Consider the following 126,682-nt stretch of genomic DNA (forward strand, 5'->3'; position numbering starts at 1 on the left):
ATAAGCTACACAGAGCAGGGATGGCCTTATTCGTTATAACCTCTCCTGCCTGGGTTTCCTTGGCCATGTCCCCATCCGGACACTGACCACGCCCCTGGCTGTTAGCCCATGGGAACCGACAAACACAGCTTGAGGTCAGTTGAGCTTCCTAGGTACAACGTCGACGTTCAAAAGTCACCTGCGGTCCCCCAGAGCAGCAGTGAGAGCCGTGACAAGTCTGCACCTGTCTGTCCCCTGGGGTAGGAGGGGGCCCACTTTGCAAAGCACTTTGTGGATGGGCAGCTGTGGTTACAGCCCTACACCTGCAGCTGGCTAGTGGCACAGGGCAGTTTGAGTTCTTTGCCCTGGCACACAGCCACGCTGCAGGAAAATCCCGTGTCGCTAGGCTGACAAGTCAGCAGGGGATGTGCACTCAAGGGCAGGCAACACCGATTCTAAGACAATGAGAAATGGGTAGTGATGGTGCGGAGAAGAAACACCGCCTCCTTGCGGGCACCCGATAGTTAACATTCCACCATGTTGAAATGTGACCCTTTATTCCTACTCAGCTTGGCTGGTTTCTGATCCAGGACAAAACTTTACCCCTCACCCCCTGGCTACTTATGGTTTCCTTAGTAGCCTCTCACAAGGGACTTGGGCAAGGCTTTTTGAAAGACCAAATGAATTAGATCCCCCAGTTCTTTCTCCACTATTTCATTAAATTCTAACCGCTTAGAGATGCTACTTTGTCCCAATCATGGTCACACAGAAGTTGTATACTTCTGTTACTCCCAGTTTGCCGAAGTCAGGCTCCCCACTTTAATTCACAGTAGCACCCTCTGGGCCGTTATGAAAAGAAAAACTCCATTGAGTAGCCTCCAACCTTTGGGTCCAGGAGCTGTTTTTTAATGAGATTTCTTAAGTGTTAGCAGCTCAGCCACTTTACCCTGAAGTGCCTTTAGACGCGGGGGCTCCATCCCACCCAGTCCTAGGTTGATAGAATTGGTTTGAGTAGGTCCCTCGTTCGCAGAGAAGACCTCACCGTCTGACAGAGCCTCATCTTTACGCTCGGAAAAAAGAGCAGGTCGCCCCCCAGAGGATGTTGCGAGGTGAGTAAGGAAAAGAACGGTCACTTATTGCTGTTATGATTGGTGCCTCATTGGCCTGGAAGCAAGGCCAGCCTGCATGGTGGGAAATGCAGGCAGGGTTGTCTCGTTTCAGCTCGCTCCCTGGAGCCAATCACCAAAGCTTACCCAGGGAATCTGTTACTTCTATCAAAGAAATGAGGAAAACCAGCACCGCAGGGGAGGAGTTTTACGCACCTACAGTATCACAAACCAGCGAGCCCACGAGAGGTGCCTCGCAGAGGAGCTTGGCTCGGCTGATCACAGCACGAAGCTTAGCAGGCTTCTCCTCCTTGACGTCAGGGATACCCCAAAAGTACAGACCAGTGTAGCCTGAATGCAGAGGTGCAGCTCACAGAGACAGGTCCCAGCATGCAGTGCTCCAGCTACTTAAAGACAGAGCAATGCATGCTGGGATCTGTAGTCTTTGTAAGATACAGCGGTAGTCCCAGTTAGGGCATCTGCGATCTGCTCCATCTGATGCCACTTAGGCTGCCCAGGAGGCCCTACCTTTGGAGAACTCGGATTTGCTGCTGTCGTACCCGCAAGGCCAGGGGGGCTGAACAGCTTCAAGGCAAGGCAGGGAACGGGGTAAGTCTCTCCTGTACCCCATCCAGCTCCAGGCAGGGACCTGCTTTGCAGGTGAATGGCAAAGAGGTCCCAGCCTGGCGGTTCTGCACGCCCTGTGCAAGAGAGCAGAGCTGGCGATTCCAATGGCATTGCTTGCCCCACTCCGGGGTGCAGGATCAGGCTGATCGATGTAGAGGTTAGGGGCAGATTACGGGCTTGACAAAACATCTCCCTGCGAAGGCCCAAGGGCAGGATTCCCTGAGCCCCTTTCCTGCCCTGAGATCAGCGGGTTCGTGGCAGAGGAGGAGGCTGTGGGTTCCAGACCTGCAGCCCGCTGGACATTTGCCATCTACACACAAGAAGTGAAACTCAGACAGGTGCCCAGGCTCCAGACACTTGGGACGTTTTGCACGTGAGCCTCTCGCGGTGCACGGCTCAGGCAGCGGCATTGGGAACAGCGGCCCCCAGTGTCTGTTACCAATTCGGGAGCCTTACGCAGGTTCACAGAATTGAGTCTCTTCCGTTTCCCTTTGACATTTTATTTAGCAAACTGAGACTGCCCCAACCCAACCGACCACGTGCTCCAGTCCCCGATAGCCGGCCGGCAGAGCCGAGCTTTGGTAGGATTCAGCCAGAGCCTGCCGAGGTTTCAGCTCCCGGATCCATTCCCGTTCGCGGTTTAGGAGGTTGTAACAAAAAGCAGTCAGGACAGCCGGGGCAGGTGCAAAGATGGCTGCGCCTGGCTGTTCAGGGCTCTGCCCCTGCCTCCCAAGCGAAATGCACTGCGCACACAGTCCTAGATTGGCTCTGCACTGCTCAATGCCCGGGAGCAGCGCTGCCCAGCTGACGGGAACGTCTGCGCGGCTCTCCCAGCTGACCCGCTACCGTCGCGCACACAAAAACCAAACCAACCTGAACTGTACAAAATAAAAAGGAGTAAAGGACAATTTGCCTTTATTTAAACTAAAAGGCAGGTGAGTCGGAGACAATCTGGCTCTTCCAGCGCTCAAGGGAGATGCTTTCTGGCCGCTAAGGAATCCCTTGAGAAGTCTCCATGGCCGTTTGCCTCTCTCCCGCCCTGCAATCCCTGAGCGGAGCATCAGACCTGCCAACCTGGGAGCGGCCAGAGGCAGCTGTGGTGCGGGAAGGACCTTGGCCCGGGCATCAGGGGGCGGTGAAGTCCAGGGCGTGCAGGGCAGACGCCAGGGCAGCATAAAGGTGGGTGGTGCTGAAGCGGAGGCAGTACACGGGGCTGCTGGTGGGGGAGGACAGCGAGAAGCTCTGCAAAGAATGAGACAAGAATCACTTCTCCGACCAGCAACCGGAGCAGCCTCTTCCGAGTCAGGTACCTGAGTCACGGGCTGCCATCGTGCCTAGCAAAGGGAATTGGCACGCTGGAGACAGGACTCTGCAGAGGGGAGTGTTCCCATGGGGGGTCCCGCTCAGAGAAACTCAAATTTAGGGCTATCAAACTGACACCTCTCAGCAGCCCCGACATCCTCTGCTGGGAGAGGAGGCACAGCCGGGCCATGGTAGCACAGCTTTCCGCCTGTGCCCCTCCGCCTTGTTCTGCAGACACTAGGGCGAAAGGGGGCCTGGTCTCGGGGCCGACTGGGGGGGCAGTTTCTGCAATTTGGGGAACTGCACTGAGAACCACAGCTCATCGCACGCAGGCAGTGCATGGCCATCGGACGGGAACGACTTCCAGTCCCCACCCACCTGTGGTCTCCGGGGGGGAAGACACCGAGTCCAACCTCCGTACTCTGGGCTGTCCGGTCATCGCGCCGCTCTCGAGGCAGACAAAAGCCAGCAGCCTGGCCCCGCGCAGGCAGAGTTAGATACCGAATGGGCACAGAAGGGAGGCTCCTGGGCCCGACGTCACCTTCCATCACGCCTCACCTGCAAACACCTGCTCTGCCGTTTGTCCCAGAGCCGCACCACGCCGTAATATGCGGAGCCGCTTGCAATCATGTGATTCCCATCACTCCTCACGCAGTACAGGGCACTGTCGTGGGGCTCCTCCCACTCCATGACACACTTCCTGTGGGTGGGAAAGAAAAGCCGAGGTAGCTACCTGGCAGCAGGAAACCGGGCTGAGCGCCGGCTCCCCAGCCTCTGCCAGAGGAAGTCGGGAACCCGGACTGGGGCTGGATTCCAATTCCCGCGGAGGATTTGTCCCAGCGGGACGCACCGCCCGGCTGTCCAACCACGGGGCGTGTTTACCTCGTGCTCACGCGCAGGTCCCAGGACCGGATGTAGGTATCGTAGCCGCAGGACAGGAGGGTGAACGGCGTTTCGTAGACGATGTCCAGGACTCCGGCTCCTCGGTGGAAATCGGTCCCTAAGCAGGTCACCAGCTGCCCACTGGAAAGAGAACCAGGAGGGGGACTGCTCACTGCACAGCACCAGGACTCTGCGTGGTATAACGCGGCCTTCGGGCGCCTCTCCCCAGTGCACAGCTGCTACTGCCATGGGACTAGCAAGACCCCCTGAAGTCCCAGGGGCTCCAGGTCTCCTGGACTCGATGCCAGGCCCCTCTGTGGAGGGAGAGTGGCACGGGCTCCGCCCTGCCTTCCCTGGAGCTAGTCACCCTCGCCCTCCTCAGCACTGGTGGGGCAGAGGGGCGATGGGTCCCAGCAGGGCTGTCCCAGCACCGAGGTCTAGCTTTTAACAACGTGCACAAGCCCTCAAAGCCCCTGCATCGCCTCCCCAGACACCAGCCAGGAGGGGAGCCACTGGGGGCTACATTGGGGGCTGAGGTGTCGCCATCGGTCCCTGGTGGAGAAGACTCAGGCCTCGCAGCGGGGGACTGTGCAGCCCGGCTCCCAGCCAGGCCGGATCGGTCCCTACAGCAGGGCTAGGAACGGGGCCAGTTTAGTTCCAACCCCCTCTGCTGGGAAACTTGCCCTGCCTTGGGCTCTCTGCCTCAGGAAGCTGCTCCTAGGACACTGACCCGCATTGTCTGTCTTCCTTCCATCCTGCCAGCCCTAGCACCCCCTGGCCAGGCGTGATCCTCTCACTTCCCCCGCAGCCCCCGCCTCACACAGCCCCCGGACAAGCCCCCAGATCGTCCTTGTTGCTCTTCTCTGCACTCCCTCCGCATCCGCCTTGCGCCCCGCGCTCAGCACTGGGGGTCACCCCAACTCCATCCAGCGGGGAACAGTCGCACCACACCCCTCTGCAACCCAAAACTGCACCGGCCCGACTGGAGCAAACCAGGAACCCCACGATGCCTTTCCCACCCTCAAATCCAGCTGGCTTGTGCTTCTCTCAGACATGACCCCCGATCCATACTGGCTCTGCACAGCCACCGAGAGCGGCTGTGAACAGGGAGCCTCCCAGGGCTGCTGAGAAGGTGGCTTGGGCAGCGACCACCTGCGGCTCCTGGCACATCCCAGACGAGGGCTAGCTCCTCTCAAGCTCGACCCTCCAGCCTTCCTCCGCCGCCCCACAGGCCAAAGACACCAGCCAACCGCAGCTTCTCGGCCGCGCTAGGGAGACCCTGACCAGCTGCTCGGAGGGGCCAAACCCTCCTTTTCTTCTTTCTAGTGGCCTAATCCAAACTGGACACAATGAACCTTCGAGCACCTGCTTTTGAAAGCCCGCCGCACGGCCACCGTCTGAACCAGCCTCTTGGTTCCCAGGACAATGGAGGGCTCTTGAAAGCTGAGAGAATGGGCCCGCCGGTGGGGTCACCGGCAGCCCCCCCAGTTATTTTGTTACTTTCTGCTCCTTGATCCAGTGTCACACAGTTCTGAGGCATCCTAGCCAAATGCCTTAATTCCGTCTGTAATCTGGGCTAAAGCCTGGTTGGGGATAAAGACCACACAAAAGGAGAAAGAGAGTCCCGGGAGATGTTAAAACAAGCAAACACCTTTGTGTCCCGGGAGAGAACTAGCTGCTAAAGCAGATTAGCGGCTGGAGCAGTGGTGTCCCCCAGATCAGAAGGCGAGCCCTGCCCCGATCTTTGCAGCCAGCACGCTTCTATGATCACAGCGCTGGCTGCATGCTGGGGCCGGCCTGTTTCCCCCAGTCGCTCCCCAAAGAGCAGATTATGGAGAATAACCATTTCTTTGTGGCTGCGTAATTCCCTCCGTGACCGTGACTGTGGGCAACTACACCGGCCCTTGATGCCAGGCCCCTAGCAACCATTTAAAGAGGCCAGCCAGCCCTAGTGATGGCCCCCCCATGCAAACCTCTCGGACAAGCTTTAACATCAAGTGCATGAATTAATCCCCCCGACATGAATCCAGGGGTGCTGGGTTATTGGACTTTGTGTTTCTCCAGGCGAGGGATCTGGGGAATCCAGCCTTCAGTCCTCACAGCCTCTCGCAATAAATTAACCCTTTCCAAGAGGGGTTTCTATCTGCCCCTCGGCAGCCCTGCACCTGTGGGCAGGTCGGGAGGTTGAAGTGTTTGCAGACTCCGGGCGGGGGAGACGCAGGGGCTGTGCTCTGGCCTGGCTGTGTGGCTCCGACACCACAGAGCTTTGGCCTTCTGCTCCCTTCCCAAGGGCAGCAGCGTCTGGATCCACCTCCCGGCCGCAGCGCTGGCCCCCACATGATCCCAGACCGCGGTGCGTTAGCTCAACGGGCACAGGAGAGAGAGCGAGGCTGCTTGGCCTTTCCTTAAGGCACTCGGGGGAGATCTGGGCTCCAATCCTGGCTTTGCCACAGACTCCTGAAAGGCCTTGGACAAATTATGTAATCTATGCCTTGGTTTTCCCATCTGTAAAATGGGGGTGATACTTCCCTGCCTCCCAAGAGCGTCTGCGAAGCACCTGGCAGGTGCTCAGACACTGCGGTGCAGGGGCCGCAGAGAGGAAAGACAGACGGAGATCCCTTTCCTGCCTGTCCAGTGACACCAGCTCAGAGAGGGCGGGGCTGAGGGAGGTTAGAGGAAAGACGCAATCCTGGGCCTTGGTCTCCAGCTGACGCACTGGAGGTGACAGACATGGGTTACAAAAGCAACTGTGTACACATGGGACTGCGATGTGGGCGTATCGGCTCCTATTAGCTCCAGCCCAGCCACTCGCGTGCGGGGAAGAGGGCCGACAGCTCCCGAGGAGATGCTCTGCCCTGACATCGCAGGCCTTCCCTGCTTCCAAACAGTCCTCCTCCTCGGCACACCAGGGAGGTGTCCAAGGCCACCCAGCAAGAGCCCCATCTCCGAATAACATGCCTTGTCCACTAGACCTCGCAGCCCCCATGGACCCGGAGAACTGGCAGGAACACATCTCCCCTGTGCAATATACCGAGGGGAGGGAGGGAAGGAAGTCAACATTTCAGAGCTTCCCAAGAGTCTGGAACTGGGAGCCAAGAGGGTCTGATTAGCTCAGAACTTGCCAGCCTGTTCCTACACTGTCTAGGGACACCGTTCGGTCTGCTGGCCAAGGCTAGCTTTTCATCCCCTCGGCCCGGCTCAGAGGACACAGCCGAGCGAAACGTGCAGCGACCTCGTCTGCACTGCGCATCTTCAACCACGCAGCCAGCCCGGCCTGCAGCGAGAGTCCCTGGGACGCGGCAGGCCTAGCAGAGCAGACAGCATCTCTAGTTCTGATACTTGGCCCGGATATTACACTTCACACCTTCAGCAGGGCAGCAATTAACTTAGTTACCGCGGGAGAAAAGCATTGAGCACTACGTGTCCCCCTTTGATGGGTTCCTGGGGTATTTTGGGATCACAGCCCGATAGGGTAGAGCTCTGCTCTGTTCTTTCCCGCTCCTGGTGCTTGGTGTGTTACGAAGGAGACATGGCCAGTGGCACCGTCCACATGCTGCTCTCTCCCTCCCAGGCGAAGGAATGCTCTGGCAGGTGCAAGAGGTCGGGGCGAAGGCGAGCAGCCCGGCCCCACTCTGGAGGAGCCTGAAGGAAGGTCGGGGGAAGCCCGAGCAGGAGCTGGCACCTGGCTGGGCAGGGCACCGGTTTGCAATGCAGGGGGATGATCTCCTCGCACATACACGCTGGGGGCAGATGGAGACATCGATCCCAAGGCCAGGAGGCAGCCATGCATCTTCCTGTCTGACCTGCACAGCCTGGGGGCGAGGGGGTGGGCATTTCCTGGGATGGAGGAGCCAACGAGGCAGCGGAGTCCCTGCCCCAGAGCGTTTACAGCCACAGGAAGCCCGAATAAGCAGCCGCGAGTGCCCCTTGGTGCCAGCCCTCGGGAGCCCACAGCCATGCCACCCTGGCAGGTGGGAACCCGCGCAGCTCTGAGCAGTGGTGGGGTGCAGTGAGGGAGGGCCATCCTCGGCCTACTCCTGCCACCAGCTCTTCAGCACCCGCTGCTCTGGAGCTGTCTGTCCCCTCCGTCAGCACCTCGCCGCTCCGCCAGCCCGGGGAGGGGAAGGGAAGGGGGGGAAGGTGTTGGCAGACGGAGCCCACTCAGGCTTCTCCGCTCAGACTTGAACCTGAGCCCTCCCCACTCCGAGGTGCGAAGGCGACTATCACTTGAGGTCTCAGCGACACCTCCGGGGACAGGCGGGGAGCCCCGCGCTCCAGCGCCAGACGCCCAGGCTTCTTCCTGGGCGGTGAGGAAGCAGGCAGCCGGCTGGGAAAAGGGGAGCACACAGACCGCTCGTCGGGGCTGCTATCTCTGGGCAGCAGCCCCGAGCCCTGAGCACCCCCAGCTGGCTCTTGGACTGCTCGGCAGGGTTGCTTGCGTGTCCGCTGTCCCCCAACCAGCTGTTGGGGAGACCTTCCCCCCGGACAGACTGACCCTGCACAAACAGGAAGGGACAATTGCAAGCTTTGTCTGCTGGACCAAGGAGAGCGCGCACACACACACACACACACACACACACACACACACACACACACACACACACACACACACACACACACACACACACACACACACACACACACACACACACACACACACACCTGGAGTGCTCCCTGCCTGCCTCCAGCTACCATAGCTCAAACCACTCTCCCCACAGCACAGTCCTCTGCTCTGCGGAGCGTATGGGGGAACTGGGGGGCAGCACCCACCAATGCCACCCCCGAAGGCCAATCCCTGGAACCCTTTCAGGACGGGGAGCGTTTTATCTGACCGTCACATCTCAGGGACGGGATCCGCCCGTCTCTCCTCTCCCCCCAGCTATCCCTCTAGCTCCCCTTCCTCCACCCAGTCCTTTACTGGCGCTCACCAGATTGGGGGACTCTGGCGAAACAGGCTGAGTGCTGAGCATAACCCCGCCGTCTCGCTCTGAGGAGGCTGGATCTGGGGGGGAGGAGGGAGGGGGAATCAATGTTCTGATCAGCCTCGCTGCTCAGTCCTCTCCCCCCGAGCTGCCATCCCCAGAGCAACGCTTGGAGACGTTTACCCCCGTCAGCATCTTTCCCACACCGCGCGCCCCCGATCCGATCGCTCCTCGGCCCTCACAGCTCCCTTGTCCACGCGACAAATGGTCGTTTGCGGACGGGCTTGTGCAAAGCGGGGCCCTGGTGCCTCTGCTAGCACTCAGCCCACTTTCGAGTCATTCCCCCGGCCCGGCCCAGCCCGGCCTGCACACATTTGTTATTGTACAGCCACATTCATTAGGTGAACATCTGCTGCCGCCGTGCTCCCCGGCCCGCGCATGTTTGGGGCCGCTTGTTTGCTTTTTATTTCCCCCGCTGTTTGTTGTTTTCCCCCCGCTAATGAGCCTTTAATGTGCGGGCGGCCGGGCGTGCTCTCGGGGGCACTTGTCTGGGCTCCTCTGTATAGGTTTCATTTATGTTTGTTTGTTTGTTTGTTAAAAATCGGAGATGAAAGGCTGGGGGGGGGGGGGGGAAGGAGCCAATGGAGCTGCACTGATAGGAGAAGCAGCAGCAGAGCGGGAGGGGGCCGGAGACCCACTCCACTTGGGATTTACTCCGGGGGGGAAGGTCACCAGCCGGTCTGTTGCAGGGCCAGGGACAGACCCCGGACCCGACTCGAGATCCTGCTGCTTCCACTAGCCAGCGCTCGCTCCTTCGGGTGCGTATTGGGAGCCCACTGGCCATCACAAGAACATGGTCCCTGCGGCCATGTCACTGCACAAGCTGGACCTCAGCTCCTGGTGCTGGGGAACTGCATCCCGCCCCCAGTGAACCCCGGCCTGGTCTAGCCAGACTGCTCCGTCGGGCAAAGGGATCAGCGAGCGGCCTTCCTCTCCCTGGCCCCCAGCCCCGAGTCAGCCCCTAGCTCGGGGCACTGGGCTGAAGTGGTGATGCCACTGTCATCCCGAGCCTTGCTCTAACCCTCAACTCCCGGGCATCAGAGACCAGCCAGGCTGCTCGCCTGCTTTTGGACGGTCTCTGTAGCAGCTTCGCGAGGGAGGCTGCCTCCGAGGTGGGTATTTCTACATCGCCCCATCACTGCAGTACCCAAAAGCAGAGCTAGGAAGTTCCCCTTTCTCTTCCTTCCCCGCCCAGTGGGAAATCCCTCCGTTAATTACAGCTTTGGGGGGCAGGTGGGAAAGGAACGCAAGTGTGTAGAAGTCTCTAAGAACGTCCGGACTGGTTCAGACCAATGGTCCGTCTAGCCCAGGATCCGGTCTCTGACAGCTGTCAGTTCCAGGTGTTTCACAGCAAATGAACAGAACAGGCGATTATCGAGTGACCCATCCCGTCGCCCATTCCCAGCTTCCAGAAGTTGGAGGTTTAGGGACACCCAGCACAGGGCCATCTTGGCTAAGAGCCATTGATAGATCTGTCCTCCAGGAACTGATCTAATTATTTTTTGAGCCCCGTTATACATTTGTCTTCACAAAATCCCCTGGCAAGAACAGGTTGGCTTTGCATTGTGTGAAGAAATACTTCTTTACGTTAGTTTTAAACCTGCTGCCTATTAATTTCATTGGGTGACCCCTGGTCCGTGTGTTGAGGAAACGCAAAGTCACAGCGATGAGTTTTGAGGTGTTTAGTTCTGCAGGTTAATGAGCAAGAGGTCCAGGGCCCATGTGCCCAGGAAGGAGGAATCGACAATATAGTTTCCTACATTCTAAGAAGTGCGATTTAAATTCAGAAACCAAACTTCCCTATCCAGAACTGGCACCTAGCCCGTTCAGGCAATAGTAAATGTACCAGTTCCATGGTGCACCAGATCTCAAAGGAAACAGTTCCCTCCCTGAAGCCAGGCTACAGCAAAGCCTGTACCTAATCCAGTGTAACATTTCACCCGCCCTGTTCAGCAGAGTGAAGATGTTTCAGGAAGCGCTTGGCCTGGGGCAATTCAGTAAGACAGACAAGGTCTCTGCGGATGAGAGCACGCACGAATGCACACCTGATTGTGCTGTGCGAATGCGAGAAAGGAAAGGTAATGCGCACTCTGAGCCCAGCCTACAAAATCACAAGCCTCTCATTCATCTAGCAGACGTGCCCGTCTCCTGGCCTGACTCAAGTTGTAAAAGGTTAAAATGCCCCCTAATTTGTAATCCCCCTGTTTTGGCTCTTGCACAAACTGCTCCTGCCTCTCCCCGGGCTGCTCTACACGGGCAGTTCACATCGGCACAGCTACCACACCCGAGAGAGATGGCTAGGCCGACCTAACCCCTGATGGAGACAGCGATAGGTCAACCCAGTGCCTGTGGGGGAGCTGGATTACCGACAGTGACGGGAGAAGCCCTCCCATCGCTTTGGGGAATGTCTACACTGAAGGGGCCGGTGACTTTCACAAGCCATTCTCCTCTTCCCTTACACTCAATCAGGGAGCAGAAGTCATACCCGTTGGCCAAGGTGGCCGATCACGCGGCAGTAGAAATGAATAGCAGCAAGTTCATATGGTGGCCGCGGTTTGCCAACAGCTCATCTGCCGACATGTTTGAGCAGCAGGAACGAATTCAAGAAAATCCAACGCAGTTAACGAAAAATTCACAAACAAGACGCATGTGCCACATTCATCAGATAAACAGATTGCTGCAACCGTTCAACCAGTCTACCAGAGCCATTCTGCAATACACCTGCTCTGTAAAGCTTGCGGACAAACTGTTCTACAGAGAGTCAATTCAATTAAAAAAAAAAAAAACTAAATGAAAGAGAAAGTTAAGGTTGTGAAGCCAAGCACTCAAAAGTGAGGAAATGGCAGAGTTAAAGCTGGCCGTGGTGCCTTAACTCTGCCCCCTGGTGCATGTGCAGTATGATACAGTCAGTAATGACAACACCACCCACTGTTTCCCCTTAAGGGCTCTTGCTTTGTTCAGGGCACTGGATGGGCATTGCTCAGCAAACGAGGCCACAGCCAGTGTGATGTTCAGGGAGTGATCTCATCCTGCACATCACCCAAACCCAGCACTACACAAGGACCCTTTTCCTTTTGTTATAGGCCACCGTAGCATCTGAGCACATCCCAGACAATAAGGCAACACTCCTGGGAGGTCAGGAAGCCCTATCCTTATTTTGTAGGTGGAGAACTGAGGCAGACGCACACTATGTGACTTAAGGGCCAACAGGCAGCCTAGAGCAGAGAGACAGGACCTGAACCCATCTCTCCTAGGTCCCAGGCCATCCCTTCCTGTGCACCCGTCTCATTCACTACACAACTGCCGCAGTTTATCTAGCTTGCAGCTCTCTATAGTGCCCATCACTGTACTTTCTCGAGGACAGATTTTCAAAGGTATTCAGAGCCCAAAGATGCAGGTAAAGACTTGTGAACAATCCCCATAGGCAGCTATTTGCATCTTTGGGCCCTGACCACCTTTACAAATCTGGCCCAAGTGCTTAAGGCGGCAGGGGTGCTGTGAACCTCAGCCCAGTTGACTACACCACCCTGCAGAACGGTCTCCCAAGGGAAGTGCTGGAAACCCTAGCACTGGGGCAATTTAAAGTCTTTGGCCTGGACAAGATACTTTCAGGAACAACCCTGAGCTGGCCCTAGGGGAAACGGACTAGGTGAGGTCCAATCAGCTCACTCTTTTCCTGGTTTAGTGGATGTTGTCGCATAAGAGTATTCTGACTCCTCTGCTCCCGTATGGGTCTTTGAGACATCGAATGGGAACACAGCGCTAGTGCTCTGGGGAATGCATCTAAGAATTATTAAGTCCAGACAGGACCAACAGCCACAGGCATTTTGTTCAGACATTGAAGTTAGAAAACCCTTGATGCATTTCCATTAGTTTAGAATCCTTTGGACAAACAAACGTTTTCATGACGTTATTTTTAAAATAGTCCATTGGGATTTTGTTTGGTTTTGAACTCTTCCCTTGTGTTGGAACACTGAACACAAAAGCATTCCTAGGTCATAAGAACCAGCAACTGAAAGTGGCCAGGTGAGTTTCCCCCGCCCAGTTGGGTGAAATACAGAAAAGCAAACAGGAGCAAGGACGAAAAGTAAGTTAGAGAATTGAAAATGGAAGATTGGACATATCTAAGGATACAATCCAGCCTTGTGCAAATCAAGGGGAGTTAGATTGGGCCCAAAGGCAGAGTTAATCCATCATGAAGAGAAAGCTGCCTTCGCTCTTCCAAGGAGCGATAATTATTTTTGGTAACTGTAATGTTGGGATTTTCAGAAGATCTTCTAACCCACTATAGCCGAAAACAAGCAAACACTTACCTCTCTGCACTCTGTTCAGCTGCTTTAGGTCTTTGCCAGGTGTTTCTTTGGGACAAATTTAGCCCAGCTCTTGGTCTTAATGCTACAAGCAATATTCCACTCACTAGTTTGATTTGTCGGCATCTACAGCCCCCATATGTTCACTTTCTACAAATATTCAGCATACCAAATTTGTTGGTAGGCGTGTTCAGGGAATCAGTTAATTGTATGCAAAACAGAGAGTGTGTCCCAAAACCAAATATTTGAATGTATAGAACAAATATTCACTCTGGAAATCAGTTTCTATGAATTATGCTCATCCACCAACCAAGGATGAAAAGTGATTCCATGTAACCTGTGTCCAATCAACTAACCAAGGCAGCTGGAATGTGGATTTCAAATAGCAAAACACTTGCAACCAACCAATTGTGAATGATCTACAGAATAAACAAATTATTTCAGTGCAAGTGATCTGGACGTTTGAACACATCAATTCAAGAAAGTCATAAGCCTGCCCTCCAGTAACGGCCAACAGGGGAAGGAAGCAAAATTCACCTAATAAAATTACGCACAATGTAGCGTTTGCCCAATTCTAGTTAGCACACTTGGAGAGAGCACCAAAACTCCCAAGTGACCTGCAGAGGAGCGCAATAGGGGCTGCAGACAACTAGGGGAAATACAAGCTGAATCAATACCAAGGAGAGGCAAGGCCTAGCCATACAATGAAGAGATATACACCAAGGAGCCACAACCATCCTGCACCCAGATTATTTTCACTGCATCTTTGCAGCGTTATCCCAATGTTACTTTTTTCATGTACCTGAGGCCTGCAGGCCAGCAGGGAATCGCACAGGATTAGGAGTCTATGGAAGCGTCTCAATCTTAAATGGGCCACAGTAAGGAGAAGTGTTCCAAGGTGCGGAGACTAACAAAGGGAAGGATCACACTGAGTTTGCAGAGACTGTTTTGATCCCCACGGTGCCCTGTTAGCAAAGTTCCCAGAGCCAGCTGGAGGGAGGCAAGCTTTTGGATACAGGGGGCAGTAGGGGGTGGTGACACCAGAGGTGGAGGGGATGGGGAAAGAGTTTTGCCCTCTTTTCTTCTGCTTTCTCTGAATTGGCCCACACACACTTTAAATGGTCCAATAAAAAGATACAATTTCTTTACCTTGCCTGCTCTGGGACCCTGTGAGTTTTTGTTGTCCGGGTTCCCGTAAGGTTAAGTTCAGAGGATAAACTGACACGCTGGGCTATGGGAAAAAGCCAGTTTCTTCAAATAAAGCCACGACGGTGCAAAAGGGACCCCGCTGGGGCTTTTATTTGGGAAAACAAACAGAAGTGGCACCAAGCCCTTCTGCTTTACGGACCAATTTAACTATCAAACCAATGTTCTCCCTCTCGGGGGTGAGGAGGGGAGAGAGACGGGGACATGACAATAGCCTGAAACCTTGGGGGGAAAAGGACAAAAAAAGCTGTCTGTCCCCTTGTCTTTCTTGTCCCTGGCTCCTTTTCTTAGCACACGTGTGTTCTTGTAAAAACGATTAGATTGCAATTTGTATAACACGGTGACCCCCAAATTCAGACATTTAACCCCTTTTCTCTGCAAAGAATGTCAAGAATGTCTCTCTGTCTTTCTTTCCAACGGGAGGAGTGGGGGGGAATTCTCTCAAACTGTGATTTCTGGGCAAAGAAAAAAAAAAAGCCAGGGGAGGAAAAGAGAGAGGGAATTCTCAGAGCCTCTTGCACCACTTGTGTGGGAATAAGCAACTGTATGGCTCCTTTCTGGGCAGAGCTCTGGAGGTCTTCTTTAGTGGGCAGACAAAAAAAATGGAGAATCCCAATCAAAACAAAGCCATCTGTTTAAATGAGCGAGTGCTAACCAGCGGCAGAGGGGTTCCTCATTCACTCGTTTCCATTCTTCTCCCCGGCTTCTGTTGATTCTCTCTCAACCCAGGGAAAAATAAAGATTGCTCGGGCTCCTGGGGATGAAACTGATCAATGCACGAGGCACTTTCACCCCCACACACACACTTTTTGCTTGTTTCAGGTGTTGTCAAGTTGTCATAAATACGTCTGAGTGGGAGTGAAAGGGACGGTTTGTGCTCTAGGACACGCAAATCCAAGGGCAGAAGTTGGCCCCCTGTTTGTTTGGAATAAGAAGTGCCTGAAGCTGCAGTGAGAACCTCGGACTAAAAAAACTTTAAATTGTGCTAGTGGGGAAGATGCACGGAGAGCCACAGGTCAACACTGGTAAGGGAGGAGCCTACAAGACTGCAGCCAGGGCCCAGAGAGGTGATGTTAAAATCACCAATAGAGGACAAAAGAGCCCAGACCTGGTTTTGGAGATTTTCTATAGACCCCAGGAAAACAGATCACGTGTTCAGACAAGCCTCAGGCCTTTGGATACAGCTAACGGAGAGATCGCAAGACGGGCTGCACAAGAAGCTGCCGTCCAAAGACCTGGGATCGGATAGCTGGCCCATCAAACCCGGCATCCTGCCTCTGACAATGACCAATGGATTCCTCAGAGCAAGGCAAGAAAAACTCAGGTAATGCCTTTGGGTTACCTGGGGAACTGGAGGGGTTCCTTCCTTCCTTCCTGACATTCCTTCCTCATCTCTCAGGCAATCCGTTTGTGCCTGAAGGCAGAGGATCCATCTTCATTCCTAAAAGCATCCGTCTATTTTTCTTTTAACTAGAACTAAAACCTGGCTCCGATCTCTCCATTCAGCTGCGTAATGCGTCCTTTTTATTAGGGCTCATTGTATTGCAGTAACGTTGGAAGGTCCGAACCAAGACGAGGGCCCTGCCACACTGAGCGTTGTACAAAGCACCCAGACAGAGGCCCTGCCGCCGAGGGCTTACAGTCTGAACAGACAAGACACAGGGAAGGGAAGGGAACAGAGGTGACATGACATACACAAGGTCACAGAGCAGGTCTGGGGGTCAGCTGGGAGAGGAACCCCCACTCCACTAGACCATATTACCTCTCACCCCACTACCCCCTTTCATTTAGAGTTCTGGGGACAATACGGGACTTCAGTTCCCCAAATAATCCAAAGGACACACAACGCGGCATTAGAATCTGGGACTTTATCAAAGTAAGCAGCTATATAGAAAAACAAACTCGCTCCACGCCAGCGTGGCATAAGCCCAGGCAATAACTAATCAGCAAAACTAAGGTACTGTAGGAGGTTGGGTGAATTCTGGGTCTACAGCCATTTCTCAGTCCCTGTCTCTGGAGCCCTAAAAGGTGGCATCCATGCCAGATATTTGCCATCATACAATATCATTCCCGCCTCTTGGCAACCTCTATCCATTTTTGACTATCAAGAGGAAGCCGATAAGTGGCTTACTCTGGTGGGAGTTTCTACCAGCGACCTCTCTCCCCCCATTTGGGATGTACTACATCAAAATTACTTAACTGGTTTGCTCCCCTTCCTCCTCCCCCCCATCCTAAAATCCTGGAGGATCCCCTAGGGTTTGTTTAAACTCTCCAAGCTGTAAGGTTTCACTTTCTGCAGGACTTTGGTGGAATTTAACAGAAGACACAGATCTAAAACTTCCATGGTGTACCAAAACCTATCCCTCGACAAAACTCTTCATAGAGAGAGTTAGAAATACAGCTTATAACTCGGATCTGATCCTGCAAACCCTTATTCTCCCGAGTACCCCTACACACCCAGCTGGTCCCAGGGAATTAGTGGGGCTACGCAGAGTACAGTCTTGCAGGATTGGGCACGAGGCTTAGAAAGACTGGATTTCAAATTGGGAACCATCAGTAATGGTCAATTTCTCTCACTATTCCTAAAATAACTAAAGCGTCTGTCCTCAATCAGAATATCCAGAAAGGTGAAGACACAAACGTAAAGACGCACCAGCCCTGCTGACAGCTGCTGTGGTGGCTTTGGTCTTTATGTTAAAAGCTACAAATGTAGATAGGATTAATATGGTTTGAGACGGAAGAGACCTGTTAGTGCATCCACTCCACTCCCTTGCAAGAGCTGAGGGGGACCCGGCTCACGTTACCCGAACAGACACTGAAGTGGATCAGTCACCGTGCCAAGCAGCAGCAAATTCAGCAAGCTGCGGGTGCAGCGCCTTCGGGTGGCATGTCCTGCGTGGCCGCTCCTGCTTTGTTTTCATAGCACTGCGGCCTGATCCCGGACACACCCAGAGGTGTATTACAGCCGCTGCCTGACCTGCAGGAACCTTCCCCCGCCCTCTCGGCACCGTGCCCGGTGCACACACCTGGAACGCCCCTCTCCCTATTCCCAGCAGCCTTTGTGAAGCCCCGCACCTTTCACCTGGCTTTGTGCCGGCGCTAGCTTCCCGCTGACATCAAAGGGGCCCTGCCTGGAACACCTGAAGAGGAGGCAGGAGGCCTGACTGAGTCAAGAAATGCAACTCTGCGTCTTCCCCTCGGTGCGCCCTCTCCCTCGCTCTTTTTCATCCCTTTGAAAAGGTGGCAGAGATAAATGGAGAACAAAAAAGCTGCAGCCTTCGTCCACACCACCCCTACCACTTAAGGGGGAAGGGACCTTTCCGAAAAAAAAACCCCACATGTGCTCCTACACAATGGCTCAAAAGGCCGGGCAGCACCAGCCCACTTTGTACTGCTAACAAGGGAAACCTAATTACAGGAAGAGGGCGAAGAGGGACAGATAAAAGGGATACAAAATTTCAACATCTGTTGCCATAAAGGGATAAGAAGTGGGGAAACGCAAAGTGTCAGTTTGGTGTCAGAGACGGCGTAAAGCCGATTTCAAAGGGCTCGGGGGACGGAGGGACCCAAAAGAGAAATTAGAGGGTTCTTTAAAAGAGAAAAGAAAAGAAAACAAGCTGCCACAAACGCTTTCAAAGGAAAGAGTTGGGATATTGAAAAGGAAGAGAGAAGCAGGGACTGTTTAACCTTAGCACAGTTAACATGCCTTCTCCTGCGTCTCAGGGCCCATGTGCCTCTGGGGGAGTAGCACGCTGCAGGTTTACAAAAGAACAGCGTGGTGCTTTGCATATTCCAAGTGTTCGGGACACAGGGACAGCCATACTGGATCAGAACAATGGTCCCTCCGGAACCAGCTGCTCCCCAGGCCGGTGCAGAGAACCCCAGAATGGACAGACCTGGGATAACCTGCCCCAGGGGTTAGCTGATGGCTATGCCTGGAGGCAGGCAGGGTTTCTGTTCTAAAAAGCGGCAGAACAGATCATGCCTCACAATCCCAGAGGGAGTAGGTGTAATTGGGCCAGTCATGACCTGAGGACTCCTTACTTGCTGAGCAGTGATACTGAACTCAATGCGGTTCCAGACAGACAAGCAGTCCCTGGCCACGTCCCAAGGAGTTTAGAATCTACACCAAGTGCGCTGGGAGACGCCAAGGAAGGTTCCATCCCACACCACCTTGCCCTTCAAATGGGCTGGGGACAGTATTTTTACTGAGCCCTGTTAGCGCCTGTCGAAAAAACAATTTTCGGGAAGGGTTTAACACGAAGCGGGCATGGGCAGCTGGCATGCTGGGATAGAGAGGGAGCGCCAGGCACATGGCACAACATGGAAACAGGAGAGAAGGGTCAGACCCCATAATGGGCAGAGAAAGGTAAAGTGCCTTGCCAAAGGGAAGTCAGAGGGAATCAGCGGGGCAGCGGGGGTTAGAAGTCAGGATGACCTGGATGCCAGCCCTAGCCCGCCTCCCGAGGCAGAACTTCAGAATTACCCATGCTAAGGATGGGAAGGCCTGGAGCATGTAGTCCCGGTGGAGGCAGGCGTGTTCCCTACCGCAGATTCTTTGCCCTCACTTTTGGCCACACCACGAGATGCACCGTAACAGCATTTCTCGTATGGACGGCACTGTAGCATCCCCGTGCGCTCAGACCTGGCAGAGTGGAACGACCCGCCAGGATTTCCATCCAAGAACGTCACAGGGTAATTCCGATCGCCCCCATCTGTGAAGGTGAGCTTGCAGGGCACTCAGAGCCTCCCAAACACCTTTGGGACCCAAGTGGCAATAGTGTCAAGCTTCCAATCACTACAGCACAAGGCGTTAAGACGCCACGATATGTCCCGGAGGACAGAGTCTAAGGGATCGCCTCAAAATACTCATTTGGAAGCAACAGGTCTTATTCACACCAGGCGAGAGGACCAGCTGTGTGCCTGCAGCTGGAATGTCAGCCAGCAGTCAATGACTGGGCATTACAGGGTCGTTCCACTGCCTTCGACTCCGTTTTGCAAATTGCCTGTGCTGGTCTGGTCCGATGCCATCAGCTGAACATGTTCAGAACTAAAGATGGTTAGTGGGGAAGGAGGGGCCTCTCCTCTCCCAACAAATATCTTCACCCCAAACTCCAGCCAACCCTGTGCCAGGCTCAGAAGGAGTTTCCAGGTGAAGACACTGTCCTCGTCCCCATCCCTCAGTGCGACACAACAGGACACCCCAGAGAACAGAAAAGGGCCTAACATCTTCATACCAAGAACAGCAACTACAAATATCAGCCAAGGATTTATCCAGTCTGGAACCAAGAAGATCTCCGGTTATTTGGCTTTAAATCTTTTGTAGCAAGTTCCAACTCTCAGCTGTGGAGAATTCAAGAGACCACCCATCCCAAGGGAACAGGAATTCTCAGGAGACCACCACAGCTTAGTGTCGGGTGTTGGACAACAGAGGCACGGACATGACAACTGGGGGCTGAGCCACGCTCCGAGTTCCTGGGGGGTTTCACTGTGAGCGGCAGAGGCAGGTGAAGACCTGCTCTCAGATACACACATGCAGCTCCCACCAACCTGTCAGGAGCAGCAGCATGGCCGTCCCAGGTCACAGAACAGCCCGGGGCGCTCGCAGAGAGGCGGTCAGTGATGACGGTCTTCCCACCCCGCCTGACTGATGGTAGCAGAAACACTCTGCACGGGTGCTGCCTTTCAACCCTCACCGATAGCTCTGAGCAAAGGCCATGCCAGCTCGAAAGGCTCTGCTATTTCTAGAGCTCCAGGGACTGGTCTCTGGCTTCCTGAGCCAGTCAGGGCTGGCAGTGCTGCGGAAACCGCGGGCACAGACCTGGTAGGAGCAGCCCATAGTGCTTTCCCATGGACACTGCTGCTGGCCAGCATAGGAGCAACACCAACGAGCTCGGAAAAGGTGTCCCAAACAGTGGTCCTTGGCTGGGGAGAGGGACATTATACGGAGAGGTTGAGAACTGCTGGGATTGAGGTCTTCCATCCCGTCCCGCCCCGCCACCCACGGAGCTGCTTTGCTTTCCACCCGAGCCACACATTTCACCAGCAGCCCCTTGCTCTTCCACTGAAGTGAGCTCTCCATCCAGAAGTGCATCCTCACAGGACCCCGGGCCACCATGGGGATCTCCCGCAGCTCTGCGGACAGGGCCCACGGTTGCACTCCAGCTGGGACAGGTGAAGAGCGAAGAATCGGCCCGATGAGCGAGGCCCATTGGCTTGGCTGTCCCAGCTTTTTGATCTGCCTGTCAATCAGGCTTTGGCCTTATTGAAAGATCAAACTCCTTCATGCCTGTTTGTTACCTTAATCCTATTTTCTGCACAGCTTTATTATCTGTTCGGGCTTCTCTGGGACAGGCTGTTGGATTGACTAGACCCTTAACCCTGGAGCCTGTCCCTCCGCTCCCGGCAGAGGCTTCCATTCGAGAGGAGCCAGGAAAAGTTCAAGAGCACCAGAGGCCCCAGCACCAGCCAGGGTCTCGGAGCCTGTCTATGCACCTTCGGTATCGCAAAGGGCCCCCGTCACCTCAACATCTAAGCACCAGTCTGGAACCGAACAGCTCACCACCCCGTTCACCAAAGAGCACGTGCCAGGCTTAATTCTGGACAGCATCAGTTATGACAGGACTTTGGTTTTTCTTTAAAGATATAATAAAACTGAAAACTTAAATCATCAACTACAACTATAGAATAGCAGGGTAGACAGCCAGCTGTGACAGACAGAACTGCTTCTCTCTTGGCCCTCAAACCTGACCCCCTAGCTCTGCCAGTGCACCTCAGTCCTGACACACACCCCACCCATTCCTCCAGCCCCTCAATCCTAATCCACAGCCCCACTGACATTTCAGTCCTGGACTACTGTCCCCACCCCCAGCACCCCTCAATCCTGATGTGCAAGGCCTCCCTCCCTGCTATTCCAGGCCTAAGAGGAGCACACCCATCACGTACGGCTGTGCTGTGCTATTGTGACCTTGTCCTCAGTACACCGAGACGCCCAGGCTGTCAACCTCACACTTCCCTCAGTTGCAGGACTGGGACCCAGCCTGTGCGGAGTCCTAAGGCCAGTGCTTTCCCAGACTGCACTACACCCCAGCAGCCTCCATGCAGGGACCCAGGCCATTAGCCTCCGCCACGTATTAAGACTGAAGGAAAAGACACATTAAGGTGATCACATGAAATTACCAAGTCACTATTCAACCCTTCACCACGGTGAACTACAAGCAAAAACTGCTAAACAGAACTAGACCTCCAGATTTCCCTGTGCTCAGCCCCTGGCATCTCAACAGCAGAGAAATGTTGGCAAATTGGAAGGAATTCAGATAAATGTAACTAAAATAACTCAACTGCTTGAAAGGGCGATGTAGCTGGAGAGAGACAGTAGAGAACACGTATCTTGACCAAAAGAGGAGGGCTGATGTGAGATGTACAAGTACTTTCAAGAGACAGTATAGACATCACTGAGGAGGAACTAGTTCCTGTGGCACAAGCTGGTGCAACAAGGACTGCTGGGATGAAACTGAGCAAAGGAAGATGTTGGCTGGATATCAAGGAACAGTTCCCACCAGTGAGATCTATTTGGCGGGGAGACAATCTCCCAGAGACGCCCCATTTCTTGGGGGGTGTTTACATGGGACTAGGCAAAGTGCTGGAGAACAGGCAGCAGGAAACTCTGAGCATGGCAGGGGTGCTGACCAGGGTGACCATTTCCATCTCTGTCAACTATGGGCTATTCCAAATGTGGGAATCGAAAAACTGGATCAGACTCCAGGTCCGCCCAGGCCAGTATCCTGTCTCTGACAGTGGCCACCACCAGATGTTCCTGGGGAAGGTGCAAGAAACCCACAGTAGCAGATGTGGAATAATCTGCCCCCCAAGTCTCATCCTCCTCTCTAACAGTTAGAGATTGACTTAAGCCCTTAAAATAGGCTTTAATACTCCTTCCTAAATGTGTTATAATTAATTATAACTGGATAGTCTTGATATTCACATGAATGTCCAGTCCTTTCTTGAATCTTGTTACATTCTTGGCCTCAATTATTTCCTGTAGCAATGAGTTCCACAGGCTAATTGCATGCCTACAAAGTGTTTCCTTTTATGGGTTTTGAATTCCCCACCTTTTAATTTCACTGAATATCCCCTCTTGTTCTTGAACGAGCTAAATAAACTACGTCAACTGGTTCTCCTTTATCTGCTCAAAAAGAGAATTGCAGCCAGTCTGTTCTTTGTACTAAAGCAAGACAGGATAGGCAATCCCTTTCACTGGCATGTTGGAGCACATACGTGCTGAATCCCTGGCACCGGGGAAGAAGGGGACTTCCAGGGCCAAAGAAGTTGCATATTAACACCTGAACTCAAGTACAGAAAAAGAGTTTCACACCATCTCTGCTGAACTGTGTTCTGTGGAACAAAATCTGAGGGTATTTCTTACTCTCTGTACAATAGCCATGTCTTTCTCTTTATCTTCAGAAGCTGGAAGAATATACAGGAGTTGTATGAGAGCAAGGGGCTTCTGAAATGTTCAATTCACTAAACACACTGCCCTCTAGGATATGGCTAGGGAAAAGGTTATTGGACATGGTTAAGTAGGCATAAGGTTTGAAGCTCACAGGGGACAAAGGTGGAAGAAGCCCTTTTAGATCACCCAACCCACCTTTGCTGATACAGAATTATCCACAATTACCAGTTTTCTAGTGCTTTGTCCAGTCATTTTAAGAGTCCCATGTCGCAGTTCCCGACTGAGATCTCAGGGTGTGGAATACTTTCCATGGGGAAGTTTTTTAGATGTCCATCTTAAGTTTGTGTCATTCCTCAACTCCCTGTCTCTGACATCAATCCCCTCCCTCACCCCAATTATTACCACACTCCCCATCTTGAACTCTTCTCCGCACGCTCCCTCTCGGCTCGGGGTCCTTCTTTCAACCTGAGTTGCCTCATGTCTACCCTGAAACTCTCACCCTCACCCCTTATTCTGAGGAACTGAAAGTCACTTTTCTTGAGATCTCACCTCTACCCCTTCCTTTGCCCCATGGCTGACAAATGACTAAACTGGCAAACTGCAGACGACAGTCAGGTTACAGGCAGCCTCAGCTGTGCATTTCTCCCCCCCCGTCCCCCAAATGAAACATGCACAGTAAGGTCTGGCCGCATGCTTACCTCTCTAAGTCCCAGGTTCTCAGAGGAGACGTGTGTCCGCAGCAAGCTGTCCCAGTCACGAAGGAACTGTCAAAAAACAAAAGAGCATCAGCCGTCTCCCCTTGGAGCGTGAAGAAGAGCTGTGCTACGTGGAAAACTTTCCTAATTCAGGGCAAAGAACAGCAGAGACACCAAGAACATTTCAGAGTAGCAGCCGTGTTAGTCTGTATCCGCAAAAAGAAGAACAGGAGGACTTGTGGCACCTTAGAGACTAACAAATTTATTAGAGCATAAGCTTTCGTGGACTATAGCCCACGATATGCATCCGAAGAAGTGGGCTATAGTCCACGAAAGCTTATGCTCTAATAAATTTGTTAGTCTCTAAGGTGCCACAAGTCCTCCTGTTCTTCTTTTTACCAAGAACATTGTTATTCTGTTTGTATTGCCACAGTGCCTAGGAGCGCCAGCCGTGTGCTAGGTGCAGGTACAAACACAGGAGCTCACAATCTAAGCGTCAGACAAGAGAGAACAGATGGACACAGAGAGACCGACAGGGGACTACAAGGAACCAATGAGAAAACGTTGGTCAGCGTGACAGGCAGTGGTCTCAGCCTAACCACGGTCACGTTTTTTAGAAACATCGTGGCCAAGGAGGGTTGGGAGGAAGGATCTGAAGGAGGCGAATGGGTGGTGCTGAGGAGGTCTACCCCGGATCCCCACGAGTTGGCCAAGCCACACAACACTGCGGAGGAACCCAGGACTGGAACAGCAGAGAATGCTGCAGGTCAGGACTTAGGAACGTTGGCAGAGCCGCGTGGGGACCCCGGACCGGAAGCGCTGGAGCGCTGTAAGTTATAACATACGTGGGAAAGTGCCTCCTCAACAATGACACTAGCACAATACTCCACGTAACTGGGTATAAACCCTGCATAAATCCCACTGGTCATGCCTGGAATCAGCCAGCACTTTCACAGCAGCGACAGGCCAGACGCCTGTTAGAAACACCCACCACTATCACGGATTGGGCTCTCTTGCCGTATAACTTGGCTTCATTTCCACATTCCTACAAGGTCAGTTCAAAAATCCCATGTGATGAATACAGACCCGCTGATGTACGTCTGGGCTCCAGAAGTCACTCTACAAGCCCTGGTCTTGAACCAAATCGATAAGGCAGGACCCAACCCCAGACCTCGAATGGCAGAAATCCAGTCATGTGTGGCAATTCTCCACATTGCTCATTTTGTGCCAGCCTCCATCCCGAACCAGAAAATCATCAACTTACGACAAGTTTTGCTATCAGTTATCTTTCAGAAGGTCTCATTATTACAAACTACCAAGAAGATCCCCCCAAAATCAGTGATGGGCATAGCTCAAATGCAGGAAATGGAGTCACAGCTTTAAATCCAGACTGGTATCAAGCTGAGCTGTAACGTACTCTGGAGTGGCACAGGATGCTTGGCAGCTGAAAGGACAAACCGGAATAAGGACCCAGGTGTCTGTGAACAGCCAAGCTGTTAAAATAGCCAGAATAATTTTTTTAAGAAATCCCTTGGATTTATCACAGTTTCCACCAGGGGGAGGGTCTCGGACTGCTTTAACGAACAAATTAATTCATCTTCAGCCTTCTGTGAAGTAGGCAAGCGTTATTATCCCCATGTTAGAGAAAGGGAAATGGAGGCACCAAGTAAGTATGGGGTAGAACTGGATTGTAACCCAGGATTCTCGGTCTTTTCGCTCTCTGTTTCAGCTGAAAGATCAGCCCTCCCCTGGCCATAAACTCTAGCACCCACCAAATATATTACCGGGAAGGGGTGGGACCTGGCACCACCCACTCTCCAGCCGTTACAGGAGGTGGGGGAAAGCCTCCTTAAAGTAACGGATGGTGGCCACCATGTCACTTTAACATAGAAAAATCAGCACAGCATTTGTTTTTCAGACGTGACCCAACATCACATGCTCTTGGACCGATACACTGAAGACCCAGGTTCTCTGCCCCATTCCAACCCTCACCACCAGCTACTTACAGCATAGGCAGGAGGGGTGTTCGAATGGAAATGCTGACAGGCTGTTAAGTACAGAGCGGCACAAAACAGAGTCACTTCCACAACTCTGCAATTGACCGCCAATTTCGTAGGCAGCAGTTTGGCCAACGAAGCCCAGAACTACAAAGCTAGGTGTTGGGTTTTGTCTCTTTTTTCCCCTTTAACGTAATCCATTAATAACTAGTAAAGCCAATTACTGTGGTTAGAAACATAATAGCAGCTCGGGAACCAGTCAAGCGGGCAATTGGGTTCTTAAGATTTTTTCCTTTAAAAAAAAAAAAACACAAGAGAAGCTCCTTGCTTCGCAGACACAGAAGGTATGCAACAAGCCCCTTTGACCGCGGCCACAGGTCTAAATTAACATGGAGGTAAATCAATAGGAAGGGAGAGGTGGGAGGAACCGCAAGCTCTAATCCCTGCCATTCTGACCGCCAACCAGCCTGTGGTAGGGATTAGGGTCCTCTTCTCCTTACTCCCAGTCGTCCCAACTCTCTAAAGCATCATCTAAAGAGAGCTGCCCACTGCTGCTCCCCTGCCTGAAACCTGCAGCTTTCCCACTCCCCTGGGCCGTTCCACTCTAGTGCTCTCACACGGGATTGCAGCCAGAGGCTCCCCTACTCTTGCAGGGGCTTCCAGTGTTCAGACACTTCAATACCCGCCAGCCTAGAAGAACACAACCCAGATTAACAACAGTGGCAGAAAAGTCTCAACTGCAAATAGCAGCGGGATGTGATTTCCCCCACGGGAGACACTGTGGTTGGGGCACTTTCATTGCAGAGATTAAAGAGAAGGATCGATATGGTGTCAATGGGACCAGTGGAGGAAGCAGACCCTTTTCATGACTGCTAGAGGCCAAAGAGTGAATGGAGCTCATGCAGCTCTTCGGTGATGTAGGGCAAACCATTCCCCTTGCCCCGCTGAACCTGGTCTATAGATAGAGGCCTTCAGGCTTGTTAGTCCGGCTCCCTTCACCAAAACTAACTGCGCTCCAGGTGAAATGGCAACACTGCAGCCAATGAAAGTCAATGTTGATAAATACAAAGCAATGGATATTGGGAGGAAAAGTTTAAGCTACTCAGATATCTTACAGGGTTCTAAATTAACTATCAGCTCAGGAAAGGAACCTTAGGGTCACTGAAGAGAGATGAGAATGACCAAGGGCTGGAAAAAGTCTCCTCTGAAGAGAGTGAAAAGATCGGGATTGTTACCTTTAGAGAGGAGACAGTAAGAGGAGACATGATAGCCTCTCTAGAAATGCAGGGTTTAGAGAAGACACATGGGGAACTTGTGTTGTGTGACAGGGAGAACACAAGGACAAGGCCAAGGGGGCATTCAATGAAATTAAACAGAGGGGAAATTCTAAACTAATCAAAGGAAATATCTTTTTCTACACAACACGTAATTAGACTGTGGCATTCACTGCCCCTGGGAGCTGTTGAGGACAAAAACTGAACAAGATTCAGTAGGGATTGGACATTTATGTGAATAATCAAGAATATCCAGCGTTGTTATATTTATAAGAATTTTGCAAGGGAGATAAATCCTTCATGTTTCAGGGCTTAAGCCCATCTCTACCTACAGAGAAGAGGTGAGACTTAACATGGGGACAGATTACCCCACATCGGCTGATGCAGGGGGCTTAGATCTTCTCCTGGAGCACCTAGTTCTGGCCCCTATCGAAGGCGGGACACTGGACTAGATGAACCTGGGATCTGATCCAGTCTGACAATTCCTACGGTCTACTTTAACACAAACCCAGCCATTCAGACGGGCTTTCTAACAGAGATGGTGCCTCTCAGGATGTTCCTCCTTCACGGGACAGTGGAAGCGCCAGTGGGGAAGACTCTTCAGTCCCATCCGAAGTGCTCCCTCCAGAAGTGCGAGATGAGTGACGCTGTCAGGCACTCGTGTTCATGTTGTGACCACCTGGGTGGGCCCACGGGCCAGCAGTGACTACATGTCCATTTCTGCACGGGAAGGTTGGCGACTTCACTTGGCATTTGTTCCCATTATTTCACAGGCTTCACCCCACCTGCTTTCCAATGTTAGCGCTAAAGCAAGGAGCTTCTTTAGTCTTTTGAAGATTTTTATACTTAACACACAACACTTTGGATGGGAAGAAAATTCAGGTCCCCCCCAAAAAGCCCAGTCCATCTCCAGCTACAAACCCTACTTACCACAGAGCTGGCATTTCATGGGAGATCACCCCCTCGAGTATTCTGATGCTACCTCGGGAGGAGATACAAAACATCTCACTGATTTGCGGTCATTAAAGATACAATGGCATTTTTGGCAATAGTTGGGAGTATCCTGGCTAAATTCCAGCTACGGCGGTTCCATTCTACCTCTTTAAATTCGCCCTGCAGTTTCAACTAATCACGGTATCTCTTTTACTTCCTCTCCGAACCTGCTATGGAGCGTTGCTGTGAGCTGTTAAAATGACTGGCTAGCAGTGGCTATGTTTCAGAGGTAGGGGAAACGATTCCAGCATAGACATAGTTTGCAAAGCTCTTGGGATCAGTCATGGCTACAAAGGCGGAAGACCCCTTTGCTGATCCATACCTTCCGCCCTGGCAAACTAAACGCTTGCAGGATCAACTCCGTTGAGCTGGACACGCAGGCTACACGAAGACTTCAACAGCCCAACGTGAAAACCCCCTTTTTAGCATCCAACCCTGACACCATATCAATCCTTCTTTTCTAACACTCCATCGTGTCCCAGGCTTATGCCCTTCCCCTGTACTGTAAACAGATTGCTTCCCCAGCCCCATTCTGCTCTTGAGGGATCTGGATTCCAGAATCCAGCTGACACGTGCACGCTCCTTTTCTTTCCGTCTCCCCCTCCCTCTGGAATTGGACGTCGTTGTTCCATTTTGGGGATGATTGTATACGGAGAACCATCGAACCGGGAAACAAAGGAGTTATTACTCCCCAGAGCCCGGCAGCTGGGAACGGGGAGGGCGAGGCAGGGAGCTGTAGGCAGAGACCGGGGGCGGGGATGGGACAAACGAAAGGGGAATAAGAGGCGTATGGGGAGGAAGAGAGTCCAGAGAGACGAGCAGAGAACGCGGGAGAGGCTCTTGGTACTGCAATGCTAACCGCACAGGTCTGTGGGTTGTGTAGCCTTTGGTTCAGCACTGACACGCTTTGGGAAGGGAGGCCACCAGAGCTGTCAAATCCTTCACCAACGTGCCCATCAATTGTATTCAGCTCTGCCCGACCCGCACTGGCATTTTAATTACTGTTGGGTAAACTAATTTGTACAAATGAAGGCAACTCTGCCTAATAGAATATGCAAGCTCTCTGACCTCTGACAGGCAATGACACAAGATACAAAGGAGGCAGAGGAAGGCTTTTTATCGGAGCCTTATTACTCTCTATTACTCTAATTAGTCACGCTCCAGTGCTCCTAATTGGGGGAAAAAATTGCAATTAAATCAATTTTTGATGGGCTGAAAGTGGGTTACCGAACCGCCCTGCCTGTGAAACACTGATATTATAGCAGCAAAGGTCAAAGTCTTTGTCGGCACCTGTGGGGCCCCCGCCTTCCCACCCCCTTCCCCCAAACCACTCGACGCTCCCCCCTACACGCAGCCTGCTAAGCCTTAGCGAATCATTAGAACATGTCACGTCTGATCGCCGCTGCTGCCACTAGCCGACTAACCTAATCAGTTGACATCATTATGGAAGGTAACTCCTAAAGCATGAATATAGTGCTAAGGTCACACAAACTCGGTGCAGCCCCTGCTGAAGAGCTGGGGGGGGGAGAAGGAGAGGGGTTGGGAGAAGCAGCTGCAACAGTAACATTGTAAAAGATGGGAGGGGAGGAAAGAAGAGGGGGGAAAAAATCTGCATAGGAGATTCCAGCACTTGGAGCATGAGGCTTTTCCAACAGGACGGACGCACACAAAAGGGAGAGATGCAGAACGGCCCGGGAGAGAGGAGGTTGCTTTCTCTTGATGTCACCCACCGACACAGCAGCCTTTAATTTTATTGATTAACTCTGGCTTTCCCGCTCCACGTGGAAGGGCGTGCAGCCGTAGTCCAACGGCGGCGACAATGTCAGAGGGACACCGTGGCGGGCTCTCTCAATTTCTCACACAACAGGCAGCATTGGACTGGTTGTAGGCAGCAGCACCCATTTAGAAATCTACTGCTGAATTCAATCAGCACATTTGCATTGCAAACTGGACTGTTATTAAAAGGTCATCCCCATGCGCCGTGCACCACTGGTGTGTTACTGTAGGGTGGGTCACGAATGCGAAGCTGAAAGTGCTACGTGCTAAGCACTCGTGCGTTCTCGATGCAGATCTCGTTGCACCTTAGCACTCGTGATCCACCCTACAATAACACTGGTGCATCACGTGTGCTATGACAGGGTTGATTTTGAAGGCAGGGTTCTGCACACTAGTGTGAGGTGGTAGGACTACTCAGGAGAGCTGGGCTGCACATGGTGCATTACTGTAGAGTTGCTGGTCGCCTGACACCAATTTATTTAAGCTGCAGTGATATATAGGAGGTCCGACTACATGATCTGGTGGTCCCTTCTTGTCTTAAACACTATGACTCTGTGGCTCTTGCAGAACACAGCTTCCCATCTCCTCCACGGTTTAGGGCACACTTTGCATAATCAAGCACATGCTCTAGTCCCTCCAGTGGCTCCCAGTCCCCTTCCAGTTTAAGGCCTTGGTCTAACCTTCCAAGCCACTGCGATGAGCTGCAGCTCTTAGAACACTTGTGGTCTTCTGGGACAACGCAGATCATAAAACCCCGAATGAAGGGTGTAAGAATGGAGGACAAGCCAAGCCAAGCATCCAGCTGTGGAGAGCTTCCAGAGGACGCTGCACAAGTCCAGAGCCCAACCACTGCAAACCCTTCCACTTCGACAAAGCTTTTCCTCCGTGACCAGAACAATATTCACAACCGACACTCCCCAACTTCTCCAAAGACCAACCTACTCCAACCAGAGCTGTCTAAAAACGGCAGAGTCTCCTAAAAGAGAGAGCAGCGGTTCTCAAACGGTGGGTCAAGACTCCATTTTGATGAGGTCACCATGGCAGAAAGTCCCAGCCCGGCTGAAGGCCCAAGCCCCGAGCCCAGCAGGGCTGAAGGTAGAGCGTCACAATTTTTTCTGGGGGGGAGGGGAGGGGGAGAGGGTCACGATTGTTTTTTTAATCCAAATGGGGTCACCAACACAAAAGGTTTGAAAAACACTGCACTAGAGGCTTTGCTATTGCCAGTGTAACCCAATATAGAAGGTGCCCAAAATGACAATAGAGAATACATACTAGATACAAACTGTTCAGAGAAAAGAGACTGAAGCATGTGCTTTGGGGAGAAAAACACAGTTTGCAGGAAAATAAATTAAAACACTAAATGAAGGTCAATCCTGAGCCCTTCTGACAGCCACCAAGCCCACGAATCTCTCTCTATAGCACTGCTAACATGCCCATCACCTTACGCTCTGGGTCTCGAAGTCTACAAAGTCCCCTTAATCAGTAAGGAACTAACTGAAATGTATTCAACAGAGAAATAAAGACAAAATTTAATGAAACCCTCTAGCATAGAGAATGGCCAAGACACTAAGCCAAAGGTGATGGCACTGAGACAAGAGGCTATTGCCCTTATCATTCACTATGAAAGGAAATGGATCATTCAGGCTCTCCTCTGGTACCTGCTCAAGTCAATGAGATTTCCACCCCCCATTAAATACAGCAGTAGGACGGCAGGTGAACAGTCCCTGAGCCGTCCTCCCGAAAAGCGTGGAAAGGTAGAGCAGCAAATGAAAAGAACGGGTTAGTCCTTTGGCCTTGATTCTCCACACCCCCTGTGCTATGCTCAGACAGAGCGCGTTTCCCCTGCACAGGAGAGAGTCTCCACCAGCCATCTCTGGCCAGGTTAAGGCCCCTTTGTGCGGCATCACTAGCCCAGGTGGTCTTAGTGGACCAGAAAATCATTAGCATTGGGAACTCTCATGAAGGACCATCAATGGGAAGGGCAGCTGTACTGAAAGCTTGGCAGCAGTTAGTGGGCCCAGTTACCCCCCTATGGAAGGAAACGGAACAGAAGCCTGTTTAGGACAAGAAAAATAGGAATGAAAATGCTGGATGCGTTGACGACACATGACAGAACTGGCCAAAACTTGGAACAGGATAGCACCTGCCTGCCTGCATAACTTCCCTCACTGCTCTGCCAACGCACCTCCGGTTTCAACAACAGCAGCCCCTGCTTCACAGTGTTGGGTTCCCCACAATGCTCTGCCAGCGCATCTCAATCCGGATCCACTCATTCCGTGCCCGGGCCCTACTCACAGCTCCGCCCACACACCTCAAACTCAGCCTGTGGCCCCCCTTGGTATTCCAGTGCTGGGCCTCCAGGACAGCCCAAGGCTCTTCTTACGTTTTAATTTGCTTGGCCACGTACTTCTACGTTATTTATCACCAAAGGGTGGTGGCAGCTGGAGGCAAATGGCACGACTGGTTCCATGAATGGAACAGTGGACGTTGGGCTTGTTAGAAGTTGCTCCCTTAGGCCCTACGCAAACGTCACAGTATTTCCACAGCCAGCCAGCCAGCTCGAGGTTGAATCGCGCTCCCCGACATGCATCGTAAATTGCACACAGAGAAGCTACAGAAGAGCTCTGCCCAATCGCTATCGGCATCCCGTCCAGGACGCTCAGCATAAAGAGGAACCAAAGCATGTACGAGGAGACTGAGTGAGCTCTCAAAATTTACAACCTCTTCTCCCCACAAGAGGAAACGCTGCGCTTCGGCAGAGAGCACTGAAGACACGGGCCTGGAGAGACAGGCTAATAAGTCACTCTCATGCTGCGTTCTGCCCCACGCGCCGGCTGGAAAGCTGGTCCCCAGGACGCGGGCATTTGCATTTCATACTGAGAAGTACATTGTGGAGATGCTGGAAAAGCCATAACTTGGAGGTCTGAGCTGGAACAGAGAAGCCCCACATTCAAGGCTGGACTCCAGTCCATTGAAGAAGTGAAACCCTTGCTTCATTGTTTAATGCAGACGGAGTTGTCGTCTTGACCTTCCCATGCCTCCTTTTCTTCTCTTTCGCTGTCTGAGTCGCTCTCTTGGTCTCTAGCTCCCATCACTTTGTCCCTCTCCGGGTCTCCATTGCTCAACACATTTTCAGAGAGTCATGGACAGGAGGGCCAGAAGAATCTCCACACCGCCCATTCGCTCTGGCCCCCAGCACTGCCAAGGACAGGATCCTAATGTTATTCCTAGGTGCCGATTAACAGAACCCCAAATACCTCCAGCCTCAGGGCCTCAACCGTCTCCAGCGATAGTTCATCCCTGCACTGCATCATTCTCCGACTGCTCCATTTTCCTTCCGTCTGTGCCTGAATGCTCCCAACTTCTGGCTTCGGGCCACTGCTCTTTAATTCACCACCCACCATGCTAAGCCTGTTCCAGCATGGCTCGCTGTATTTGGGAACACTATTCACAGGGAGACAACAGACATTTGGTCCTGTAGCCTGCTACTCAAGCTCTCTCGCCACAATATGGAAGCCCTTTACATGTGGCTACTGAGCCATAAAGCCACTACCCTCACTGCCTGGAGGTCTCTCCCCAGCAATCTCCTCTCCTGCAATGCCAGTAAGGGACCAGTCCATGTATGAGGACTAAACTGGGAGTCCAACGACAGGTGGCACTTGATTTTATTTTTCGCAAGAGCAAACTTCAGTTGTTTGCATTTATTGTATTCCTTTCCCCCTCACACTCCCGGATGGCTTGTGTCTTTTTAGACAGTGAAGTTCAGGGGAGGACCACGTCTGGACAGCACCCAGATAACGGGGACCTGACCTGGGAGCTCTTTCACACCAATATCTAGACAGTGCTCTCCACCCTGCTACCTCCTACTAAAGTCATTAGTAGGATCTGCCCACACTAATCCTGATTCTAGCCAGCAACAGTTACTTAAATTCATACATCAAAACTATTTTAAAGGGAAAGTGTATCATACATGTATACAAAGTCTGACATAACTACTTTTCATGTATGGCTTGAAGATCTTGCACAGTCTCGTAGCTGTTTTGTACAGAAGATATGTACTCCTATGGCATCTCCAACATCCCACCCTCAGCCACAATCCCACAAAGTCTTCTCCAGTCCTAATTTAAGCCCTTTCTCTCACAGCTTTAAGAAGTGGCAAATATCCATTAGGCAGGATATCCAATTCCACTTCATCCCACACCCACCTCCTTCCTCTCCATCTTCTTGGCCTCTTCCATGCCTCACCTCCACTAACCCACCCACTTCCTAACCCTTCTCCCCTCACCCCCCAAAAACAGGTATTCCACTCTCCCATCTTTCACTATTTCCCCCATCAAAACTAAGATTTTACTGCATTTACAAAAGGAGACAAGTTCTTAACCAAAAGTGAGACAGACTTGAGTATTTCATCCTGGTGCTGGTTTGAGTGCCAAGTACAGAAACACTACAGAAAAACCTGCACAAAAATAGTCCATACAGATATTCCTTTCCCCATCTCCACCATCAACTCCTTTAAGTAACCCTGGCTTTCACCTTGGACATGTCCACGGAAGTTATGGCTTGCAAATTACACATAAGGAAGTCACACCTCTTAGCTGGGAAGCCACACTCAAATCCATCCAAGCAAATATGAATAAGTTACAGTAAACTACACAATATTTGTCTCAAATTATACCTACATATAATATATGGAGATATACCTATCTCATAGAACTGGAAGGGACCTCGAAAGGTCATCATTGAGTCCAGCCCCCTGCCTTCACTAGCAGGACCAAGTACTGATTTTTGCCCCAGATCCCTAAGTGGCCCCCTCAAGGATTGAACTCACAACCCTGGGTTTAGCAGGCCAATACTCAAACCACTGAGCTATCCCTCCCCCCACCTAAAATCTAAAATCCGATTTGGGGAAATCAGGAAAGGCCATTAGAGTTTGCCTCCATTTATCTGCCCTCTCCTCACAATCTCCTTACTTTCCAACCCCACTAGTTTGCTTATTGACCTCATGGTCTGTGGTGATACCGGGGCCTACAAATCGACCCAACTTGTCAGCTCACCTGTGCAAAGTGCATGGAAGTTCATAAAACCTCACAATAACCTGTAACAAATGTTGATGGGAAAAGATGCAAAAGCGAGACAAAAAGAGAGAGCGTCCAAAAAAGGCCTCCTGCTAGAACTCCAGGACTGTGTTAAGATCATGCCTGGGAACTGAAAATCAATGAACCAAAATTGGTGTGTGGGAAATTAGGTCTAACTGGTGCAGAAAATAATGATGGGATGGGCCATTCCATCCATCACTCCCTTTCGGGGGCCTTAAAGGAAGAGCCTTGGAGAACAATGGGCTGCTGAAGGAAGCTCCACCATCATGACTGCCACCCCCACTGTCCCCTGGCACCCCAGACCTGCATCATCCTGATCCTGAGAGATGTTCTAACCAGAGCAGGCCAGGGAGAGGGACCCAGATGACATCACCACCTCTACTGGCTCCAGCTGAATCCCAAACATAATGGGGGATGTGAGACTTTGTGTCTCTTCCCACCACCACCCGGCACCTTCCCCCTGCCGAGAGTCCTTTTCCTTCCCTACCTTATTTCTTCTCTTTCCCACCCCTCTCCTTTTGCCGTCTGTGTCGTAAGTGTCTGGCTTCGCCAACCAAGACCACTTATTTTGCGACACTGCTGTGAGCCTGTGATCAGAAAGGCAACTAAAACCAATGCCCTAAACAGCTGAACACTGGTACAAGTTTGCCAGGTCTCAGCGTGGCTGATCAGACCACGGGCTGGGCCAGTGTTTCTCCAGCAGTGAAGTTGTAACTAAGGCTCAACACTAGAGCCAGAAGCGGCATTTTCCACCTTTGTTGTTCTCTTCTCTTTCCTCTTGTGTGTGTGTCTTTTTCTGTCTTCTAGGAAACTGGATCGGACTTTAACAATAGCTACAACAGCTCCAGCTGAACTCAACTAACTTCTTCTCTTCTCCCCAAAAAGGACAGCTATTACCATCTTTGATACCACCTGGGAGACTGTCAAACAAGGGGGTTTCTAAAAATTCTCTCAAGCCAAAGGGGAAGGGAACGAGGGATGTTAAAATAAAAGCCTTAATTAAGACTTCACATTTCAAATGCTTTAACTTTCCCCCCTTCTTTTGTGTATCTTTAACAAAAGATTTAAAAGGGATTTTAATGCTGTGTTTGCCATGGTCCTACGCAGACTGAGGGGTCTGTATACCAAAGCTTGAACCTGGTTTAAAGCTGTTTAAATGTTGGACGGTGACTTGGTTATGTTAACACCGTCGGTCCATATATTCCCTCTATATTAATACAAAAGGTCAGTCCATTTTCAAGATTTTGCCAACACTTAATAGATCTCCACACAAATGCCATGTCATTGGAGTTACGGCTGAAAACGTATCAGTATCTGACATGTTAAAACCACCTTACAAGACCGTTGTAGTTCTCCAATAACCTACAAGACTGAATTTCTTGGGTTTCTAGTGTTAACGTTAACCTGAAAAGAAACCTAAACATGTGGAAGTAGGGAAATGAAGGGCCAAGGATGGCACGCAAACAACCTTAATTCTGCTCTGTAGCACTGCTGCGGAAAAACAAATCAACAGAGGCAGCCTTATTCCTCCATAACAGCTTCCCTGCATCCACCCGAGTGCTCTGTCCTTTCCACCTTCGTGCACTGTCCACAGAGTCATTTGACTAACCTCCCAGGAGGTAAATCCCACAGCGAAGGCCACTCTCGTCGTCAGTATGGTGCCATGTGTCACCAAATACACGGACATGGGTAAAGGCAGGGTTAGCGTACCCACATCCAGGCAGAAACCTCAGCCCCAAGTGAACAGGCAACCTCAATTCAATTATTTCAGTGCAGTTCTATCGAATTTCCTAAGGGAGGTATTTTTAAAAGATAAAACTCATAGTAACCAAATTCCATCATGCGACACTAAATGCTGAACAGCAGCAGAACGCGGCACCCTAGCCAAGGGGTGCAGAAATTCCCCGACGTCCACCACAGCCACCCGCTCCCCTTCTCCCCCCCCTCGGGGCTCAGCCCCCGACACCCACCACAGCCACCCGTTCCCCCCCTCGGGGCTCAGCCCCCGATGCCCACCCCACCCACCCACTCCCCTTCCCCCTCCAGGACTCAGCCCCTGACAACCTCCTCTCCCCACACTCCCGCCCCAGGGGCTCAGCTCCTGATGCTCACCACACCCACCTGTTCCCCTCCTTCTCCAGGGCTCAGCCCCCGACGCCCCCGTCTCCCCTCCCTTTCCCCCCCGGGGCTCAGCTCCCAATGCTCACCACACCCACCGTCTCCTCTCCTTCCCCCCTCCCCGGGGCTCAGTCCCCCCAACACCCACCTTCTTCCCCCCCCCCCCAGGGCTCAGCCCCCGATACCCACCACACCTACCCTCCCCCAGGGCTCAACCCTTGACACCCATCACGCACCCACAGTCTTCAGTGGCTTCCCACTGGCTAACCACTGTTGCCCTCTCCTCACACACTGCATCTCCGACAGCACCGAGCCCCCCTTCCCGCCCTTCTGGTGGACCCCAGGGCTCAGCGCCCGGTGCCCACACACACACAGGCGTACAAAGAGGCTCTGAATTACATCGTTTGAGTTTCCCAAGCCTGCCCAGGTGTAAAGCTCCAGTGATTCCTTTTTCTTTATTTACTTGTCATTTTCCCTCCCCCTCTGCCCGCCCCCCCAGGCCCGTTCAGGCCACACAATGAGCGGAGAGGTTGGGGTATGCATTGAGAGACAGAACCATTCCTTGCAGACGAGTTCCTCCTCATGAGAAAAGGGGGGGGGAAGGAGGGGGGAGGACAAATTCTAAGAAGCCGTTTCGAACACCCCCATCCCCTCCCATGAAATGATTTCCATTAATTGCCTGGTGGGAATGACTTATTTGGGTGGGGGCGGGGGGGTTTCTCCCTCCACCCCTAATTGGTTTATTGAAGTTTAACAGGGCTTTCACCTGGAGAAGCTAGTAATTATTCCCTTCACTTCGCACTCGTACCTGTAGCTTCACACTTAGCCCCAGACTCGCTCGGCAGGGAGGGTTTTGTTCCATCTAACTGCAGTCCCCACACAAATGGCCCAGCAGCGGGAGAACGAAGCAAAGTGGTAATTTCCAGCCCGGCGTAATTAGCCACGGTCCTTTCAGCCACGGCTGCTGAATGGCAGGGTCCGCCGGAGAGGGTGCGCCCTGTGGGAATGGCGGGCTGGGGGCTGTGCTCAATAGGCAGACAAAAGCGTTTCGGGGATCCAGTCTGGTCCACGCTGGAGGAGGGGGTGGGAGCGGGTGGGCAGGCTGGCAGAGCAGTGACCCCTCAAACCATCGAGTTTACTCAGCCAAGGCCATACTGAACCCCCACACACACATGTACCCCTTCGCTGGCCTTTAGCATGAGCGGCAGCAGAGACCCCCCACCACAGGGACAAAGGAGGAATTTCTGAGAAGAGCCCACTGGGAACGCATGGGGGGAGCCCGGTCGTGTGTCCCCTCACTTCCAAGGGGCAGCGTTTCTGAGCATTTCAGTAGCTGACTGTACTGCAGAGGTGCCAGGCCTATGAGGGATGGAGGAGAACACGGGTCCCATATAAGACAGTGACAATACATAGTCTGGGAATTAGTGACAACTCTCAACCAAAGAGTACCAAGGGACCCGGTGGCAGGGTGCTCTGCATTCTCCAACTCCTGCCCCAGGATCCCTGGTTCCCATCTCCAATCAGCTTTTTGCTTGGTATGGAGATGGAACTCCGGGAGATACTAAACATGGAACCCTACTGCCGTGTTTTTACTGAGACAAGGCGGTGAGGTCATGTCTTTTTCTGGACCAGCTTCTAGTGGTGAGAGAGAGACAAGCTTTCAACCTCCAAAGAGCTCTTCTTCGGGGCTGGAAAACGCACTCTTAGGGTTCGTCTACCAGGAATAAAAGCCCGGCGGCACAACTGCGCTGGCCCGGGTCAGGTGATTCAGGCTCACCCGGCTCAGGCTGTGGGGCTACAAATTGCTGCATAGACATTTGGGCTCTCGAGACCTTCCACCCTTGTAGGATCCCAGAGCTTGGGCTTCAGCACTAGCCTGGAAGTCTACCCAGCAACAAAAGAGCCCCACAGCCCAAGTCAACTGGCAGAGGCCAGCCACAGGTCTTTCTTTGCTGTGTAGCCATACCTTTAGCGTCTAGCAAAGTGATGCATGTAAGCTCCCAGGCTCGTCTTGTGAAGATGTTGTGCAGGTTTCCACCGAGGATGAGGACTGAGAGGTCAGAGACAGAGTGATCGCTGTGTGAAAAGTGTTCGCTCACAGGTGACCGGGTGGTTTTGTCTTTTATCATTTTTCTGCGAGAGTTCATTTGAGAGCGTAGGGATTGTCTGGTTTCATCCGCATAGTTGCTATTGGGGCATTTAGTGCACTGGATGAGGTACAACACAGGTTGTGATAGGCATATCCAGGAAATTGATGCTGTGTGTGTGTGTTCTCTAGACAGAGTTTAGTGGATGGGTGGCAGTTGTTGAAATTGTGGTGGAAATCTGTGAGCAATTTAGCTTGTCTGTCCACAGGATGAAAATACCATCGATGTTTTTCAGGTGTATCATTGGTTTCATGGTGCATCTGTCCCGAAATTCTTCCTCAAGGTGGCCCATGAAGAGGTTGGCACATTGGGGAGCCGTCCTAGTAACCGGGGCTGTTCCCATGGTTTGGACAAAGGGTTGGATTGTTGAATGTAAAATTATCCTGGGTAAGGATGAAATGGATGAGTTTGGGGATGTGTTTGGGGTGGAAAGCTGAAGGTTGTCCATTGTCTTATAGATATTAGAGACAGGCAGCGAGGCCGTCAGTGTGAGGGATGTTGGAGTATAGAGAGGTGACACCCACGGTGGCAAGGATGGTGTTCTGAGGGCAGTTGTTAATGGTGCAGAGTTTCTGGAGGAAATCATCTGTCCTGGAGGAAGCTGGCCCTTTGTGTGGTGAGTGGTTTGAGGCTGGTTTCTATGAATCCTGGTATTCCTTCAATCAGAGTACTGTGGCCAGATACGATGGGTCTGCTGGGTTCCCTTGTTTGTGTATCTTGGGAAGCACGTAGAAGGTTCCCGTGGTGGGTTCATGGGGGATGAGATTGTAGAGTTTCTTTCAGAGTTGTTTGGGGAAGGATTTGAGGATATCCTTAAATTCCTGCATACACTGTGGCATGGGGTCTTCTTTGCGTTCTTCTTAATAGGTGGTGTCGGAGAGCTCTCGTTTGGCCTCAATAATGTAGTTGTCACTATGATGGTGCCCCTTTCGTCTGCTGGTTTGATCACCATCTGCTGATTGGATTTCAGGGACTGTCTAGCTGTCCTCTCGACCATGGAGAGGGTGAAGGTGGATGTGATGTTTGTTAAGGATTTCGCAGTCAGTTTTTTTCCTAAAGCAATCGATATGATAAAGAATGTGGTTTTGTCCATGGTGGGGTATCCAATCAGATGATTCCTTCTTCCCATGACTATCGCTGGCAACTGGCTATTGTGGGTGGTCATTGTTAGGACAGAATTATTTGAGGCAGAGTCAGTGGAACAATTCTTCCAGTTCTCCACATGTTAGTATGTCATCAGGGTCTGTGCTGGGGCTTTTTTACTGAGTCACTTGTCAGAGTGGCACCTCACTTATCTCACTTTTGTTCCACTGTTGGCTTCCTGTCCTGTGGCATCTAGATATTCCTAGAATTATAACTCATTAAAAACTATTTGAAACCAACATGCTGCAAAACAAACGTAGACAAGACAAATCACATGGCTTTCAGATGCGTTCCTTCCCACTTCTGGGCCGCAAGATGTCAAATCTTAGATTGCTTCTCTACATGCATTTAAAATGTACCCATCGCCATGGTATTTAGGCACCACTGTGGTTACCTAAGCTTCTCATTCAGCATTTTGTAGACATGTAGTTATAGGCAAGTAAAAAAACAAAACAAAAAAAACCCACCTCAGAACTGGTGACCCTCATTGATTCGCAAAACCTGTCTGTTTCTCTGGGATTTCGCTGCCTTTTCTAAGCAGCACAATCTTGCTATACTATGAAGTTCTAAGGCTCTAATCTAGCAGCCCTTGTGGTTCATGTCTTCCACTAGCAAGCAAAAGATGTCCCCATTTGAATGCTCACTCACTGCCATGCAATGAGGACCACATACTCAGCCTCTAGGTGAAACAGGGGCCCTCATGTTCCATTGCAATGCTCAGTGGCTTAGCCAGGAGTGGTGAAGAGTGACCTCCAGAAGGGAGCTCCAGATAGCTAGGACTCATCTTCTGGGGGGTGGGCTGGGCACGTAAGGGGGAGGAGAGAAATCTTCAGAGGAGGTCCCCAGAAACCAAAACACTTCGTAGCCAGGCAGGCAGGGAGATTGAACATCTTAGGCACTGTGTTTTGGTTGGTCTGTCCCCAGCAGCTCCCCATACTATGCCCTGCACACAAACACAACGATTAGCAGGGTAATCCCACCAGCAAACCAACCATTTGCTCCAGGGCACACAAAGCATCAAACATAAAAGTTTTGTAAAACTCTTTTGTTACAGAACCTAATACCGGCCGGGTGGATTCTGCTAGGTTCTGTGGGCCCCCTGAAAACTACATTCCCAGGATTGTTGTTCTTCAAAAATGTCAACGAAAGCAGGGTTTTAAAAAATAATAATCTGCCATGACGTTAAATGACTAAACACCCACAGTCTTGTGCTCGTGACAGAGACTCAGGAACTGAAAGTTTCTATAAGCAGAGAGTGAAACTGACCAGCTTTGTTTCACTATCCAGGCCAAGCGAAGAGCCGAAAGCAAACCCGCCATCAACAGGGTACAGTGAATTATGCCGCCTTGCCTACTCTCGTGATCTTATCACAAAACTTGCAATATCTGGTGTTTTCCTTAAAGCCCCACACATTTCCTTAAATGCTTGGAGTCAAGGGATTAAATTAAACTCTAAGCTTTAATTAAATAAAATTTAAGTTTCTATCCCTTATGGTTGTGGAGAAACATGTGTGTCATGTTTTTAAGCCTAACTGAAGGAGTCAGAAACCATAACACAAAGCAAACTCCCAGAGTGTATCATTTTTAAAAAAAAATCTCATGATTTTGTGAAGACTGGCATGATTTTTGAAAGCTTGGGGAGAGTGATGCTGATTGTTTAATATTCTCTTAGGTTTAGTAATTGACAGTGTTACGAGTATGCAGTGTTGGTATAGCCTTGTCGGTCCTAGGCTATAAGAGAGATAAAGGTGCGTGAGAATATCTTTTACTGGACCAACTTCTGTTAGTGAGAGAGAGAAGCTTTCGAGTTACAAAGTTTGTCTCACTCACCAACAGAAGTTGGTCCAGTGTTACTAGTAACAAGTTTGTTCAGAATTTTTTTGTTTTATTTTAACTATGCTATGAGAACTGGTCAAAAGTTTTCCATTAAAACATGTTTGACAGAAAATGGCTTTTCAATTAAACAAAAAAAACTGGAAAGTTCTTGTTTTCATGTTTATAGGAACACCTAATAACCCCAAAATGTTCATTTTAAAAACTTAAAAATTGTTTTTCAGTTGCAAAACCCACTTCTTACTGAAGTTTTGACCCAAAAAATTTAGTTTGATTAAATTTTTCATGGGAGTCAATAATTTTCCAACCAGCTCAAGCAATCATCATCAGTCAGCCAGCAAATAGAACCATTGGGCAGTCATTGTTACCATACATAATGGGGACAGAGGCAGGAGACTGTACTAGCTCCAGGTCTACACAGAAATAGTCAATCATTGATTCCAAATTTCTCCCTCCATTCCATGATACTCACATTATTCCCAGAGGAAGATTAAAAGAATTTCCCCCCTGCTGGATAAGTGTATTGGACTCAAAGAAGGTCTTAAGAAGCAAAATGACCAGAAAGGTAATAAGGGTATGTGTGTGTGTGTGTGTGTGTGTGTGTGTGTGTGTGTATAATATATATATATATATTATACACACACACACACACACACACGAGTCCTGAGTCCCAGGACAATGAGGCATGGAGACACAGGTGATCCTGTGACGGAGGTGAGCAAAGCCTCATCTGTGTTCAACTCAGCCATGAAATGACTGCTAAAGCCTTCCTGCTCCAACCAGAGCGGCCCTGGCTTCCCTCTTCCATCCGTGCTATAGAGCTTAACTTGGACACATTCAGGAGAGCCTCCTCCCACCAGCTCCCCAGCTTCTGGAAGGGAATGTCTAACGGCGTTTATAGTTTGTGAACTTTTTCCCTTTTCCCCAGTTGCTAAGCTGGAGGCAGAATCCTCTTCTCCAAGCGCCTTGCAGGCTCCATTGCTCGCTCTCCGTGCTCACTCCACCTGTGCAATTCCTCCTGACATCGGTGCAAGTTCTGCATATAAGAAGAGCGCAGAATATGCAAGGGAGACCTGCAGCACAGGTTGCAGAGAAGAACCATGCGCCGCATCCAAAGATGGGCCACTGAGCTAACAACCAATCGAGGCACCAGCATACGTATTAAACACCTCTGCCTGGAACAGCCAGCTACTGGCTAACACAAAATGTTTGGGTCTCACACTGCTCCTGCTGAAGTCAATGAAAGTTTTGCAGCGGGCGTCAGTGAAGCTAGGATCAGGCCCTTTGCCTCTAACAACCATCAGTGAGACGAGTTGTGCGGTCTGTGAACTAATGCAGATCAGCAGCATGGGCCCTGTTCCAAATGCCTCAATAGCTGCATCCGCAATCACGTGCTCTAGTGTCACTGGGCGATTTTAACTGATTTCAGTGTATTAAAATGGGGAATTTCCAATAGCTCCAGTATTGCTACCAAATCTCAATCAAAATCGGGGACCTCAAGGGGCCAGCAGCTTTGAGAACCATAACCCCACATGCTGCAGCCAGCCTTCCGATCCTGAATGAGGTGATCTTCGCTCTACTCCCGCCGGTTACAAAGCCCTTCAACTCTACTGCCGGTGAACTTCAAGGCGGAACTGACTTCGCTCTAAAGAGCATGCCCCACCCCACGCTTTCAGGGACATAAACAATGGCAGGGTTATAACCAGAGGCTCAATTCTGCCGCCTTTATGCTGAGCAGTGCCTTCGCTACACGCAGTCCCACTGAAATCAAGTCTGGCTGGCAAAAGTGGGTCCCAACGCAAAGCAAACTAGGTGATTATTTCTGTAGTGCTCAGTGCCGTGGAGTAAGTCATTATAAAATGTAAGTGGCTAGTTAGCTTGCACACCCCGCTGATAAAGGCATGACTTCCACGAGAAACGGTCTGGGACGGATGCTCAGGAGGCAGTGGCTTCTACACCCCAGCAAGAGGTCAGTTACTGCTCAAATCAATACATAACGGTGGCACATTTTGGGTGGGGAGGAGAAGCACAGAAGAGGTGTTAAAATCTAGAAAAAAATTTCCCTGAATCTAAAGTCTGCCACCTTGGAGTAGCACAGACACCCTGACAGGGTCACTCCATTGTCACCCCACAATGATGATGCCTTGTGAAGCAGACAAGCAATTTGCCCAAGACAAAAAAAAAAAAATCTGGGAATGTTATAGGCAGGGCTGGCAGTACCACTTAAGGTCGCCTGACTCTTCCCATTGTAAGACCCTGTTTTCAAGTTGCTTGAAGTCTGGCAAACGTTAATCGTTTGGGCTGAAGCTGTCCATGTTGGGTATCTGCCTCAGAGTCAGTATTTCTGGAAAATTTAAGCCAAAACAGGTCAGCCGGGTCCACGAATGAGAAAAGGGGGGAAAAAAATTCTGGCAATCTTTTCTTTGAAAAGCCCAAAAGCCCCCATACTTTGGAGTTGGGACTAGAACTTTGTCAAGGGGTGGCCTGTGTGTCAGTGATGTGCCTTTTGCCATCTCTGAGAAAATTCAACCAATTTTGGCCAAGCCTTTGAAAAAAAAAAAAAATCACCACCCTGGGGCTGAGCAGGACTTTCTCTGCAATTGGAGCTCTGCTGCAGGCCATGCCAAGTCCAGGCATCTAACAGAGCATTTCCCTCTAGTGCTGGCCCACACAGAGGATGACAACCTACTACTGCTCTCAGTTACTCTGTTAGCTCAAGTGGCAGAAGTTATAGGGCGGACTGAAAGATTCCAACCTTGCTAATGAACCGTGTAGGTGTTAATATGATGCTACGTGATGGGATCTGTTTTTTCAGTTTGCTTTAAGTACCTGGGAAATAAACACACACAAAACTATTCTACAAGAATATTAGGGTTTCAAAGTCCAACATTCAAACGTTAGGATATGCCGAATTAAGGTTGCCTGCGTAACTTTCATTGGGCCTCCTAGTGTGTATATCTTATCACACAGTCTTTCATTTCATGATCACATACTTTTTCCACAGGACGCCTGCCTCATTCAATGCACAGGCTGGACCTGCTCTGGGGATGAATTCCGGCTGGGTAGTAAAGGAGGCTGTTTGTAGGAGTCCCCATTCATTTGTTGCAGAAGCTGGAAGGTTTGCAGTGAATGAGGCAGGGAATTACAGGAAGAAAAAGGAGATTCTCATGGTTCAGGCAGTCGAATGCTGCCCTGGAAAAATGGATTCTGTCCCTACCTCTGCCACAGAGTTCCTGTGTGATGCCAGGCAAGTCACTTAAACCAGACTTCTCACAGATGGTCACCAATTGTGTGTACCCTATTTTCTGGGTCCCTGATCTGAGACCCTGGGGTCTGATTTGCAGAACTGCTGAGCACTCTGAAGTCAATACAAGCTGTGCTTTGAACATATACAGTGCTACGTAATGCTAAATACACTGAAAAATCAGGTCCTATGCTTCTCAAGTTGGGCACCCAAAATTAGTGAATACTTTTGACCTTAATCTTTCAATGCCTCCACTTCCCATCACCAAAATGGGATATCCCCCACTCCCCCACCTCACAGGAGAGTTGTGAAAATAAATTCATTACTATGTGTGATACACGGAGATCCTTTAGTGATGAGCACCACGGACAAGCCCATGAGGAAATTAGTAATCCTGTCTTCGGAGCAAGGTTTGACTCATGTGTAATAAAGCATAAGGTAAGGAACCAAACACTAAATGAAAACAAAATATTGAATAGGTGCTCATTAAGTGAACACCATCCATCCTGTGCACTGAATGAGGAAAGAGTCCTGTGGAAAAAACTAGTATGTGATCACGTAATAGTAGACTATCCTAATGCACATGCACAATTAAGGTTAAACAGGCTGCCTTAATTCTGACATTTCCCAATCTGAGAGCTTGACTTTGTAACCTTAACAATGTTCTTTTAATGTAGACAGGTCCAAGGACGGTCCCATGAAACTAAGGCTAGGGTTTTTCCCTGTGGATCTTGCAGTCTCAGGACAATGTTGGAAGAACACGAATACAATCTCCAATCTTTGTGTGCCGCTGGTATGTATCCCCTGCTGTGACCAATTCACTTCAAAACACAACTGGCCAACTGCAGAGCATTCTGAACTAGTCTGTTGCCGGCCACTTGGCAAGAGGCCATCAGTGCTGTCAAATGTGGGAATGCCCTGGAGAATAAACAGCAAGACACCCATTGCAGACAGCCAAATATCTCCCTGAATTAGTAACTGGTAAAAGGGTTCCTGATGCCAGACTCCACATGCAGGAAGAAGGTGGAGAAAGTCATTGGCTACAGAACAATTTTTATTGAAATTCTGAAATGGGAAGTGTCCCTCTGCTGTACCTCCATCTGGCCCGATGCACTGGCCCATTCCTGGTTGACCCTGAAGTCAACCTTTCTGCTTATACACCAGATCTCTTATGGCTGGTCTACACTGGGGGGGGGAGGGGGATTGATTTAAGATACGCAACTTCAGCTATGAGAATAGCGTAGCTGAAGTCGACGTATCTTAGATCGATTTACCTTGCATCCTCACGGCGCGGGATCAATGGCCACAGCTCGAAGTTGACTTCGCTTCCGCCTCTCGCTCTGGTGGAGTACCAGAGTCGACGGGGAGCGCGTTCCAGGATCAATTTATCACGTCTAGACGAGACACGATAAATCGATCCCCGATAGATCGATTACTACTGCCGATCCGGCAAGTAGTGAAGACGTATCCTTAGTCTCTCCTTTCTCCTTAAACTGATTAGGCTGAGAAATACCTGGAGAGTACTCTCCGTACCTCTATCACCTTTCCCAGTAAATTATTCCAAAGGGATATCATCCATCTTAAGTCCTGTCGTTCTGCTCAGGTTCTCTACTTATTGAGAGGTAGTGATATAGAATGTTAGAAATGGACCAGAGTCAGGACTTCTGCGTCGTATGACCAGATACTTGGGCAAACTAGCTTAAACATTCTGGGCCTTTGTTTGACCATCTGAAAAATACTAATACTACCTAGCACTTATATGGAAGTTTTCATGTTCCTACTGCTTCAAATACATGCCATAGCACAATTTGACCCAGTATCCAACAAATCCGCTCAAACCCCATGATGTAAATATTATTCCACTTTTACAGTTGGGGAAAATGAGTCAGACAAAATGACTTGCCCAACATCACAGAGGAAATCAATGTCAGAGCTGGGACCATAATCTAGGAGTTCCTGGCTCCAAATCCTGAGTTCAAACTATAAGACGCCACTCACATTAACTAGCATTTTCAAAGTGCTTTGAGACCTTCCTAATTTTGGATGAGGACATCCTAGTTTTTCATCGTTCTAACCCAATGCATCCCTGGAGCAGGAACCCCAGTGGAGAGGCTAGAGAGGCAGGCCGTTAAGGGAGTGTTTGGGGCGTACACTCCTGCTGATCAATACGGAGAACAAACATGAAAGGAAACAATAACCAAAGGAAACAGATTGTGTTGGTCTATCCTGCCATGTGCCCAGCCCTCAAACATGCTAGGATGGGAGAGACAGGCTGCAGTACAAAGCACAGGTGTGAGCTACCAAACAGATGCACCTCACTTTGAAATCAGGAGGGAGAGTCCCAGCAAAGCAGCGATAGGGGCCACAGCTCTGCTAGGTTTCATGATCTGCTAATTGCTTCCTCTGATCATCCCATTTCTTTCTTTTGCCTCTCATTTTTGGGCAGGAGAGGGGGAGGACACGAAGACAGTCACTGGATTTTTCCTTTGGTTTCATTTTTTGATGGAAACAAGCTGTCGGCTCTGGTTTTTAAGCCCCCATCTCACCCCTGCACTAATAAATCTCCAGGACCATCCGTCACCTTGGCACAGAGCTCTCTCCTCAGAGGAAATGGGCTCTCTCTCTTCATTAGCAGCCTGTGTCTACCAACCATAGCACGAACGCATTTCAAACCCCCTCTGATGGACGGGGAGGGTTAGGGGAGCATGGAGCGCCATCTCAAGAGAGGGCAGTAGGAGGAGAGAGAGCAAGGATCTACTAATTAGACAGGGCAACAAACAGCAAAGGTTAGAAAGAATTAATACCTGGCTCCAAAATATTAATCAAAATCATTTGAAAAAGGGCCAACATGCTTAAAAGGGTAGGTGGACACACCTCATGTGTGACAGTGCACAGAGCTCATCAGGGTAGCATCTTTAAGACCCAGCATCTCTTTGCAATACGACTATTGTAATGGTCTGTCTTTTCTAGCTTACCTCCCACCCCCAGGCATGCCAGACAGAGCTTGTTTTGTCTTGTTTAGTTGCAGGACACTCAGATATCTTGCTTCCCAACCCCTATTCGGTGGGCATGGGTCACGCAAAGTTTTGAGAGAGACACGAATGCAAAAAAGGGTACCGATGAAGCAGCACGTGCCGTGTTGTTTGGGCATTCCAGGTATCAAGAGACCTCTGAACGATAGATGTCAATTAGCTTGGGGATGTTAATGTTTGGCCCTGTGCCCAGACAGGGATATGTGGCAGGAGTTGGGGGTTTGATGATGCCACATTTTAACGCCAACCTGCACTAGGCATTTAATAGCATGTGGAAAGACGACTTTATGGAAAGCTCTAACTTTAGAGAAACAGGTTCCTTTTGACACCTCTTGCTCCACCAAACTTACTGTCCCACTGCTTTCACTCTGTTTGGGTCTCCCTCCTGTCCCAGCCCCTCAGCCATTCCCCCCTCCTTCGGTCTCTCCACTTCCTGCCCCCATTTACACCAGGATTTCAAAGCACAGTTTTCTAATCAGAGACCAGATTCGGTTCGAAACCAGATGTGTCCAGGATCAAAGCACATTCACAACTTTTTCACGAGCCACACTTGGTCCAAGTTCTAAACTGGCTGGCGGGCGCAAGAGAGGAAGCTGTGTCTGAACCATGCTTTGAAGGGCCTGTGGGGGCAACAGTGCTTTCTGCACTGCACAATGGTGGAAATCACTGGCTAAGCATCAGGAGCCGGAGTTTGCTGAAGGGCTAAACCAGCTTTTGACAGCTGTAGCCTCTTCTGCAGGCACAAAGAGAATATTTTCTTCATTTCAGTTTATTCAACTAGTTCAGTTCAGTGACTAATTCAAAGTTGAGAAACCAACTGGGAGTTGAAAAAGGAGGGAAACTTGTTTTCTTCTTCCAAATGATAAACAAATACTCAGTGTGAGAGGATGAGATCTACTACTTCTAAAATCTTGAAGGACAGAGTGACCAAAAACCAATCAATTCAATTCACTAACTACAGATAATACTTCCTTTGTTTAATAAATCAGTCTGTTTTAAATGCAAAACATGATTTGGCAAACTTACATTTTTCCGCTCTCATGTATCCAGCATATTTAAGGTTGTTTTATTTAACTAATAAAAACAATTTTAAAATGCTGGTTTTGTGCATTTTTAATTGTATTCCAATTTCCATTCAAACGTAGTTTGACACAAGTCATGAGTAAAAAATTAGAAATCGAGAAAAGACGACGTGCATCCTTCACCACTTCCTAACATAAAAAAATGTTTAAACATTAACCATCTCAATAAGTGTATATTAAGCTATATAACTGCCTAAATTAATATGTACAGATATAGTGTATTCTTCTGATTAGCAAAAAGAAGTACCAAATTATACCAACTAATTAGAATAAACTTTTCTTTAGGAAAATAACTAAAAGGTACAAATGAAAAACAAAATTCAAAGTGATGATTTAAATCCAAATTCCCAGCTTGCTGATTTAAATCATGATGAAAATCAGTGATTTAAGTCACTCTGATATAAGTCAATCCACTCTGCAGATAAACATGTTTCAAAATGCTTATTGTGGTTTGCATCCACATCCCTGCTACTGACCCCCCATCTGTACTCTGCTGTGACATGTAGCGGGAGAGGGAGGAAGGTTAGTCTGGAATACAGGTTCTACTGAACATGGTTTAACTTCCACCTGTGCAGGGTAGCTTCCAATCCTACAATCACTTAGCAAGCAGCACACTGACGTCAACAGAAGTACTCCGATGAAATAAAGCTGCACGTTCGCATAACCCGTGCCATACAATGGACAGGGCTTTATATAAAACTTCCTCAAGCTCCAACGGTCCAACCCTACAAACCTTTGTTTATATGAGTAGAGCCTGTGTTGCTTTAGTTCCCAGTTTGAGAGAGATGTAAGAATAAATGACCAAGATGATATCAGACTAAAATCTGTTACTTTTGTAACCTTGTGCCAGGCTGAAACGCCAGCTCTGTGTGCTCAAAGACTGGGCTTTTTAGTCAAGATCAAGTGTAGTAGCAGTTTAAACATCCCATGCTTTCTCCTCGAGGCCATACTTGACGAGCAAAGTGTTTCCATCACTAGCTTCCTGCAATCCCATGATCTTCCAATGTATAGGCATTTAACCTCCTGAACCTGGGACTTGAGAGTTTATGGATTACAGCGCTAGCTAGGCAGTGTGTGCTACCTACACACGCACGTCTTCTCTTTTATATTAGTCTGTGTTCCTTTTTAAAAAGACAGTTTAAATAGTGCTTATCCAAAACAAACACCACGTTTAGAAAAGGGCCAGTGACAATAACTGTGCGAATCACTAAATAGTCCAATTCCTACTGCCCCCATGCACAGAACACACTCCCTAGCTTGGGAGGCCAAGCCACTGCCCTCTTCTCACTTACATCCCTTCTTCTGTGATGCCTGCAGTCATGAATAGTCACGTATGGCTTTAATTCTCCCCCCCCCCCCCCCCCGCTTTCTTTTTTTACATGTACATGGCTTATCTGAACCACCAAACTGTGCCACCTATGTGATCTCCATGTTGTAACCCTTCACCTGCCACTCCTGGTCATGTCACATCCAACAGAAAGGCCTCGTCTCTAGACAAATTTGCAGTGGTTTAACAAAAGGGATGACTTAAACCGTTACCTGAACAAGTGAAAAGCAGCGGGGGAACTGAGTTCGATTTAAGCCAGGCTTTTGTTAATTTAAAATGAACTCTGTTTAAAAAAAAAAAAAAAATCACACCTTTAGTCAAACCAGTGCACTTTGAAGACAGACAAGGCCTTCAGCTGTAAACTCTTTGGGGCAGAGACTAACTATTTGGTGTGAAGAGCTTTTTTTTCTTTTTTTTCTTTTTTTTCTCTCGCTCTTTTTTTTTTTTTTTTTTTTTTTTAAACCAGCCTAAGTCTCTAACAGGTTATTTTTCAAGTTTTGCCCATAAGAGGCAGGGCCTTTAAGATCTGTCTCCATTTCTCTTCTGCATGCTGCTCCCCATGCACCGGGATCTAACACTTACCACCTCCTGATGTACTTTTAAAGCCCTAACTCAGACAAACTCACTCCTGCCCCCACTCCCTGATTCTCTCCCAAATATATTTTTACTTTTAGAAGAACAAACAAGGGGAATGAAATTCCCTTAAGAGGCCCAGGGCCCTCTCCTTCCTTGTAATGAAACCCTGTAATGGAATGCCCTGCACTCCAATTAGGAAGAAATGCTAATTTTCTCCAGTTGAGCACCCCCTATAGATGTATCTAATTTGTTTCAATGCTTTCATCTCTCCCCTCCACCGCGTTTTCATTTAAAGGTTATGATCTGTTTGTGCCCTTCATGCCGCGCCCTGACAAGACACCCCTATGAGAGGGCTACATGCCCCCTGCAACCTTTCTAACCCCCGTCCTGAACAAAAACCAAAGCTCTTTTTTCCACTGTCTCTTTAAGAAGTGCCGAGAAAGGCGGGGGGGAGCAGGGGGAGGGTTTGCGGGAAGGGGGAACGTCTGAATAAAATCATTTAAAAGTAAAACCTCCTGCCACTTTGGATGCTGGTAATTTTTCTGGCAGGGTTAAGATCTCTGCACTGTGAAATCTACCACAAGGGACGATGCTGAACTGGCTGGGAAGGGCCCTATTCCCATAGGTCTTTTCTACCTTAGACTGCTCGATGTATTACAGTGAGGCTGGCAATGGGATGAGCCCCCCTGCAGAGGGTTTCACCGTACGGAACGGCTCGGGTGCTGGCTCTCTGAGTGGGGGTCGATTCAGGCCCTCCAGCACCAGCCCCTACTCTAAAAAGGGACGGTGCTCGGGAGCAGAGCCAACGCGAGGAGGCCTCTGATTCAGAGCTTGCTTGCTGCTCCCATTTCATCGGCCAGAGACAATTTAAGGACCTTCTGGGTCCTCTGCAAGACTCCTCGTTTCCCAGGTTTTTTGGAGGGACGTCGGGGTGGATTTGTCCGGGGCAGGGGAGGCTCTTTCTGAGATCTATGAATTGTGGTTGCACTGGAGTGTAGGCAGCACCTAGACACTATGCTTATCGGCAGCTCTCTCCCCAGACCAGAACTAGCGCAGGATGGATGCACGTCCATTCTCAGGTGAGCCTCAAGATGGCTGTCTCTGTACACACTCGTGAGACGGGCACTTGGGACACTGGGACAGGATTACGATACATCCCCACACAGTGACTCCACGGTACCCACCACACTTCCCTTCTCTAGCACCTTCCTTCAGAGGCGCTCACGGCCCTTTGCAACCAACGGACGTCGCCTTAAGTTCATCCCATTCCTCCCAGTTACATCCTTCGAGCCACCCCAGACTATCCTCGTCCTCGGAGAGCTCTGAACTAGGCTGCCATGGTACTCCTACAACTGGCCTACGTTGGGGCAATTTTATCTCTGACCAGGGTAACAGAATCCCTAGAGCCAGACTCAGTGTTCGAGACATACAGAGACTCTGCCTTTGGCCAAGAGATCTACCACTGGTTCTTTAAGTGTCCAGTCCCTACCAACCCTTGCCCTTTTACTAGTGTTCTTCCCCGAATTCCCTCCAACTGACTGGGGCTTACGCGGGCAGCACAGCCATCCAGTAAGGTTGTTTCTTTGCAGAACAATTAGACCAGCCAAGGGATTTCAACTCGCACCCTGCTACATATGGAAGCCACATGAGGATGTTCATCCTGCCGCCCGAGAAAGGGAGTTCCACCAGACCCAGCCGCTCCATCGGTAGGTTCATGGGGAGGGTAGCTCAGTGGTTTGAGCATTGGCCTGCTAAACCCAGGGTTGAGAGTTCAATCCTTGAGGGGGCTATTTAGGGACCTGGGGCAAAAATCTGTCTGGGGATTGGTCCTGCTTTGAGTAGGGGGTTGGACTAGAAGATGACCTCCTGAGGTCCCTTCCAACCCTGATATTCTATGATTCTATGAACTGTGCAGCTAAACCCAAAACACCCACTAACAAAATTCCTGTTACGCTGCCAGAGAGGTGACGTGGTCTAATGAATCCAGGACTGGAAGGCAGCAACTCCTGGGTTCTAATGCCAATGCTGCCACTTACCTGCTTTGGGCAAGTGGCTTAATAACCTCTGTAGAGTGAGGAGAACGGCAGCCAACAAGCGCTGTAAAAACGTTCACTGTTATGGATGGGCACTTTGCTAATGCTTCCCAGGACGGACAGAGCCATCTCAGCCATTACATGAAATTCCCTTGCTGTGTCAGGAATCAGCTATATGCTACATTACAAACTGTTTCCTCTTTATACCCGCTGTGTCTCCACAGACTTTTCCGCTGGTGACATGAATCCCCACAACTCGGCTCTGCAGTCGCTCACTGGAAAACGAGGAATGGGCAAGAGACGCAACGCTTTGCTCTTTGGAGACGCAGCCCATTCCCCCTCTTCCCCCCCTTCCTATCTGGTCCATGCGAACAAGCCCCGAGTGGGAAAGACCCTTCTGAAGGGGCCTGCCGTCTGGGCCAGCCGCCTTTCATCGAGAAGATGCCTCTTCCCGTTGGAAAATACAAGCATTGTGTGAAAATATTTTAATATATTCATGCACATTCCGATAGCTAGCCGGAGCGAGTGGGTCCCCTCCCTGCCTTCCAAATGATTTTCACAGGCGCCGATGCACTGGGAAGGCCACCTGTTTTCTCGCATGCCCGCTAGTATGTAAATGGTGGGAATATGCAGGCCAAGCGCTGCCGTTTTATTGTGCTGCCGAAAGATTTTACTAATTACTCGCCGAAACTCCAAAGCAGCGCGCCTGCTTTTTACAAAGCGAGAGAGCGGGGAAGGGGGGAGGGGAAAGGGGAAAAACCTAAAGGGAAAGAGGGGGAGAGAGAGAGAGAGAGAAAGAAAGGGATGCATTTCAAAGTTTCTCCAGCAATTGGAGTGGGGGGAAGAAAAGCTGGGCCCAATGTGAAATCATAGAGGTCAAAGGTGGGTCTCCCTCCCTTGTGAGAAAGTGGTGAATCAGGACGGTTTATCAAACGATCATCTTCTTTTGAAACTGGGAGGCAGGAGCTGGGACAATTCTGCAGATGTGCTTGATGAGTTCGGGACAAAAATGGGCCGCCTCCTCCCCCCCGCCCTCCTTTAAGGTCTCCCATCGGGGGTTGCTTCTCCCTCCACTGCCTCCAGGACCCTCCCCTCCCTTCTTCAGTGGTCAGCTGAGACCCCCACCCACTGATTGCCTTTGTATTCTTGGCCTTTGGACACACTGACAGGGTCCTTTATGAGACCCCAATCAAGACCCCCATGTCACAGGTACCTAGTAGAGATACCAGACCCTTTCAAATGAGGAACAACAAGGAAAATATGCTGGCCCATTGTCCCCGAGCGGCATTAAGGGAGATGAAAGGGGCTGGCTGCTCCCTCTCCACAGACCGCCTGCCAATCAACCCCAGTTATTAAGGTCACGATGTGGAAATTCTTTTGACCTACACCTAATCAAAGATGCACCAAGCCTTTTGAAACAATGTGGAGGGAGGTGGAAGCATTGGGGGGCAGGGAACAGGGGCAGGCATTTTCTCCCCTCTGCTCCCGTAACTACAGTGGATTATATATTATATATATATATATTCTAGCAGGAGTTCCACCCCAACTGCACTTGCGCTGGTGTGGCTCTGCTGAAGTCAAAAGACTTACTCTGGCATCAACAAGAACAGAGTCAGGTCCCACAAGGCTTAAACCAGGCTGCCAACGGACCAGCGTAAGGACGGACGCAGGAGTCTAGATTCCGAGCACAGAAGGCCCAAATCCTGCAAGGCGCTGGGCATCCCCCATGCCCAAGGACTTGATTACCTTTCACTGACCTAGCACTTTGCAGGGGGGCGCAGCACCATGTGAGATGGAGCCCTGGAGAGGTATAACTGGCTGAACAACAACTCTCTCTCAGCCTACGAGGCTGGAGGCCTCCAGGAAGGAGAGGACGGGGTTATGGTGGTACATGCAGCAACGGGATGAAGTTCTGCTTAGGATAAATATCAGGAAACCTTTCTGAATGATGAGAGCTACCAATTCGGTAGAACTGTCGCCCAAGGGATGCGGCGGAAGCCCCGTCACTGGAGTCATCTATTAGACTGAATGAAGCACCCGAGTATGCAGTAGGAAACAATCACGAACTGTGAATTCCAGGCCTGGATGCACAGGCTAACAGGTCCGTTCCAGCCCTCAGCTCTACGGTTCTTAGTATCGATGACAATAAAATCATCTACACTTAAGAGCTGTGTTACTCACACAGTACTTGGCAATATAGCACATGCTCTGAACACTAGGCTGTGCGCCACTGCTAGTCATACAGGTAACTTCAATCCAGTCCACTCCGAGTGCTTGAAATGTTCACAGAAACTGCCAGCCCGGATCAGAGCAGGGCTAAGACACGGGTTAAAAAACAAACCCAGAATGGACAATTATAGCGTTTCCTGGCTTCAGGGGAAAGCTTCTTTGAGTAAATGATTTTGTATCTTGACAACGTCCCTCAAACGGGTTTTGTGCTGCAAGTCACAGTGTTGAATGAACCCCACTGTGCTAGCAAGTGAGACTCTCCACCCCTGAAGATCTTGCTTTCACGTTGCATTTTGTTCCTTGGTGCCACCCAACTCTTCTCTCCCTCTGCCTCCCCATGCATGGAACGCTATCCCACGCCATCGCTCTCCCCCATTCAGGTCCCACCTCGAGACCCTCTTCTGTCACAACAGCTACAAGAAATCAGTCAAATATCTATTTTCAAACATTCATACCAATAAAGCCATGAGCCTCCCACCGCCCTGCACACTTTTTACTTGTATGCTGGGTCACTTTCCCCCACCCTGTGTCTGCTTTTAGACTGAACTAGTCTTCGGTGGGCAGTCCACAAAGGAGGATAGTCTACTACTGCTGCCAGCTAAAGGGGCGGGGGGAAAGAAGAGAAGGGGAAGAAGGGGTGGCAATATAAGATCTTAGGGCACCAACTGTACCTTCTTATGCATTTGTACACCACCTTGCACATCTTTGGTTCTACCCTATTACAAGTAATTACTATCAAATTCTAAGCCTTATAGTTCTGAAGCTGTGATCTACGGAGAGCTGGCAGGCTGCACAGCGCTGTCCCCATTCCCAGCTGCTTCAACAAGTCTCCACGGAGCGGGGACCGAGCAGAAGTCAGCCTCGCTGCCTCTCATTAAGTGACCACCAGCGCACAAAGAGGAGAGGAGAGGAAACGGGGATTGGAACCCGCACTGGGAGTGCAGCTGCTACCCACCCACCAGGAGCGACCAGCCAGAGAGGAGCACCGTGCTGCATGTGCTGGGGTGCCAAGGAGAGGAGGACCAGACTGCAGGGAAGCACATGCAGGGCAGGGAGAGAGACCAGAGCTGCTGGGAAAGGAAGGGGGAAGGAAGCGCAAAAGCAGGCAGTGTGATTGGCGGTTTCCAGAAAGGATCTGATCTTGCATCTGAAGAAGTGAGGTTCTTACCCACGAAAGCTTATGCTCCCAGTACTTCTGTTAGTCTCAAAGGTGCCACAGGACCCTCTGTTGCTTTTTCCAGAAAGGATGCAACCCTTCCCTGATATCACTCAGCTGAAGCTGCTGCAGGGAAGCTGCCCGTTCACACGCAGGGCAGCGAATGGGCAGGGTGGCGTCCACGAGTCATGGCCCACACTGTGACAGAGGTTGGAGGAGCCCTGGCGGTAGAGATCAGTCCAGCACCTGAGCCAGGTCTTCACGGAGCGGTACCCTACTGGCCGTACGCTCCAGCTCTGCATGCCCCTTGCCCCAGATGAATCACAGACCAGGGGAGTATTCACTCCATCTCCCAAGCACATGCACCACGCAAGCTGGCAGCTTTCCCCTCCTTTTACTGCAAACCACTGTTCTGTGTGCAAGTCACCTAGAACTGCAGGCTGAGAACTCCCGGTACATGGATTTCCCTAGCCACCCTGCCACGTCAACACTGCCCGCTTAGTGTGGCAGAGACAACCCAGGGGAGGGGAAGGTCTGAAGGTCACCCAGACGCTCCTAAAGATCAGCATTTTAGACTCACAGCGAGGACCTGTTACTACGCTGGAAAATCATTGACTGGGCAGGCCTCCTTGCTTTTACAGCAGCCAAATCTCCTGCAGAGCCCTGCGCCTGCTTCAGTGACAATCAACTCGTGTGCCGCAGCCAGGCTGTACAGCCTCACGGCACACACGCGCCCTCCGGAACAGCACAGAACACAAAGGTGGAGTCCCAGAGGACCCCCAATAATTCTTCCCTTAACAGCCTGCCCCCACCACAACCCCCCCACGTGGCTACCACCCCCAGCAGAACACACACCAGCCTCCAGCTCCCCTGGATTTTTATTTTTTACAAAGGAGACCAAGATGGTAATCAAGGACATTGCAGCGTGACTTCCCACCTCGAGGTGAGAACTCACGTCCTCGAGAGGCTCCCCAGGACTTGCTGGGGAGGAGAGCACCGGGAGCTGAACCTGGTTACAGGCATTTGCACCTGGGGCTCTCACACAGCAGCAGAGGGGAGGGGAACAGACAACACAGTCTTTAATTGTAGGAGTGAAACCTGCATCCTGCTGCTCATCTACCTTTGCAGGTCTGGCTCCGATTCTCTTTGAACCTCTGGCGCAGCTTGTCAGGTCGCTGCCCTCCCCAGAGGAAGATCAGAAAATACAGCCATGATTACTATTGTACACTCGGCTTGCAAGCAAGAGAGATAGCAGCCTTGCATGTGTCAGGCCATGAAAGGGCTGTGACTCTGAAGCCGCCTGAAAAACAAACCCTTAATTTAAATGTTAATGAAAGTGCTGGAGAGACATCAGAGGCTCCCGTTTCTCTGCAAGACGCAGAATCGCCAGTCCTAGAATTTATGGCCCCCCTCACCTCCTTCTCTGCTTCATCAGCCAGAGAAGTTGGGGGGGGGGGAGGGAAAAACAACTAATTTTAACATTAACTCCACACTTCCACCCTGGGATGCAATTGCTAAATTATCTGTCGGCAGGACACTGATCAAAGGTGGAAAAACAAAGGCACGCTGTACAGCCAAGCAAAAGTAAATAGCAGCCAAGGTTCAGGAAAATTACCTTCTCTCCCCCTAGAAGTTTGGACAAAGAAGACAAAGATCACAAATTGGAAATAGAAACGGGAAGACATAGGACTGCCAGACCCCTGGACTGTAATCAATGTGACCCGAGAAAATGAGACAGTCGCATTTTCTCCTTTGCTGTATAACGTACAAAGTAGTATAAGAAAGATACTTCACCCCCAGCTCTCGGAAACAGACTTCCCCCTTAAGCACCAAGGAAGAAACAAAAATACCCTCAATATAACACGCAACTGCACTGAATTAGAAATGGAGGCATTGGATAAATTCAGCTACCCGCTTGATACAGTGAAACCCATCCAAAACAGACACCTGATGTACTAATTTCCGCAACACTTGTAGTAGTAAATATTATCGTAGCACCCAAAGGCTGCAATGGTAGAACCTCGGCAGCTACAGGAAGGATGGCAGGAGGGAGCTATGAATTAAAAAGGTAAGGCAGGAGCAAAATGCATAAGTGGGCATCTGTAGGTGTGTGCGTGTTTGGAGGAAGGAGGAGAGGGAACTCATATGTATGTGTGTTCAGTCAAGTGGAGAAAGCAAAATAGGGAATCAATCTCACACACTAATTAAGAAAATGGAACAAGACTCGGTCTCACCAAAACCTAAGCGATTCCTTCCAACATAAGGTGAGCAGGGTCAGAGCACACAGATGTGGGCTGGAGAGCACCATTTTAGCCCGAAGGGAGAAGCAGACAGAAAACCAGCTGAAAGACCTCCTGCATTTTATTCTTAGGTAAAGAAAAGCAATGGGCAAGGTTCTTCTCCATCACAACTCTGTCAAAAGAGCATCTTGGCGCTCCATGCTCACTGCCGCATGGACTCCAGCGCAAATCAGCACCATTAGTTAGATGTTTTACGAACTGCCAATTCTGCAAACCCAACCAGGGATCTGACAGTCAAGCAGGGTTCTTCCTGCAGGCTAAATTCTCCTCACAGTTCCATCGATACAACCACACTCCAGGTTACACCTGTGCAACCAAGAGCACCGCTTCCTACATTGCTGACTCTGCTAGCAATTCTAATGATGGTGCATGAGCCAGCCTAAACTCCAGCTCCCTCTCCCACCACCGTTTTTGCTCTGCTGAGGGAGCAGTAGGAAACAGTGACCAAAAAATATTACCGAAGTCAGCAGATTGGATTCTGATACACGGAGAGAGAAATCTGCTGAGAAAGGTGGTGCCATTTTGCCAGAGTCACTAGTCACAGGAGAATGCACCGTAAGAGCAGAATCGTCAGAATAGCTCCATTGATTTACACCTGGTTAATTGAGAAGCTTTGGGATACCAAAAGAATAGATCATTTCAGACAAGCTTCCAGCTGAGGTGGAGTCAAGTAGGATTAATAGAGCCACGCAAAAATTAAATGACGAATGAATAACGGAGCCTTTAGCCAGGTGCCCAAATGCAAACAGTGAACAGCACCATAGAAATACGCCAGTACAAGGAGTAAACTTTAGAAGAACTTGGTTCTAGTTGAATGGCCTTTGGGAAGTCAGGAGAGAGCGTCACTGCACATGTTTGGCTCTGGGGCGCACGTGCGTATCCATCCAACCCTGACACAAACTTAACAGTGTATCAGACAGAGATGTCAAATCATTCAAGTCACAAAGGGCCTACTGCTGCATCTACCCTTACCTCAGGTCAGAGCTCACCTCAGTAAGAAACACACACACGCACATCGGCTACAAACTTCCAATACATGTACATTACACAACTCCTCCACTTAATCAGCTCAACCCAAACTTCTGCCCTTTTCCTTTTGGTTTCCTGTCCTGCTTTAGACCATCAGCCCTGGCGCAAGATCCAGAACATAGGTCTTGGCAGGGAAATTAAAAGAAGAACGAACATCCAGCTGTTTTGTCTTTACATTTAGTCAGTCGTTCATGTCTTGCTAGGCCTTGCCATGGTTCCAGAGCTCTCTGATCCCACTGATTAATTAGAATCAGATGCCATACAAATCATATGAACGGTTTTTAATTTTATGCAAAGCTTTTCAGTTTCCCTTTATATTCAGGGACGCTTTTCCTGTCATTCCATACATATATATTTTGTGGAGAGAAAGAGATGGCATTTAATAAAAAAAAAAAAAAAAAAAAAACTCGTCAGCCAGATTTTTCCTTCCAAGATTAATAAGCTACACATTATGGCCCTGATTGTGATATCCAAACGTGGGCAAAATTCCTACCTCCAGTGGGTTGTTCAGGATCAGACTCTTTTACCCCTCAGAAATTCTGCCAGGCACCCATTACAAATCAGTCACAATTATTCCAAGTAATGTGAAGTTTAAATAAAAAAATCTGAAAGAAAATGTTTCACACTCCAGAATCACTGCTGAAGCCTTACGTATGTTCCTGACTTCTCTTTGGGATGCACATTTACCCCAGCGCAGCATGAGGTTAGGTGCTATCAGGCAGCCAGAATTTTAAACAAGGGTGATCAGCTCCACCCACAGTTTTGCACCTGCCTTAGCCTGCAAGCACAGAACCGCACCTGACGCATTGGAGGCATTTTTGAAAATGCAGCTGTACCAGTGTAATCATCCGTGTGCTTGTTAAGAGCCAGCATGCTTGGAGAGGACAACAGAGGACAGTTCTCCCTGGCCCAAACTGTTTAAAATCTAGAAGGCAAACACTGAAGGAAAGGAAGGGGTTGGTTTGGATAAAAGGGGATTGGAAACCTAGTACTTCTTAGAAAATAAGTGCCAAAGGATTTCGGAATCACTGCGAATAAAAGTGGAATTCTTTTCGGAGTCCACTACCTCTTTTTCCACTTTACAAGTCTCTCCGTCATAAAAAAAGGACCGAGCTGCAGTCAGGCTCTCCTCCAGAAAGGTGCATTTAGACAGCACGAGACACACTGCAAACCCTGTGTTTCTGAAGCCATAAACGCCAGGCACGGACACCGGTTTTCCCCATAAACTTAGCCCCAAATCAAACAGTGCACAGTGAGCGCTTCTCTTTTCTGGCTTCCCTCACCTCTGGGAGACATGAAGCATGAAGGTGCAGCTATTCCACTGGAAACCCTAGAGGCTTGGATTCACTTTGCAAATTTGAATCGGTCCATTTCATGCAGACTTGGACTGGTCCCCAAACACAAATAAGTCACCACAGTAAGCAGCGTTAAATGAAAAACGTAACACGCACATTACAGAGTTCAAAAGGCAAATGAATTCGCAGTAAGTTACGAGCGGCTGGGGAGAGGGGTTTAGAGTGGAAGCACCTTTGCAACCTTAACTGCAGTGTTCGCTATCGTAGTGGAGAGCCAGCTTTTGGGAGCCCTCAAAGCTGCAGTCCAGTGGGGCTCCCACCTTATGGGACACCCCCAACGTCCCAAAGGTGCCACATGACTGTGCGCTCTCCTGCTCTCAGGGCACTGACCAGCAGAGATGCTGGCTGTACTGAATGCAAGAGGAGAGATTGTGCAGAGAAGGTGAGGGAGAGGAGACCGAAGGTGATGGGGTGCAATTCCTTTACCCCATATAACTTTGTTAGGGAGCTCCACAATTGTGAAGCTGGTCTTACCACTAGAATGCGAGTATGGCATGACAACGAGGAAGTCACACAGCTGAACATTTAGTTCCATGTGCATCAAAAAGAAGAGGGTTACCCAAATAGTCAGTCACAAACAGAGAACTGAAAAATCTAATTGCAGATGTTGTAAAAATAATCACATAGAAGACTAAACCAGCATTAAAAATGTGGATTCTTTACTTGTTGCCTGAGTGTGGGACCACCCCTGACAGAACAGGTGCAAAACTTTTGTGGGGAGGAGTTGCAGTAAACTGAACGCAGTTAATAGGTGCATGATTTAATAAACAGCACTAGAAATGACATATTATAGGTGTCGTACAGGCTCACTCTATAATACGGGGACAACCTGATCAAGACAGGAGGATTATATTCCCTAGAATGTCTCTTTAAACAAAAACTAATTGCTGGAATGATTGTTTTGTTTCTGGTATTTACATGGCAAGGATTTGGGAACTTGTTCAGACTTCCTAAATAAATACATTTTTTTTTTTAAAAAGGTGCTTAATTGATATCCCTGGAGATCAAAGTCCTCTTCATCCACCGAACAGACCTAGGCTAGGCAGCACTAGCATAATGTACCCCACAATGTGCAGCGAGCGGGCCTCACCCCAATTCTGGGAGGACCCTCTTCAAGCCCAGGAAGGCAAGGAAACATCCATAGCCCATTTAATCTTCTCTGCTGAAGCTGCCAACAAGAGGGCCAGGAGGTGCCAGCTGTGATAGTGGGGTTTGGGGTGTGGACCTCCATTCGCTGGTAAGTTGCTTAGGAGCCCACCCCACACGCTCTTCAGGCAGGCCACCTGCTTGCCACCAGAAGGCTAGAACTTCGAATTGCCACCTGCTGAGGATGGATTTGAATTGCTGTCCTAGAAGGGAGTTCAGTATAACAAGGGAGCCTTTTCACCTCACGCTCAATGATACAGGGAAGAAGTTATGAGGAGCAAAGTGCAGTAGTGAGACACAGGGGCCATTCACACCATCGCCTGGAGAATCTGCTTTTCTTTGCCACTTCCTATTTACTCTACGAATGGTGCTTTTCAGGCCATTTCCCCAGCTCCAGGGTGCTAGCGCATTCCAAATCGAGGGCCTAATCCAGCTCCCCGGGACAATTCATGTGAGCAGCACCAGCAGGATTGAGACACTTGTAACATTTCCTTGCTCCCCACAGATGGGACTAACTTCCTGCCTGATCCAGTTCCACTTAAGGACACCACTTTACATACAGAGCTCATCAGTAGCCACTCACACAGCTAACCCCACGTCCCCAGTACAGCACCACTCCCGACGGCACACACTGAAGCTACCGTACAGGGAGGGATCTCTGTTTTGACTCCCAAAGAAGTTATGATTCTAGGAAGTTCCAGCAGAAGATGTAGAACCCCTGAATGCCCTTTATCAGATCACGTGCAGTTCTCCTAGGGAGCAAAGAAAACTCATGACTGCGGAGAACTTAGACGTAAAGAAACACATTGATACACTGTGGCACCCATCTGGTCACTCTAGCTTTCCTCATTTCGAGTGGGCTGCACTGTTGAGCAGACAGGGCCCCAAGGTCAGATTTTTATTTTTTAACTACAGAAAAAGAGTGGGTGCATTTATGAATTGCAATGGCAGGGAAATGACTAAGTGAGATATGTCCAGATAATCCCAGCAATTGACCTGCACCCCACGCTGCTGAGGAAGGTGAAAAACCCCTGAGGTCACTGACAAGCCGACCGGGGGGTTGGGGGAGGGGGGAATGCCTTCCTGATCCCACACAGGGTGGTCAGCTAGACCCTGCCCATGTGAGCAACAACCAGCCAGGAAAGCACATGGACAAAAGAATGCTCAGGGCCACCCTATCCAGCAGCCCATCTCCAGCTGTGACCATCTCTGATGCTTCAGAGGCAGGAGACCAAAAGAACTAGGCTACAGAAAAGCAAAATGGGAAACTGAAGTGCTGACTGATGGTGGTTATTAAAGAATCCGTGGTGCTTTTCCCAATGGTTGGGGTTTTAACTCCTGTGGCCTGGCCAACTTCCAGTTTAAGAAATTGGATTCTGTCTGAATTCCCTGGCAGTTTCAAGTTGATTTGGTGGCATTCTTTGCTTCCTGTCCTAGCTGTTGTGCACTCTTGCTTCGCGTGGTTAAAAAGTTTCTGTGTTCCACCATAGAAGGGCCTGGTTGCACTTCAGTGCCGGCTGCCCGACACAGAGGGCCAGATTCTGATCTTGCATCGGTTGCACACCGGGGTAGCTGCTGACTTCTATGGAGGAGCTCCTGATTTCACTCAGTGTGGGAGACGGGAGAATCGGGGAAAGAACGTGCAATATCTGGGATGAAATGGAAGGGGCCAGTGATATTATGTTTAAAACAACAACTCCCCTGGCTGACGAACGGCACTACCCAAGTTCTATCCTGAGTCCTCCCTGCCCTCTTCAGCTCAACAATGCAGACTCTTTAGACCAGGTGTGCTGGGCATGTAAAGCAGGGAAGTACAGGATCCCAACGGCTCAGGCAGGGACAAGCCCCCCAATAGCTGGCCTGGCTAGAGATCAGAGACGATTTTAGATACATGCTCATTAAACAGCGAACAATACGTTTATTAGTGAAAATCCATCTCCCCTGCTTCTGCTCCCCCACTCCCGTACCCTCCTGCCTGCCCCTGCTCTGATCCCCTCTCTCTTCTAGGATGGCAGCGATTTGTTCTTAAAAGCGACAGGTTTATAGGTTAGCCGACACCTTCACTCTGTGGAATTTTAATTAACTTCTCCCATCGTCAATGTGTTAAGGAGCGGGGTTTCCATTATGCGGGGTCAGCAGTGTGTTTCGGGCCCTGCTATATCAGCCGTCAAATTGAAGAATTAATGACGTGGCTAATCGGCTCTAATTCTTAAAAAAAAAAAAAAATATATGGAGGGGCAGCGAGAGGGGAGGCTGGCGGGATTCGCGGTCTCATGAAACGAGCGAGTGATCCGAGCCCACTCGTTTGTGGGGTAGCTGCTCTGCAGCCGCCCATTTGTCACCCAGCGGGGGGAGAAAGACGCTAGGTAAATATTGTGACAGAGAGCGTGCACGAGTGTATGCGCGCCGGCGAGAGGAGACAGTGTCCTGACAAGAGGCCAGCTCCACAGGTCATCACTTAGGAGAATACAGCAGCCCGCTGCATAGCTCTGCCCAGCCATGGCAGAAGGACCAACAGATGCCGTCTGAAGGGAAAACCACCCAGGCCCCTGCCGAGAGACTGGAGGCCAGCACGGGTGCCTTGGTCACCACTGATACGACTGTGGATGGCTCAGAGAGCGGCCTGCACACACACACACAAAGCGTCATGGAACTAGGCACAGGTGAAGCTCACTTGGGCAGGAGGTTCAGCTCCATCACCCCCCCAAGACCCACCCCACGTAAAATGGATGGGGAGCTGCAAAACTGGCTTGGAAACCTAATGAGGACAAGTTCTCACGGGAAATTCCTAGCACTGGGCTGGCCTAAAATTCATCCCATTGAAACTCAGGGATGGCAGAGCCCAACAGAGCATCGCAGGGTGCAGTGTCCATTGCGATGGGGACATGGGAACACATGGGATAGAGCTCAGTGCACAATACGGTCCACAGTCTGCAGAGTAATTTGGGATCATTTAGGTCTATAGACACCATCCGGGCATTATTAGCAGCTCTATCCGGTCGCTCCCGGGGACAGGAAAGGAGGCATGTCTCCTGCAGGAGGGACGACATCAAGGCCAACTCAACAGCACCTACACATGGCAATTCACTGCCAGTCCAGTTCGACGATTTACTGGACACAGGTTCAGCTTCTCTGAGTTTATCATCATTCCACCTTCTCTGAAATGGGAGGCACAGACTCTTTGATCAGTAGATTGGAAGAGGCTGCAGCTTCTACACTCGCTGCTGTACGCAACATCTTGACATCCTCTACTGAACAGTGACAAGCCTAAGGCCTCAACTGCACGCTCAGGAGCAGGGTTAAGTTCAGAAGAGCAGCTGGAAAACAGCATCTTCGCATTTCATTTACTTTCCATTAACGACCTTCCCTATCCAATTTGCTCCATTCCCAAGCCAACTGAGCTCACTGGCTCCACAGGCCCAGAGGACCCCTTTCTGCTTCGCTTGTCAGCGGACAAGAGGCTGGAGTCAGAGCGCAGGACACAGGATAGGCTCTGCCTTGTTTCTCCACAGTGCCATCTGGGCTGAGAGGAGGAAAACACAAGCTCTGCGTGTAAAGCGGAGCGGCTCTCACTCGGCAAGTGAACAAGGGAGCAGACAGGGATGGAACACCAGGGGCCATTTCTACAGAGTCACGTTCAAGGCTGGGACCACATGGCTCTGGTGGGAGGTGACCTGAGCATACTCCCCTAAGACTTCTGCCCCCATGGAGGGCTACAGTGATTCGAACTCAGCCTATTCCCTCCTCATCTGCCCCCACCCCTATCAAGTTCCTAGACAACTGCACCACTATCTTGGATATATTTGCAAATCCAGAGTACCAGGGGATTGGGGGGGGGGGCAGGGAGGAAGTTAAGCAGTACCTGTTAAAATGACTAATAAAGGTCTTGATTACCTTAATAATGGACTAATGGCGATGGACCAGACCCGGTCCTCAGTCTGCACCGTGTGTAAACAATGCCCAACTCTGCCAGAGGACAGGGACCAAACCTGGAGAGACAGAGAGGTGCTACATCAGGTCACCCAGAAGCAGGCAGGGAAGGGTACAGGCATCCAAGCCTGTGTTTGAAGAGAACCACCCCCTCCCTGATCTTCTGAATGAACTCTCAGTCATACAATTGCACCAGCAGGAAAAGCACAGGCCTCAACTGTGTCCCCAAGCGACTTTACTGCCAGACTCTGATCCTCTCACAGCCCCAGCCCAGCTGATCATCAGCTCCACGCCGTGGAACAGCCAAAATTACGCTGCAAGCTCCTCAGGGCAGGGGCCTGGTACTACAGAGCGTGCCGTGCAAAGCTTCCAGAGCAACCAGATCAGGGTATGTTCAAATACCGCCTTGTTCTCCGGGGGGGGGTGTCATAACTGAGTATTTCCATTTGTACTCGCTTGGAAATTAATTGCAGGCTTGTCTCATTTGTGCTCCCGTATAGACCCATCTCCGTAGGCCCGGCTTTTTAAGCCCACCCCCTAGGTATCTTCAAACAATAGACATGCAGAGAGGGCAAGGCCCTTGACCTCCCAGCAGCCTGGAAGAATCCCCTCCCCTCCCCCAACACATGCTCCCCTTACACTGACTCACCCTTGCCATCCACCGCACCCCTGGCCTTCCCTAGAGATGAACGGTCGGAGCAAAGTGTGGGGTTCTGCCAGAGCCCCCCTGATCCCCAAGCCCCCTCCCCCTCCTCAGCTTGGATAGCTCTCTGGACTCTAGCCCTTAGCTCCCTTTTTCTCCCCATGCCCAATGTTTTACTTAGAGACTTCAAAGCCGGGGGTGCCGTGTTTGTTTGTTTGTTGATAATGCCCAGGATTGCAGGCTATTCCCGTCAGCAGGGAATTTAGCACCTAGTGTCAGCAAAAGCAGCAGAAAAGCTTAACTCTTTTCAGGCGTCCCTATCTCCTACAGGTTAAAAATATTGCTCAGAGCGTGCTATCTGGTGCCTATCAGGGAGGAATGTACATTAGCAGCTACTCGGAGCTTAGCTCTAATCAACACTCGGAGAGCCCTCAATAGCATCCACTGCACTTAGAGCTCCCTTAAAGTACTGCTGCGGATTCCCGTCCCACCGCCAGAAATTACAACGCACACGAGAAAAAGCCCTCTAAAAATCAAAGTGACTCCGTCCATCATGGCCAGATGGGAGGGTCAGGCGGGCAAGCTCATTCCGGCTGCAGAACCGGGCAAAATACAAAAAGTTAAATTCTCTTTGACCTTCGGGAGTTTCTTCTCAAGGTCATAAGAGGTCTGAGCTGCTCCTGCCCATGGGAGCTGTGTGACCATGCTGCCCGAAAGACAGGCCCCGCGGTCCTACTTGAGCACAGTTTGGTGCCCGGCCAGCTTCAAACTCATTTGAGCCGAGGCAAACTCTGGCCAGAAATTGTGTTTGACAAAACCATAGCTATGGAACGTAGCGTGACAATGGGTTAGCAACATCCAGAGCGGCCAGCCAAGCCAAGCCAAGCGGGACAGGATGGTCCAAGGGTCAGGGCGCTAGCCTGGGGCTCGAGACACCCAAGTTCAATTTCCTGTTCTAACACAGGCTTCCCGTGTGACCTTGGAAAAGCCACCTGGTCCCTCACGGCCTCAGTTCCTCGTCTATGAAATGGGGTAACAGCACTGCCCTATCCTGCAGCGGTGTTAGGAGATGCTCCCATACTAAGGGAATGGAGGTCACATAAGTACCTTAGATCCAGACCAGATGCACAAGATAGTGGCGGGGCAAAGGCCCAATCATGAAAAACAAGAATTGAATAATCTTTACACGTCCTGCTCGTATGATCACCTGCATATCAGGAGAAACATCTAGACAGCGAGAGCTTTTCAACCCGTGGAACAGCTTCCCAGGGGAAGGGCCGCGAGCACCATCACTTGGGACATTTAAAACTCAACTGACCACCACTCTGGGGAATTCTTCTCTAGCTCCATCCATCAACACAGCACTGCGCGATCAGGGCAGAGTGCTAGGAGAATAACGAGACCCAGCCTCAAGGAGCCTAGGCCTAGCACGCACTAGCTAAATGGCTCCAATTTGATATGAAAGTCACTGAAAGACAAAAAATGGGTCCTGGCTGGCTCTGCACACTTCATGTCTTTTTACAAAAAACATATCCTAGGAAACAGCTTTTGAAAGCTTGGAATAACGCCGTAAAGAGCCCACAAAAGAGAGACTGTCCCGGACACTTGGGATGAAATTGGAGAGCGACAAACAGAAAGGGAAATACATGTTACAACAGCATTATAAGGCCAAGCCAAAACTCCCCCGTAAGTCCATCTGGTCTGACCCTCTGTTACTAACCCCATCTCACCTTTCAAGCCAGTGGCTAGTTCCCCCAACTCCTGCTGGACCCCTTTCCTGGTGGGCTGACATCGCAAGCGGCTCTCCAGAAACCTAAGCAAGGTTTATTGTGCTCCCAACCCAGAGAGGCAAGTGCAGGGCTCAAGGTCCCATTCAACCCGCCTTTAAACACACGCAGAGCTCACAGCTCACCTCTCTGCAACAGCACGTGCAGTGCCGGACACGACGCTTGCTCACCTTTGCTGTTCTGTCCCTGGAGCCGCTCACGATGATGCCCCCTTGACAATCCACACAGTTCACCTCCTGCTCGTGCGCAGAGAACTTTATGCTGAAGGAGCCATGGACTTTAGAAAGGATGATATTTCCATCACTGTGAAATAAAACCCCGAGCGGGAAGTCATCATTAGTACTACCACGGTCAGGTACCAAAAGATGAGCATCTTATAAATTAGGTCTTTTCATTTGCTAAAGACCAGGTAGATGCAAGTTGTTTGTGTGCACAACTATAGCTAGTGAATGCCCAGTTCCGAATAACATGCCCCTCCACGGTCGAGATGCATTGTCCTTACAGTCACCATTATTGCAAAGGAAAGAAATATATATTAAAATCCCTGGCAAAATCGGCACTGCTTAGCTCCCTTATCGGCAGCATCTGCAAAGAGATCAAGGCTTGAACAGGTCATTAGCAGGAGACTGTGCTCTACCCCTGGAGAGGTCTCTTTCGGGAAGAAGCAAATCAAACTGGCAGGAAAAGAGCAGTGCAAGGAAGTTAAATATGGTGGAACATGGAGCACTGGATGGCAAACACACTGTTCTGCTCTGAAACAGATTTATCCAGAGTGCTTAGAAAATTAATTCCTCTACTGGAGCAGCTGAAGAGCCCTGGCCCCCCACAGCACTGAGCTTACCCTCCTCCACTGACGATGTGGGAGCTGGCAAGAACGAATCGACACACATCTTCCTGGTGGCCGGAGAAGATGGCTTGAGGACGGCGTTGTAGGCCAGTACTGTCTGGACGAAACCGGTAGGCCCGGATGTCTTCTGCCTGGGACAGGTAGAGATACTCGCCATCTAAATGCATCCAGGGCATCAGGCTGCAGAGACAATGATAAGGGAAACAGATCAGACAGTTGCTGGCCACCCCGGGACATATTCCCAGGAGCACAGGTCTGAGTATAGCGTCACAGCCAGGAAACAAGTACACTTCTCAATACATGCCGGAGCATGTCAGTGGCTTCTTTCTGGCCAGGCCTGAGGAAGAGGCCAAGAATGGAGTCTTTGGAAGAGGGGCTGGCTAAGGAATCTAGAGGCTTAGATATGAAATACTTAGGACTCCCATGGCCTCTTTGCAGGGGTAGGTTTTGTTCTGAGATGGCCTTTGAGTTCCTCTTCCTTCCTCCACACCCATGCAGCCAAGTGAACATCCAGCTTCCCCACAGACTCCTCTGGCCTCTCTCAGTGGGTCTCTCCCCGCTGCAATTTAATTAACTCTCTACATTTTTCTACAAGTTTTCAATAAGAAAAAGCAACCAGTTTTAATTCAGGATAAGAGAACAAAAGGGAAGACAAAGTAGTTTGCATCGTGGCTTTATTAAATTAGCTAATGAACTGTCAGAGCCCAGCTCTGAAGGCAGCACAGAAATGAGGGTGGAAATCCTGTGACACCCCCCCCGCCCCACCCAGAACAACTCTGTGACACCTCCCTCCCCCGCTCCATGATCCCATTTTGGGTCGGGACACCCGTGGTTACAACACCCTGAAATTTCAGATGTAAACATCTGAAATCGTGAAATTGACTAGTTTTAAAACCCATTGGCCATGAAATTAACCAAAATGGTCCGTGAATTTGGTATGGCCCTTCTCACTTGTCCTTTACAGGAGGCCTGGTTTTCAAGCAAGGGACCTTGTCTTCCTAGATGTTTTGCAAAGCACATAGCACAGCTTTGGACGCAGTGCCCACGAGTTAATAATCACATCCACCTCTACTTACTGCTACGCACACATCTCGTTATCCTGGGAAGGAACTAAGTTAATATTTTAAGATTTGTGGACTGGGTCCAGACCAAAGGCCAGGTGGGGGCCCAACAGTGGAAGGCAATGAACAAAAGAAGTGAATCTTGAGGAGGGATGTGAAGGAGAGAAGCTCATGGACTGTATTAGCTCAAGGGATTATTCCAGGCTTAAGGTGCAGCAAGGGAGCAGCGAAGCCCGTTCTATTGTCAGAGCACAGATTAGGAGCGGCGCAGTGGTATGAGACAAGATGCAGACAGGCTCTGAAGACAAATCACTCAACAGTTTAGGATCCAAAGTGAAGAACGCTGTACCCAACTAGAACTGCCTGGGGAAGCAGAATGCATTTACCAGGGCTGGAATATGCCCCAACCCCTATTGTTGGGAGAAGCACATAGGCTCCTCATTGACGGGTGAGACTGGGTTCTTGGGTTTGGGGTCTAGCAGGCTAAGCAGCACCTCCAGTTATCCCACTGCAGTTTGATCAGGTAAGTCAAACGACAAAGCAGCCTTGTCTGTGTCACTTGTAAGACCCTAAAGATCAAGGGGGAGAGGGGGGGCCTCGAACAGTCTGAAATCAAAGTACAGAGGCAAACCCAGTGTCCCCTATTGGCTGCCACAGAACAGGGTAAAAGAAAAAGGAGCTACTTGCTTGCGTTTCCATTTCAGGAGCGTTTCCCTCCGGCAGCGCCCGTGCCTCCAGTTCTGAGAGACCTTCACCCTTTCCTTCACTGGGATGCCAGCCGCTCTGCAGATACAGGAAGACAGACACAGTGAGCCCCGAGCACTGATGCAGCATGTGGACCTCACACGATCCGGCCAGGGTCACGTTCTTGCTCCAGTTCCATAAGTGACCAACCAGCACGCACCAGGCTAGCTGGAAACTCAGGGCCTGACTCACGCTGGGCAAGGAAGAGAGGAGCACGACCTCGGTAGTACTGACTGGAGCCATGCTAGGCACCGCAGGGGAGAGTGCAGTGCGAGCAGGCCTGCCTTTACTTTTCAGGTGTAGCCAGTGTCCCAGCCACAACTGTCACGATGCAGGGGGGAGGGAAGGCAGATGCAACATAGCCCTGCTCACACCTCCACTGCCCAGAAACACCCCTTGGGGCTGGTCAGCACCGCACATCGGAGTCCTTGTGCCCCTACCAGCACTCCTCTTGGGCAGGGGACATGGAGTGAGACAGGGAGGAGCTTCTGCCATCCTCCCCGCACATCGTGGGGCATTCATCCCGTGGAAGGCATAACCTAGCCCAGGGGTAGGCAACCTATGGCACGTGTGCCGAAGGCGGCACGCGAGCTGATTTTCAGTGGCACTCACACTGCCCGGGTCCTGGCCACCGGTCCGGGGGGCTCTGCATTTTAATTTAATTTTAAATGAAGTTTCTTAAACATTTTAAAAACCTTATTTACTTTACATACAACAATAGTTTAGTTATATATTATAGACTTATAGAAAGAGACCTTCTAAAAGCGTTAAAATGTATGACTGGCACGCAAAACCTTAAATTAGAGTGAATAAATGAAGACTCGGCACCCCACTTCTGAAAGATTGCAGACCCCTGACCTAGCCCTTCACTAGCTGGGCATGCATCTTCGATGCAGCAACCATCCAGTGCGCACCTGCAGGCTGGGAATTTTCTACCATTTGAAAGTTACAACAGCTCCTGTCCTCAATAAATCAAAGCCAGTTTTTAACCCCAATTTAAGCAAAGGTCCTACTCCTCACTGAAAGCTAAATTCATACCCAGTTCCCCATTAAAAGCCATTTCAGTTTGTAGCCTTATCTTTAAAAAAATGTCAAGAATTTTATTTTAACAGTGGGAAGAGATTATTTCTCCCCCACTCACTCCTCAGCTGAAGGGGGCTCAAAGGGATTCCACTCCCACTTGCTGAAGATTTTGCTCTTCAGGCAGATCTCAAGCATGGAAGAGTTCAGCCTAAAGAGTGAGTGTTTTGAAAAGTTCATGGATTACAAGGCCAGAAGGGACCATTATGATCCCCTAGTCCAGTGGTTCCCAAACTTTAACAATCTGTGAACCCCTTTCACTAAAATGTCAAGTCTCGCGAACCCCCTCCTAAAAATAAATATTTCCAGGGATTTTCTCCTTTACCTGAGTATAAATTATAAAAGCAGTGATCTTGGAAATATAAAATTTGTTTTTATGACATGCTTATTACACACTATTTATTATTTATTATTATTTATCATTACAGTATTTTTATTACATTATGAAAATGGCAAAACGCTTCCAAGATCTCATTTTCGTAGCTTGTATCACTTTGAATAAGCCTGTTATAAGACAAGGCTCCTATGTTTCATCAAGGAGTATCAGATGTGAAACAGCATGAAGGCATTTAAGAAGCCAACTCAAAGAGTTCCTTCTACACAAGCATTCAGGTCTTGAACAGTCCAGGCAAACAATGCACGTTACAACAAAGCTTAAACTTGTTCTTCATAGTAATTTAAAAAAAAAACAATACTAGCTGCCTATTTAATTTTAAAAACAGCACAAGATATCCACCTCCCTTTCCATTTCTTAGAAGGAGTCTTGAAGTTTAAATCTCCTCAGTGTGATAGAGATGCTTGCTTTGATCTGCTTAGCTCTTGGAAGTCCAGGGGCTCCGTGCTGCTGGCCCCGTGCTGCGCGGGGTCCCTAGGGACAGCTCTGTCCGCCATTAGGGAATTTTTTCCCGGGAACCCCCTGTAACATTTCACGAACCCCAGTTTGGGAACCACTGCTCTAGTCTGACTTCCTGCAAAGCATGGGCCAGACAACCCCACCCAGCAATCTCTGAAGAAAGCCCACAACTTGTGTGTGAGCTCCAGCATTTCTTAGAGAGGTCTGATTGAAAGACCGCCAGTGATGGAGAATACTCTGCAGTCCTAGGAAAAAGTTCTTCTAATGGTTAATTATTAAAAATCGCACCTTATTTCTCGCCTCCATTTGCCTCGCTTCAGTTTACAATCATTAGATCTCGTTATGCCTTTTTCTACTAGATTAAAAAGAGCCAACTACTATCAAAATATCTCTTCTCGTGTACATACACCTCTACCCCGATATAACACGAATTTGGATATAACGTGGGAAAGCAGCGCTCCGGGGGGCGGGGCTGCGCACTCCAGCGGATCAAAGCACGTTCGATACAACGCCGTTCCACCTATAACGCGGTAAGATTTTTTGGCTCCCGAAGACAGCGTTAGATCAGGGTAGAGGTGTACTTTTCAGACTGCAATCAAAGTTATGATCATGACCCCACATATTCTGAGGCAAACAACCTAAATTCTGCAGCAGATTCTGTGGCTTCAGCATGCACAGGGATCCGGTTACGAGCAGGTGAAAAACAGTTCATAAAAGAAAAACTATTCCGCAACCTGATCCATAACACCCACCAGAATACATAAACACCCGCATCCACTGCTGAACTGCAGCTGCATCTGGGGTGGAATAAAGTAGCTATTCAACAGTGCCCAGCAAGGCTACGCAACAGTTTAGAACAAGAAGTATTCAGCATTCCACAGAAACTACAGTGAGCATTTTACAGGAGGCGGAACAGAATTACTCAAAATGGAATTTGGAGAGACTGACACAGCTAACACTCCCCATAGGATCGGATATTAAACCCAGTAATCTAAACATTTCAACTAGTGACTAAACAGAGCCCCAGACCATGACTGGCAACCCTCTACATAGCTTATCCCCGGCAATATTCTGATAAACCCAGTGAGTTCCTGTTCCATAATTAGCAATTCCCCGGTTCCCTCGAACGCTGTTCTGGATGACCTCCTTTGGCCCCCCGGTCACAGCTGCTCACTCTCTCTAGCCTGGTCTCTCCTTCCACTCTTACATTGCCAACATCTCCTCCTCGACCATGACTTGGTCAACGCTTCTCCAGCCTCCCGGCATCTCAGCTGCTTCCACTCTAGCCAAAACTGCTGCTGCTAAAAAAGTCATCTTCCATGCCCTCTGCTCAAACGCAGTCACTCCCCTTTTTGACTCTTTTCTCTGACTTCCCCTTAAGTTTCACAGCAAGGTTGGATTTCTTGTCCACACCATCCACGTCCTGCACAACTACGCCCTGTCTACACCTCTGCTCTCCTTTCCCTTACTTACATGTCCTTCCTAACGGCCCCCTTGGCACTGACGGCTGGTCTATACTGGAAACTTACATCAGCATAGCTACATCTCTCACAGGTGTGAAAAATCCGCCTGCCTGAAAGCCCGAGCTATGCCCACCTAGACCCCGGTGCAGACAGCGCTAGGTTGACGGAAGAATTAGCCACCACCTTTCGGGGAGGTGGATTAACTACAGCAATGGGAGAATCACGCCTATCGTTGTAGTGAGCGTCGACACAAACGCGGCAGCCCTGCAACTGTGCCACTGTCGCATTTTACGTGTAGACATAGCCTGAAGAAGGGCAACGTTCGTTAATATTTAGTTTAATCGCAACGATTCATTTGAGCGGTCCCCATCTCACTCATCCCAACTGCTCTCCCTGCAATAGATCCGCAAGCTGCCAAACGGCCACAGAAACCATTTCTAATGTCTTCTCCAAACACTGGATGGGAAACTATCCCGCTTCTCTCTACTCCAAGAAGCGCACGCACAGATGAGAGAAAGGGTCCAATTCCGCATTCACAAAGCATTAGAAAACACTCTCTTGAGAACTATCTTGCACGGTCTCCTGACCAGTCTTTGCTATTTCTACTTTCTATGACACTGTCACAGTTACGGCTTTATTCCCAGCTCCAGGCATGATTTCCCTAGGCTAATCCACACACACACAGACACGAGCACATGCCTAGTTCTCAACTTTTACAGTCGTCCCACCAAGGAGAGCTAAGATGGCAAGAAGTTTCACTTCCCCGAGCAGCCCGTGGAGTGCGACCTGCAAGCCATCTGAAGGGAGGAAAGGAGGTTTGCCCAGACCAAGGAGGATTTATTTTAACTACCATCATCAACAGAGTGCCTTGGATCTAAATTTAGTGTCTGCTGGACCGATAAGGAGAAGAAGCAACTTTGCAGCCTCCTAGAGAGAAAGCAGAGGCGGGATCCAATTAGCCCTGCGCTTCACCCTCTCCAGGGAAAACCAGCGCAGGCAGCACTTAAACTTTGCATAGCTTCTTCTAGCTTTCGTCCCCCAGAAAAAAGGAGCTGTTTAACCAGGTATGTGCAAGGCCATGAGAAACAACGGTGCAGGAATGCTCTCTCCCTTGCTCTGTGCATTCCAGTCCTGGATTCGTGTGCAAGGACCCTCCAAACAGGAGAGAGGTTACAGCACGGTGTATATGGCAGTTATTTATTTAGGTGAATTCAGAGGGGTTGTTTGTTTTGCTTTTAGTTCCCATGAAAGTGAGCAGGGGAGCGGAGACAACGCCAGCAAACACTACGGAATGGGCACAGATGCACCCCCATTGTGACCGGCTGCACCACCTGTCGTTCCAGTCCCAAAGTCACAACACCCTCCCCATTCCCAAGCTCTGCCCGTGCACCTCTATCCTGATTCAGAATATCCCCTGCTAGTGCACTCTGTGGCTTCCCCAAACAGCTCCGCAGGTGCACCTCCAGCCTGCTCCATAGCAACCTTGCTACGAAGTCTCCAAATAGGTCTCAAAATGTACTTGCATAAGAACGGCCAGACTGGGTCAGACCAATGGTCCATCTAGCCCAGTGTCCTGTCTTCCAAGAGGATGCCAGGTGCCCCAGAGGGAATGAACAGAACAGGAAATCATCAGAACAGGGAATCATCAAGTGAGCCATTCCCAGCTTCTGGCCAACAGAAGCTAGGGAAACTTCAGAGCCTGGCCATCCTGCCCATCCTGGCTAATAGCCATTAATGGACCCATCCTTCATGAATGGATCTAGTTCTTTTTTGAACCCTGTTATAGACTTGGCCTCGACAACATCCTCTGGCAAAAAGTTCCACAGGTTGACTGTGCGCTGTGTGTAAAAATACTTCCTTTTCTTTGCTTTAAACCTGCTGCCTATTTATTTCATTTGGTGACCCCTAGTTCTTGTGTTAGGAGAAGGAGTAAATAACACTTCCTTATTTACTGTCTCCACACCAGTCATGATTTTATAGACCTCAGTCATATCTCCCCTTAGCCGTCTCTTTTCCAAGCTGAAAAGTCCCAGTCTTATTAATCTCTCCTCCTATGGAAGCTGTTCCATACCCCTCATCATTTTTGTTGCCCTTCTCTGTACCTTTTCCAATTACAGTATATCTTTTTTGAGATGGGGTGACCAGATCTGCACGCAGTATTCAAGATGTGCATGTATCATGGATTTATATAGACGCAATAAGATATTTTCAGTCTTATTGTTTATCCCTTTCTTAATGATTCCCCACATTCTGTTCGCTTTTTTGACTGTCGCTGCACATTGAGTGGATGTTTTCAGAGAATTATCCACAATGACTCCAAAATCTCTTTCTTGAGTGGTAACAGCTAATTTAGACCCCATCATTTTATATGTATAGTTGGGATTATGTTTTCCAATGTGCATTACTTTGCATTTATCAACATTCAATTTCATCTGCCTTTTTGCAAACAGGAAATCATCATCAAGCAGTTGTGTTTCTAGTGGGGTCTTGCAGGGATCGGTTCTTGGCCCTACACTGTTTAACATTTTTATCAGTGACCTGGTAAAAAACAAAATCATTACTGGTAAAGTTTGTAGATGACAAAGATTGGAGGCGTGGTTAATGATGAAGAGGACCGGTGACTGATAAAGAGAAACCTAGATTGCTTGGTAAACTGGGCACAAGCAAACAATACACATTTTAATATAACCAAATGTAAAGTCATACATCTAGGAACAAAGAATGCAGGTCATACTTCCAGCATGGAGGACTCTATCCTGAGAAGCAGTGACTCTGAAAAAAGACTTGGGGGCTATGATGGATAATCAGCTGCCCACAAATTCCCAGTGCAACACTGTGGTCGAAGGGGCTAACATGCCCTTGGATACATAAACAGGGGAATCTTCAGTAGTAGAAGAGAGTTCTTTTGCTGCTGTAATTGGCAGTGGGGAGATTGCTACTGGAATACTGTGTCCACACTTCAAGAGGATCTTGAAAAATTGGAGAGTGCTCAGAGAAAAGCCACAAGTAAGATTAAGGATTGGAAAACATGCCCTATAGTGAGAGGCTCAAGGATCTATTTAGCTTAACAAAGAGAAGGTTGAGGGGTGACATGATCACGGTCTGTAAGTATCTACATGGGGAACAGTAATTTGATAGAGGGCTCTTCAATCTAGCAGAGAAAAGTATATAACATGATCTAGTGCCTGGAGGTTGAAGCTAGATAAATTCAAGCTAGAAGTAAGGTGCAAATGTTTTCAGCACTGAGGGTAATTAACAACTGGAACAACTTACCAAGGGTTGTGGTGGATTCTCCATCACAGACATTTTTTTAAAACAAGATTGGATGTTTTTTCTACAAGCTCTGCTATAGGAATTATTGTGGGGCAGGTCTCTGGCCTGTGCTAGACAGGAGGTCAGACCAGATGATCACAATGGTCCCTTCTGACCTTAGAACCTAGGAGTCTATGAAGTGCATTTTAAAAACAACAAGGACGCCTTTATCAAAGATGTTACATCTGAAGAAGTGGGTTTTTTACCCACGAAAGCTTATGCCCAATTAAATCTGTTAGTCTTTAAGGTGCCACCGGACTCCTTGTTGTTTTTGTGGATACAGACGAACACGGCTACCCCCTGATACTTAAGGATGCCTTTAGTATCCTTAAGGTGGGACTTTCCAGACTTCACAGTATTGAGGTGAGACAATTTCAGGGGCTCACAGACTCCCAGGTTTCCCTTACAAAAACAAGGTCCCTAAGATATAGGAGGGAAAAAACACTCTCAATCACAGCCCTTTTGGTCCATTTCCCCTTTGAAGTGAGAACTAATGTACTGTTATTAATACTAAGCAAACAGCAATTGGGCACATGTCCCTCAAGGAGAGGCAAAACTACCTCCCACACAAAGTTTCCATCCAAAGGGGAAAAGGTCAAGTTAGAACCCAAGGATGGATTTATTAAGAAAGCACTGACGTCTTTAAAGTTACAAAATATTCTGCAAAGGCATAAGTAGCGCCTCCTGGAATACCAAATTTCCTCGCTCTCCATGAGTCTAGAAGATCTAAATGGTCTGCTTATGAGATGATTCCTCTCTCTACCAGCAGCACAAACTCAAAACGAACTCTGCCACTGATGTCACCAACGAGAAAGATTCAGCAATTGCAATTTAGCTAAAATCCTCCTGACTAAGTGCAAGGCAGAAAAGAACACCTTAGCCAGACTCACTTTGCACACCTAACCTCTCCCTCTCTTGCCATGGAAGCCATCAGAGAGAACTCAGAAGACACTGGGAGCAGAGGTGTCATTTTTAGATAGTCACTTCTCTGACAATAACGAACCGTAACAGAACACACGGTACTGCAGGAATATTAGCCTGAATGCCATGGTTGATGGCACAGCCATGATGCATTTGTACACATTGCTGGCCTAGACTCGGGGTATTACAGAATTCCAAGGGACAGCCACTCTTCTTTTAAGATTCTGGCCTTCTTTTGTTCTTTACTGTCCCCTTGCATCCCATCTTGCTGGTAATTACACCACTAAGGAAACGCTAGGAGAATCTTAAGAAACAAAGAAAAGATTCCAATCCCTCTTTTTTGCAGAGAACTGAAAAAAGGTACCAAACATATTAAAGACTAGTTACCAAGAAGCCGCCATCCTGACAACAACAGCACTCCGCATTTAAATGCACGAGAAAGCCAGTGGAGCTGCAAAGCAACATGGTAGGATTTTCACAAGTGGCAAGGGACTTTGGATGCCTCGGCGTTCCCGTATGCCCAAACTGAGACACCTTAAAAGGGACGGATTATCAGAGACGGGGTGCTAGGATCTTTCTGAAAACCTGGCCCCTTTGAGTGGGTCTCAAATTGGGCATCCCAAAAACAAACAAACAAACAAAAACACTAGTCACTTTTGTGAGACTTTGCTACCATTTGATTTCATGATCCACATTTGGATCTACCAACAGATCTGACTTCACACCAACTTTAAAATCCCATCACTCTCCTGTGTTTAAATGCTAAGTCACTTTCCCTGTGTCCTGGAGCTCCTGGTGGGGGGGAAGCATTAAGAAAATGGAAGAATGAAGACAAACTTTTAAAGTCTCTCTGCAGTCTGAGGTAGCGATCAGAATACGCTGGAGTTTTCCTTTTAAGTAAATGGCATTTGCATTTCTCAGTGGCGGACAGTTACGGGCAACACTGGATGCAAGAGGAAGGAAGGAATCTTAACAGACAAGAGCAGGTGCCCCCAGATTTCTGTAACCCCTCCCACCTATCTCCAAGGTGCCCTCCAGTCCTGTTCCCAAGAACTGATATTGTTTTTAAAATGACAGAGCACCCAGAAAAGATTAGCCCCCTGTAAATAAACATCTCCTGTGGCTGTTAATGCGTGTAGGAATCTCTAACCTGGCCCCGGGGCCTGGCCAGATACTCTTTTTCCCAGCCTTCTTTCCATAGCCTGGGGCTCATTTTTCTCTCCTCTCTCCCCCTCCCCTTGTCTATGCTTTCCGGCACTTAGCCACCATTAAAATGACTGCATTCCTGGGCATGTGACCCATTTTAAACACCCCCACCCACACGCAGCTTTTCGTCCCCAGGAAACCTTCTGCAGCATGTAAGTTTATGATCAGTAAAGCCAGACCAGAGAAGAAATTTAGAGCTTCCCCAGTTCACCTTTCATTTTCCCAACGCCAAAAAAACAAGACCAGCCTGTGCAAGGAGGAATTCCATTTTTAAAAGAGTTTGCAGGGCCAGAGAGTGCTCTGCATTCTGATCTAAGAGGCTGAGAAGTCAGGTCCGGCACAGCAGCCGCATCGTCACTTAAGACTCTCCCAGACAGATTTTGGGCTCTGTGCCCACATTCAATTCCATTCATGACTCTGAAACACCTCCCTCCCCACAGGTAAAATCGCCCCCGTGTACTGATTCCAAGTCCCTCGCTCAGCCAATGATCTAACACCCACACTTCCCCCATGTGCTGCCTCCAGCAGACACCTCCCACACAGCGCGCACACGGAGTGCCCCTGTCTGGCACGCAGTAAGCCCGAATTTAGCTTGCAAGGTTCCAAAAAGGTCAATTACGGCTCAAAAAGGATCTTCCGTTTTATGTGGCTGGTCACCCACTTAGCCAGGGGACATCAGTCCAGATCACCCTGGGATGGGAAGGGGGGTTGTGCAGGAAAGGGTCATGTGCAATTAGTGCCTGCCACACATGGCCTCTACTCACCCACGCTACTTGCTAGCTACTTCAGCGACTCCTGGTAGCAAGCCATCCTCTGCTCCTAGCATCATCCCCTAGGTAGAAGGGCCAGCGTGCTTTGTTTCTTAAATAATAAAATATCTGCAATTTAGTCCAACTGTCCCTCCAAACAGCTCTCCTGGATCCAGTGCATTTCAATGGAGCTGGAAAGTGACCATCTATGTGACTTCTGAAACATTTCTATTTACACAAAGCACGGCGGCAGCACAGGGGACCGAAGGCAGGGATAGAATTAGAAGTGGAGCCCATCGCTTAGATACAAAGGTACTCCTGGTTATTTACTCCTTCCCATAGCACCAGAACTAGGGGTCACCCAATGAAATGAGCAGGTTGAAAACAAACAAAAGGAAGTATTTCTTCACACAACGCACAGTCATCCTGTTGCCAAGGGATGTTGTGAAGGCCAAGACTATAACTGGGTTCAAAAAAGAACTAGATAAGTTCATGGAGGACAGGTCCAGCAATGGCTATTAGCCAAGATGGGCAGGGATGTAACCCTATGCTCTGGGTGTCCTTAAGCCTTTGACAGCCAGAAGCTGGAAGCGAACCACAGGGGATGGATCACTCAATGATTCTCTGTTCTGTTCATTCCCTCTGGGGCACCTGGCATTGGCCACTGTCGGAAGACAGGATACTGGGCTACAAGGACCATTGGTCTGACCCAGTCTGACCACTCTTAAGTACCTATCATCTTTGCAAACACCTGTAAAACAAAGATTAGACAGCAATAGCTCTCAAATGCTGGCAGGCACGAGTCTATAAAACAAAGGATAGTTTAAGACGAGCACCCGGACAATTCACTAAACACAGCTCTCAATTCTTTTTAAAAACACACAAGTTTGAAGGACGATATTTCTTCATAATTTAAAAAAATTAAGACACCTCATTTAGCACCCTCTCTAAGAGCATCCTCCTGCTATGAAGCCCTTCAAGAATAATCAACCAATCCTTCAAAGGGCAATGTTTTCAGAAAGATTTGATCTAGGACGACTTTGGACCTTCATCAGGTCTCATGTACCTCCACTGTATTGTCAGATTAATTACGTGCCCGATCCTATGTCCTTCGGCTTGCACAAGTACTTCCAGCTGCACAATGGGACTACACGCATAAAAAGGGTACACAAAACGGGGCCAGTGAAATCAGACAAGCAGAATCAAGACTTTAACTTGTAAATTCTAAAGAAATTACAGCCCAAGGTGCGATGGTTACAATGCTTTCTAACCACGAGAACCGACTACAACTTATAAAACACCGCAAATCACCTGGGTGTCTTTATCAGCAGCTAACTAGACTAACGAACCCACTCCCAATACTCTGAAGCTTGCTCTATAGTATTTCACTGCAGCAGGATCTGTCCTCCATCAGGTGTGCACAGAACTGAACGTCCCGTGTAAAGAGAAGAGCTTGTTGCTGGGTTGCAAGAAAAAGAAAACGAACATTTCTTATCGTCCACTACATTTCCAGGATAAAACAATCTCGACAAACCCACTATAAAAGATTTTCATTTCCCCCTTCCAACCTCACCCCCACCCCACAAAAAGTTTAAATATTCTGCTCAAGTTATGGATTTCCTCTCTTTCTTGGCAGAGTTACCAGAAGAAATATAATATTCCTTATGGGCCATACTTCCCAGCTGCTGAAGTGAGTGAGTGGGTCAGTCCCTTCAGTACCACTGCCCCAGGTGATCCCAGGCCACCCCTCTGCAGTGACTGCCCTGGGCCCCCTCAAAAAAAAAAATATATATCGCTCAGCCAAGAGTGAATAAGTTTCCTCCGAATGCTTCCCCTCTAGCAGTGTTTGGTGATCCCCGATAACCACAGTCTCCCGCAGTCGTGAAAGATACTTCTGCAACTGCAAGATCTTCCAGCCTTTTATTGGGAGATTCCTACTTGCTTTGTGTAATTTCAGCATGAGCTGAAACAATGGTGCCTGCAAGAACAGATACTGTCTTACAGAAGATGTGATGGCCTCTTGCTTTATTTTTCCAGTAGCATGGACTATCCCTCCCAATAACTATGCACACTCCCAAAAGTGCTGGCCGTTTTTCTTCACCAACTTCAATCTGCATTTGTGCAGTACGCAAAGATGCAGAAGCAGGCTGGCTCCATTTCTCTTTTAGAGTTGACAAAAGGCGCCACAACTGACGGAAATCCTGTCTATGCTGTATCTATTCTGAAGATAAACAGAATGTTTCCCTACACTGGCCATCACCAATCAGCCTCAAACCTAATTTGGAGGAACCACATATAGGAAGGAGAGGGAGGCTCACTTTTTATGACCCATTCAGTCCTTGGCCTCTCAGCTGAGACTGCTAACAAGGGGGCCAACGGTGTCTGTTGTTTGTGAGATCTGAACACGTGTCCACTAGGAACTGGACTGAGACCCACCAACTCACAGACCACAAACAAACAGCCAAGAGAGGAGAACTATTCATACTAGCTGCCCCATTGCTGGTCCTCAACAAATCTACTTGCTATATAAACAGCTCTGCCAGTAGAGCAGAGATTCTCAAACTTCATTGCTCTGCGATCCCTTTCTGAGAACAAAAATTACTACACGACCCTTGAGGCGGAGGAGGCGGAGGGGACCAAAGCCTGAGCCCATCCGAGCTCCACTGCCCCAGGTGGGGGGCCAAAGCCAAAGCTCAAGGGCTTCAGCCCCAAGCAGGGGGCCTGTAACCTGCACCCTGCTGCCTAGGGCTGAAGCCCTCGCGCCTCTGCTCCGGCCCTGGATGGTGGGGCTCGGGCTTCAGCCCCAGGCCCTGGCAAGTCTAAGCCAGTCCTGGTCGACCCCATTAAAATGTGGTCGTGACCCACTCTGGGGTCCCGACCCACAGTTTGAGAACTGCTGCAGTAGAGGAATTCCACTTAGCCCCCTTTAGCGCATGACCCACATTTAGCTTATGGTTGGGACGATGTTTTCTTTTTTTCTATTTGACGTGGTTCAAATAGCTAAGAAAGGTGACAATTCTGAAATGGAAGAGAGCCCTAGAGACAACGTAAACACGGCAGAAAAGGCAAGCAAAGAGCAACAGAACAGAGGGCATATGCTGACAAGACGACACCACATATTATTACTGCTACGCTCCATGTCCGGGGGGGCTGGAACAATTTTTATAGAGGGGGTGCTGAACCAAACTATAAACCCTGTACATAATGGAAACCACTTCACGCCCAAGGGGTGCAGCAGCCCCCCAGCGCCCTAGTTCCTGCATCTATGTCCATGTCCATCATTTATTATCACATGCGTAATAGGGTCGTGTCCAGAGGCCTTGATCAGGATCAGGGCCTTGTGCTAGACACAGACCCTTGCTCAAAGCTGCCAGCTATTTAATAAGCATCACTGAATCTGGATAAGGAGAAACATGTCCAGTCCTTTGATCCACCTCTCTTCACGTGCAGAACTGTTCCCTATTATGGAGGCATAAAGCGTGGCTTCACAGTTAAAGCTGCAGCAGGATTTTGCCTTTGACAGGAGCTTAAAGCCTCTTGAGAAGCTGCCTTAACAGAATTACTGTGAACGTGTGAAGGTATTTTCCGCTAGTCAACCAGCCCTAGTACTAAAGTACAAAAATGTATTTTAAAAAGTTGAGTTGCAATAGGTTACGCTTGGATACAGTGAACAAACAGGGTCTTTAAGCTGCAGGGGTGTAGCAAGACAAGTGTTTTCACTCTGATCAGTAGGCTTAGCCCTGGGCTAGTAGATGCTGGATACATTTTTTAAGCTCTGATCTACACAAAAGTTCCTCTTCCACTTCAGCCTCAAGATCTTACCAGAAACAATCTCACTACGTGCCCCAGACTAGTGGGACTAATTTACAGACCTGAAAGCTATCCTGACAGATCCGTGTATCGTTCATTACTAAGTTTAAAAGGTGTTGAGAGGGAGGGGGGAGAAGATGACAAGAAGCGTTGTCTGCCCACCGTGAGTTTTCAAGCACACAGTGGCCAGTTAACTGCATGCCATGCTTCTGGGCTTCACAGGAGTGGCAGAGATCTGCTGTACTCTCCGTGGACAGTAAACCTTTCTGTAGATTCTGTCTCACTTTACTGCCTGCTTCCTTACTGGACTTAAAAGCCAGAAGAACTCTAAAACTTCTGCTTTACAGGGTCTGAAGGGAGATAAAGAAGCTTTGCACCTCCACTGCATGCCTCAGGAAGATGCCTCCTGTCATTAATGCAGTTTGCATTGCGCAGATCAGCCATTTCCTGCTCTTGCAGGTGTTTGTTTGTTTTAAAACATGTAAGTGAACTCTACTTTTTATTAACTCACAGAAACTATTAAACACGATATTTGCAAATGGCTGAAGACAATAAATATGTCCGTGAAAAAAATCTATTATGCCAGTGGTTCTCAAACTTTTGTACTGGTGACCCCTTTCACAGAGCAAGCCTCTGATTGTAGGGTGACCAGACAGCAAATGTGAAAAATTGGGACGGGAGTGGAGGGTTATAGGAGCCTATATAAGAAAAAGACCCAAAAATCGGGACTGTCCCTATAAAATCGGGACATCTGGTCACCCTAGCTGATTGCGACCCCCTTTATAAATTGAAAACACTTGTTTATATATTTAACACCATTATAAATGCTGCAGGTGAAGCAGGGTTTGGGGTGGAGGCTGGCAGCTCGCGACCCCCCCATGTAATAACCTTACAACCCCCTGAGGGGTCCCGACCCCCAGTTTGAGAACCCCTGTATTATGCTAAACTGGAGAACAAGGGAAGTCTCCTAATGGGTAAGGCAGGAATGAGGAGTGGGGACGAGGTAAATACGCAGCAGAACGTTATTATACATCACAAAACACACACTGCCAAGTTGTGTAGGCCACATCTTGAACTTGCCTTTTAAAATGCCTTCATAACCAGGAGGAAATAAGTTTATGCCACTTGTTACTTTGCTTTTCTCTTCCTTTCTTTAAATATAAGAGAAGGTCCTCAGAATTGGTTCTTTGCTAATAAGTTGGAGAGAAAATAAGGTCAAGTAGCTAGGCACGCGATGGGGGTGTGGAGACCCAGGTTCTAGTCCAGGCTCTGACACTGACCAGCTGTGGTCCTGAGGGCAAGTCGCTTCAACTCCCTCAGCCTCCATCGCCCCTACCACTCTGAAGAGCTTATAGGCTAAACAGAAGATGCAAATAAGCTGTATCTATTTAGACTGTAAGCGCTTTAGGGCAGGGTCTGTCTCTTACTGTGTGCAGTGCAGCACCAGACACAACTGAGGTTGGGATCTCTAGGCACTACCATAATACATCATAATTATTCTCACCCAAAACAATGGTTTCATACCACTTCTCAGTTAAGGTTCAGCTGCAAAGAGAGTTATCAAGACAGGACTTTTACATGATACACTACCGTACACTTTTAACCAGGAAGTGTCCTGCATCCAGCTAGTGCATCTGGTCATTAACCTAGGCCCCGATCCTGCAATGCACTGTGCCAGGGCAGACCCCGGTATGTGCATGGAGCCTGGACACTTAGGCTGCAAGCTCTTTAGACTGTATTTTTACTGGGTTTGCACAGCAGCCACCACAATGGGGCCACTATTTCCACTTGAGCCTGAGGTCTCTAGGCACTTCTGTAATATAAATAAAATATAAATACAATCATAAATTTTGGGTCTCATCCTGCAGCCACTCCACAAAGAACCTGCCCAGTGGGTCAATGGGAATTCTGCCTACGGAGTTGGCAGGGTCACATTCCAGACCAGGAATGTCAAAAAACAAAGAACACTGCAATGCAAAAAATTTTAAATGTTTGTTTGCCGGCTGATTCGCCAAGGGCCTGATCCAACAAAGCACTTATGCACATTCCTAAGTGCTTTCCTGAATCAGGCCCCAGAGTCCTTAATACACAATGGATGTGAATTAGTGACGTTCTTTCCTATTTTTTCCAGGGATAATTTTATTAAGAACATTGTTCAAGGGAAATCCATTCCTCTTCCCTCACGTGTGTGCTTGAATCAACACAGTGAATATGAAACATCACTTAAACACACATCTCCTAATTAGCTGTGTTTACCTGAGGCGTTGTGAGTGAGGGGTTGTTAATGTTGCTTACATTTTAACACCACCACTCAGCACCAATAGCTGATTGTGTGAAACAGTTAAAGGCTGAGATTAAAAGAAATGGACCCAATCTATGTGCCTGAACCACTTTAGCAGGGGTTTTTTTGGGGGGGGGGGTCGTCTGAATATGTGCCCAGATACAAATATGATGGGCACAGTCAACCTGAAATCTAGGCAGTTTCAAAGAATGAATTCAAAGGAGTTTCAGTTACTGCCTCACCCTGCTGCCAATGGTTATGGTTTTACAATCACTTTTTTTTTTTTTTTAAAGGGGGTGGAGGGTGGAAGGGTCTCTCTTTCCCATTGCGCTGAACCATGAAAGGTTCAGACAATAGTGAAACTGACAACACAATCAAACATACAAACTAAAACAAAAATAGCTTTGTTTCTCTGAGATTACAGAAATCTTCAGTTATAAAGGTACAAAATTTTGAGAGACGTGTCATTTTCAAGTTGGTGTACCTTTAAAAAAACGAAGTGGGGGGGGAACCCAATCAATTACCGAGAACATCCCATATTTCAGACCCAAATTTACCTCTATCCCACACACAGTGTTATCAGATGTCTTATAACAAGTTATTTAACAGCAGAAGTAATAAATCATAAAGCTACAGCAAATGGGACTTCTGTACCATAAAAAGAAAATTTGCACAGAATTTACACCTTCCACACTAGCATTTTTCTTGTGCTAACCTTTCAGGGGGCAACAGTTTGAGATCTCTGCTAGAACTGTGCAGTTCAACAAATTTATTGGTAGGGCACCAGCATTCTTTGCTCTCTTTCCCTAGTGAACATAGTTGTGCAAACTTCTTGAAAACAAAAACCTTAATTTTAGGCAATGTTTCCATTGCTTCTCTAAAGAAAGTGACGGAAGCCCTATTACTTATATAATTTAAAACTAAACTGGCAAATCTCCAGAGAATAATCTTGCATTAGCCAGAGTGGGAGGGGTAGACAAGGCAGCCCAACTATCTTTGGTCTCCATCACCACTCCATTCACCCTGTAATGGTTTAGTTTAAGCACCTACTCTATAATAGTTAAGTTTGTGACCAGTGAGCCACCTATACCAAACCACCATCATTCCTTATGTATAGACTTATCCCTACACCCCAAGTCTCCGGCTTCCAGACACACACAAAGACCAGGGGATAGACAGGAAGGAAAAAGCTGCCATGGAAGGTCTGTTAATCCAATATCAGTAAAGTCTAGGTGCGAGTTTGGCACCTGTGTGCAGCAGTGCTATATGGAACATTTATATCACCCCTTTCGCTCCACAGCTCTTCACGAGATAGCTCTACACTGACACACCATCACTGGGGAAAAGGCAGGCAACCAGCTGGGGAACAGAGGTGTGGAGCTTTTGGCAAAGAACACTGGGATAATCCTCACCCAAGAAGTCCTATGAGATCTTTAAATCTTCATGCAGAGCCAGCAGATCCGCACACAGCACATGCCATGATACTCAGTTTATTTATCTCAACAAAGAGTAAAGATCAGATGAGCGTCCAGACTAGGTCAGACCAAAGGTCCATCTAGCCCAGTATCCTGTCCTCCGACAGTGCCCAATGCCAAGTGCCCCAGAGGGAGTGTACAGACCAGGGAATCATCAAGTGATCCATCCCGTGTCTCCGTCCTTGAGGTTCCATGTTTTTCAAGCCTGCTGGTTAGCCACCTGATACTCCTTGAGGTTGCTGCATAAGCGGCTTGTAGTGTCATCTGGTGCAGTGGTTCCAACCTTTTTTCATTTGTAGACCCCTAAAATATGTCAACTGGAGGGGAAGACCTTTTGGAAATCTTAGACATAGTCTGCAGACCCCCATGAGTCCAGGGACCACAGGCTGAAAACCACTGATCTGGTGTATTGTCCATGTCTGACTGTAAATTCCCTGGGACCAGGACTGTGCGTCCATTTATACAGCACTGACCATACTGTCAGCATTGAAATAGTACTAATCATGCAGAGGTATTTAAAGAGACATTTTAAAAGGATGCCCCAGAATTATCAAAGAAACTGTCCAAAGCGCATCTAAGAGAACACCAAAACCCTGGAAGTTTATGTAGGTTCAAGCACCCTTGCCCCCACTTACAAACATCCTCCACTCATATCCCCCGCAAACTTACTGAAGCTTTTTGTAGCTGTTTATTGGCCTACATTCCACTGTGTTGCACCTGCTCTGCTGTATACCTGATCCCTCCTGCAGCCGGAGCGGCACAGCACCACCTTATTCTTAATGAAAAAATACAGAACTTCATTTCCTCAGAAGACAAAATAATATATCGGAGCAGACAGACTCCAGAAGCCACAATGCACAGCTGCCCCACAGCTCTTACTCCCGCTGACTTCAAAGGGAGCATTGCCTGAGCAAAGAGTGCAGTCCTGAGCTGTGATGGCTGAGTGGGTTAGGTGTTAGACTTGAACACCAATTGGGTTTTCCTACACAGGTTTGTATCACACTCAGCGTGGCTGAGACGTTAATTCTATGGTCTGTGTTATACAGGAGGTCAGGCTAGATGACCCAACCCTATCTTCTGATCTTAAAATCTATATGTGGGAACTTCTCACAGCTCCCATTAGCCCCCTCCCACAATCTAAGCTCTTGTTTGAGCCGTTGGTGTTTGGATATATTTTCATTCAGGAACATTTTTATACAGATCAGTAGGAAACGTTTTTTAAAGAAGTTTATTATCTATCTGTTGGAGTCCCAAAAGTAATAAGGAAAGTAAATTAGAGGGACAAGGTGAGTGAGGTAATATCTTTTATTGACCAACTTCTGTTGGAGAGAGAGAGACAAGCTTTCGAGCTTATACAGAGCTCTTCTTCCGGTCTGTGTCAGCTCGAAAGCTTGTCTCTCTCTCGCCAACAGAAGTTGGTCAATAAAAGATGTTGCCTCCTCCACCTTGTTTCTGGAATATCCTGGGACCAACATGGCTACAACAACACTGCATACAAGAAAAGTAAATGTCATGTGGCTGCTTAAGACAGCGTTTCATACATTGTAGAAGGAGCTTAATAGATTTTAAAGAGAAGCAAACAACGTTTGGATCCTCAGCAACCCAAGCTCCAATCCTGCAAGCTGTTTCATGTAGGCAGATACTTGTGTCCATGCAAAGCCACACTGAATAGGGCTCCACGCAGAAACGGTTGACAAATCCTAAAATGTGCTACAAGCTTTACATCCAAGTAAGAAAATGAGGTTCCTGCCCTGAAGAGTTTATAACCCATAAACCCCAACGGGTCCTACAATACACGAGTCCCGAAGAGCCATTTCTTCTGTGAAGGCCACAAGTGACTAGTTAATAATAAAAATAAAAACTCAGATCTCTCTTGTGGGTTTCTCAGTAGATCCTGTCTTCCCTATCCTTACAGGCCTTATCCAGCCAAAAATAAACGTGAGTAACTTCACGCACATGAGTAATCCTATTTACTACAAAGGAACATTTGCACAAGTAAAAGGTTAGCTAGATTGAGCCCTTATGGACAATTTGTAGGCAGACAATAGGAGAGGAGATGAAGTGAGCAGCATGCGAGAAGGAAGATTTGTATGTTGTAAACAAAAGTGACTTTACTGGCTACTAATTATATCTAGGTTATTAAAAGCAAGGGAATTCAAAAAAGTCCAATTTACTATTAATGCACTTTGGTTACTTTCTGCATTTCATAGAATCATAGAATATCAGGGTTGGAAGGGACCTCAGGAGGTCACCTAGTCCAGCCCCCTGCTCAAAGCAGGACCAATTCCCAACTAAATCATCCAAGCCAGGGCTTTGTCAAGCCTGACCTTTCTTTCAGTTCGGACAAAAAAATTATTTTCTCCTTCATATGTAGCCAGTGTAATTTTTGCTCACATATAATGATGTGCTGTAATGCTGGGGTTTCAAACATTTCTGTGGAATATGTTTTTATTATTATCTATTTGTATCACAGTAGCCCTAGGGGCGCCAACCAAGACACAAGCCCCACTGTGGAAGGCACTGTACAAAGATGGGGGGCGGGAAACAGGCCATACCTCAAAGAACTTACAAACTGCACTCAAGAGCTAGCTGCATTATTAATTTAATGCGGTCTTTGATTTGGACAAAGCTTGTTTCCACAACAGTTTGGAGCAAGTTTAACTTGACAGCATTCTGCCTGGTCAATTTCACTGTCGAATGAACCGTCTTTGTTTTTAGGTGACTTTTTACTCACGAAAGCTTATGCCCAAATAAATCTGTTAGTCTTTAAGGTGCCACCAGACTCCTTGTTGTTTTTGTAAAACCATGAACGCTGCCGGCGTGGGACATCACCAGACGTCACACAGGGAGCAAGGCTGATAGCTGGCCGACACCAGCGTGACTATTTTGGATGCAAGTGGGTGTGTCAGTCGTGATAACCTACTTACCTGGGCTACGTGCGGCTCCCCCCCCCCCTTCTGGAGCAGCAAACGAAGGGTCTGTTTTTCATGCCCACCATGTTTCGGGGGAGAGGATGGGGAATTGATGACTGTGTGGATGGGTGTATATAGATGCACACACACACACACACATGTATTTCATAGCAGGGATGGGGTCTTCATACTGGTCTGTACAGCGCCTAGCACAGGGTGGGGCTGCACTGACATGACTCCTTCCCCCCCCCCCCATGGCTTTTTAACCTCTGCTAGCCATGGGGGGGCCCCAGTCACCCATAGGGCCACGCTCAGGCTGCACACGGGGGGTAAGTGGCTCCATCCCCTCCGACAGGGCAGGGGACGAGGGGCCTGGAGCCCCCTCGCCCTGGCCTCCAGATCGGGCCCTGGGGCTCGGGCCGGCGCAGCCGCGCTTCGGGAATAGCCCCCTTACGGCCGCGGAGCCCCCGCTGCGCCTTAGCGACCGCGCCGGCCCCCGCGCCGGCCCCTGGCAACCAGCTAGGCCGCGGCCTCCCCGGCCTTTCCCACCCGCCGGGGCCGGCCCGGGGAGCCCGCGAGGCGGGGACGGGGAGCGCTTACAGGTCGGCGCCGAGCTGCGTGAAGCCGGAGTTGAGGCAGCCGCGGGCTATGCGCCTCCAGAGCAGGTCCCGGCCGGAGAAGGCGCGCAGCCGCCGGCAGACCTGGCCCAGCCGGCCCAGGGCCTGCGCGTCCAGGTAGGAGCAGATGAGCAGCAGCAGCTCCTCGGGCAGGGCCCACAGGAGGGAGGGGCGGGCGGGCCCGCACCCCCCCTCGGCCTGGGGGGGCCGCGGGCTGCCCTTCCTCCCCATGGAGCAGCAGCCCCTGCCCCTCCTCCCCGGGAGCCGGAGCTGCTGCTGCCTGGGGGAGGCCAAGCCATGGACGGGGGCAGCCTCTCCCCAGTCACATGGGGCAGGAGCAGCTGCCTGTCACTCCCCAGGCAGACAGGGCCCGGCCAGCTCGCTAATTAACTCAGTCATTGGGCCCATGGCTCATAACATCCTGGGTGCCCCGGGGAGGGCACCGCACCCACCCCCCGGGCAGGGCAGCCTCGCACCGCACGGTGACCCGGGCAGCCCGATCTTCGTTAATAACGGAATAATGAGCCTCCGTGGCAACGCCGCCAGGGCACCGGGAGCGAGGGGTCGCTTCTCGCCCACCGAGGAAACGCGGCCCCACGTGCCGGGGCAGGGAAGGAACCCCTCGTGTGCATTAACAATAATTTAACAATATCCTCCGGGCCCCGCACGCCAGCATGACAAACACATGCATGCGCACGCTGGGGCAGGAAAAGAATAATGAATCATAATTAATAACTAAGTCATTAGTGCCATCCTGCAGGAGCCTGGACTGATGGGGACATGGCTCGCGCCTGAACGAATGCGGAAACACAGCCCCACACGCACTGGAGCAGGCACATATTATATTATTTATTATTAACAATTTACTAATATGATACATTTTCATAGCAGCTTCCACCCAATCTGGAGCGTTTTATACAGGGAAGGCTCCTAACCCAAAACAGACATGCAGCCCCACTCTCCCCACTGGGGTAAACAAATAAGCTAACAACATCATACAAGCCCATAGCACCTTCCACCTGCTCAGAGTGCTGTATACGGGGATTGCTTACCAATCATAGAACTCCAAACCTGCCCCACAGCTAAAAAGGCAAATAATTATTAATTGATGTCATATGATCACCTCAGAATATAATAGGATGACCATAAGAGAAGGCCTTTATTCAATACTTAGGTCTTGATCCAGAAAAACACTGAAGTATGTGCTTAACCTTAAGCACTCAAGTAGTTTTCTTGACTACATTAGCTGGTCCGGATAACTTGCATCCAATAGTTTTAAAAGAGCTGGCCGAGGAGCTCTTTGGAGCATGAATGTTGCTTCTTAATAGATCTTGAAACACTGAGAAAGTTCCAGAGGAATGGAAGAAAGCAAATATTGTGCCAAAATTTTAAAAGGGTAGACAGGATAGCCCCATTAATATAGGCCTGTCAGCCTACCTTTGATCCCAAGCAAAATAGAGTGACTGATACAAGACTCACTTAATAAAGAATTAAAATAAAGTAATATAATTAATGCCTAGCAACATGCATTTATGGAAAATAGAGCTTATCAAACTAACTGACAAGTTTGATTGATAAAAGTAATAAGGCTGATGTAATATTCGTAGACTTCCATAAGGAATTTGACTTGGTACTCCATGACATTTTGGTTAAGAAATTAGAATGATGCAAAATCAACATGCCATATTAAATGGATTAAAAACTAGCTAACTGATATGTTTCAAAATATATGTGTAAATGAGGACTCATCATAGAGCAGGTGTATTTCTAGTAGGATCTCGGAGGGGTTGATCCTTAACCCTGTGGTGTTTAAGATTCTTATCAATGACCTGCAACAAAACATAAAATCATTACTGATAAAGTTTGCGGATGACACAAAAATTGGTAGAGTGGTAAGTAACGAAGAGGACAGGTCATTGATACAGAGCGATCTGGATCTCTCTGTAAGCTGGGCACAAGCAAACAATATGTGTTTCAATACAGCCAAATGTAAAGACATATATCTAGGAACAAAGAATCGAGGCCATATTTACAGCATGGGAGTCTATCCTGGGAAGCAGTAACTCTGAAAAAGACTATGGGGTCCTAGTTGAAAATCAGCTGAACATGAGCTCACAGTGCAATGCTGTAGCTAAAAGGGTTAATGCGATCCTTGGATGCATAAACAGGGGATATTGAATAGAAGTAAAGAGATTATATGACCTCTGTATTTGGCACTGGTGTGACTGCTGCTGGAACACTTGTCCAGTTCTGGTATCCACACTTCAAGAGGGATGTTGATAAATTGGAGAGGATTCAGAGAAGAGCCTTGAGAATGATTAAAGGATTGAAAAACCTGCCTTATAGTGACAGACTCAAGGAGCTATATTTATTTAGCTTATCAAAGAGAAGGTTAAATAGTCTATCAATATCTACATAGGAAACAGAAATTTGCTAATGGAGAGCTCTTCTGTTTAGCAGACAAAGGTTTAACACGGTCAAGTGGCTGGAAGTTGAAGTTAGACAAATTCAGATATAAGGCACAATGTTTTAACAATGATAGTAATTAGCCATTGGAACAATTTACCAAGGGCTGCACTAGATTCACCATCACTGTTTTAAATCAAAATTGGATGTTATTCTAAAAGATATGCTCTAGCTATTGGACATGAAGCAGGAATTAATTCAAGAAAGGTCTATGGCCCATGCATGCAGGAGGTCAGACTAGATTATCACAATGGTTCCTTCTGGCTTTGGAATCTATGAAGTTAAACATGTATGTAAGTCCAATAAAGAGGTACAGAACTAAGAAGTATTTGGATCAGCTAAAAGATCTATTTGCAAGCAGTAATTATGCAAAGGATCGGATATAGGACAAACACAGTACTATGAATAAAACATTGTGGGGTTATGCACCTTAAAAATAAGTAGGGCTATCAAGCGATTAAAAAAATTAATCACAACTAATCATGTGATTTTTAAAAAATTAATCATAATTAATTGCACTGTTAAACAATAATAGAATACCATTATTTAAATACATTGCACTGTAAAAAAACAAAAGAAATAGTATTTTTCAATTCACCTAATACAAGTACTGTAGTGCGATCTCTTCCATGAAAGTTGAACTTACAAATGTAGAATTATATACAAAAAAACCTGCATTCAAAAATAAAACAATGTAAAATTTTAGAGCCTGCAAGTCCATTCAGTCCTACTTCTTGTTCAGCCAATCGCCCAGACAAACAAGTTTGTTTACATTTTCAGGAGATTATGCTGCCCGCTTCTTGTTTACAACGTCTCCTGAAAGTGAGAACAGGTTTTCTCATGGCACTGTTGTAGCTGGCATTGCAAGATATTTACATGCCAGATGTGCTAAAGATTCATATGTCCCTTCATGTTTAAACCACCATTCCAGGGGACATGTGTCCATGCTGATGACAGGTTCTGCTCCATAACAGTCCAAAGCAGGGCAGACCGACGCATGTTCATTTTCATTAACTGAGTCAGATGCCACCAGCAGAAGGTTGATTTTCTTTTTTGGTGGTTCAGGTTCTGTAATTTCCACATCGGAATGTTGCTCTTTTAAGACTTCTGTAAGCATGCTCCACACCTTGTCCCTCGCAGATTTTGGATAGCACTTCAGATTCTTAAACCTTGGGTCGAGTGCTGTAGCTATCTTTAGAAATCTCACATTGGTAGCTTATTTGCGTTTTGTCAGATCTGCAGTGAAAGTGTTCTTAAAACGAACAACATGTGCTGGGTCATCATCCGAGCCTGCTATAACATGAAATATATGCCAGAATGCGGGTAAAACAGAGAAGGGGATATACAATTCTCCCCCAAGGAGTTCAGTCACAAATTTAGGTTTGTTTGTTTTTTAAAAAATGAGCGTCATCAGCATGGAAGTATGTCCTCTGGATTGGTAGCCGAAGCATGAAGGGGCATACGAAATTTTAGCATATCTGGCATGTAAATACCTTGCAATGCTGGCTTCAAAAGTGCCATGCAAATGCCTGTTCTCACTTTCTGGTGACATTGTAAATAAGAAGGGGGCAGCATTATCGTCTGGAAATGTAAACAAACTCAGCAATTGACTGAACAAGAAGTAGGACTGAGTGGACTTTTAGGCTCTGAAGTTTTACATTGTTTTGTTTTTGAGTGCAGTTGTGTAACAAAAAAAATCTACATTTGTAAATTGCACTTTCAGGACAAAGAGATTGCACTACAGTACTTATATGAGGTGAACTGAAAAATACTATTTCTTTTGTTTATCATTTTTACAGTGCAAATATTTGTAATAAAAAATAATACACTCTTTAATTTCAATTACAACATAGAATACAATATATATGAAAATGTAGAAAAACATACAAAATATTTAATAAATTTCAATTGGTATTCTATTGTTTAACAGTGCAATTAAAACTGTGATTAATCACGGTTAATTTTTTTAATCATGATTCATTTTTCTGAGTTAATCGCATGTGTTAACTGCACTTAATCAACAGCCGTAAAAATAAGCTTTGTGTACTAGTATAGATTTTTACCCTTCAACATAATCGCAAAGACTAAGGGCTTGTCTACACATACAGTGCTTCAGCGTCTGGTGAAGACGCTCTATGCCGATGAGAGAGAGCTCTCCCATTGACATAATAAAACCACCTCCGTGAGAGGTGGTAGCTCTGTCGGCGGAACATAGCACTGTCCACACCAGTGCTTATGTCAGTGTAACTTACATTGCTCAGGGGGGTGATTTATTCACTCCCCTGAGTGACATAAATTATGCTGACATAAGCCATAGTATAGGCATTGCCTAAATCTTTTCAGAAAGATGATAGCACCATTCTATTATTTTAGAAAGAAACAAACAAACAAACAAACTGAATGGTTCCAGTGCTGCAAGCATGTATTCCCAGGCATAGTTCATACTACTGTGACTTCAGTGGGACTGTCTATGTTATCTACCCGCATGACATACAACCACAAAGTATCGAAATGCTTATTACCTACAGACTGCTCACAGTAGTAGGGACTACAGGTAAGTGAGTGTTTGCAGCATCAGACCCTAAGAACCCACTGGAACTACTCTACTCGTGTGAAAAAGCAAGCATGTAAAAATGTTTGGAGGATCAGGACATAAGGAAGCACTTGGGGATCTTGCCTGTTACTAATAAACATACATCTATCATTATCACTTTCGTTTTATTGTTTATATTGCACTCACCTGAGGCCCCATTGTGCTAGGCACTGAATAAACATATTGCAAATTACATTTCCTGCCTCAGAAAGCTAACAAGCTAAGGCCCCAATCCTGTCATGGGCAATGACTGCACAGAGCCTCATTGAAGTTAGCAGGGCTCTGGGCTGGCACAACCGGAGCAGGGCCTAAATGAGCAGTTATAATCTGAAAGCTTCTAAGGTAATGGTAAAAGTCAGTCAACTGCAGCATGTAAGAAATACCATGTCAATACCTGCCCATCATTTGCTTGCTATCTCCTTTCCACGGGCTTTTATTCATCTCTGTACTGCCCTCCAATATACCTTTCCAGCTAAAGACACAGTCAAGTGGACAGGGTTTGGTTTTGTTTTTCTTTTCACCCAACGCTTTTGTATATTTCTGAAACTTAAGCCACCGCATATACTACTACAGTACTTATCTGTAACACCATCGCTTTGAGGGATTAAAGCAGGTTACTTGTTACACACTTAGATCAAGCGTTATCTGAGTAGAGAGTCTACTCCGTTAGGGATGGCGGAATCTGTTTTTGATCTTGAGTTGTTTTGATTTTCTTTGAGAGCGGTAACATGTTATTTTAACTCCTGAATAAGGTGTGCTACCTGACTGAGTCTCTTCTCTTCTTTGGCAGAAAGGATTAGAAACCTCCACCGAACTTGCAGTCTATTAAAGCAGAGTGCTCTCCATTGAGCAGCAAGGAACTGAATTGTTTTCAGATTACATGTGTGTGTGTGTCTTTCCCACATCAAAGACTTCGATGGAAGCTGTTCACACTATTGTCAGGAATGCAGGGATTGGCACAAAGGTGATTAGCAAAATTGCTTTTCTGCAGGAGAAGCACAAAAAATTATTGAGGGATTAAAGAGGATAAAAAGAAGGTTATGTTGAATATGAGGTAAAATCTTCTGCTGTTTTTTTTCCAAATCATGCTTCATGGATTTGGTTTAGTCTCCATAAAAATAAGGCAGAACAAATCAGAATTACAAGCTGCTTTGTACAAAGTGCCATTAAAGGGGCAAATATCTCATATAAAACTATATACATCTCTCCCCCGATATAACATGAATTCGGATATAACACGGTAAAGCAGCGCTCCGGGGGGGCAGGGCTGCGCATTCCGGCGGATCAAAGCAAGTTCGATAGAACACGGTTTCACCTATAACGCAGTAAGATTTTTTGGCTCCCGAGGACAGCGTTATATCGGGGTAGAGGTGTATATCTTTTGGTCCCTATCCTGTGAGGTACTCAACATCTTCTGCAAGAAGCTGAGAGCCCTCAGTGGGAGCTGAGGGGAATTATCACATCTCACAAGCTATTACACATTTCCAGGATGGGGCCCTTTATTACTAATATATTATCAAAAGAGAAAGAATTTTACAAATCAAACTTTTCTGTCATCCTGGATGTTGTTTGGTTGCTTTTTGCGCTATACTCAGCTCATAGTGATGTTAGGCTGATGGTCAATTTCGTTTTCCACTTGCCATACCTGGACAATACTTATACATTGGCCTCAGCAGCAGAGCTGGTTGAAAAGGTTTTTTAAAAATTTAAAAACCCAAATATTTTGGTCAATGAAACCTAACAGCAAAGCTTCCGAAAGCTCTGTCTCGGCAAAGCTGCAGTGTAATAAAAGTAGATCTTCAGCTACAGTCAGTAAAACTGCATCATCTCCTTTTTTTCAGATTTGGCCTTGACAGTTCATTTATTACTAATTTATTTGAATGATTATTATTCATTAAGTGCCAAAACTGCAGGCGTTCCTTTACTTTGGATTCTGATTTTGTTATTGGTTTGTTTTGTTAATTTGCTACTTTCTTGAAGTCCATCAACTGATTTTATTTATTTATTAACCTTGTTTTTCGAAGAATTATCTGAAGAATCTATTTAGAAAAAAGTTTAAATTAACTGTTTTCGCAACAGTAACTCACTCCCCCCACCCGACCCCCCTCAGCCGCATAAGGTTGTCACTCACCAGACAGCTGTGGGATTCTGAATGATTCAATTTAAAACGCTTTTCAATTCCAAATGCTAGATTTCTACTGGTGCGGTATGATTGCCGCACACAGATTGAGAAACTCCCCAACCCTCCAGGCTTCAAAGGCTGGTCACCCTTGATCTCCAAAAGGAATGTTTTTGAGTCTTGTGTCTTCTCGGGGCTACCTACAAACATATTTTAGGGTTTTTTCTTTCTCACTTGGAGCCTGTTGGAGCCAATGATAAAACTCCCATTGGCTTCTTTGGGAGCATGCTCAGGACCCCGTTCAGTGAGATGTTGTTTCAAGGGGTCGTCACCCCACTCTTCACGTATTTCATAGGTACACTCCACAGCTTTAGTCTTCAGCAATTAGAAATTCACAGACCCAGGGTTGCTCGAGTTTCTAGGCTCGCTACTCCTCATTGTAGAAGATGGTCAGAGTCAAAGGAGCACTTCAGAGACATTCCCGTCTTGTAGACTGGACTTTTTTCACCAGAAGGCTGCAGGTCTTTTGCTGCTACTTACTTTGGCTAGTTCTGGTGTTTCTTATTATGCGGACCTAGAATCAGCAGTGATTCGGTTTGTAGGGTGAATGTGACACCTGTATAAAGCAATCGGCGCTTATTCAGTGCTGGAAACCAACATTTTGGTGCAATTCTCAATTTATCCCATGCTGATCTCTAAGGGCACTATCCTCTCCTCCAAAACTCTCCTAAAGACCAACCTCTTCCATGAAAACCATTTGAAAGGATCATTTGAGAGGCAGCTAGGGAGAACTGTGTTGTCTTGTATTTCTAAGTAAACAAAAATGTCTCTAATGCATATATAAAAATAGTACAGAATGAATTGTATCCCTCCCCCTGACAATTGTTTTGTTAGGCCCCAGTCCTGCATGAGTGCCTTGGTCCCTGCTAGCAGATCCAGTTGCAAGATTGTAAGAGTCTTGGAGCAGGGACAATGTCTTTCAATGTGTCTCTGCAGTGTCTCGTACAATGGGACCCCTATTCTGTTCAGGGCCCTTCGGTGTTACTGTAATGCACATAAATACTAACTAGTGCTCAATCGTTATAATAACTATATGTAGATAAAAATCTAAAGCCAATGCGCTAACCTAGCCTCAGATTTGTAATAACAATAAGCTGTAGGCACAAATAATTGCAAACATAGTTTATGGGCCAGAGGAGGGGACTCAGAGCCTCACTTACATGGGATTCTTAGGATCATGCAAGTCCCACCTCTCCTTTGGAAAGACTACTTTTGGTTTATTTGTTTAGATCAGTAAAAAAAATCCCACATCCCAAAATAAAGAATGTTTTCCTTTGGCACTGCAAACATCCTTGATAGCTTTAACATCTGCTGGACAATGTATGGATGAGAGGCAGGCAGGTCACACAGTTCTGTGACAAACATGTGTGTACAGCGTGTCGGATTATAAATCCAGGAATAAAGAGCTATTAAACCCCCTTTTCCAGCCCACCTGCCACGAAAAAAGGCCTTTCACTTTGGATTGATCTATTTAAATAGAAACAAGAATTGGGAAGGAAAACGCCAACATCCCGAAGTCTCAAGTCAAAACCTCTCCATCTGATAAGTTCTGTCAGCTGCAAGCAAACTGATTCACTGTCTATCTTTCTCCAGGATGTGTGGACTACCCTGTGTGAGTATGCTTGTGGTTCTGCCAAAACATAAGGTTATATGGCTCAGGAATCTTTCAAGTAACATTTGTATCTGTCACTAAGTTGATCTTAAGCCCCACCTAACCCTTAGATATGTTTTCTCTTTTGCCCGCATGTTAGAGTGCTTGATGCAATATTTGGATGAGAACTCCAGCGAGATCAGCTGTGCCACCCAGCAGACCTAGAGCTCTCAGAGCTCCACCTTGAGTGCAAAAGCCTTTCTGTTCTTTGGAATGCAGAACGAGAGGAAAAAACTTTAGGCCAATTTCCCCCCGGGAACAACTCTAATGAAATCAGTCAGGTAACATCAGCGATAAATTTGGCCCTGTGCTTTTAGCTTTGCTCTGTGATTGCAATGGACTCACTGTTGATAGTTTCTCTGAATTATTTGAATTACATAAAAATGCAGTTAGAAATTCAGAACAAACATCCAGTGCAGAATGCCTCATAATCCAGAGCACACGTTGCCTAATGGTTACTGCAGGAGAACGGGAGTCTAGTCTCCCAGATTCTGTTCTGAACCCTGACATTGGTGTGAGTATTGCATGACATGGGCAAGTCACATTGCCTTTCACTGTCTCACTTTCCCCATCTACAGAATATAACAAGATTTACCACTTCACAGAGTGGTTGAGAGTCTTGAGGTTGTTTTAGTACCATTGGGATGAAAGTTCTTTTAAAAGGCAAAAATAACCCAACTTTTCAATAGGGCCAAAACCCAGCCTCTGCTGGTGCACATGTGATTGCAACCAGGACTTGCCAGTACTGACACCTACGCATGTTTATTCAAATACCTGGGCATGCAAGTCATAGAATCCTAATGTGCGAGACCCATTGGTCCAATGGATTTGCCCACAGGTGTTCGCGCATGTCAAGTGTGCATGCAGGTGTGTGCACAGGCGGACTTGCATGAGCACAAGCAGAGCCAGGGTTCAAACAGCAGGGCCTTTGAGCCTTAACCTGACACTCCCCCTTTAAAATCAGAGACACTGACATCAAAGTTTGCCCCTCACCAGAAGAAACCGGCTATTTTGCACCCTTCCAAGCTATGTTTCTCATCTCCCCGCCATTCCTACTGCCTTGTCTCTCTTGCTTTTTCTGACACTATCCCTCCCGCTCCACTTCAAACCCTGGGAAAAACCTAGGAAAAGCAGCTTGCTGACTAAGGGGCCATTTCGTTGCATTGTGTTTTCCAGCTAGACCTGAACAGACTGAAATCAATTCAGCTCTCTCGCGCTCTCCCTCCCTCATGTCTTTTTTTGTTTCTCTTAGATTGTGCCCTCTGCCTTAAGAAAGCCCAGTTTAGTTACAGCCCCATAGCAATCAAGTGACCAGTAGTTTCTGTTTTTTGTAAAAACAGTGTCCTTTTCATGGGATTCAGGTTCCTCCTCAGTTTGAAATGCCCATTGAGCAGGGGTAACAATCTGCAGAATCTTTGATCAATTCTTGTGTATTCATTTTAGATATTTCTAATGGTCACATCACCCGGAGAAATATGTGCTTTTGTACTAATATTAAAACATTGTATCAGCCATCCATTATATTACTGTTACTGAGACCAGATTGAACAGAAGTACACACAAACATCTGTGTCTGATCTGTGTAGCTACATATCCTGAGAAATACGCTTATTATTGTTGAAGTCCAAGGGTTTCCATTCTAAGATCCTTTTTGCAATTCCTTCTAACTTTCTAAAGTTTTCAATATGAAATTTTCCAGTCTTGATCCCATACCACAGTTATGAATGCAATATAGAAACAAGAAGAGAATAAAATAAGGTTTTTGGATGTTTGAACAAGCATGGTTAAGCACAGTCCACCTGGTGCACTAAATAAGGCCTGGTCCTGTGGAAATAATTATATGGGATCATAGAATTAAGGGTTATATCCTATTGCATCCTCACAATGGAACAGCATCAAGGTTGCATGTGCAACCTTAACTTTGTTGTCTCCTGATTCTTTTGAGTGCTCAACTGGGCAAACTTTGTGTTTTCTTAGCGTAGATTTTCTTTGTTCTTTTCCAATGGAATGTAGATTTACGGGCAGACATCCTCAGCAGGTGTAAATTGGCACAATTCCATTGCAGTCGACAGACCCAAGCCCTTGACACCTGCTGAGGATCTGAGCCAGAGATGAGATGTGTGCGCACGCCCGCAGCACTGAACTACTATTCTAGCCCTAATGACAAGAAGAGAGTGGGGGTTTTTATATATATAATTATTTCTTTTAATTTAGAAGAAAATATTAAAAGTGTTTATCCCCAGCCTTGAGTATCTCTACCACTTCTTTAAGAAGATACATCCAGCAGCCACGCCTTACCATAGAACATAAAATGAACAGAAGAACAGAAGAACGGCCGTACTCGGTCAGACCAAAGGTCCATCCAGCCCAGTATCCTGTCTGCCAACAGTGGCCAATGCCAGGTGCCCCAGAGGGAGTGAACCTAACAGGTAATGATCAAGTGATCTCTCTCCTGCCATCCGTCTCCACCCTCTGACAAACAGAGGCTAGAGACACCATTCCTTACCCATCCTGGCTAATAGCCATTAATGGACTTAACCTCCATGAATTTATCTAGTTCTCTTTTAAACCCTGTTTTAGTCCTAGCCTTCACAACCTCCTCAGGCAAGGAGTTCCACAGGTTGACTGTGCGCTGTGTGAAGAAGAACTTCCTTTTATTTGTTTTAAACCTGCTGCCCATTAATTTCATTTGGTGGCCCCTAGTTCTTATATTATGGGAACAGGTAAATAACTTTTCCTTATTCACTTTCTCCACACCACTCCTGATTTTATGTACCTCTATCATATCCCCCCTTAGTCTCCTCTTTTCCAAGCTGAAAAGTCCTAGCCTCTTTAATCTCTCCTCATATGGGACTCCTTCCAAACCCCTAATCAAATGACCAGCTAAACCCACAGAACACTTACAGCTTGAAAGTTTAAAATGTTGCACCGTCTCCAGTTAGTTCCGATCCCCCTCATCCCCCCCACCAAAAAAAAGCCCTGGTCCCAAGATGAAAGGCAGCAGCTGCTCCAACCAAAGTGGGGGCAGAGTTGCAACGTTCAGGAGCCCTCACAGATGATGTCATGCCAGCAGCTTCCTCTTTGGTAAATCCAGGGAGCTCGAGCTCGAGCTCCTCCACCGACCACAGCTGTGGCAGTCGGTCTCAGGGAGAGAGGTGTCTCCCAGGGAAGCAGGTCCCAAGCCTTTTAGAGCTTGCTAGGCCAAAAACCACCACCATAAAACCCACCTAGAGCTGAAAAGGACGCAAGTGCAAATCATGGACTAGTGTCATGTGGTCACAGAGGGCTACACTGCTTAACAAGGGGCTAGCCACCCGCTGCACTAGCTTTGGTGTCCAGGTGGATGTTAAGTACAGCCCCAAACACAGCACATTGTCTAATGTTGAAATATCATTTCTATTCAAAGAGATGGTCTGATTTTTTAAATCGCGGAGCACCCAGCTGAAGCTGGGGAGTGCTAGTGAGTACGCAGCACCCCTGGAAACTGGGCCTGGATTGCAGTTCAAACTTTAGGCTCTTAAGGTTGCACATGCAACTGTAACTCGGCCACTTGTGCTTATTCCCTGTGATAGAATCTTTGGCTACACGGTCCCATTGGATTTCACAAATAAGACAGAACCCAGTTTTTTATACCACTTCAAACACACTCTTTCTTACGGACAACAGTTTTCTTGTCAAAACTTGAACCATTCACACATTTTAACTACGTTCTCTTGCCTGTTTGAATAAGTCTGCCAGTGTCCTGGACATTCTGTGTTTGTTCCCAACCAGCAGCACAGGAGACATTTCAGGAGTGAAGGTGGTTAATTATGAAGCTAGATTTGCACATCTGGCTGCTCCACCTCCGGCTGTGGCCCTTCTAGCACTCAGGCATGGCGCTGCGGGCAAGCTCTGCCTTAGGCACGCCCTCACCCCGGGCTAGACACGTCCAAAACAGACCTTCTGGGCATTAACAAGCATCCCCCTCAGAAGGGCTCATTTATTAACAACAAAGAGTAACATACGCTCAAGCAAAGCCAGTTGTTCAGGCCCCTCTTGGGAAGTGCAGTCTCTCAGGGTCAGTCCAACTAACTGCTTGGTCCTTTAGCCACGGGACACTCAGCCCAAGACCCTCATCTGAAGCCAGGGCTTCTAGGCTACTCCTGCTCCCTTCCCTTGGAAAACAGCTTCTAGTTCCTTCTGTTCAGGAAACTTCTGCTCTCTCCACCACGGGAACAGTCTCTCTCTCTCTGGAGCCCTCCCAGTTCCTTCCTGTGGAACACTCTCCCTCTGGGGTTGCCGTCCCCCTCCACGCATCTTCTCCTCAGAGGCACCTTCCTCCTGGCAGTACTGAGCCCAGGCAGCCTTTTTATAGGGTGCAGTTGTCTTCTACAGAACAAGCACCTGGGGCAACCAGTTACTGCCAGGTGGGTCTTCAGAGAGCTGTCATGGGCAGGCGAGGTTCTGACTCCCCTTAATGGGACAATTGTCCTGTGACAGCACAGCAGTGCAGACTTCCAGGTGGAAGGAAAAGGCTAAGGGCTTTAACTACGAAGATAATTTAGCAGCAATTTTAGATGGCTTATATATGCCAGCAATTATTTTTTCCTGTTGTTTGTATTTAATATACAGTGTATTCTGTCAACAGTTTGCTGTGTACTTTTCTTATAAATGAGTTGATGAGGCTGTACTGCGTGTATACAGAGTACTGCAGAATACTGCAAGATGTTATCTAAGCCTGTTGAAAAACGGTATGAGAATATATTGTATAGAAGGAGAAATAGCATGTGATCATAGAAATCTATCCTAATGCATACACACAAGAGAGCAGAGTGCATTTCCTGATTGCAGGGCTTACCCGAACATACTTAATGATCTTTTAACACAGCATTTGTGTGGAATTTCCTAGGTTGTTTTTAAAGATGGCAGAAAATAGAAAAAACCATAAAAAGAGAGCCGGGACCAAGTTTTAAACTGACCCGGGGCCAATTTTTCAAGTGCGCAGCACGTACAATTGGAGCCAGATTTCCCCAGCTGACATGCTATCATAACTGCACTGAGCTGGTCTGAAAGTCTGACCCTGACTGAGGGTGCTGAGCCCAACTGGAAATTCCAGCCTCTCTCTTCAGGCCTTCAAAGCTCTGCTAGCTTGCAAAATATTGTCCATAATGCATGTAAATGCCATAGTGTGGGACCGTTGTGCTAAACACCACGGGAATGCTCTGCCTTACGAGGTCTGTGAGGAGCTCCTTTCCTGTATGTCTTGGGAGATTGTCAGGGGAGAAGACCTTTCTCCTGCAAAACATCTAGATCATGCCCGCAGATGCTGGTGACAGAAGGTTGAAACCAGGAGACACAATCTAAGAAATAAAACATGAAAGATAAAAAGGGATTTGGGCGGGAAGGATTCGTTCTCAAAGTCATAACAAGCAGATGGGCAAGAATGGCCACACCGGCCCACAGAACTATGAACATAACATAAAGGCAGCAGCTAGACATTGTTAGGAAGACAGAGGAGAGAGGGATACAGTGGGAAAGCCGGGAGATGGCGTTGAGACACTTTGGGGAGGGGGGTAGGTTCGTTGGGCCAAGTGACCTTTTCCCATCCAGCAATTTCTTCTGTCCCAGTGCAGATTGACAATGGAAGCCCAATGGCAGCACAATCTGACATCCCCGTTAATACCGAAAGAGATTCAATGAGATCGTGCTGTGCTGCTGTGAAACAAACCAGACCCGGGTTTCCAACTCGCCGCCTTTTCTGTTGTTGTTGTTATTGCTGTTTGTTTCCATTCACCCCCTGGATTCTCCATTTTCCCCTTTCTTGACTCTGATGGGGGCTCTTTTTGTGCACAAGAAGCCCTTCTGATCTCTTTGAAAGGCAAGCTCATGTCATTCTTCCAGATCATCATTGTATGACATGTTTTTATATCAGGCTGACAAAGGAGCTATTTGATCAGGGGGTATGGTGTGTGATTGTAAGAAATTCAGCTAGCCGGTGGCAACCATTGTTCCCCAAAGCGGCTCCCTGACCCCATTCTATTCAAGGAAAAACTCCCTTGGAGTGGCCTCTATTCATTGAGTAACACCAGTCTGCGGTCTCACTCCAGGAGCATGCTCAATTCAGAGGTATGTCACCGATATCGCCCATCAGCCAGCCTTTAACTCTTTCATCAGCATTAGGTTTCCAACACAACAGCTGTTATCATGGGGATGAGCTTGGGAGGTGTGTGTGGGGGGGTGCATTCCAGCTCACTCTAGCTCTCCTTATCTTGGAGAAATTTAACCTTCCCTTCAAAAGTTCGTTTGGAAATTACCCGTCTGCTGCTTTGCACAGACCATGGCCTGAGTTTCACGTCCTTGATTCCTAGCTGCCCATTTTGTTATGCAAATTCTTAAATGAGTAGGCTCTGTATGGGCCTGAGCCGAAGCCCATTCGAGTCACTGGGCACCTCTCAGTTGACTTCATTGGTCTTTGAATCAGGCCCTAAGTAAACCGTTAAACACGCAATTGCCCAATCCTACAACCCTGCTTTGCACAAGTAGTCCTTATTCATGTGAGAAGCCCTTGGTTGCAATGGGACTACTTGCAAGGTGAAAGCTTTCAGGACTGAGCCTCCAGTTTGGCCTTCAGAGAAGTTTCTGCCATGCTTCCTGTCTTGTTGTTAGCAGAAAAAGCTTAATGAGGATGACCTGCTCCTCCATTCTAGCTGAGTGCCCCGTGCATCAAGATACGACCTGATCTAAAGCCCATTGAAGTCAGTAGAAGACCCCCATTGGCTTTAGGGGGCTTTGGATCAGACCCACAGTGCTCCATCTATAGCGACTACAAAGCATTGCCTTCTGACCACTGTCCTGTGGTCCATGTGAGGTGAGATAGGGGGCGGAGTCCAATTTCAACGGTCATCTATGCTTCAAAGCGAGGGGCTAGTGCAAACGGGAAAAGGGCAAAGATTTGGCATCCAGGTAATTTTTTTTGTTGAGTATTGTATAAATGTTCCCAAAGGGAGGATGAAAACAACAAATGTTCCATGAATGCAGGTGCACAGGTGACCAATTGCTGCTTGAAGAAAGCACATGAAGTTTGATTGTATCCGGCATGTCATGACTTTGCTACATTTTTCAATGCCGAACTCGTTCACTAAGAGCTAAATACATCCTCTGGTGGATCTCCACTCTCTCCAGCCATTGCTCGTCAGATTTCAGAGCTTCTCAGAGTCTCTAGGCAGCTGGTCGTTTCAGTTACATGTAGGACCTCCTAGTGATGTATCAGATTTCATTCCTGGGCGCTTTTTGGTTTGCAGTACAGTCTTAGTTTCAATATCACGGTTGGGTTTGCCCCACTTGTGAGTGGGTGGCTCAGTAACAAGGTTCCCAGCTTCTAAGGTGGCCCCAGCTTGGCTCTGGAGCCTTTGATCCTGGTTTGTCACCAGCTTGATATCAGCACATCTCTGGGGTCAGGGATTGCTAATGAGCTTGTGCTCCCTCTGCTGGTGCAGAGCACGAAATACGGGTGAGTCCCTCAGCAAACTACGGCTATTTCCTTTTTTGGTTTTCTCGTTTTCTCAGAGGCATTGGCGGAATGTTTTTAAAAATATTTATAACCCCTGTTCTCCACCAGGTGATGAATAAGAATAATACTTTGTTTGATAGCACCTTGTCATCTGAAGTTTTCAAAGGTCATTGGAAATGTATATTAATTAAGCCTCATACTACCTCCCTGTGAAGTGGGTTCAGCATCATTATCTTAATCTTACAGATAGGAAACCGGAGGCACAGACATTGTAGTGGATTTGCCCACAGTCACACTGCGAGCCAACACCAGAGCATTATTCCTAAATCCTCTGCTCTGATTCCCTAGAATACTCCACTCCCATAGGTCCTCACCATTTGAAGGTTTAAATTCAATGTTGAGCCTAAGCTATGTAGCAATGTCCCTTTAAAATGCTAGTTCTCCCTCCCTGGTGTCTTTGTGAATGAGGGATATAAATCCTCAAAGAATTCAGGGGGGAGGGATAGCTCAGTGGTTTGAGCATTGGCCTGCTAAACCCAGGATTGTGAGCTCAATCCTTGAGGAGGCCACTTAGGGATCTGGGGCAAAGTCAGTACTTGGTCCTGCTAGTGAAGGCAGGGGGCTGGACTCCCTTCCAGCTCTCTGAGATAGGTATATCTCCATATATTATTTATTATGAAGAGGTCCATTTTTCTCTTCATTCAGGCATGTAATCCTCAATGAGAGTCACCCGGGTGCACAGATAAGAGATCCCAAAGAAGGCTGCTTGGGTTGGAAGTGAGTTGCCACATCACATTTTCTTCACAACCTCTCCCAACACTCAGAGAAGTTTCTGCCACCCAAAGACCACACTAACCTATGATCAATTGACTTACGAGGAAAGATGGAAAGACCCAAACCTGGACGCTGGCAAGTGCTGATTCTGGTGGGGAGAGAGCAGGTATAACTGTCAATGTGCATTTCAGATGTATAGGCCCCAAGGAAGGAGCAGAATTGATGGGGGTGTATATAACTAGAAATGATCAGATGAAACCGAGCAAAGGAAAATGTAGGCTATATATTAGGGAACAGTTAGTGACAATAGCACAATCTACTAGAGAAGAGCTGCAAGATCTAATGCTTGAGTAGACCAGACAAAGCCCAGGAGAAGATACGTCAGGGAATAATCATGTACTGACCAGGGACTTCCTATGTCTAGTTTCTGTGATTTTTATCATGCTGCAACTTCTTCCTGACCTTTAATCCATGCATATGGAGATTGTTGTTGCACCAATGGTTTCTCAATCACCAGACCACGGTGAAGAGTAAATTAAAAAGAAGAACAGGAGGACTTGTGGCACCTTAGAGACTAACAAATTTATTAGAGCATAAGCTTTCGTGGACTACAGCCCACTTCTTCGGATGCATTCCGAAGAAGTGGGCTGTAGTCCACGAAAGCTTATGCTCTAATAAATTTGTTAGTCTCTAAGGTGCCACAAGTCCTCCTGTTCTTCTTTTTGCGGATACAGACTAACACGGCTGCTACTCTGAAACTTTTCATTAGTAAATTAAAAGCATTTCCTCAGCAGATTGACTGTTATTGGTCATTTCAGTGTTTCCTGCAGCAGTGAGAAATCTGGGGTTTAAACAGGGTGAGCTGGTTTCTGGGACGGTCAGACTCTTTCTCAGCAGCGTTTGGAATTCGGACCTGCACTCAAGTAGCTCGGGAAGGAGACTTCTTCCCTTCTGTGATGGGAATGTGGTTCACCTCTAATTCTGGATTCCAGCAGAGCCCAGCGTTCTGAGCCTGTAATATCAGCCCATGAAGAACATAAGAACAGCCAGACTGGGTCAGACCAAAGGTCCATCTAGCCCAGTATCCTGTCTACTGACAGTGGCCAATGCCAGGTGCCCCAGGGGGAATGAACAGAACAGGGAATCATCAAGTGACCCATCCCCTGTCGCCCATTCCCAACTTCTGGCAAACAGAGGCTAGGGACACCATCACTGTCCATCCTGGCTAATAGCCATTAACGGACCTATCCTCCAGGAACTTATCTAGTTCTTCTCAGAACCCTGTTATAATCTTGGCCTTCACAACATCCTCTGGCAAGGTGTTCTACAGGTTGACTGTGTGTTGTATGAAGAAATGCTTCCTTTTGTTTTAAACCTGCTGCCTATCCATTTCATTGGGTGACCCCTAGTTCTTGTGTTATGAGAAGGAGTAAATAACACTTCCTGATTTAGTATCAGAGGGGTAGCCGTGTTAGTCTGAATCTGTAAAAAGCAACAGAGGGTCCTGTGGCACCTTTAAGACTAACAGAAGTATTGGGAGCATAAGCTTTCGTGGGTAAGAACCTCACTTCTTCCTGAGCTATATTAAAGAGTCCCGCTCTAGCTAGTCCTTTTGAATAACGTGTTCAGTTAGGATCCACACCAATTACCATTGACTTCAGTGGGCTGGGCCCTCAGTTCTTTGATATTAGCCAACAGGTTTTACTGTTGCAATGTGACAGTTCCTGAAGACTGACTCCTCCAGAATAAACTAGTGCAAGCAGAGATTTTCACAGTAAAAGACAAGTAATAATGATAACGCCTTAGAGTTATTTAGCATCTCCCAGCTTGAAGGGCCCCAGAGCTCCTTACAGACCATGGGACAGATTCTGATCTCAATCACACCCGTAAAATGAACGAGGAGTACCTGTGGCACCTTAGAGACAAGACTGATACAGACTAACATGGCTACCACTCTGAAACCAATCACACCAGTGTAACCCAGAGTAACTCCTCTCTAGTCAGCAAAGCAACTCTGTATTTATACCAGAATTGCTGAGTTTGGAGCTGTTCAGAGATCCCTTCACTCACCATCTCTGAGATGGAATGGGTTGGCAGGTAACAGCAGGCAGCCAGCAGTACCCAACAGAATAACCCTGGAATAGCTTGCCCATGTCAAGGCGTTTTGGCTTCACCAATCATTTGCCTGAGTAAGACTCCTCTGAAGAGTCAACAGCAAAGGCTGCAAGTTTGTCACGTCTGGAAACCTGAGGTGTCAGGAGATTTTAAATCCCCCATGTGCTTCCCTGTGAATTTTTAGTGCTAGGTTTTCTCTCTCTCCCCAGGACCACTCATTCTAAGTGGAATGTGCTCTACCAAAGACCCTTATGGTCAGACCTTTCCCCTCCCAGCCCAAGTAAGCTGCGACAGCAGGTAAGGAATCTTTCGGCTGCTTATCTGATTCCAACTAGAACCCAGTGAAGTCGCGGTTTGACCATTGCTAGCTCTGTCACCTTCCCTGATTGCCTGTGTTTGCTCACCTGTCATCAGTACAGGAAACTTCTGGGATCCTTTCACATCAACCATTACCATGGCACCTGCAAAAGAAATGCAGTGGTGCCAAATATCGCAATTTCATTGCGAGTTTCATGATAGCTGGTGTTTTTCTGAAAACTCCAGCTCCTGGAGTCATGTGATTAGCTGAAAATCCCAGGTGTTTTTTTTTTTTAGTAAGTTTCTCACCTTCATAGTTGCTGAGAAAAGCTTATAAATGTGAAAACTGAAGAGTTAAAAAACAGAAATCAAATCAAATAATCCCAGGATTTATTACAGTATTTCTAAAATCTCATGATTTTTGAGCCAACCTGTGATTTTGGGGTGGCGGGGGAGGCTGACTCATGACTCTTGAATGCTAGGGTTGGCAATACTGTAAATGGTATATTAATTCCACCATACCTGCTGCTGGTGTTCGAGAACCCAAGGCATCCCATGTTCCTACCATGACCACGAAGGAGCCATCTACGTTGGTTGGCCTTCAGGCTTCGGAGGGTAAAACACTCTGTTCTTACCGTTGGCTGAGAGGAACTTGGCTGGAACACAAGAGGCCGCTTTTCCAGCTCCAGTCATCAAGCACCAGTAATCCCTCTGTGCTGGTGTCAAGTGCAAGGTGAAATCGTGAGTCTGTTGGGGGAGAGAGGTGGTGAATTTGTCAGCGCCCAGTCATGATCTGTCTGAGTGGGAGTGAAGTGAGGACACGTCTCTGTGCTCCATGACGCCAGGCCTCATGGTGTGTCAGCTACTCGCTTCCTCCAAGGGCTGCCCACTTTGGGCCTACTCAGTGTTTCTCCACCTCAGGCAGTAGGGGTTACCATGAAAGGGATTCTGTTCTTTAACGTTTCTATCCTGGTGGCAGCAAAAGGCTGGAATCAGGTCAGTCCACATTGCGCCGGGTGCTGTACAAACATAAACTAAACAACAGGCACTGCCTCAGAAAGCTTCCCCTCTCTCCCCGCCCTCTCCACGGCACGCCCAGTCCCTGCTAGCTCAGTATGGCGGGGAGGTAGTTGGAAGATACCAATGCAGTCAGACTGCTATCCTTATACTGCTACAACTTCCTGTGGGGACACTTAGTCAGGGATAAAAGGGCCTTTTTTTTAGCTTAACCTGCCAGAAGAAGAGTATTCACATGGGGAGTTACAGTGGCGTAACTACAGCAGTTTAAATTCACATCTTCCCTTTACTGATAGAATTGTCCCGTGTGAGCAGGCCCTGTCATTCCCCCCCACACACACAGACACTCTTTGACTGTGTCACACCTAAGAGCAGTGGGCAACTGACAAGCGGCACAAAGACAGTGAATGGGGGAACAGGGAAGAGCATCTCAAATGGCTTTCAAATGCTCTCCCTGGCCAGCCCGTAGAATTGGGAGCACTCCGGAGAAGCCATGTCCAGCCGTCTTGAGTTGGCACCACACGTGGGCTTGGAGGATGCAGAAATAAGGATGGCATTGTGGTAAGGGCACTGGAATGGGACTCAAGAGATCTGGGTTCACATTCCCAGCCCTTCCAAGACTCCCTGGGTGACCTAGGGCAAGTCAATTAATCATTCTGTGCCTCGGTTTCCCCCTATGGAAAATGGGGGGTAATACTACTTTCTTTTTCCACATATGTCCATTTAGACTGTGAGCTCATGCCGTGCACAGCAGAGTCCTGGTTATTACTGCAATACAAATAATAAGGACTAGTAATCATGCGAAGGATCCAGGAAAATACTCTGGAAAGTTTGTATCTGTTTCTCCTGCAGAACTCCCTGCTAAGGTTTTTGTTCAGTTGTCATGGCTGCTGAAAGCCAGGCGCCTGATGAGGGAACATTTTAAATGTCTTAAAAAAAAACCAACCTCAAACCAACAGCAAAATCAACCTGGTCTGTTTATAACTGACCTTTTCCATTCTGCCCGACGGAGTCTGAGCAGACCAATACCATCCAGCTAGGAGCCAACCACAGCAGGCAAAAAAGTACCACTCACCCCTCCTGCGTGGATGCGTTTGGCTGACAGCTGGAAAAGGAAAGAGCGACATTGAAAATGTGCTGGGTATTATTACATCTTCGTATTTAATGCAAGTAGCTAAATTACTGAGCGGGATAGGCAGCAGATTTGCTCCTAGGACTGGGAGTCCATAGAGCCGGGTTCTAATTCTTGGCTCGTCTGGTGACCTTGGCTAAGTCACTTCCCCTTGGTGTGCTTCAGTTTCCCAATCTATAAAATGGGGTGAATAATACTGACCTACCTACCGCCGTCACATGGGGATGGGGAAGCTTAATGTTTGGAGATCCTTGGATGGAAGAGGACAGGGTTATTTTTATTAGATACAAATAATAAACACCCCTTACTTATTTATACTGCATGCAGGGAATGTCTAATCTGCCCAATTATATGCAGAGAAGGTGTGCTGGGCTGGACTGCTACAAGGCTGTTACTGCCCTGAGTCTGAGAGGACCACATCACCCACGAGAGGGTGTTAAAAAAACAAGGGCACTGCACAATCGTCTTGTCAATCAAAAGATAGAGCTAGTTCTCGAAGTGACCTGGGCCTAAGTCACTTGGGCATTTTGAACATTTTCCCCTAGTCCCTTACCCACGGCTATGCCCCCATGTGGGTGGTCACTGAGCATTCCTGGGCATGTATTTCACAAGGTCATGTCTATTCTGCCTCTAGACCGTGTGTCCTCTGTATTTACAAAGTCTTCCCAAACAGGTGGCTGTCTTCCTCCTCCCTGGACATGCTACAGCTTGAATCGGCGACTTTGATCATAAGAAAAACATCCACGCAAAGCCCTTGAAGTAGCAGCAACGCTGTGTTAGCCCCAACCAGCCAGTCTGCGGTGCACAATGCAGCCCCAGACACGACAGCCACTGAGGTGTGTGGGAGGGTGAGGGGGGCCGGCCAACAAGTTTGAACAAAATTAAGAACTGACCATAAGCCTCAAACTAAACTCCACCTGATCCCCAAACCCTGAACCTTGTCTGAGATTTGACGAACATTTCATTAGGCTTAAATAACTCTTTGTTTTCATTTCTGCTGATGCTTCTGCACGGCCTTGTTCCAGACAAGCCCCGAAGTGGAAATACCATGATACCAGCATCAAACCTGTTGTCGCTGCGTTTCCAGGCCTGTGGGGAGTGATGGAATCTCACGAGAGAACCTCTCATAAGAGTTCCCAGCCAGCCTTGCAGATCCAAGTGGGGCAGATATTTTTGGAGAAGCAGCGGAACTTCTGGACGCTCACCCGAATTGGACAAACTAAACCTTGCAGGTTCTCCTGCCGTGAGTGAAAGCCCCGGGTCGGAGCTATCTCCATCCACCTCACTGGAATGCAGTGATGTCCCACTGGTACAAAGAAAGGACCATACTGGCGGGCGCAGAATGCATAGTCCTTCTGCAGTGCCTGATACCCAATACAATGACAGGGCCCAAACAGTGGCTAATGATTTAGTGGAAGAGTAAAAACCTTCCCTAGCACCCAGTTGCTTTGTGCTTTACATGGGTGGGTGGGTGGGGGTGAGCTTCTTGACCTCTCAGGGTCCTACTATGATGTTAGTGCATGAAAGCCAAGCTACCGTGTTTATTTTTAGCTAGTTGCCTTCACAAAGTCCTGGCTGATGAGATTTTACAGCACAGGTTGGCTCCTCCAGCCCAGCCACAATTGCTGAGGAATCAATCATTACCATCAGGTAACTGTTAGATGGTTAACAGCCTGAACTGAAGCCAAACTGGTTGTTAATTGCGATAACAACGGATTTCAAGGGGTTGTTTCCCTGCAACCAACACGCTCAGCAATTTACTTTGACTTGATATTAGCAGGCAATAAGGAAAATCAAGAGAAGTTCACAAGCCATTAGCAAAGGGCCATCTCTCCCGGCTGGACATCAGTTCCTCATTCTGCAGAATGCGGACTGCAGCCAGCTGGCTGGGCCACATAGCACACCAGTGAATCTGGATCTCTAGGTCACACCTTATGTATTGCACAGAACCATCCACGACCAGGCAGTAGAGATGGTCTTATCCAGCTAACGGGGTCAGCCAGACTCCTTTGGCCAAATATCGCCTTGTGTAATTCCACAGAGCTCACCAGGGATGAATGTGGCCCAGTGCGTGAACACATCCTGCAAGTCACCACAGCCAAGACTCAAGGGTCCCATAGGCAGAGGTCCTGCCAGAGGAGCCAAAGAGGGTCTTTCCCCTCACCAAGCTGGAGAATCTGTGCTGAGTTGCTCTTTGGCAGACCTTGCTCTTTGCAGAACTCCCAGATGGCCTCAGAGTTGCAGTGATCTGTGGCTACCACAGATCTCTTGGGCCCTGGTGGGTATCACTCCTGATCAGTCCAGCACATGACGAAGGCACTCACAAAACAACCCTCCCCCTTCCCAGGGACGGAGACGATTCCATTGCTGTAAAGCCTTTGAGTTTTGTTTCTAAGGAGCTGTCTAAACGCAGCTCTGCACTGGTTCTGTTAACCCGCAGCAAAACCTTTCTGGGCACACGCTGCTTTCAGCTGCAGAGCAGCGTCGGCCTGCTCTGCACACAAAACCGCCCCACTTTAACCAACGGGGTGATTTTCAACTGGTGCGACTTCATGCGTGGACACTCGTCAGTTCCTGGAAACCTGGCTGATATCAGGTTAGCACGTGCACCTAGCACACGGCGATAGCTGCCATCCCATAGTATCTGAACAACGGAAGCTACTCCCATTTTACAGATGGGGAACTAAGACACAAAGAGACTAAATGATTTGCCCCAGGTCACACAGGGAAGCCGTGGTGTTGTGCTGAGTTGAGTCCCATGATAACACCCTAACCACTGGACCATCCTTCCTTCTCCACCTGTCACGAGCTGATCCAATCTGAGTCACCAGGCGTGTGTCAATCCGGGGGTGCAACAGTTTAACTAGATCAGCTTTTAAAGAGGCTTGGAAAGATTCCGTTTTTATGCATGAATGTTATTAAACGTTGATTTCACTCTCTCACCCACCGACCAAAAATATTTCCAGTGCTAATCATCCAAACGCACAGGGAGGCACAGTAAGAACAATGCTGCTTCGGGAGGCATTGGAACTTGATTTAAGGCTAGTCACGTTGTACGTTTTGCCACGTGATGTTGACAGTTTGTGGTTTAACGGTTATGAAGCTTTCGCTTTTTGGATCTCAGTGGCTACTGTCATTAATTATCATCGCCCCCCCCAATCGCCTGGCACCCCTTCTCATGTCCCACCACAGTGCAAAGTTACATACAGAGCCATGGTTTTAAAATGTTCGAAAATAAACCTCAATATTATCCGCCAAAATTATTTAAAAATAAAATCAAACTCTGCCAGGCCTAGTTTTAAATTAAACCAGCGCAACTTGTGTGGGTAGGACCAGGCCTTCTTCAACCGCTTCCTAACCAGCTTGAGTTAAAGCAATGCTGCCTGGCTGGAGTGGAAAGCAGCGCTCCCGCACAGCCTGTTGTACCAGTTTAACTAAATCAATGTAAAAGCCCCCTTCAGTTACGTCAGCTCAGCCCGCGTGTTGACAAGCCTTAAAACTCAGGGTCATGGGGGCTCCCAGCTGAATTGGTTCTAGGTTTTAATTAGAGAAGAGCCTTTTCATGACAAAGATTTAGGCTGCACCCTGAAAAGCGGATGTAGAAATGGCAGGATGGCATCTCGGCTTGCCGTCTCTCGGGGTCTTTCGGCTCAAACATGTTTTACAGGAAAAATATGTGGTGTTTCCTAACTGCCACCCCTGGACCCTGAGTTATGATCCTTGTGAGTGCTGCTACTGAATGGCTATGAAATGTACATCCAGCTAGTCTGTGCTACCACACCCTATCAGCCTGCTTTCTATCCTTCAGCCACTTCTTCCGGCTGGTCTTTTACAAAGCAAGCTCTTCTGGGAGAGAGGGGCAAAAATCATAGCGATGGTATCATTCCATTACTAGCTGGAAATGGTAGAATTGTCAATAATAAAGCAGAAAAGTCAGACGTGTTCAATAAACATTTCTGTTCTATGTTTGGCAAAAAGTCCGATGATGTAGGCATGGTTTATGACGACGGTGAAACTCTTTTAATTTCAACAGTAACTCAGGAGGATGTTAAACATCAGCTACTGAGGTCAGACTTTTTAAATCAGCAAGTCCAGAAAATTTGCATCCAAGAGTTTTAAAAGACCCGGCCAAGGAGCTCTCTGGACCAATAATTTTGATTTTTCATGAAGTCTTGAAACACTGAGGAAGTTCCAGAGGACTGGAAGAAACCAAATGTTGTGCCAACATTTAAGAAGAGTAAACGGAATGACCTGGGTAATTATTGACCTGTCAGCCTGACTTCGATCCTAGGCAAAATAATGGAACAGCTGATACAGAACTTGATTAATAAATAATTAAATCAGGGTAATATAATTTCATAAACATGGATTTATTGAAACTAGAAGTCATCAAACTACAAATATATATTTTGATGTGATTACAAGTTTGATAAAGGTAAGTGGATTGATGTAACGTACTTAGACATTTGTAAGGCATTCACCGAGGTACCGTGTGACAGTTTGATTAAGAAACTAGCATTATACAAATATGACATGGCACATGTTAAATGGGTTAAAAACTGGCTAACTGACAAGTTTTCCCATGTAATCATAAGCAGGGAACCATCATCCTCCCTGGCTTTATAATCTCGGGCTACTCCCCAGCGCAGCGCCAAGGGGTGTCTGTCTGCACTGCCGTGTTCGCTCGGGCTCTTCCTCAGGTGTTGCCAGGGTTACCACATGGCCAGTTTTTCTACTACCTTCCCCATTGTGAGTTGCCAGTGAAAATGTGCCAGGGTGTCTTCCCCTGGCAAGCTGCCGTCCCACAATCTTGTAAGTCCCGGCTGCAGGTCCCACGGCTGGGAGCGCCGCCAGCGTGGTGCTCAGGTCCTGCTCTGCGGGCCAGGCCCTCAAAGTGCCAAGACGGTGGCAGCCCGAGACCCGCCAGCAGGGAGGGGACCAGGGTGGTTGAGGCAGGGGCCTCCTGGGTGGGGTGAGTCTGGAGGTTCATGGGCCGGGGGGCAGGCAGGATGGGAGGGGGGTGGCACCTGAGAAGGGTCAGGCAGTGAGGGCAGGGGACAGTGACCGTTTTTCTGCATCCTCATCCCACACAAACCCTCTCACCTGAATTTGGTACTTTCACCCCGGGCTAGCTGACCTGGCTGGGGATGGCTTAGAGTCTGGATTTCACTTTCCCTCGGGCTGGTAACCCTCCTGCTTTGCAGTGCAGACACAGGCAAAAATCGTACAAGTGCTACTAGTCCTCCAAGGCCTTCCCACCCTCCCCCTGTGCCCGGGACCGACAAGTGCTCCCACAATTCACTGGGGACGAATCAGAGAGCGGCTCAGCTCACTGCAGCACCAGACCCTGGGGTGTGCCCCACGAGTGCGAGCGACACGCCCGGGAGCGCGGCTCCGGTGAGGACGCAGTCCCTCGGACAGGGCTGGGCCGTGGGCTGCTCGCGCCCAGATAGGTTAACCCGGGGCTTAGACCTGGGTGCTGATCACTGGAGTTAACTCCACAGGGACGACATCCCCTGCGGACTCTGGGTCCCAGCACATGACACCAGGCTCGGGGTAGAGCTGCATCTCCACAGGTTACCCCGGTGCCTGGGAGATGGGGGCAGCTGCTGAAGAACCATGAGGTCAAAGACGATGCAGAGGCTCCCCCGTGTTCCCCAGAACAGGCCCTCTCCCACCCCTAGTTTAAGTGTATTTGGGGAGGGATCCCCCTTAGATCTGGTGACCTATTGCTCCCCCTCCCCTTCACCCCCCAGGGGGAGTGCAGGCTGTGTGTATCTGGGAGAGGTGCAAGATGGATATTGTAAGTGAGATGCAGGGTCATTAATTAGCTGCGAGTAGGTGTTTTGAATATGCAAAGTGCTACAGAAGTGCTAAGTGTTATTATTATGGCCAGGAAAGTGGCTGTGAAAATGCCAGTTTATTCCACATCCCTGCACCCCGTGCCTTCCGCTGGCCCCTGCGACGGGTCACCAGGGCTGGGCAAACCCCGGCAGCCTCAGCGCAAAGCCAGCCAGTTCGGAAATTCACCTCCGGCTTGAATATCGTAGGGGGCAGGCTGGACTGCGGGGCGGGGGCTGTGGGGCTGTGAATAAAGGACGGTGGGGACAGGGGGGGAAAAGAAATGTGATGGAGGAAAGAGAAAAAATGAAGCCGAGAGATGAACAAACCCATAAGGGAGAGAAAGGGTCCAGTGGAGAATTAGATACAGACTGTACAGGGCCCAGCACTCCAAGAACTGGTAATGGGGGGGTCAGTTAATCTGGAACCAGGGAACAGGCTGCCTTCCCTTCCCCACTTAAACACTGTGGGTCTCTCTCTCTCACACACACACACACAAGAATCACTCACGAAAAAAATCACGTTTCAAAGTTTGCTGACAACACTACATGACCTAAGCCAGTTACATCCAAAGCAGCCTGCGAAGGTCTAGGCTGTGTCTACATTGGCACTTCCTGCGGGGTAACTGATGTCGCGCAGGGGTGTGAAGAAGCCCCCTCCTGAGCGATGTCAATCACACCGAGCTCAGCGCCGGTGTGGACGGCGCCGTCCCGCCGACAGAGCTATTGCCGCTGGCAGCTCTGGGCAGATGACATTCCAGGTTGATACGTGCAGAGAATCGCACACCGGAGAATGTAATCCCAACGCTACGGACCAAGTGCTGGGGTCTAACTGAGCTGTTCCCGGCCATCGTGGAGAGTCCTGCCAAAGCCCAGAGCGCCCCCCTTGTGGGCGCCACTCTCCCTCCCCCAGCCCCGGAGCACAGGCCAGCCCCCATTAGTCCCAGAAGAGCCCCCCACAGCATAGCACCAGGAAGCAGGAAGGGGCCTGGGGCGGAGCGTGGACGGGGCCATGCAAGGTCGTTGGGGAGTCTCAGCCTTCCCCGGCCTTCGATACCGGCCGCCCACGCCACTATCGAAATCCACGCTACGTCCACACCTTGAGTAGTGGGTGTAGTTCTGGTCACCCCATCTCAAAACAGATACCCTGGAATTGGAAAAGGTACCGAGAAGGGCAACAAAAAGGATGAGGGGTGTGGAACGACTGCCATCTGAGGGGAGATTGGAAAGACTGGGACTGTTCTGCTTGGCAAAGAGATGACTAATGGGGGATATGACAGAGGTCTATAAAATCATGACGGGTGTGGAGAAAGTGAATAGGGAAGTGTTATTTACTCCTTCTCATAACACAAGAAGCAGAGATCACCCAATGACATTAATAGGCAGGAGGTTTAAAACAAACACAAGGAAGACCTTCTTCACACAAAACACACAGTTAACCTGTGGAACTCATTGCCAGGGAATGTTGTGAAGGCCAAAAATATAACTGGGTTCAAAAACAAACAAAATAAGTTGATGGAGGACAGGTCCATCAATGACTCTTAGCCAAGATGGTGAGGGCCACAACCCCATGCTCTGAGTGTCCCTAACTAAGCCTCTGTTTGCCAGAAGCTGGGAATGGGCGACAGGGGATGATTCCCTGATGATTCCCTGTTCTGTTCATTCCCTCTGGGGCACCTGGCATTGGCCACTGTCGGCAGACAGGACACTGGGCTAGATGGACCTTTGGTCTGACCCAGTCTGGCCGCTCTTATGTTCTTAATTACAGGGAACAAGAAACATTTCACAAACTCAGACTCATTTGTGAGCCCCTCCTGAAAATAGCTTCATGAGGCTCCCTGAATCCCAGACCTCTCCCCAGATTTACTCCTGCCAGCCCCGTCGGAGCGGGAACCGCCCTGGGAGGGTGAGCTGGGTTCTCTTCGGACACGCGGGTCACCCGTCGGCGTGCTTGTCAAGGCGGCTCAGACTGCAGGATCTCTGGGACCTGCAGGGGTGTCAGAGGCACAAAGCAGCCAGCTGGGGTGTCAGAACCCGCACCCGGGGGGAATGTGTTGCCCCTGCAGGTTGAGTTTGGGAGTTTGATCCTGCTGCGCGCTGAGCGCCTCCAGCCCCTGCTGCCTTGCAAACCAGGCCAGTTTGATCTAGAATAACAGAGAGCGAATCAATATGGGACACCCCTGCTGAGATGTTCTGAGTCCCTTTTCTGGCTATAAACCCCCTTTAAAAGGAGGGGGGGTAGAAAGTGCAGCGGGTGCGATCAGCAAACCCCGGAGAGGAATTGCTCTCCAACAAACGAAATGTGTGTAATTAATGGGCTAGGGGGCTGGACAGGTCTTAGATGAAAGCGTTTCCTGGACTTGTCCTTCATTTGCATGGCATCAGAAGCTGTTCAGAAGGTGTGACTTTTCCCACAGGGAGCCCTCAGCGGCTTGGCACAATAAAGCCAGGAGTTCTTAACCCGAATTAATTAAAGGAGGGGGAGGGGGAATGGCAAGAGAGATGCTTGAAAGCTGAGCCCGATGCAATAAACAAAACGCTCCGGCCTCTCCTTCCTGAGCCAAGATGGCCCAGCCAGGCCCCCATCTTCGGGGTGCAGGGCCATGGAGCCAGGCCCCCATCTTCGGGGTGCAGGGCCGTGGAGCCAGCCCCGTTCGCCGGGGGCCGTGGCCGAAGCACAAGCATTTTCCGAGTCAGCTGCTTGGCAGAGACCGGCGAGAAGTTGGGTAACAATCCGAGACAGGCCTCAAGCTGCAGCGCTGGGACTGGGTCCCAACGTCCCCCCGAGACTGGGGCCAGTCACCAAGTCTGGGTCCCAAGCTCTGGGGAGTTCAGAAAGGAGACTCTGCCATGGGCTCATGAAACCCTGGAGAAAACGGGCACAACGGCCCACTGAAGATACAGGGCGTGGCAGGCACTCAGGCCAGGGCCGGCTAAGGAGAAGAGCCATTCGGGGTGAGAGCTACGAGCTCTCCTGGGGATCAGGGACATGGTGGGACTCCAAGCAGGCCTTTGTCACTTGGGAGCTTTGCAGCCAAGTTTTCAGGTGTAGAATACACTAAGGGTGAATGATGACAGCCCTGCGCGCACAGAGCACCTTGCAAACAGCCATTAATTAGGCCTCACAAACGACATCTGCATGTGGCATGACCACAGCATGGAGCCAAGCAGGAGGATTTCTCAGGGGGGTCTCAGCATCCAGCCAGGACGCATCGGGTGCGGCTCGCCCAGGGATGGCTCCCTTCGCTGAGCGGCTACAAGCTCCCGGGTGCACACCTTGCTGGAGTGTCCATAGGTGGGACACCTGCTTAAACCAGGGGTGAATTTGTCTGGTGAAGTCTGATTGGCCGGCTCAGTGAAATGCCATCACTCACCCAGCTCATCCTATCTAGCTCGGTTCCGATGTGGCCCTGTCACCGTAGTGTCGGAGCACCAAGGACCAACCCGGCAACAAATCTCTCCTGTGGAGCGTCCCGCCCTGAGCAGGAGACACCTGCTCGCTCGCTGCAGCAGGGGGCACGGCTCAGCGCTCACGGCGCGTTCCCCGGCAGTACCCAGCCTGGGGACCAAATTCAGTGATGACTCCTGGCCATGTGCCACCTCCAGCCCGTTGTGCACACGCTAAGCAGCAGCGCAACAACCTCCCAGGGGTGCCAGGGGACGGGTCTGCAGCTGCATCTCGGCCCAGCCCAGCCCCTGGCGTTCTCAGAGGTTTTGTCGGGGGAAGGGGCGGCACACAGTGGCTGCTGTAGGACGGCAATTTCCCACCAGGCTGCTTCAGAAGGTACTAACCTGATCACAGGGAGGGGCCGCTCGTCCCCTCCAGCCCATCAGCAGCGCCGTTCATACAGTCCCTCCCCTTCGCTCTCTCGCTGCCCATTGCTTAATCATCACACGCGGCCTTCACCCATCTGCACCTCGCCTCACGTGCCTCCCTGGGACCATCCCCATTTCACAGATGGGGAAACCGAGGCACGGGGAGGGGAAGAGATTTGCCCAAGGTCACCCAGTGAGGCAGTGTCAGAGCAGGGTTTAGCTCTCAGAAGCACCTGTCTTGTAGCCTGGAGCTCACACTATTAGGGCACAACTGTAATGGAGGTGAACATTACCCTGGTGTAGACACACCCTCTGGCTACGCTGCCTCTTGTGTTCCTCTGCTTTTTGTCACACATAGCGTTCTAGTCCCACTTCGGCCACTGCCTTGCTGTGGCGCTTAAATCACTTCCCCCGTGCCTCAGTTTCCCCACCTGGAAGGGAACGATAATCCCCCCAGGCTTCATTAATGTTTGCAAACGCTGTGGTTAGCAAGCCCTAGCAAGGCGCAGAGGGGGCTCATGCGGTGTCCTCGCTAAAACGGCTGAGCGAACTATTCTCTCGGGGACAAGGACCCCAGGTGTCTTCTCCCTGGTGGGGGGAGGTAGCACTCACCCCTCTGGCTTGGCGCCCGGGGTCAGCGTCTCTCGGGCCAGGCACTGCCGTTGCCCTGAGCCCTCCCAGCAACGACGTCCCCTCATGTGCTGCGGCATCGATGTGCGGGGCGCCCACTTCGGAGCGCCTGGAAGCCAGGTGGCCCTAGAAGAAATTCCCTGTTAAATGCACCGTAGAAAAACCCACCCAGAACCAGGGTGCGTCAAACAGCTCCCCCCAGCCCCCAGCGGTGCGCGAGCCCAGGAACTTCAGTGCTCAAAGCAGCACCGGCTCCTGCATGAACCAATCTTCAAAGGGCCCAATGCTTTCTAACCCCCAGACCCCAATGTTTCAGCCCTCGGCTGGCACATGGGCTTCACGGCCTCTGGTTAATTATTATCTGTAAGTATATTTGAGACACTTCAGTGCCGTATCCTTGAGACCAGAAGTGGGAAATCTCATTAGTTTCCTTTGCCAGCGCAGCTCTGCTTTGATCAGCCGGGAGGATTTTCCCCCGATCCCTCCCTTTGAAACCGGAGGGCGTAGAGACCAGCGGGTAGTAACCAGGAGCCGGCGTCTCCTCCGCGCTGCGCTTCACACCCGTGCACAGCGGGGGCACAATGCTACCAGCTCAGCCCCACTTTGCACCAGTGCAAGGGACTCCACAAGAGTCCACCAAAGAGGTAAGCCTTCGGCGCCTTCCTCTCAGGAGCCTGGCTCCCCCAGCCAGTGCCCCCGAAGTCAGTGAATGAAGACGCATGAGGAAGGGCCCTGAGCTGCTTACTAGTCAGTGCAGGTTGGGCTTTTTCAATCTGGGCCTGGGTTTTCACGGCTAGTGACGCCCCGCTGTGTGCCTCAGCTTCCCCATCTGCAAGATGGGCTCAACGGGGGACGGGACGTGGATTCATTCGTTAATTTATTCTGGCAGTCAGTAGTAGAGGGCTCCTTCCTTTACCCGAGGAAGGCAGAACAACATTCAGGGGCTGGAAGTGGAAGCTGGATCCATTCGAACTAGACAGGAAGTAAGTGCAGAATCTGGGGGAGGGGTGTTGGGCTCATTAACCACGGGAACGACTTACCTAGAGCTGTGGCGGATTCTCCATCGCCTGGCGTCAGGCTCGGGTGTCTTTTAACCCAGCCGCTCCAGCTCCACCCGACGGTACAATCAGGCCACAGGGAGGTCAGCTGTGCTCTGCAGGAGGTCAGCTGTGATGATCCGAACGGTCCTGGCTGGGCTCAGAGGCGATCCGGGACTAGCCTGCATGCGGCAGATGCCGAGTGCTGAGTACTGCAAAGCGAGGCCTGGCCTGGGGCAGGCTCCCAGCTTAGAGCCAAAGACGCCCCAGAGAAACACCCAAGCAAGCCCGGTCTCCGTCAGCTCCCCATTTCCCAGCAGGTGTTTGCTGCGGGCGGGAGTCAGGGGGCGGCTAACAGGCGACCGGGGCCAGGAAGGGTGAGGCTACAGGGTGAGGATGTCAGCAGTGCAGCTGGAGGTGCTGGGCCGATCCCAGGAGCGGGGGGCGAGGTTCTGTGGCCGGTCAGACCAGCCGCACATGTCGCTCCCATCTGGCCTTTGCGTCTATGAGTCTATGGCTCCAAACACCCCCCTCCTTGGCTCTTGTCGGCCCCCTCCTCGGCCACTGCAGCAGAGGAACGAACGAGCCAAGGGACGCCGGCTCCTGACTCAGCCCTGCGGAGCCCTTCTCAGGCAGGGGTGAGGGTCATTAGCAGCTGGGGGATGACCCTCGCCCTGAAGTACCTGTGTAGGGACCCCACGAGGAGGCCTCCGGGGTCGTCCAGCCAGACTCCTCTCACCCCACCACCCTGCACAGGGCACCGGCCCCTCCTCTAACCTCTCTGTCAAACTAAGAAGGTGGGAAGAAACCCGCTGGGCATGAGTCTGGAGAGCAAAGTGCCGCCTGGTCGAGTGGCTAAGGGGGTCTTTGCCCATCCTGAGGCCCAGCAGGCCGGACGCCAGGCCTGGATTTCACCCACCAAACCACCACCTGGTTGCCATTGGAACCAGCAGGTTCTACCGTGGAGAGCCTGTCCCAGGACCTCAGTGAGCTGGGGCGGCCTCGTCCCAGGGCCTGGCCGACAAGCCCTCACTGCCTTAGCTAGCCTCCATTCTGCCCCCTCCAGCAAACACACCATAGATCAAGTGGGCCACTGAGTGTGAAAGGGCAGTCCCCCATAAAGGCAGTCACACACACACCCCCGAAACCAGGTGGGGGTGGGAAGCCGGCAGCTATTCTGTATATACCTGAATTCGTTGGTCTCCAAAGCCAGGAAGCCAACACCACCTCCCACCAGACCAAATCTCCTCCTCTGCCCCAAACCAACTGTGATCTCGGCCAGGACTCGGCCTGCTCCGAAAGCGAAAAAGGCCCTTTTCTCCTCACAAGCTCTCGAGTCCTTGCTGACCTCAATACGGGGCTCGCTTACTTAGGTGACTTGATCGCAGTGGAAAAGCATCTTCACGGGGAGAAAACACCACGTGCTAAAGGGCTCTTTAATCTAGCAGAGCCAAGCACAGCAAGGATCAGTGGCTGGAAGCTAACGCCAGACAAATTCCAATTAGAAACGAGGCGCAGATCCTGAACAG

The 126,682-nt window shown here is 48.9% G+C and overlaps 1 protein-coding gene and 1 long non-coding RNA gene across 3 annotated transcripts; one reads left to right on the top strand and one right to left on the bottom strand.

The window, feature by feature from the left end:
* Positions 1 to 2,610: 2,610 nt before the first annotated feature.
* FBXW4 (F-box and WD repeat domain containing 4) lies at positions 2,611 to 92,454 on the bottom strand. 2 transcript variants are annotated; one of them, XM_005289433.4, is made up of 9 exons: positions 92,101 to 92,451; positions 71,382 to 71,477; positions 69,628 to 69,813; positions 68,957 to 69,089; positions 66,321 to 66,415; positions 23,545 to 23,610; positions 3,897 to 4,037; positions 3,573 to 3,714; positions 2,611 to 2,954 (listed from the first exon to the last, which is right to left on the bottom strand). In XM_005289433.4, the coding sequence occupies exons 1-9, from the start codon at positions 92,346 to 92,348 to the stop codon at positions 2,838 to 2,840; spliced, it is 1,224 nt and encodes a 407-aa protein (XP_005289490.1). In that variant the 5' UTR covers positions 92,349 to 92,451; the 3' UTR covers positions 2,611 to 2,837. The 2 variants fall into 2 exon arrangements, with proteins under 2 accessions (XP_005289490.1, XP_065408748.1); XM_065552676.1 differs by lacking the exon at positions 23,545 to 23,610 and having other exon boundaries at positions 92,101 to 92,454.
* Positions 92,455 to 95,263: 2,809 nt separating this feature from the next.
* On the top strand, positions 95,264 to 109,183 carry LOC101935160 (uncharacterized). Its single transcript, XR_255437.4, has 3 exons — positions 95,264 to 98,140; positions 100,835 to 100,967; positions 101,107 to 109,183. It is a non-coding gene; the product is annotated as an uncharacterized LOC101935160 (long non-coding RNA).
* The last annotated feature ends 17,499 nt before the right edge of the window (positions 109,184 to 126,682 follow it).

Source organism: Chrysemys picta, chromosome 7 (genome assembly GCF_011386835.1).
Source record: "Chrysemys picta bellii isolate R12L10 chromosome 7, ASM1138683v2, whole genome shotgun sequence".
NCBI classification, from domain to species: domain Eukaryota; kingdom Metazoa; phylum Chordata; order Testudines; family Emydidae; genus Chrysemys; species Chrysemys picta.

Coding starts and splice junctions, on each gene's coding strand:
- FBXW4 (XM_005289433.4), bottom strand. CDS start 92,348: ATGGGGAGGAAGGGCAGCCCGCGGCCCCCCCAGGCCGAGGGGGGGTGC. Junction 69,814..71,381: donor CTCCTGAAATGGAAACGCAA/GCAAGTAGCTCC, acceptor TTGTCTCTGCAG/CCTGATGCCCTGGATGCATT. Junction 23,611..66,320: donor GCCATTAGTCCATTATTAAG/GTAATCAAGACC, acceptor GTTTTTTGACAG/TTCCTTCGTGACTGGGACAG.